At 31.7% G+C, this 144,179-nt stretch overlaps 11 protein-coding genes across 13 annotated transcripts; 5 read left to right on the top strand and 6 right to left on the bottom strand.

The window, feature by feature from the left end:
- Positions 1-1,809: 1,809 nt before the first annotated feature.
- LOC126838036 (protein spinster homolog 1) lies at positions 1,810-28,597 on the bottom strand. Of its 2 annotated transcripts, none has more exons than XM_050572134.1 (11): positions 28,324-28,597; positions 9,207-9,471; positions 6,447-6,602; positions 5,498-5,608; positions 5,346-5,400; positions 4,839-4,946; positions 4,148-4,442; positions 3,875-4,068; positions 2,955-3,039; positions 2,670-2,867; positions 1,810-1,977 (listed from the first exon to the last, which is right to left on the bottom strand). In XM_050572134.1, exons 2-11 carry the CDS (start codon positions 9,443-9,445, stop codon positions 1,814-1,816), a joined length of 1,605 nt encoding a protein of 534 aa, XP_050428091.1. In that variant the 5' UTR covers positions 9,446-9,471; positions 28,324-28,597; the 3' UTR covers positions 1,810-1,813. The 2 variants fall into 2 exon arrangements, with proteins under 2 accessions (XP_050428091.1, XP_050428083.1); XM_050572126.1 differs by lacking the exon at positions 28,324-28,597 and adding an exon at positions 15,806-16,192.
- Positions 28,598-50,740: 22,143 nt separating this feature from the next.
- On the bottom strand, positions 50,741-64,816 carry LOC126838027 (protein unc-93 homolog A). Its single transcript, XM_050572113.1, has 8 exons — positions 64,449-64,816; positions 61,425-61,694; positions 59,373-59,786; positions 57,953-58,187; positions 57,207-57,457; positions 55,276-55,405; positions 54,977-55,114; positions 50,741-53,792 (listed from the first exon to the last, which is right to left on the bottom strand). Exons 1-8 carry the CDS (start codon positions 64,668-64,670, stop codon positions 53,566-53,568), a joined length of 1,887 nt encoding a protein of 628 aa, XP_050428070.1. The 5' UTR covers positions 64,671-64,816; the 3' UTR covers positions 50,741-53,565.
- Positions 64,817-69,584: 4,768 nt separating this feature from the next.
- LOC126838117 (uncharacterized) lies at positions 69,585-71,738 on the top strand. Its single transcript, XM_050572265.1, has 3 exons — positions 69,585-70,159; positions 70,235-70,428; positions 71,356-71,738. Exons 1-3 carry the CDS (start codon positions 69,872-69,874, stop codon positions 71,471-71,473), a joined length of 600 nt encoding a protein of 199 aa, XP_050428222.1. The 5' UTR covers positions 69,585-69,871; the 3' UTR covers positions 71,474-71,738.
- Positions 71,739-72,340: 602 nt separating this feature from the next.
- Positions 72,341-76,707, bottom strand: LOC126838092 (alpha-tocopherol transfer protein-like). 2 transcript variants are annotated; one of them, XM_050572216.1, is made up of 7 exons: positions 76,568-76,707; positions 76,330-76,487; positions 74,296-74,449; positions 73,214-73,466; positions 73,033-73,143; positions 72,731-72,833; positions 72,341-72,644 (listed from the first exon to the last, which is right to left on the bottom strand). In XM_050572216.1, exons 2-7 carry the CDS (start codon positions 76,469-76,471, stop codon positions 72,505-72,507), a joined length of 903 nt encoding a protein of 300 aa, XP_050428173.1. In that variant the 5' UTR covers positions 76,472-76,487; positions 76,568-76,707; the 3' UTR covers positions 72,341-72,504. The 2 variants fall into 2 exon arrangements, with proteins under 2 accessions (XP_050428173.1, XP_050428182.1); XM_050572225.1 differs by having other exon boundaries at positions 76,330-76,634.
- A 7,221-nt stretch (positions 76,708-83,928) lies between these two features.
- On the bottom strand, positions 83,929-88,182 carry LOC126838086 (alpha-tocopherol transfer protein-like). The gene is made up of 6 exons (XM_050572203.1): positions 87,834-88,182; positions 87,217-87,376; positions 86,357-86,606; positions 85,273-85,383; positions 84,538-84,640; positions 83,929-84,467 (listed from the first exon to the last, which is right to left on the bottom strand). Exons 1-6 carry the CDS (start codon positions 87,973-87,975, stop codon positions 84,328-84,330), a joined length of 906 nt encoding a protein of 301 aa, XP_050428160.1. The 5' UTR covers positions 87,976-88,182; the 3' UTR covers positions 83,929-84,327.
- Positions 88,183-95,983: 7,801 nt separating this feature from the next.
- On the top strand, positions 95,984-98,041 carry LOC126838110 (thioredoxin-like protein 1). The gene is made up of 2 exons (XM_050572252.1): positions 95,984-96,713; positions 97,543-98,041. Exons 1-2 carry the CDS (start codon positions 96,177-96,179, stop codon positions 97,861-97,863), a joined length of 858 nt encoding a protein of 285 aa, XP_050428209.1. The 5' UTR covers positions 95,984-96,176; the 3' UTR covers positions 97,864-98,041.
- Positions 98,042-98,048: 7 nt separating this feature from the next.
- Positions 98,049-99,648, bottom strand: LOC126838103 (probable tRNA(His) guanylyltransferase). The gene is made up of 4 exons (XM_050572238.1): positions 99,479-99,648; positions 99,265-99,405; positions 98,432-98,849; positions 98,049-98,362 (listed from the first exon to the last, which is right to left on the bottom strand). Exons 1-4 carry the CDS (start codon positions 99,517-99,519, stop codon positions 98,075-98,077), a joined length of 888 nt encoding a protein of 295 aa, XP_050428195.1. The 5' UTR covers positions 99,520-99,648; the 3' UTR covers positions 98,049-98,074.
- An 840-nt stretch (positions 99,649-100,488) lies between these two features.
- On the bottom strand, positions 100,489-103,967 carry LOC126845096 (merlin). The gene is made up of 12 exons (XM_050583658.1): positions 103,715-103,967; positions 103,522-103,651; positions 103,228-103,433; positions 102,936-103,163; positions 102,642-102,851; positions 102,209-102,315; positions 101,871-102,000; positions 101,662-101,793; positions 101,399-101,596; positions 101,097-101,299; positions 100,850-101,009; positions 100,489-100,778 (listed from the first exon to the last, which is right to left on the bottom strand). Exons 1-12 carry the CDS (start codon positions 103,814-103,816, stop codon positions 100,728-100,730), a joined length of 1,857 nt encoding a protein of 618 aa, XP_050439615.1. The 5' UTR covers positions 103,817-103,967; the 3' UTR covers positions 100,489-100,727.
- A 163-nt stretch (positions 103,968-104,130) lies between these two features.
- Positions 104,131-106,189, top strand: LOC126843223 (transmembrane protein 134). Its single transcript, XM_050580603.1, has 3 exons — positions 104,131-104,588; positions 104,667-104,811; positions 104,929-106,189. The coding sequence occupies exons 1-3, from the start codon at positions 104,406-104,408 to the stop codon at positions 105,105-105,107; spliced, it is 507 nt and encodes a 168-aa protein (XP_050436560.1). The 5' UTR covers positions 104,131-104,405; the 3' UTR covers positions 105,108-106,189.
- A 6,095-nt stretch (positions 106,190-112,284) lies between these two features.
- On the top strand, positions 112,285-121,797 carry LOC126844043 (activated CDC42 kinase 1). The gene is given in 12 exon segments (XM_050581897.1): positions 112,285-112,472; positions 115,513-115,637; positions 116,163-116,422; positions 116,488-116,679; positions 116,739-116,961; positions 117,027-117,329; positions 117,408-117,649; positions 117,720-118,183; positions 118,186-118,257; positions 118,535-119,241; positions 119,322-119,458; positions 120,431-121,797. Coding segments are annotated over 11 exon segments (2,799 nt in total). The 5' UTR covers positions 112,285-112,472; positions 115,513-115,535; the 3' UTR covers positions 120,528-121,797.
- A 1,212-nt stretch (positions 121,798-123,009) lies between these two features.
- LOC126844076 (probable transaldolase) lies at positions 123,010-127,513 on the top strand. Its single transcript, XM_050581933.1, has 8 exons — positions 123,010-123,260; positions 125,220-125,343; positions 125,413-125,520; positions 125,599-125,730; positions 126,508-126,633; positions 126,698-126,834; positions 126,937-127,047; positions 127,119-127,513. Exons 1-8 carry the CDS (start codon positions 123,167-123,169, stop codon positions 127,286-127,288), a joined length of 1,002 nt encoding a protein of 333 aa, XP_050437890.1. The 5' UTR covers positions 123,010-123,166; the 3' UTR covers positions 127,289-127,513.
- Positions 127,514-144,179: the final 16,666 nt, after the last annotated feature.

Raw genomic sequence — 144,179 nt, 5'->3', positions numbered from 1 at the left:
GTCGTTTTTAATAATATAACGTCGTGGTGTGTGTGTGTGTATGTGCTTAAGCCCGGTTGTGGTCTGGCTAATATTGCTGTCGGTTGATAACGGGTGCATCTTAGACCGAACACGGCAGCGAGGAAGGGCGACGACCGACGATATTGATAATATAATGATAACAGTGTGTTGTTTGCCCTAAAAGCTGTTGACTCTAAGACAACAAAGGTGAACGCAGACGATGGTCCCGGGTCTGTTAATAATTTATGCGCGCAAGTCAACATTAAAAGGGAGGTGTAACTTTGAAGAAGTACACGTCAAACCGTCTTCATGCGAGAGTTTATGATGACGAAATTGTAAATTGCTCAATTTAAATTTGAAAACTAGGTTTTAACATCGGTTCAACACGAGGATAACATGCTGTGCTTATAACTGGACACATTTCATAAGTAGCCGACCACTTAGGCAACGCGCGTTGCATATAATATCACAATGGCTAAGCGTACACTTGTTGTAAGTCGACTTTTACAGAAAATACACTTTTTCATACCAATTGATAAATAGTTCTTTAAATGTCAAATTTATATTTGTTGTGATATTTACATTTACAATGAAAACTTTCTTGTACAATCTTATTAAAAGTAAAAAAAAAGTTTGAATTTGTGCTCTACTGAACAATTTCATTTCCAACAAGTGTGCACTAGGGCATCGATATCGAGTTCAGTAGTTCGCGTTGGTAAGTTTTTTTCTTTAAAATAATCTACGTGAAACGTTTACAAAAATACAGACGGAAAAAAGTTGCACTGGCAGTAAACGAAGATGTTGTTTGTGAAACTTTCTGAACAAAAAATTTTCTTTTCGGCTGCCAAAAAAGAAACCCCTCGTTTCAAGGATACGCTGGTGATGGTCAAATTGTATTTTATTTGTTTTTTTTTTACTATAGAACTCTATTGACACAACTCTTCTGGTCGAAAAAAATCAGGAAATTCAATTTCGCCCGCAAACTGGGTCACGGTTAAGTTTAACTTTTCGGTCGGAACGGCCAAAAAGTAATCCGGCTAACCCGGAATCAATTTATATAGGTATATAGTGTAATTTATACTTGATTTACTTAGCTCGGTGTCCAACAGACGTGTATTGAAAATAAACAGCAAATTCAATTGAACACCGTCGGTGACTACAATATTTTTTCGGGTCTTTTAAAATAGGGTCGAGGCGATTTCAATCGATACCCCACCAAATTGACTCGAGATTGGATTTAAAAATGAAAAATCCACTATAAAGGGTTAACAATTTTACGCTTTTAAAAAAATTGTCTGAGCAAAATCCGTTGAAAAAGTTAATTACGCTGTGATTATATATGAAACCCTACACAGCATGTTGTAATAACACTGCGTTGTTTGGGTAAATGGGAGATAAGTCTAAGTTTGGCACTATGGAAATTGTAAACTATATTACCACATCAAAAGGACAATCATTTTAAAATCAGCCATCTACAACAAATTGTAATGAAAATTAAAAACAACATTTTTTTTCTTGTTGCCCTTTTTTCTCATTATTTTCATTGACTTATAACCAAAATCACAAATACCATTGACAAAAACTAGTCATGTCAAATATGAGTGTAATATGTGTGTGCATATCCTCTTTAAGGGACGACCTACATCACATATTATGAATATTAAGGTTTAAAATCATCCTACATATGTAATAGAAAATGTCTGACTTATCACGTTATGGGCAAACGTGCATAATTTTGTTTAAATACATAATATCAAACTAATGATTCCAAATTTAACTAATGACTCCTCAGGGTTTTGCGGTATTCACCTTGTTACAGATGATTTTCGACATTGGAAATCGAAAAGCCTTTGCCGCCCAGTCCGAACTCGGTGTTTTTGAATCCTCCGTTTTCTATGCCGGCCAACGTGTGGTTGTTGGTTTTCTTTTGCTTCTTCTTTCCCATGAACAATATGTTTATACCGAACATCACCGAACCTAAAAATTATTGAAAAAGAATAATAGATATAAATATATTATAGAAAATCGTACATCCGCATTAGGGAGGTATTAACACCCCCCGCCCCCCGTTCTTATTAACCCTAGGCCCTATAATGTATAAGGCCTGTAGAAAGTAGAAAGCATAGAATTTTACAAATCACTTGTATAATAATAATAATATAATTTAACGGTTACACGTAGAGAAAACGTACGCTTTTATAGGTTATTCTTATTGCCTAATATACATATTAAAAGAAAATGAAAATAGCAATCAATAAAAATCTCAACGTGTTAGTAGGTGGTACTTATTATTAATAAAAACTTAATTATCGGTAAAAAATTGCGTTAAAGGCAAAACATAATGTTGTGAATTGGTTTACACGTCTAAAATATAAAATCAAATTATACCGAACCAGTTTTGTTTATCAATTTTTTATTTTCTACGGCGCTACTCGTTATTTATTGATGTGGTTAATTTTTCTAATATATATATATATATATATCGGTTAAGTTACTCTGGATAACGTTTAAAATCGTTAAACTATCATTATATATTATAAAAAGGCGTTATTTTTTAATGAAAACACTTTGAAAAAAAAAATGAGAAAAACCAGACAATTATTAGTTTGCAACTAAAACATTTGGACACGCCTACCTGAGATTATTAAAGTCTGTGGTGTTATACTTACTGAGCAAGTAGAAACCCGCGTAGAAGATGGCCAGCGCCGTTTTGTAGTCGTACGCCTTTCTCACCGGTTCTACGAACATAGGAACGTTACCGCCAAAGTTGTTCATCCAGAAAAGAAAAGCGCCCACCGTGGTCGACCGGACAGACATTGGCACGGATTCCACGAGAATGGCGAACAAGATACCGAACCACATTTCAGCTGTTGGACACCACAGGGACAGTGGTTAGACAGTAGGTAGGTACAAAGAGATTATATTACACATGTCATGACTGCGTGTCGACTTACCGAACAAATAGGATATGGCCAGTGTGACCATTGCGCCGAAAGGTCCCAAGTAAATGCTTCCATAAGCGAAAGGCGTGGAGATCAACTGCAATGATACATTAAAATATAATCGATATCGACAACAATTTCGATAGTTGAAATACAACTCGCGTCTAAACTCGATTCAATTCGAATTTAAACGATAGACGTCCATTTCAACATTTAATTGCAACACTGCGATTAAGAAAGTATTACAGCTATGCCGTTGCAATAAATATAAATCGTCTACAAGCTTTATAGCATTACACAAATGATCGCAACACTCGATTATAACGTTGCAAATGTGAATCTTTGTTGCAATTAGCTGTACAGTCCTTACAGTTTCAAATCGTATAAACCAAAGTTGGTCGAGTAATCAGTCAAGCACTATCGAGCATGTTCCTTAACACTATTCTTCCCAGTTATAGCTTATTAAATACGATCACAGCCTCTGTAGCTAACCGGCCAAAGGTAATAAATCCTAATTCGGATCTCTGCGACCCAGGCAAAACGGATACGCTGTCTAAGTTAAATAGTTAGATAAGTAAACTGCCAAACGAAGAAGCGGTTAATGCAAATCCGATAGCGCACACCCGTTTGCCAAAATTGATTGATGAGTATGCAATTAATTATAACATCACAATAATACAGTCGTTATTGCGATACGCCATAGCAGTGTACTATAACATTATGTAATTATTATTGTTGTTGTTGTTCTGTCGGTTCGCACCATTAGGTGACTAATAGTATGATAAACGGTTTCGGTGTAACCCGACCACCTGCCCGTGCCGGTGTACTTTGTTTGCTGGGTCTAATATTTGCATATCATAGAAAAACCCACCGACTGCTACGGGGAATTTCGCTCGACAACAGTGTATTATTAGATCTGAACGTTATCGTACCTGACTGATAGCCAGCACGGCCACACGAGATCTCATCCCGTATTTCTTTACTATACTGTCCGAAGTGATACCGCCGACAACCACGCCGATGCTGCCCACCAAGAACGTGACCACGAACAAGGACCATCCCATGTCGTAGCCGGGGAAGATGTCGCGGTAAAACAGATCCGCGTTGTAGGCGAAACAAAATCCTCCTAAAAAGGGTAGGAAAAAAAAACACATTGTGTTATACACTAAACGCAAGACGCGTACTCTGGCTGGTAAAAAGCATACCCGTGTGTCTTATGGAAGCGGCGATACAGAGGATCAAGATTTTCGGTTGGAACAGAACTTTCCAAATGCTGACCTTTTCCGCGCTCTCGGGATTGGCAGCACCGTTGCCGGGCGTTGTGTTGGCAACACTGACGTTATTGTGTTCCGCGCCGGGTTTGGCCACTTCGGTAGCCACCGCTTCTTCTTCAGTCTCATCGCTAATCACAGTCCTCTTTGGCTCTTTCATGGTGGTGATGGCTAAAGCTGCCACGATCACTCCGATCATTCCACTCAAGTAGTATGGCACTCTCCAACTCTGTCGGGATGTCGATAATAATAATTATTTCATATTAATCATAATATACAAATAATGGGATCTGTCTAATTTCTCAGGGAATCTCTTTGTCCTCTTGAAACCCCCTCCCAACGGATAGAACTGTTTCCGGCTATGCGTACTTATCGAAGCGATCTATGAGAATAACCGGAAAAACAGTGATCTATACCACAGTTGAGGTTAAGGTTATGTCGGTGAACGTGTGAGGTTAAGTTAACTCTATTGACTCCAAGAGTAATCATTCATAATTGATTGCTGGCCAGTCAATTGGGTTTAAAAGTTACAAAATAACAAGCCAGAGAATCGAATTCAACGGCCTTCGTTAAATCGATCATCCAGTAGAACTAGTTGCAAGGATAATTATTTTTAAAATCTTACCAATCCACCGATGTTCATCTCGGTGACGTACCGACCGACGGGGAAAGCCAAACCGATACCAGCGTAGATTCCCCAGTTGAAGATGGCCATAACCAATCCTCTCTTATCCTACAAACAACAACATAATTATACATTAATACAAACAATCCGACGCTACGATATTCCAATGAATCATTCAAAACGCGTTTCTTGAAACCGGTCCAATTTTTTTTTTTTTTTTACCGTACTATCATTTACAAGGCGGGCCATTAAACACCAAATGATTTGTATTGAAAAATCCAACGCGTTTTTGAGGGTACGACGATTATTGCAAAACACGTTTTCGTTAACGACTTCCAAAAATTCAATTTAAAAGACAATTGGTTAGCATTGGGAATAATAATAATAAAAAAGGAACCAGTAACCGATTTCCGCATTGTACACGGCTGGAAATATCATAAGACAAGCCTACACATATTCAAGCTTTTGGTGGGTACAGATTTATGCAAAAACGGTGACCATGCTTACTTCAGAAAACAAGTCCGACAGTATTCCGGTGGACAAAGGATTGGTACCAGCCTCGCTGTAAGAATGAAAAGTACAAAATATTTAATATTATAATTATTAATCGTCGAGGCGAGCAGGTTGTCCGTTGCTTTATATCGTTCGACAGTACTTACCCAACAGCAAGCAAAATTCTAAGGAGTATCAAATGCCAGTAACTGGTAGCTGCTCCGATCAGACCAATGGCCGTCGCGCTGATCAACGTGCACAGGGACAACAGACGAACCCTGTATATTAAACAAATTAAATTAATAAACATACACAGTGTTTTAATACAAAACAAAAAAATCATTAGCAAAGGTTAGAGTCACTGGTCACATGTTTTACAGAATGTATACAGCTATTTAATAAATATAAGCTCTAGGAGCTACTCCGGAAATTATGAATGAAAAAAAAAATAAAAGATTTGGAAATGTTATTGAACATTCAGAGCATTTGATACTCATAATATGTGGTGCCAGCGAAATCTCTCCGAGAACAGTTAAACCAAGTTGAAGGATAATGCAGATTCTAGATAGCAATCTATTATGAAGAATTACATCAAATTTTATTGTGTTAGCCTTAATCGTTCTAACACACTACTAGACATGTTCAAAAAGATCAAAGTGTAGGCTTTCCTGTTTACGGCTGGACTTTTATATGATCCATCTAAATTGGAGCTTTTTTGGGGTCCACAATTTTGTATTGAAATTAGTATTATAATTTCATGTTGGACTAATCGTAAAAAATGCGTCAAGATTGCATTCATCAAGATGGAATTACATTGCTTGTCTTGAGAAATGTGATTAATAAAAAAACTATTAACGAGGTTAGAATAGAGCTGTTGGATTTAGTCCAGTTCATCATTAAAATATTGTGAACCCAAAACAAAATTTCTATAAAACCCAGAAAATAATAGGTTTTTTTAAAATTAAATAAGAAACAATAACTCAATAGACTCCAGCAAACATGTATCTAATATTAGTTCAGTTAATCTTGCCAACGAATTAGCCTGTTGTTTAGCTACTATAGTTTTTAGTATGATAGTTATATGACCAGAAACCAATAAATGTCGTGATTGCTTACCTGTTGAACTTGTCAGCTGCGATTCCAAAACCGATTCCGCATATCGAGTAAACCGCAATGAACGCCGGACCTGCCAACAGTTGATATTCGAAACCGAGACCGTTGTAGTTCCATTCACAGTACTTCGAACCGTCGTCCAGGGTCAACGATTCACACCTATTAAACACACATTGTTCACTATTAATATTGAATGATTCAAATCCATCAACGTCGTCTCCTAATCTACCTCTAATGGTCTCGCATTGCTCTTGTTGTTAGAGCGCCTAAGCCATTGCCAAATATTTGGGTACGTTTTAACTACCTACTTTAAGATGGATATTGAATCTGGAGAAATACATGCGTGGTAAATAAAAACATGAAAGAACAGAGCACGTAGGTCGCACTTTCATATTCTGTTTATTCATAAAGCGGACATTACTCTTAGAATTACAATATAAATTGGTCAGCTAAACAAACGTTATTGTTATTAGTTTATCCTTAACAAATTAATTCTGTGTTTATTTTATTTTGTTCAAAACCAAAAGACTGGTATGCATTTTTTTATACAGTGACAAATGTGCAGCACATAAAGCAGGGTCGAGCAGCCGTTAAAAAACTCTTGAACCCGCCAAATACATAAAAACGAATGACCGTCAGTAACATTTCTGAATATTATCGACAAGGTTACCGGTTTAAACGGTGCCCGAAGAGCATTCGGTTTTGAACAATAACAGTTTCATTTGTATCTATTGTCTGTGGCGAATGACAACAACAATAAAATACAACAATGATGACTTTTATTGTAAAATGTTTTGGCAAAATCACAATTACGCTGCCTAATCGATAATGTGATTTGATTTTTTTAGACCTTTTTGCAGACCGGATTGTCGGGTGAAATTACTAACAGGTATCTAAGTATAAAATGAGCCCTTCAAAAGAAAAGTGGTGTAAATCAGTTTGTTTGTCAATGTTTGAATATGGATTTACGTCATAATTCACAAATTTCAAAAATATTTTACATACACCACTTTGCTTTTGATCGGCTTATTAATACTATGTTAACTCTCTTAAATGTATTAAGTAACTAATCATTGTCCATCTATTTGCCTAACTCGACCTAACCAAATTAAACGTTGAATTTAGTTTTAAAATTAAGTTAGCCTAGTTAAACTTTCATAATAAGAACCTAATAAATTAATTTAAGTTAATTCTGAAATAAAATCAATTTACCTATGTTATATGCTTTGACTTTTAAAATATCGTCAATTGAGTATATGCGATAACTGGCCAACACTAAAATGTCCTAAATCACTTATACTGCATAATTTTTTAACGCTTAATGTACAACCTTGTAAACACAAAAGCAATGTGAATTGCGACAAATAAAATACTTAATTTTGGAATTATTTAACATGCCAACATAGATATAATATACTCTTAGAGCCATTGCCGATAACTCGTCCAGCCTTGGCCATAACCGTCTTCGAATCTCTTAATCTTGTAATTTGTTATTCGTCGGAGAACAATATCTCTCGGTTGCAGAAGATAAGCTTAATATCGTGTAATTTTTACAAAACAGACCAGAAGGGGAGTGGGGGTGATTAGCCTCCTTAACCTCTCTGCGCCCAGCGGTTCGGTATGAGTTGTAGAGGAGATAAGAAAAAAATATGTATACCTATATAAAAAATAATAAGAAAAAAGTAAACGGTCTAATGCGCCGGTTCGTTATTGAAGTGTCCGTCCGCGTTGCCCGTGAAAATGTATGTATTTATTTTTTCATCGCGTTACCTGTGTATATGTATGTATTTTAATAGGTAACAACCGCTATGTAATATGTAAGTCGGAACGTTTAAGGTCGTATACTTGATCGCGTATATTATATATATACCATATTATTTAATAATGTTATTCTTAATAGCTACACACACACTGGCAGTTAATTGAACGCGAACGAGCTGCTTACAAACGGCCTACAGGACACGCGCAGTGCGCATGCATATAATATGAAATAATAATAATAACTTAAGAGTAATTATCAGCGTCGGTTGTAATAATTGTTCTTAGCTTCGATGCGAGAGCTCGAACCGAGAAGATATTGTTATGTAATTTTGTGTCTAGACCGGCAACTCTATGGATCAGAAATCGTACCCGAAAGGTACTTTACTGCACCAAAAATTTAATAAGGTCACCCCTTTCCCCTTCAAAACCGAGAAAAACGCACAATAAATTCTATCATAAATCCTTTTCCCTAAAAAGGGTGGAAACTTTTTCATTATTTTTCTAGTAAAGTTTTAGGACTTTAGGTCTAAAAATTAGACCTAAGGTTGATCTAGTGTGGGGCTATAACGTATACGATTTTCACAAGAATCTGTAAACTAAATGTATTTTTATTAAAGAAAAACCCTCCCAAAAAAAAAGGGAAAATTTTCACTTTGACAGCAGTAAATTTTTTAAGTTGTAATTGAGTCAGTCAACAGCACCCTGATACTTTATAAATACATTTTCAGACACATTATGGCTTTTACAATGCTTTTGTATTTCTAAACCATTTCGGATTCGCATCGAAGCGTTTATTGGAGAGTGATTTTATCACCTTCAGTTTGTAAATAATTAATATAGACCCGTGACCTCTCCCCCCCCCAATATGCTCCCTCCCCACTACTATGGGGCCCGACCCCACCGCACTGGCTTTTTACTAAAATGGGTTTTATCTTTTAGACCTTTTCTTCTTCTGTAATTAATGTATTATGTCTAGGTTTATTATAGTAGTGGTGGGCTCACGATAACTGGTCCGGAGACGTGTCGCAGCGACTGTGTAACGTGTAATTGAACACGGACGATTCGGCGAGTTGTTCGAGCAACTGACATTTGATGTCGCCGTAGTGCACGTCCCTGGCCGTCGCCTTGCTGGTCACTCCGATCATGAAATGTCCCATTTCCGACGTCAGATAGCCCAACGTGAGGATGGTGAGAACGTACGCTTTGTACAGAAAACCCAACTTCTTGATGTACGAATACATGATGATGACGGTAATTCAATGAAATCCTGCAACACGAAAAATTACTATTATAAATCGTCGCCATCGTAGTTTAACGACGTTGGCCAGTAAGTAAGTATACACGCGATATTGACCTACAAGCTGGATCGCCGAATAGCCGTCCCTCTTTCTCTCCCTCTCTCTCACTCGCTCGCTCTCTGCCTGTCTGACTGTATGTCTGTCTGTCTGTCTCTAACAAAAGAACACCACTCTGCTTGGACGAAAATATTTTATATTTTCATGGCGTGTGTACACACAGACCGGGTCGGCCGACTGACCGACGATTGTCCACCGTGTCGTTGTTATGTCCATTACGATTTAGCCGCGAGGAACGTCGCCAAACTAGTTTTCCCCGAGCGCGCTTATCGCCCGAGTCAACCGTGTGAGCGGCGGTTCCATGTTGTTGTGTTTACGTGCAAAAATCAAGGTCACGCACAAACGTGAATGGAATCGAATTCAACATATATATCACGTATTTGTATATTATATAAGTACACATGTATAACATATATATATATATCTCAAGTTGTCTGGCTTGCCGTTTGGAGGGTAGTTTCGAAAATTCAAAGTCAAAACCGTATATCCGTTTTTTTGCGGATCCACCGAACCTTGGGCCGGGAGGTGAACCGGACGATATAATATATTATTGTATGTATTTTGTTTACGGTCAAACGTAAACTCAAATATCTTCTAAACGATTTAAAAAACGTCATATTTTATAGTAAGATTACAGAGTTGACGGAAGCGTTTTTTTTGTTATCCTTGCCCGAGGTCATGTCAAGTTAGGTGTGGGGTCGTTTTGGAAAGAACGCGCCACACGTGGACTTCGATTTAAACGAAGAATCTCATTCCAAAAAAAATACATAAACCCAGGTATTTACAAGTTACTTACTGTAAACCCTTGTTAACAGTCATGTAGATCATTTTTTTGGAGGTATTCAATCCCCCACCCCTTTGCCGAATAAGCAGGACTCGTGTGAGTCGGGGGCGTTCGACTTTCAAAACATCAGCAATTCTTTTAAATGTGTGTTCAACAATAATAATTTAACTAGTACTATTAGGTAGGTTTAATAGTGTTATTTGAATTATCCATAATCGTTATTACACTGATTATTTATTTTCATTAGATTTAGGAAAATGAATTATATAATATGTTTTTTAACGCATTCACTTGTGAAGTAAATGTTGACTGTGAGTGCGTTCGTTGAATCGGTCGAAAAATGGAATCGAATTTGTTTTAATAAGAAAATATGTTCCAAACACTAGGAAAGGTTAGGTTATTTCGGAAATAATATTTCCTTATCTTATGATTAGAATGTTTGTCTAAATAAACAATTATTTTAGTTAAAATTTGAACATTTATTCAAATATTTTTTTATTAATTTATTGAATTTGTTAAGTGATAAAAAGGTATTTATTACTTTAGTTCTTATTGAAATCCAAAATTATTTAAACAATAGAACCATAGCCAGTTAACGCGATAACATAGGATGATTCATTTGAGATAAAACATTCATTTTCTCTTAAAACAATAGCAATTTTATAGTTTTTTCCTAGGGGGGGGGGCACATTAGTTTAGTATGTTATTTTACAATATTAGACAGTATTCAAATTGTTATCCTTTCAATTTTTTTCAAAGCTCTATCAACTGTTCAAACTTAAACGGTAACGTAACAATATATTTAGTTAACTTTTTACATTAAAAGTAATTTGCTAAAAATTTTGATTGATTTTGAATTGTTTTGAATAATTACTTTTAAAATTATAAAATTTTATCCTTAACCATAAGGATACCACACTGTTTCATTTGGTTATGTTGGAAGATTTTTGTAATGTAGGGAAAGAGTATTATTCATAAAAATGATTTTTTTCTTTTCCCAAGCATTTGAATATGTATTAATTGTTTTTTAGACAGTACACGTGAATATCAGGCCTTTTTATCAATAATTGCATGTATTTATTAATCAATTCCATGCAATTAGTTTTGGTGCTGAAACGGTCACTTTAATTTACTACAATGGCATAATAATATGTATTATTTGGTAGGTAAATCATAAATTGAAACTAAATTAAATAAAAAACTTACATTGATGTTAGTTTTTATGGTTTTTTTTTTGAAACAGTTGTAATTTTTTTATTTGAAAAAATTTTAGAGAAAAAGCAACGTGATGTCCTGGGGAACATAGTTCTCTTTGAATTTTGGTACTTACGTGTTTAAACTCTAATTTTATCCCAAACGTTTAATTAAAATTCTAAGTAACATGGTTATGTTGCCAGTTGATGAAGCACAGATTAGATAAAACCAAATGTGCACTTCCTATTGAAGCAATGTAGATGCTGAAAATGTAAACATACAAACCAAAACCCTCCTGGACTCGGAGTAACCACTGATAGAGAGAAAAATTCTTTATGATATATTATTGTTTCAGTACCTAGCATCACTGATTTTATCGATTTTTATCGCAGATGTAGTGTACAAATTTGTATTAAATATTCAAATTATTTTCATTGCCTTATTTTAGTAAAATGTTCATATTTTCTAAAATATGTCGGTCGCACCATGTCGTGGAGGGTTTCGGTTATCAGTCAACGACCAACACCTGCACCATTTGGTTTCATTCGATCCGCGCTTTAAGTGAGGTGCCCAAGTATAAGTCGGCCCCCCCCCGCGCAAAAACACCCCCCTATTTTGAGCCACCGTCGTTGGCCAGCTTTATGTTTGCGGTAGGTACTCTTGACGTGCCCGCTGGTAAGACCTACGGCGCGGCGCGGACCGGCAACGAACAAAAAGGGAAAACAATTAATATTATTATTATTATCGCGATGACACAGTTAGATTGTAATAATGAACCGTGTGTTTTGCGCCGGCGACTGCCATTAAAAACCGAAAACCCAAGTTCATCGGAATCAGTCGTGTGTGTCTTCTGCTCGTGTGTAAGGTAGGTAAGTAGGTAGGTACATATATATATATATATACACGTTGAGGTTATTCGGTTTTTTTACTTTTACTTTTTAATATTGTTTTTTCCCTGTTACCGAGTCTATTGTTATAATACCGACCGACACGCACACATACGTCGCGGATTCCTGTCGAAGGAAGTACCTAATAATAATAATACAATATTTATATTATTGTCGACGACCGTTTACATTAATAAATAGCGATTAACAACAATTAAAAAAAAAAACAGTTTACAGGCAGCGTTGTATACGTCGATGGCCGAGATCTGTGGCGGATTCTGCGAGACCTGCTGGTGGTAAACTCTTGCGGCGTCCTTGGGCCGCGGTCGTGAGTTCCGCGTTTGAAAAAAAATCCGCCTTAATCCGGTTAGGTTAGATGTTAAAATGAAATATTTTAGTATCGAGCCTATTCGAAAGTAGAAAAAAACAAATTTTCTACAGAATTTCCCATAGTTGTTGTGTTGGATATGGCTAAAAAACGCGTCGGCCAAACCAAAATCGCCACCACCCGTCCGTGTCACGCTGTAGATATGATATTATTATTGTGTATATATGGCAATTGTTTAACATTGACATTCAAATCCGATAATAATTTTTATATATATTATAACTGAACAAAATCATCCACCGAAACAAGTTTGCCAAACCGGGTCCCCCCAGTTTACTCAAAACAATTGTACTTATGAGTTCCTCTAAAAAACCGGTCTAAATCCGTTTATGTTTTCCATAGTACATTCTTCGTATAATACAAACTAAAATTTACATAATATAGACAACAGCTGTTGCTGTAGGTACACAGTATCAGGGGCGGATACAAGTGGAGGTGGGCTATAGGGACTGGATCTCCTTTATGTACATTAATTGTTTATTTTTATATTTAATTTTAATAATATAGTAAACAAAAATGTTCAATATGCAAACTCTATGACTAGTGTTTATACTTTTATAGTGCATTTCTTTTTTTTTGTATTTTTTTCTAGCTCCTTCCTTTATTCATTCTTAGATTCGCCCCTACATAATATAACCTAACCTAACTGTTTCAGACCGATAACTGTTAAAAAAACAAAGCGAAAATTTTTAGTCAACATAAACTACAAGCCATTTTCCATATAAAGATAATATTTAACTTATAGTTTTACCTACTCAATGAAACTTGATGGTTTTTGGGGAAATGGAAATTCTAATTTTTTTTTTTAAAGGCTTAACAATATTTTTTAATGTTATTTTTTTTTTGTTCGTCCGTTTGAATACAATATGAATAAATGTATATATTGTTTTCTCAATATTATATCAATATAATGTTTAAGAACCTGTACAAATTTATTTATACTACACTTATTAATTAATAAATAAACAGTTTCATGATTAATATTTCATGTATCCAAATTCCCCCCACCAAAAAAAAAGTTCTACTATTTTTTAAATTCTTAAATAGCTCGATATTAATAGTTTTATTAACGGGTCAATAGCCAAGTATTGTTAATTGTTTTTAAAAGCAAAACTAAAAAATTAAAACATTTATTAAAAAAAATGCGTGTAATTTTTTTCAAAATCATTGTAGTAATTTAAATATTTTTGAATGGCTAAAACGACATTTTGTGAAATTTTAAAATTTTAACACTCTGAGGTAGGAATGTTTAAAATGTGTTTGTTTAAATATAATCAATAGAAAAACACCTAAAAAAAAAAAAAAAACATTTATCCTGCCCTAGACATGCTCTAAACTGGTGATAGATATACTAATCTCTATTGCACAGTGCACACTGTTGTGATTCTCTATTATAATATGTAATAAACGGGCATTACAGTTTGTTTTTATTTATGTATTATTTTGCCAAAGTGATAAAACCGAAGGACGTCTCCCGTTCTCGGCTCTTAATTGTAATGGAAAACCGTGACGACTATAAACACACCTATAACAGTTTTTAATGATAACTGATTATTCATTGCCCGCTGGAACCCAAATGTCATCTTGGTTTTCTCCATAAACGCGTTATCATCAAAAAACGGTACACTTAATTTTGACAGTTCAATTACACACACATAAGCACTAATTAAAACTATAATTATGGGACGACCGAATTTTTTTTCAGGGATAACCGCTAAGCCCAGTTCAAATACCGGTCAGTGGGTAGTGTTATTATTATTATTTCCAAATAATACAATAGCCAAATGGCTCTTGATGATTTAAAAAAAAAACACTCAGTCATTTTTATATATCTGAGGCTTGGGTCAAGAAGGACCAATGTCACTTCATGAAAAGTTTGGCAAAAAGCTTTAAAGTTTTTATTTTGCTTAAGTTTTCGTCTACTCTTAATAATTATACATTTTTTTAAATAATAAACTTAGAACTATGATTTTTGTTGGACTATATAGAGCGTTTAATTATGTACATAATGGGTATTTTAACTAATTTTGACCAAAATTTGAGATTTGCCCTTATTGAATCAAGCCACAAATATATTATAGTGAAAATAACATATGTATATTGTACACATATATATATAATTATAATTAATAGTCATAACGGTACAAATCACTTACTTTGGAGCGGGGAGAGTTTGTTTTTTTAGTTTTTCAATATTGTTCGGTCCTAACGACGACGATATCGTTGTCTTGAGTACAACATTTTCTAAAAAATCCAAATCAGAAACGCGAAAATCTGCTCATTTAAATCTCTATAACGGATACGCGGGAAACGCTTACGATATAATTATTATTCTTATTAATTAATTAACGAACAAACCGAACAAACGTGTTCCGGCCACCGGACTGGTATTTATCAAATAAAGTTGATTATTTTACAGGTTGTAATGCGTCTGTGTGTGTGTAGTACTACCACCACACACACACACATACATACACACAGACAGACAGACAAGACAAGACACATTGATCGTTTGGCGACGAAAAGTGTCGTCCTCCTTGTATCCAATTGGGGACGAATATGTATATAAATATGTGTGTGTGTATATATACATATTATTTAACCGTGTGTGTGTGCACGCACGTTGATAATTTATTATTATTATTATTATTTTTCTTTGATAGCATTCCGAGTCAAGGACCATTACCGGTAGGTATTGTCTTATTCATATTAGTTTTTTGTACGTTTTACGTATACCCATTATGTACATATATATAAAATATATATTATTATAAAGACGAACAGCTGAGATTGTAAATATTGTCGATTCACCGGGGACTTGATAATTTTTTTTGTCGTTAAAAATTTTGTTTTTTTTTCACTACTTTTTCCCATTCCTACGCGGCCGAGAAGGTTTTTCTCGGCGCAACCACTATCTCTTTATTGACAGACACACTCTCATATTATATACCGTTGTTGTTGTTGTTATTATTACTATTGTGTGTAAAACGTACCCCTTGTTTTATAAGTTAAAATATTTATTCGCTTCTTGCACCAATGCTACGACGACCTGTTGCCCGCGTTTGTCGATATCCGCTCTTGTTTTCACTGCTTCCGGTCAATCTGGACACGCCGAATAACCCGGCAACGATAATTTAGAGCGTTATTATTATTATTTAACCCACAGCGGGCGACCGTTCTTCGAACTAGGAATTAAAATTCGAAAAATTCGCCAAAAACGCTACGGGTGTATGATAATAATATTAGAAAATTGCAACAAAAAAAAAAACGGCAAGTCGGATTAAAACGCGCACTTTTTTTTTTTACACTTTTCTTATATTTTATTATTAATAGGTAATCGCCAAACGGCGGCAACGGTCCGTCGGATACTGATGCCGGTCGGGATGCGCGGATCCAATATAAAACCTCGGCGGGTTCTGCCTAACGCGGACCTTGTCCCCTCACCAGACGCCGCGGCGATTGACGGTCGCCACCGCCGCGCGGTTCGGTTTTTCAAGGGCAACGGTTGTGTACCTGCATGACGTTCTTCGTCGGGGGGATATTGCCGCCGCCGTTTCCCCCTAATTGACTTGAGTCATTTTTTAGTTTGTTTTGTTTTCCTACTTCTACCACACGGCCCACAGCGAGTCATTTACTTGGGTTTGTGCTTCTTTTCCGTCTTATTCGAGCGAGTCTTACACCTCCATCACCCCACCCCCCCGGCTAGACCTGTCCGGGGAAAAACCGGTAACGCCATGATCGCACGTGCCGGCTGTCGGGCTTGACCGGAAATTTTTAATTATTTTTATTAGCATCGCATTTAGAGCTTGCCTACCCTTCCTTCACCTGCTGTCTAAACGTCTAAATTCCCGGGAAATCCCCCCAGGAAGCTATCCCGGAATCAACAAGATCCTTCCCGTGGTATTTCGGATGTTGATCCTTTTAAAATATCCTCAATTCCCGCTCTGTCCCGATTCATACTGTGAATGAGATATGATTTTTTTTATCAATATCATGAATACCATACTAAGACAGATACATATTAGTAAAGAACACAAACTGTGTATGAATATTTGTGTGTATAAATTTGTAAGAGTAAATATACATTCAGGCGCAAACTGAGAGCATGGTATACCATATTAATAATGAATAATTGTTTACAACCTGCCTAATATGCTTAACTGGATGTGGCTCTACTAGCCAAATAACTGTAGTCTAGTGTAACTATTTAAAGTGTAAAACCAAAAATGTATACTTCATCAGTCGTGGGTATCAAAGAATCCAAGTAGTCTAATTTCTTCATAAAAACCATAGCACCTCGACCGGAAATCGTACTTGACCTGACACAGAGCAATCGATAGGTGGCAACAAAATAATTGGTCATAGGTGTTAGAAGCCTAATGAAATGTTTATTACAGCTCTCAAACTGTACTGTGAATGGAGCATCGCAAAAAAAAAGGCTTTTTGAAAAACATATAATATATATATGTCCAACAACGATCATTCGATAAACGGGACGAAATTGTTTCACCAAAACAACTAAAAAAAATATGAAAACTTTTTCATTATTATTTTTGTTTTAACTAGACCGCGTTGTTGTCAAAATACAATAAACGCAGAACCAGACTAGAAAGTAATATGCATTTAGTTTGTTCACATAAACCTTGAATGTCCATACTTAGATAAATACAGTTATTGTCATTTAAGTATAACAAGTCCGTTCGTTATTTTTAGTAAAATGTTATTGAAAAATCGGTTTAGATATTTTATCTTCGAGATGAAATAAGTTATTTTTTCATTGTTACATAACGTTTGATCTTATTCGATTTGTATCGAATTACAATGTCGTTATTAAAAAAAACAGCTGAAATTGAAACACTCTATGATTGGCTATTTTTGAGCAACAATATTATTGGCACACAATATTATCATTTTACAGATTTCAATTCTACTGGCTAAGACTATTTCTTTTTCTTCTTCTTTCCTTCTCCGCCTCATCCCTTGCAAGTTCTTTGCCGCTCTAATCCTCTCTCTATCTATATCTTTTTTAATTTGTCTAATCTAATTAAATTCCTCCATATTCAATCTTCGAGATTCTCTTTCTCCGTCTCTAAACTTTTCATTATTGAACTAAAACTAACTCTAAGATAACGGTTATTGACTCACTTAAAATATTCTCTGGCCATCTATCAGCAATGACCAATTTTCCCTTCAAAACTTCCAACGCTTCTGTACATTGCATTATTTTTTTGGTATAAATATATTATTTAAGTGTCTCAATTATATATTACCTTTTTTTTTTTTTACAAACAAATAGTCGCTTGTTTTCCACTTGTCCCGAACAGCACCGTTTGAGAACAATTTTTTTTTTATATATTTATACAAACACACATCTTATTAAGTTTAAACAATATACTGCCTTTAGTGTTGATCACAGTAATATAATATACTGACAACTTCTTCTTTATAAAGCGCCTTTTTGTCTGGTGTTATATAACCGCGTGTAAGGTCAAGAAAATGTGTTGTTATGTTAGGTAATACTACAAAAATCAATAGCCCATGCTTTACCGGTTATTTAAAATATTTTTTAGCAGTGTCTGTACATATATATATATATATATATATATTTATTGAATTCAAACTGACAATTTGTTGATAGCACACACAATCAAGTTTGATCGCATTCCAATCGATTCAGCAAACTAGATTTGATTTTTGTTTTTTTCATTTAAAAAAATTCAATTAAACTATACTGAACTTCGACTGTACTATGATGTGTACATTTAAATTGTTATTTTCAGTCACAGTACCTATATGAACGCTGATTGCTTAATTTATTATTGAACCATTAAAACATTTTATCATATTACCTACCTATACTATACTACCACACAACATTATGGCCGCTGCGAACAACGATATTTTTTAATAGGAAATTACACATTATTATTCTTAAGATTACTAATAATGCCGATATTATTATTGTAAATTTAGCGATTAGCATATTTATATGTACAGTCCATTATAAGGCAATCAAGCTTGTTCGATAACAACAATTAAGAATTGAATTTTAATACAACCGAAAATAAAATTTGATATTATAATAATAATATGGGAGTTTGGTCGATCAATGATTTTGCGCATCGTACAACGGCGAAAACAATAATAATTTAAAAGAATTAATGCGTTTTTAATTACCCATTAAAGTCTTGTACTTATCTGTTAGGTAAAATCGTCCATTAACATTGGAAACTAAGTACAATAAAATGGAGCAAAACAAATTAATAATTACATTCTATTGATCAATCATCTACAGTACAAGTTGTACAATTTTAAATACACCTGATTACGTGTAAATGTGTAATTTATAAGTGTTAAGAACTTGTTTTCTTTGTTAATTTTAGACACCCGAAACCCACGCTGCAGGGGCATACAATTATAGTTGTACTTGAAATATATATTCACAAAACCAGAAATAAAAAGCGTTTAAGATTTTTTTTTGTTTTTTAAATTATCAAGTTGTAAATATTCTAGAATAATATCGGTATTAACATATTATAGAATGCCGGAAATCTAACAACTATTGTCAATTATCTTTAACATGTTCTTTAACCACAGTACGGCCCACAGGTTTGAAAATTTTTTTAAACGCTTCCAAATTCTTAGGAGGAAATGTTTGACTAATAAAAATTAGTGGCTATTCGCCTACTTTGTTAATAATATTATTGTTTTTCAACTTCTAAGTGTACTTATAAGCGGTTTGAGGTTTTATCGTTAGCTAAGTTCTGCTATGAACAGACCCGAAAATAAATGTTTTAAACAAAATGCCTGACTAAAAAAATTGTACATATGGCTCATTTTGTTTTTTAATTAAAATATTTTTGCATAATAATCGGTGAGAGTAAGAGGTTTTAAATCTAATTTCGCACAGTTTTTATAATTAACAACAACGGGTTTTTACTAAAATTTCTTTTTAATTTTCATACATATTAATGCTCACGATTGAAAACCCGAATATATTCGTTCTATTCATTCCTGTAAATATTGGTGAATGTTTTTTTTGCGAATTTAAAAAAAAATACAATGACAAGAGTGTTGCGAATTGTGACTCAACACGAACAAACTGAGTCCGATACAACACTAATTGTGGTTGGTGTTCATGAAAACTTTATGGTGTTAATAAAATTTACTCTGGGCAAGGTTGGAGGTCGTCATAATAATATCAAAAAAAAAAAATTAAATAAAAAATTTCATGATGGACGAAATATACACACAAACAAATAACTAGCAATTATAAAATATGTATAATTACTACATACCGTCGGGTATCTTATAATTACAAATGGTAGTGCCGAGGAGCTAATCTAAATCAGGCTAGTGAATAATGTATTTTAGGTCAGAAACATAAACTCAATATTTTGTATTTAAATTAAAAAGAAAAATATTTATAAAAAAATGTCTAGATACTCGAAAAATTATCAAACATACAACAGGTTTTGCAGCTTGCTCCTATCAAGGATCAATAATTATTCTAATAACAAGTACCTTATCTGATATACCCCCTTATCAATATCCCTTATCGCCTGATTTCCTCTACTTTTGCTTTTTAAGCACTAATTTGATCACTACCATTAATTCTATATCTTGTGCTCCCAATCAGTCACCATTCTTACTTTATAACTATCTTGTTAACTTGTCTACCATTATAAATAACGGTTCCAATAAGTAATAACTATTTATTTATTCGATATAACGCCTCGAGGGTATAAAGAGTACAGCAAAACTAGAACTCTTGTTAGTTAACATATCAAGTTTATACTAATACACCACTTTTAAGAAGAAATGTCAAGTTAATTAATAAGTAAAAAATATCTACCTCTGGTCATATCAATAGTTATACACATCATCAGTTGTATATATCATGTCACACACAAGAATGACGAAAACATTGGACTTTAAATTCTCAAAATAACTCAACGATGGTGTATTTATTTTCTTAACGGACCTGCCCTAACCTAGACGCGGTTATTACTAACTTTGATGGATTTTCTTCACACAAGCTAATTTGCTTATTGGACTGCATAATACCGGAGTACAACAACATTTTTGGCAGTCAACTCACAATAATAATTACTCATATATATAATATGTAAGTTGATAACATTTTTATAGGCAAATTACACGGTTCGTTTCGACAAAGACAACATACTAAAGAAAAACCCACGTGTTTTATTATAATTATTGGTATGGACTGTCGTTAGTGTGTTGGCTAAACGATTCTCAAAGAGATATGACGTGCCTTCGGTGTAAATTACATGTTATAGTGTTACCCATCAGTGTATTATTAACATAAATTCACATGATTTATAGCATTTTAACCGACCCGTTTGAGTTGTATAGTAACAACAGTCATTAAAGCATTAGGGTTTATAATAGTTTTATATTTTGACGAATATGAATGAACAATAAAAAAAAACCCACGGCATTTGCTAAATAACGGTAGTTAGATATAGTATGCAATAACCTTTATATATTTACAATACTTTGAACTATTTAATTTACCACAAAACGTTAGTATACATAGTGTATAGACCACAACAATTAGATTAGAATACATTAAAAACGTTCCCTTTTTGCGTTTCGCTGTAGAATAATCAACATTTTTATAATAATTGTACCAAAACTGATTCGCATCACAGGCAAAAATATTTATTATACTTGGCCATCGACAGCGGTTTTGATAAACTTAAAGAATTTTTCATGGTAAATATTCTTACGGTTAAAATTACATGTAAATTATAAACTGTAATATACACACGTCGAACCGTGAATGTTAACAATACCAAATTCGTTCAAATAATAAAGTATATAATATTATTGCTTAAATAGCAACGTATGTAAAGCCTCAATTGTACTTCATTCGAGCAATTTTTTTTAAATTAAACTTTATCGGTTGGTGGTTTTGATATTTGACGTCTCTAAATCGCTATAAAAAGAACATGATTCATGTTTGGCTTTAGTATTTAATAAAACGGGAAACACAATTTTATGTTATCCGATAACTAAAAAAGAAATTGGCTATTAATTAATTAACCAATCAATTAAGTATCTATTTTTTTATCTTTACTTATACTGGAGTTTACCAGAAGTTAGATAATCAATATGATTATAAAACCATAATATCACATTATTAATAATTGCAATTACATTTTATTATGACTTATGTGATTTTATTAGAAAATCCGTGTTTTATCACAGTCAAATGGTAAATTTGTATAATACCAATTACATATTATAATATTATAGATAATTACAATGTACAACAACCGTCTTAATTCTGACCTTAACTTATAAAAAATAAAAAGTAATAAAATTATTATGTAATAAAAAAATGTTTAATTTATCTCGCAAATCAATAAAGTGTTAATTGTTTTTGTTGGCGCAATTTTTTTTTATCTGCGTTATTTCTAGACAAGTTGAAAATATATTACATCATAAAGAAGATAACCTCATTGTTGTTATTATGTCAGATTTCAACTTAATGGCGACCTTGAACTTCGACAAAGAGTGCAACGATCATTATTTACTAGACAATTAAGGTATTCAGATCGTATAGTGTTCTGATTAAGGTGTTTTTTTGTTGTTGTTGTTACTTGTGCTGTATCAGCTCCTCTGCTTTATATAGGTGTACATGACCTAATTAGCCATAAATAATTTAGTCTATAAATCTAATACATTTTGGTTAACTAACAAAATGTTGATACACAACGAACATAATAATAACATATTATATGGTTAAATTAGACTATTCTTACAACCGTCAATGCTCACCGTAAATGGTATCTTGTTTAGGACTTAAATTACATTTTTAATTCAACGCACAATGAGAAGTCCTTAAAGAGTATTTAGCATCTGGAAAAAAGGAAAAAATTAATAGCTTACAATGCTCCAAACACAAGAAGTGATCGTTCCAATTTAAATGACAAATGTTATTGGTATTAGTTTATTAACACGTTTCTCAAAACGAAAATTTAGTTTTCTATCACATTCTATAAAAAGTTAGATGACTTTCACCTAACAACTTTGGTTATTGCACAAGCTTTACAATAGTATAAAATGTTAGAATTTTTTTTTAACCTTTACTACTGTTGGCAGTATATTGAAATAGTTGCATAAGATATGCTGGACGTTGTGTTTGGAATCATAATGGTTCTACAGCCTTAAGTAGTATATATTATATTTATATGTATAAAACCAAAACAAGTTTCAATATTTTGAGAGAGAAGTAATCAATTGATTTAGGACTGATTTTTATTAATAGTAACCGCGTTCAATGCGATAAATGTATTTATCTGGTTAAAAGGTTGAACAATAGCAGCCATCATAACCACAATTTAACACTAATGCAGATTAATTTGTTGAATTCAACTGTCAACGGTTGTCAGCTACCTGACATTAATGATTGTGACATTGATCGTATACATTGATCAAGCACAATTATACAGCTAGGTACACTAGGTAATGTATAGATTGCATGCTTAGATAGCTGACAGATAAATAATAGTTCATCACTAGACAATTCGGTTTGATTATAATCAAGTAAAATATTGTCAAACAATTACTTAACGTCTAAGGGATATATTGCTCGGTTAGAGGTTATTGTAATAATGTTTCTAATACTATATGAAACGAATAAAACGAATAAGCAGTTCTTTTTTTGGAAAATCAATGTCCTATGTGTTTTCAGTAACTAGCCCTACGCTTATTTGTGTACAGAAGTAAGACGAGTCACATCATCATCGAGCAAGGATAATACTATTTGACTTTGGCGCACTGATTTCAGTTTTTCTTATATAATATTATAGTAATTTAAAACGCTATTTTTGTTTTTGAATAAAGTGTGTTTTCTGAAAACAAAAAACATGTTGTTGTTCCAAAGTTCTAGTCCATTTTTATATAATAGTATCATCGATATTCATAAATTATATTATTATATGTATATTTCAGTTTAAGCTATGGAATCAGACGTAGTGTCTGTCATGCTTAAATATTAAAAATAGAAAAAAACACGAATAATCCTTTCCTTTATCATCATATCCTAGCCACCGGGCAAGCCTGTGCTGTATTGCTGTGCTGTGTTTTATACCGAATAATAATATTAATTAGATTTTTGTTTGGACAACCGACGACCATGACGTGTCAATGAAAGGTGTAAATTAAATATAAATACTTGCTTGATGCGTAATTCGAGTACCTATCTAGGTATATCTAGTATGTATGTCTACAATGTATACAACACTCAGTAGGGATTCCACGCCAATGCACACGGACAGCTTCCTGACTGTATTACAATGTTAATAATTATTATTTTTCGCTCAAGTTTTAAATAACAAGCTCAGATGCCAAGCAATATTGTTTGTAATGTATTTCCTATGAGCTTAAATCCGTCGAGACTAGTTACTTTGTTTGTGGATAAATATCGAGTACAAAATATAATATATTATATTTTGTACTATAATATAATATAATATATTATATTTTGTCGATATGTATGTATATATTTTAATTTCCAAGGCGCTCCTTTCAAAACGATCAGACAATTTCGGTTTCAAAAAAAAATATGAGTAATACTTTCAGTACCAAGTTTGATACGTTACAAAATGTGTTTTAGAAAATATATGTAAATTGAAATGTATGCAAATTGGTGTTTTGTGTTTTAATGTTTGCTTAATCAAATTCAGTTTGTATTGTTTCTTTTGTAGTGGCTGGTCATATTTTATTGTAAGTACATTTAAAGATACATTATTTGAGAGGGAACTTAACGCAAGGACAGCCTAACCCACAAAGATGGATAAAATCGGTTAAATAACATTCTTTATAAATGTTTTTGTTTTCAACGACAATGTGTGTTAATAGTTTTGTACAAAATTTGTCATTTTCTCGTGGTGGGAGTGTTATTTTATTACTCAATACGAGGGGTGGTTATAATTCACATGTTTAGTGGTCTAACTCATTATTTTTGGATTTGCAAAGTGGTCATAGGTTTTATGCTCCTTAACCGTTAATACTAAAATTCTGATTTCTTCGACTAGAACCTACATACAAACGAGCCAGCTGACATATGCCTAATTTTTGGAAAGGTTTTCCTAGCAAGCCTCCTTGCTTATAACGTGCTATGGGTCCCCTAAAACTACTTCGAAACGCCTCCTCCCCCCTTATAAATAAATCAGCATTCATATAGTTGTAATTTTCCAAATTTACTATTCCCCAAGATAATTTCTCCCTTCCCCTGAGCTTTAGACTATCCAAAAACTCAATGTTAGACCTAACATTAGTAATATAACTTTAAATAAAAAAATAAAAGCTTGTCGTTCTCAATTCGGTCAACCACTCTGATAAGCTGTCCATGTCTCTTTGACCCCAATTTGCATACGCCACCGACCTTTTAACCCTTTACGTCCAATTTTTTAAATATTTGTTTATCGACCGGATGTTCTATCGATACAATATATGTGATTCATATGCGCGAAACCGAGTCAAGGCTAACTTAAACACTAGTCGTGTAATATTTATACCTATTTTTTTTTTTAAATATTACGGACAATGATCAACGATTAACAATACACTAATATTATTCATAAACAGTGCAAACACTATGTACAGCTTGTAAGGATAGATCAAACATGTTCTTTTAAAAATCAATTCGATTTTGTAGTTTTGCATTGTAGAGACACTTAAGTTTGTGTCATTTTCCAATATTCAAATTTTTATCCTTTTTATTGAATCATGGATATTATCTCTTATCACATCTCTAATCTCTTATCATTTATATCATATCACTCTTAACTCTAATCTATAACTGAAAGTAAAAGTTTAACGCGAAAAAGGCGACATGAAATTTGTTGTATTCAGCCTAAACATATTCATATTAAAACTACAAAACTACAATATTACTTTAGGGAAAAACGAGCGTCTTGTGTACTTGGATTGCTCGGCGTAGAGGAAGATTTATCGACTAAAAGAAGAACAATAATAAATAAATATAAAAAAATATACCGAAGCAGCACGATCAACGTGCACTTGTATCATATGTGTATATAGATATACCTATCCACGTTAAAATGCAGGCGTTTATCATTGTTGCGAAACGGTCCGGGGCGTGAAATGGCACTGCGAAAGGGCTATCTGTACAATCAGCGCAATAATTATTATCTGTATGTACATTAGGTGCCTTTGATATGTATGTAGGTGTACCGCACACACATACACTATAATAATATTATTCCTAGCAAAGAGTCACTTGTGCACGGAGACGTACACTTTGTGATCGTCCAACCGTGACCGGGACACGCTTTGCAATAACATAATATTATATTTTGCTTAGTAAAGTAATCCGCCAACAATTAAAAAAATAGAACATTTGTTTTTTTCTTTCTCGAATCGTGAGCTCAAAAACATTGTCGATTCCCCGATCAAATTTATACTCATTAAAAACTCCACATCTCAACGAATGTCATTGTTATTATCATCGTCGGTTCGACACATTAAAATACAATTTAGACAAGAGATAATAATCTCTTGTATGTATATTTAATAACCGCAAGTTTCAAGGTCGGATACATCTGCACAAACGGGGCGTGTGATTGGGTTTATTAGCGAATTTTTTTTATTATTATTATAATTAATGATTGTTATTATAAGTTGTAACGACCAAAACGTGCACGGATAACAACAAATGTGTATATTGACAAAGGTATATGGACAATAAAATAATAACGCAAACATCTCCAGAAAAGTCTTCCTCTAATATCTGGTATTAGTTTTATTAGTTCATACACAAAGCAGTCTATAAAATGCACACTGAAATGATCTATACTGAAAGTATCTAATGTACTTGTATACAAAATGTAAAGATCAATAATGTTGATATACAATAATAATTTGGTATTCTTTTACTAATCCTCAACTCGAAAAAAAAAGAAACGACACAAGCACAGGAATGCATTAAGGACCAATGGAGCAAATAATTATTGCTACCCCCTCAAAAAAAAAACAAAAATGACATAAGACAACTTTTATTATGTTTCTGTATTTTGTTGTGGAAAATTTCTGTATAAAGTCTTCCCACAACATTTCTTTAACCAAATAATAATATGGATATATTTGACATTTTTTCATGGATTAATGATGATCTTAAAAAGATTTTTTATGTTTTTATACTTAGGAAAAGATCTTGCACCACTCGCATTTGAAGAAGACTGAAAGCACAAATGCTTCTTAACAGCATTTCTATATTCGTGGACGAATAAGGCTTCTATAATGGCGATGCAATGAGTTTTTTGAGTAATGAAATAAATGTTCAACAATGTTTTTAAATTGAATTTATTCTTCTTAAAAATCTGTTTCTAAATCTAAATAATACAATTTAACGATTTTTACATTTTATTCGAATATAGTCTAACTTTGCATTTTCTAAGTTTAATGAAAATCTAAATCTATTATTTTTTCCATTATACATTTCCATTCTTCTACTTGACTAAAAAAAACAATAGTGTCAGTTATCATCGAAAAAGTTGTATTTTTCATTTCCAGTGAGATTAATTTTATTTTTGTCGTTATGTAATGTTGATGTTTTTTTTGGTCCTGCAATAGTTTCCCACGAAAACGATAAACAACAAAATCCTAACATACCATTAAAAAGTAGAGGTTAAAATGTGAAGTTTTAATTAACACATTGATGGTCATTGCTGCTATAGGAGTAATATGATATTTTAACATTTTGGTGGCATTAGTGCTATAGTAGTAATATAAAAAATTCATGTTATGGTATTACAGCTATAGCAGTAATCTTTTCAATGGTGTCAGATGATAAAAAAACTCGACTATTGAGCGAACTATTCAGTATTGGAAATTTCAAAAATTATGAGTGTCCATCAACGTGTTAAGTGAATAGTAGGCCCACATAGTATAATCACACATTAGCCGACTACTTAACGATCGTGTAGGTACTACTTAACAACTGTATAAATAATAATATCCTTAATTTTTGGGATTATTTTAATTTTGCCGCTGGGAATATTTTTGTTCCTTTTACACCTAAGTCGTCAATGCGGTCTATACAGGCTCTGATTTATTCGACAACATTGTACTTGGGGAATAAATACAATATAACCACAATTAGTGTTGCTCATGTTATTTTTAGAATATTGCACGTATTGTATGTATTTAAATGTATAAAATTCGAAAAAATTGGCATGTCTAGGCCGGTTAAATACATTTTACATCTAAATCCTATTAGTATATCCCACATGAAATCCGCATGATATTCTAAAAAAAATCAATGGCAAAGACTAAAGTGGATGGGACAAAAAAAAAGGTGACTGCGTAACAATTACCCATTCACCCTGGCTTGGGCTTAAGCTATTAAAACGAACTGCATATTAGTTTCTTGTGCATCGAGACACGACAAAGAAAAAATAAATTAATAAAAAAAAGTTAAAATTAAATTCGTTTGACCCTGAATTCGACCAACCTGAGGGTGTGCTGGCCGGGCTATCCGCTGGTCTTCGTATAGGTTAGGTAATGTTTTCCTTGTTTGATTGAAAAGCTAATCGGTTCACACTTAACGCCGCGTTTCGCGAATTATGATATTTTTTTTTGTTACTATAAAAATAATAGGTATGTTGTTGAGAAGAATACGAATTTGTAACGGTCAATTTAAAAAAATGATTGGAGTTTTTTTTTCTGAAGACCGGAAAAACTAAACGAACTACGAGACCGAAATAGGTATTATATTTTGGAGTACAGTCACGGTAAAACGAAACGGCCACATTGAATGCACTTTGTGAATATCGAATAGACTGGGTATGTGATTTATAGCAAGATTTTAAAGTGAACTCTGAACTTATTACCAAGCCGCCATTCTGTGTACATCGGTTTGTGTGGATATTACATCACATCACACAAACTTGTATGTACAGATAATGTAAAACATTGAAAATGACAGTTTTATCGAAAAATCCATTCTCGATAAATGCATATTTTTATCTATTACAATTAAGTAATATAACAGCAAAAAAACTAAAAAGTGATTTTTTTTCTATATTATTGACAGTATTCCTGTTATAGTAATCTTAAATAATCAAATTACATTTATTACCGATAATAAATGTAATTTGATTGTACGAGCGTTTTTTGCTTTGAACTATATTTATTTCAATCATGTACATTATAGAATCTATTTCTCAAAACATATTAAAACGTTATGACTATCTAAAGAATTGAAAAAAACGTTATAACAGAAAATAGTGCAATTATTGCAACGATAGTTTTATCATATTAGTTTTATAATATCAAGGCCAAGCAAAAGGTTAATGATTCAAATTAAAAAAAATATATAAGTGATATGAAAAAAAAAAATTATATATAGTTTCAAGGTTGATCCAAGTTCTAAAAATTTAAGTGTATGATCAATGTATTGTGTATTATTAATAATAACCGAAAAAGTCTTTAAATAAAATTTTAACAACGAGGGAATTTTCGGGACTAGGCTTCTATACAATTATGAAAAAACTCTATCCACAATAAAATAATTTAAAAAAGTTGCAAGTTTTATAATGGCTTATCCTACTAAATCACCACCATCAGCTTCTAAAGACCAAGCCATGTCCATTGTAGCCATTCATTTCTGTCATTTGCTGTCTTCTTGAGTTGTTGTCCTACTAAATATAATATTTAAATACATTATGCTAGTATATTATACTTTATGAAATGTATTACTTTCTTAATTGAAATAGTATGATATTAAATTCTTGTTTAGACTGTTGTTGTCATCGTACATGTAAAATCTATTTATACTAGATCCATAGATTTCTCACTAAAATTATTATGAGCAATAAATTGTTAAAATTTTGCATAAATCAACTTGTCAAAGTTAAACTTTAACAGTACAACCAGTGGATTCTAATGTTAGCGAAATGAGCTTGTTTCCACTGTCGGTCACTGCGATTTGGAGATGTGGAGAATCACTGTGAAGCCACAGATTAAATGTAACCAGATAGTGCACTCCAAAAATATGGAAAAATGTAAACAAAATTTAATATTCTCAGGTCAAAAAAATCAAAAGCTATTCCTTCCGTTGTACAATGTGATCAAAGATATTTTATCAAATAACTACTTGTTATCAGTATTTCTTATCAGTTTACGTTATTATTGTAAATAGTGTGTACAATATTTTAGTTGTACTGCATTAAGTTTAAACTAATAAAAAATCGTTAATTGAAAAGTCATTGTTTTACTATGATGTGCACTATCTTGTTTTATTTCATCTGTGGCGAAACGATGCCATTCTGTTGTCTAGATCACCTTAATCGAATTCATACTTAACAAGTGTCTTATTGTGCAGGTTTAAGGTCGTCTAATACAGTAAGTTTAAATCCTTGTCATGAGCTAATTATCGAATCGACCGTATATGATTCCGTAATTTACAAAATACACATTATCAACGTTTTAAGAATGATTGTTTTAATATGATTTGATGTGATTAGCGATAGCCTACGATTTATGTAGGTACCTACCTATTTATAATCTATACAATGCGATCTAGAATTGTTTTTTTTTTAACTTCATTATAATACATTATATATGATCTTGTCCTTCAAAATCTATAATCCACCTAAACCCATTACTGTACCTACTGTCGGTTACCTTCTAGTATTCCGTCCACCGTTAAGTCCGTGTTATTATAGCACATGTTAAGTGTCCAAATAATATTACCGTGGGTCAGAAAATGCGGGCAGCCGATTAATAATTTAGGTTCAAAGTCTGGAAAAAATTCATGAGGTTACACACCGGTCGTTCGATGAGGCCTCGACGAGATAATCGCATTTTTGTTTTAAATCCATATAATAATAGATTTCCTAGTCACGCCAACACGTCTTAATCCAATGTCAAGTCGTTTTGTTCACAGGACTTTAAAAAAAAAAAAACACACACACATTATATACCTACTCAAATTACTATTAGTATTCAATATCACGTAAGTATAGCATATTATTATAAGTGCACTTCCTGTTGAAAAAAAAATGTTCAGGCTAAAAACGCATATTATATTATAAATAGAGCAAGGTTTTTTTTTTTTTACAAGTAAAGGTCTCGACTACAAAGCACATTAACTTGAATTGAGGGGAATGGGTTATAGGTTAACTTTTGGATATAAACTTAGGATTGTTTTGTAGAGTATGATACGCAGTTTTTTTTCAACTTGTTTTTTTAGGGTTTTTCTTAATAAAAAAAAAGTTTGACTATGAAAACTGTATATGTTATAGTTCCGTTCTAGATCTACCTTCGATTTAATTTCCAGGAGTAAATCCTTGAAACTTTGCTTGAAAAAGTGAAATAAAGAAAACATTGCTATCCCTTCTTGGGGAGAGGGTTTGTGATATTTTTTTAGTTTGTTAATATTTATCGGTAGCACTATGTATAAAAAATGTTCCATACACATTTTGAACTAATTCGACTATTTTAAAAAAAGTTATAAAGCGTCAAAATTTTAAATTGAAAAATATGTACATTTTTTGGAGGTTTTAAGGGGGTTTCTTACATTTTTGGCCCTATAAAATAACCTTTCTGGTACGATTACTAGTCCACAGAGTTGCTACACGAAGAAATCGGTTTAGCGGCTAAAATATATCGTGGGTCCAGTTGCAAAAATTCAAAACTAAAAAAAAAAAAATAATAAAAACAATAATTGTAATAATTAATAATACCGAGTGTTCAATTCTAAAATACTAATAGGTTTTTCTCGAAAATCACTAATCCGATCAAAAAGGTTTTCATTAAGGATTTATATAGTTCCTAAATTTGTAAACGCCTTTGCTGGCCAAATTATGTACATAAATAGATTTTCGGTGTTATGGGAATCGACTGTTATATTCATTTATTAGTTTTACAACGATCAATGTGAATTTGTGTTTTTTTTAAATCGATAAATTTAAGTATTTTTAATGAACATTTAACTTAGTCAAGCAAGGGGTCTGCGGTAAATTTGTAAGTATATTCCGCGTCAATACAATCAGCTTTTGGATAGACTTAACTGTCAGACTGTAAGGTCGGGTAGTACCGTTTCAAAAAAAGTGTCCTCAAAATTCCACCGAAACTTTAGATTTGTGTGGTATTACTGTTGAATCGATGGAATTTAGTAGGAGTTTGGCGAAAGGACTTTGAACAATCTAAATTTCCCCAGTCACGCCCCTGTTTTTGCGTTTACGCTCTTGACTTAAGCCATATTACACTAGTTATCCAGTTACATATTTAAAAAAAATATAAACTACCTACATCTTATATTACACCTGAGCCCAAGCTTGTGTGCAGTTATTAATGTATAATTATACCAAATCCAATTAGTATTACACTAATAGGATTATCAACCCAATTATTATCACTCACATGAATATACTTTTTCTAGTTTCAGCAAGAGAAGAAGCATAATCGTTTTGCCAGAACAGGAGAACGTGCATCTGTAATAATAAGTATATAACGCGAAGTAACGGGTAAGTAACCACTAGCCGATATATATAGTAGTTTATTCGAGTTATTAATTAGTTCAAATAAGTTATGGGTCCGGAATTAACTCGAGTCGAACTTTATAGTAGAATGTGTTTCTTTCCAAGTGTTTTACAAGCAAGTGCCGAGTTAACTCCGTACCCTATAGTGCTCGATTCAGGATAAAACAGTACTTTGAAAACGTATAAACAAGAAGCCACCCTTATTGATAATATATGTACTTGTTTCATTCATCATTCATTTAAACAATTAATAACTTATTGCCTATGATAAATTTCTTAGACACTATTAATCTCTGACGAACGGTTCGTCCGATGCGTTTCACTTGAACCAAATAGCCGAAAACATCTGAACGATAATCGATCACACCTCTTTCTCCTCCCAAGTCGAGTACTACGTGGATTAGGTCTATATACGATGATGCCACTTAATCGTTTTGGTAAATTTCCACAACATACTTAACCATTTTGGCCAATTTAACGCAAATCTCAAATAACACCTATAGTCTGTCTCACGCGAGAACGGTGCTGCACTTACAGACAGAAGTGACGCGTTTGGGTTTCTTTAAACACATCAAGTGTATGGATATTTTAAACTTTATTTTATAATCTTACTCCATACTTCATGCCAGCGTATAAGGGTTATAAGCCGAGAAGTCCCGGCATATTGCCTGTGGTGTGCGCGCTTCGTGGGGTACACTCCTGCAGGAACTCGTTTAGATTGACCTCTACGCATCTGCTTTAGGCTGTGCGCGATTCGTTTGGTACACTCATGTAAGAAACCCGTTTAGCTCAAAAGCCGGGCATATGCTTTAGGTTGTCTGCGATTCGTGTGGTGTAGGTACACTCTTGTTGGAACCCGTTTATCTTGAACGCCTGGTGGGTATATGCTTTAGGCTGTACGCGATTCGTGTGGTATACTCATGTAAGAAACCCGTTTAGCTCAAACGCCGGGCATATGCTTAGGGCTGTTCGCGATTCACGGGGTACACTCCATGCAAGAACCCATTTAGCTTAAACGCCGGGCATATGCACGGCTGGCGTCCGATTATAGAACCAAACTACGCTGGAATGCAGGCCCATGACTAAGGGATGAATATCCAGGCCGCGAATGTAAAGTATTTCATCGGCGGTAGGAAATGGGCCTGGAATGGAGTATGGAATAATATTCCGGTCAAACGAATTCTTTGCTTTTAATAAACCGCAACATTGGAATAACCAAAAAGGGGGTTTTCTTTTTAATCATCTTTTAATTTTTAGTTTTAATTGAAAATACTTTTAACGTCTTAAGGCCTAGACATTTTTACACGCGTTTCTTAAGGGGCATTTTAGTATAAGCGCACAATTTACGAAACATCATCATACATGGAGATACCACGTTAAAAAAAACGAGCCCTATACTCTACCTCACAGGTGGTTTGGAAAAGAGTATGAACGACACATTACATTTGATAAGTCTCAAAACCAATAAAAAAAAATAATTTAAGACGAGATGTAGTATACTATTTTTACCAGCCACAGTCATTGAAATAAATGCTGTGCTATGAACCTATGAAGATCCAGTACAGTCAAACCAGTGATGGTAAGCTTTTTCTATATTTACATTTATATTTTTATGAAAATATGTACATAAGCGCCGGACAAATTTTCCGATTAAAAAAAAGGAAAACACAAACTAAAAATAACAACTGCAACGCTAATCTACGAGTTATTATTATTATTACTTAACATGTTTTTCAAACATATTAATTAAACTTCATACTCATGAAAATATATATTTATACAGGATTTACAGTTTTATATATTTTGTTTTAATGTGGATTAAATTATATGCGATAAGGTGTATAAAAGATGGTGTGTGGAGCGAAGTGTCCCATGAGTCGGTTCTGTGTGCTTATATAGTAGCTTTAGGCCCTTTTTATTTATTTTCCAGGTGGCAACAATTATTTAGCCTACCCCCCTCTGACAACAGGTATTAGAGGAGTTTTAAGCTAAAAAAATCATAAATGGCTTGTATGGCTAAATCGTTCATTGGCGATACAGGTAAACTAATTAAAATTCTTCTCAGACAAAAAATATTGTACTTCGTACACAGTCCCAATTAGGTATATTATTATAAAAAGGCCTTAAATATAGTACTAATACAATATAGTTTATAATTAATGTAGATACTTTAAGTTTGTGTGTGTGTGTGACTCGCTTGTAGTATCTAGATTGATCTGTTGAATTGCAGTTGACCTGTTGACCTGATGTGTTAACAAAAAAAAAACCCAAACAGTTATTGGTTTTTTTTACTGCGGTTTGCGCCCGATAGTCCGGTGATTATATTTAAATATTATAATAACAATTCAATCTGATCACATTATGACATCTGCCTACGTTTAATTTTAAATAGTTGTATTGCGTCGGAGAACACGCCGAAACAAAATATTATTATAAGTCCAAACGAGTTTAGTGTTTACATTAAGGAATGCGTTTAGAGGTCATGGTCATGGTTAGAGGTTATGTACCGTGTTACGCAATAATATTCAGCAAATTCACTATACAAGTACATGTGTCGCCGAGACCTGAGATGATTGAAAAGTTAAGACAATCGTACTGCTCGGCTGTTGCCTCGGAATTGGCGAAATCGCAGTTCAGAATTCTTGGCCCACGGGTAAACACAGACCAGAAGAAAATACACATATTATTTTAAACAATAAAACATAGTATTTTCTATTCTATTTGTATTTTGTATGTCGCGTACTACGCTGAAGTCCAGCCATTCCTCTAAATGTAATTAAAATAGTACCTACACAAATTATGTAGTATACAATTATTATGCACTGTCACTATAGCTGCTCCGATGATGCGAAATTATTAACATCTAATAAAATAGAGACTTAAGATTATTTAAATCTGTATTAGTAGGTGTAGAGACTTTGACAGATTTATAGAAAAATACAATTTTTGCGTTAATCTGTCAAATCCTCACGACCCACATTGTATAGTAAATTTATTTTGGTATCCTATAATATGGACAATATTTTTCGAGTCATAATCTTAGACCTCGTGCAAACTGAAGCTCCTAACTATGATTTGTTTCTATCGACACGAGTATTACTTCACCGGGCGGTGTACCCGAGCCAAAATGCACACGTAGGTTATCCGTAGACTATAAATAATCCAATATAATATGAAATGCCAAAGGAACAACGTTGCGTAAGACGGTGTAACATAAATTTAATAATTATTTTTCAATAAAAACAGTGGCATGTTTATAGAGTAGTTTTGGCCGGTATGTTATTTTTGCATCTAAGGCGTATGTAGGATGATACATGTGACTCGAATAATAAAAATATAACATCATTATTGTGATGTCACCTGTATCAATTACAGGTTCAGCTCTCACCTACAACACAAACCAGTAGCTACACCGAAGTCGCTCTTGTTGTTGACAAATGTACTACATTTTTAGGTTTATTTTCAAAATGTTCTTTTGATATTGTGGTCACTGGTACCATAAAATTAAAAAACTTTTCTCATGTTCCTCTAGAAGGCTGTAAGTTTTTGTTTTTTTTTAGTTTTAAAAAATCTATGTAAAAGTTTTAGCAATTACTATATATACATATATAAACATGTGCACAACATGTATGTCATTTTTTTTTTACATTTAATATTCTTCTTAGCTTTACCTCTCATTCTACACTTTCAAACATAATAACACGAACATCGGGTAAACTGCGGTAAACATATGGAAATTGTAAACCTTGGAATTTTGATTTTTAATTATGAACAATGAATTATGCTCTAAATTAGTATTATAACTTATAACCATCGCGATAATTAAGGCAAAGTTCCCAAGGATATCGGATTGCTTTTGAACACAATTCCGAGAGCAGAAAATAACTTGATAATTTACACCTAGTTTTGACACCTCACTAAAGTGAGGTATATATAAGTTATACTCCTTTTCAAATGAAACAAAAGGCCAATCGAAACCAATCGACCAGTATTAACGTTTAAAACCATATCTTTTTCATTCAAAATTTTAGCTAAGCAAAAAAAAAAAATCTTTTCTGTTAAACGATTTAATGTTTTTTTTAAAAAACTTTAAAAGAGGATTGACACAGCAAAGAAAAACACAAATATTAAAATAAAACGTTACCTTTGTGTGGTAAATTAAAATATTTATTTTCTCATTATTTTGACCACAAACGGCAACGCGTTCAAAATTAGAAGTTATTACTGTTCGAAACTAACTATTTGATTTGTTCACGAGTTAAACAAAATATGTATGTTGTATAATATTAAAGTTTTAAAAGTGCTAATAGGGCTGTGGAAATAATTTTTTTTGCAAAATGTAGAATTATGTAAAATGTTGGCAAAAACAAAAAAAATTCTTTCAAAAAAAATAAATGTAAGTAATAACTTTAATTAACTCTGTCGAAGATCTTCCACTGGTAGGCTTCTTCATGATGGTTGCTTAAAATATGTTAATCGGAACTTTGGAGCCTATTTTTGTGTGTGTAAATTGTAACCATAACTATGTCGTAATATGACACAATTCTTGTGAAAAACAAGTTGTAAACCGACCTAGGTATAAGGCAGGAAGAGGGGGGGGGATGAAATAATAATCTTTAGATCAACTGTAACATTCTTCGTACACATAAATTATAATTTTTTGATACAAAAAAAAAAAAGCCAAGTGTAATTAATGCATTCATTTATAACGCAGACAAACAATAATTAGTACTAACAACCGTCTGATAAGTATCTCACTGTATCTAATATAATATTATCATGTGTTGTCGGTCGACAGCGGTTTTCGATAAAACAAACCCACGGTTTTTTTTATGAAAGGGTTACATAAAAAAAAAATTATATCAAATTAAACGGTGACCGATCCATTATAAACATATTTCATATCTAATGAGCTATAGTCTGGACGTCTGAGCAGCCGAGTCATTATAATATTATGTTTAATAATAAACTACTTTAATAATTTATACAAATAGGTGGGTAAGAGAACTTAAGGTTGAGGCGTTTTTGCACACAATTAAATGATAATATTAATGTGAATTACAAAATATACATTTAGATTTGCTGTGGAAGATCTATTGACTATAAATACTACTCGGGCAGACGCGTTGTGTACACAAAATAATGATAATTGTAAAATTAGCTGGTCTACTAATTAACGGGCTCTTAACGATTAATAATTGTTCTTAATCAATCTAACGATTGGTTTTGAAATGATGTGTTTACAATAGTTGTTATTAACGTTGTCCAATAGAGGCAATGTATATATGAACAATAGTTAACAGCGTCAATGGGAAACGCATAGCGCCAAAATGTACATACAAATATGGACTAAAACGCCAAGTAACTTTTTGGAAGTGTTATAATTTTTTTTTGTTTCAAAAATATTTATTATAAACGTTTATATTATTACTATTTTTCTTTCCAAATAAAGCTAACTAATTGTCTAATAGCTAAATTAAAAAAAACATATATATGTCAAAATCCGCCTTTCAGCCCCTCCCAAAATTTTTGGAATTTTCCAAAAAAAAAAAATTCAATTTAAATCCGCCTGCAATAGATATGCCACAAAAATGACTTCAGCGAAAGTTATTTTTTTATCAAACATTCGCCGTAACTCGGACAACAATTACCATTAAAAGTCTTAACAAACAAATTAGTATAAGCTAAAGATAAATTTCGCTAAAATTTACAACTTTTTAAACTTTAAAAATTTCATTTCATTTTTTTAATTTGTATTTTGTACATTATTGACAAGCTCTTTCTAATAAACTCGGATCAACTTTCTATTAGTATTGTAGTTTAAGAGAAAACAGAAAATTTAGCGTTTATAAGGTGTAACACACAGACATTTTTTAACTTATCTCACTATTAGTGTGTTGCACTTAATGTTTTTTTCCTATTCACAACAAGCTTGTGAAGTTATCAGCACGGAATTTTTTTTAATTTCAATTATCAACGTTTTTTAAAACAAAATTCTAGAATGTTAAATCTATACATTCCGTTTATTTTGGGTACCCGCAACGGTGGACGGGGTCACGATGCGGATAACGAAAATAACAGAAATAATATTATTGTAATGATTATCAGGAAATATGAAACAATTACTACTGAAACTATAGTACCTAATTGTATAAACATAATTGACATTGGTGCTGTGTGTATCTCTCAGCGGGCACAGAACTTTCCACACTGTGTACAGTGTCGTTTCCGCATCGACCTTTCAACCAGATATACCTCCTCGTGCGGGCAAGCCCATTCGAAAAATAATACAACAGGCTTGTAGGTACCCCCCCCCCCTCATAGACATACATCAGGTTTTTTTCAATCCGTGTTATTATAATAATAAAATAAAATATTAAATAAACATAATATCTTATTAGTATCGAGACACAGTAGAATGTTCAGAGTGAACGGTTCAAGGCCAAGGTCGACCGGTGATTAGTGTGTGCAATATTGTCGGCTAACTCGGCAAGAGAGAAATAGACAAATCGATAGAAAGACACGATATGCAACGGCTTCCATTTTGATCTTTATTAGAGATAGTCACCTACATCACAACGTGTGGATCATAATATTTTATTGTGAACAGTAAATGGCTAAACTTAGTGAGCTGCAACCTAGAATTTTTCCAAGGTCAAAAGTGTAATTTTCCTCTAAAGATTTTCGAGAGAGTCGTAGTTATATCATAGTCCCCTTATAGTTGTATCTTCTGTCTAATTTCCATTCCTCTAGTCCATAAACTTTGCACAAAAAAGAGAAATAAGGAGTAAAAGTTTCCACCCTTTTAGGGGCCAGGGTTTGTAAGGACTAAAACTATATTTTTGGTTTTTTAACGCTTATCGATAGTACTTTATCCGAAGCATGTACCGTACAGATTCGGAACTAATTTTTATAAAAAAAAAAATTGCTATGGTGATCTGTCCTATTAAGTTGAATAGGAGAAAACATAAAATGCTACACACTAATAGTGAGAAGGTAGATATTTGTCTTTAGTTTTAGAATTTGGCTTTAGAATAAGATAGTATACAGGTAGATCGGATTTCGTACCAACGCAATATGATGATTTTAATTTGAAAAAAGTTTGTGTGTTACATCTTATAAATGCTTATTTTTCTATTTTCTCTTAAACTATAAGATATGGAAATTCGATTCTAAATTCACTAGAAAGAGCTTGCCAATAAGATATAAAATACGAATTAAAAATATGAAAAATAAATTATTGAAATTTGTACTCGACCACGCATATCATTGTAACAGATTAACGAATTTTGTTAATTAGGGTCTCATTAGAATCACCTTGGCGTGTAGAAGTGCAGTGAACAGTTTCAATACTTACAAAAACGCAGTACAAAATGAAACGTTAAACAATGCAATTTTGAAAAATTCAATTTTATTGTGTTCTATTCATATATATCCAACAATAGCTCCCTCTTGACTTTGTGTAAGGCGCCAATATTTTGTCTGTGTTAATTGTTTACCTATCTGTTAATTATTTTATCAAACAATCCGCTTAAAAATTGCAGCATTTACTAGAGAAATAACTGAAAAAATTTCGATTACTTCTTTTCTCGAGAAACACGAGTGCTTGTGCTTCATAACAATTAAAATCGACATTTCAACTGACTATAAATGATGCATAAACAGACATTTTGGGCTTTGGCCAATAATACTTTAATCGTTCTCATGTCGAACAACAGCTAATAGTAGTTTAATCCTAAAAACATTATTATACATACCTAATCATAACTATTTGAAAAAAGCTATTCCTACAAATTATCAAAATAACTATAGTGTAATCCTCTAGTTTATTTTATTTGAAATAATACTACAAACGAAATAGATGATTTTAGACTTTAAATAATTGATTACATGCTCTCTACTAAGTTGAAATTGACAAGTCACGCGGCGCAGTAATTTGATCAGACGTAAGTTACATAGATACATTTTTAACAGTTGTAAAATATAAATAAATAATTCAATGACGTGACATATTATATGAGCTAGTCGATTGACAGCTGATTTGGACGGACATCAAGTTGGATACAAGACTCCACTTGCAGGTACTCTGAAAAGTCTTATCAATACAGTTTTGTTTTCCTCACTGGAAATCACTAGGTAAACACATGTCGACCATTATTAAATGGTCTTAAGAGTTGCTTTTTTTAAACGTTTACACAGCTAAGTATATGGTCATCGCACCAATCAATATAGAGCCGGTTTGAACAAAAGAATGACCAAAGCCGACAAATAACTAATGGATGAAAATGCTTGGACTCAAGACACGGACTTTGCTTTTTTTCTCTTTTAATTACAACAACAATTAAATTATTGTTCTCAGTATACACTGCAAGTGAAAGTATGTTAAATATACACATTCCACGAACGCGATCAAGGTTTTTTAGAACACATTAACAACAATGTACACCCGAACGGTATGCTTTAAGTACTACACCGCAAATGGGATTAAGTATTAACCCGTACAATACCTAATGAACAATTTAATCGTATAATTATACACCAGTCGGTGGCGATCGTGCCTAATGTCGAAAATATCGTTGTGGTTTGCTTCCTATTTCCTGGTTATTGTTAATATTATTATTTTTTTTTTTTTTGAAGTTTAATACAACTTCAGAATCCATACTGTCTTTTTCGGAATTCCTCACATTATATTATTTAACTTATTGTTACAATAGTTTTACACCGCACGTGGATATTATAGTCCTGATGGCCATCAGCGACTGATTAACAATCAAATTGTAAAAAAATAAAACACCTCTTCCTGGTGTTTTTTTTTTTGGTTTATTATCATAAAAAAATATATTATAATAATTATTTTGCATCTTCTTAGCCATTAAAAAACACAACGCTTTTAAGTATACATAATATATTATTTGCACAACAATTACCAATCAACGCGTACAACCAACTTTTTTCATACTAGTTGAAATGTCTGTGATTTTTTTCTTACTCACAATTTTAGTTCTAAGTGAGTGGAACTAATTTGACCTCCGGGGAGATTGGTTAAAACACATTTAAACATAATTTTTGTTCAATACAAAGTCGATAAATACGTTATGGATAACCGAGTGTTAAACAATTGTACTAATTTTATAGTTGGAATACCGGAAATAGTTATAAATTTTATTATTCACCTTGAAATTATTTCACTGCAAATTTTCCTTTTTCGGTTGCACGACAATGTCTCTTCAGTTGGAACAAGAATGTCGGTGGGTCGCTACGTTAACAATATGTTTCTTAAGTTGTATTATTTTCTTTGGTGAATATGAATGTTTATTCATTCATTCATTCATACGTGTATAATCTGCCTTCCTGGTTTATTGTACCGTAGTGACGGCACACCAAGTAATTTTAGATTAATGATTTCCAGCAAAGACTATCAGGTTGAAGCGAAGCTGAGCTTTAAAATAATTATTATGTGTTTTTTTCTTTCTCGGCCCACGATAACGTTTTAACCATCAGATCAATTTTTTTTCATTCAAACAATTTTGTGTAGTTCATAAATTATGCATAAAATGTACATTAAAAGCCAAAACGTTGAAAATATCAAACCTAGTTATTTTAAGAGATATTGAGTGCCTTAAATTTCAAAGTTCAAACGCAGTAAATAAATAAATAAATTAACGCGGGGTGAAAAATGTGAACAAAACAGGTAAATGAGCGACCAAATTGAATAAACGAGCAAATAAATACATTAAACGAGTAATGAATTACTTAATTAATCAATTTATTATTATTAACTGATTAATGAGCATTTAGTGACACAAAAAAAATCTTACATATTTTCTTTTGTCTTAAAAACATGTTCATACTGAATGTTTTCATTAAAATACTGTAGGTTTTATTATAAGTTAATTTTTTAATTTAAACAGTTTGGCGGTCTCGTGCTCATTGGATTGTGTCGGCAATGAATGATAACGATATGTGTGTACAAATTACATATTTTATAAACCGCTGTATTAATGGACAGCCAGCATTGTATTATTTAATATTGTGTTTGCTTAGTAACATTTCAATGGTGTAATGAAATGATAAGCAGATGCGACCATAATAGTGAATAGTATATAATTATCGCATTATGATGTTGTTATATTTAATAACATAATCGAATAAGTTGTGATACTCCGGAAACATCTTATTTTGTTGGAACATCCGATAACTTCTGCTGAGTCCATGTGTTTTCAAGAACCTACATATTATATTATGCATTGAACTACAAAACTTTAAAGTACACATATCTTGTAAATTATTCTGTGCAATGAATAATATATATCATAGCAAACCGAGAGCTTCAAACTTTTATAGGTACTTTAAGTTTGGCGTTGGAGTTGTTGAGAAGAACCACTACAAGTTTTTTACGGTACTTTTTTACGGTTTCAAGTTTTTTAACACAGCGCGGTGCCCTTTTATTAATATTGAAGGGTTCAGTACTTGATGTTTTGTAATTTTGTATACACATTTGATAATGTAGATTTGAAATGTATTTATAAACGACTAGACGCACAAGTACTGCTTGTTGTAGCTAATAATAGTACCAGCTCGGAGAAAAAAAAATTCTTTTAATTTAAACGGCCGCCGTGAATTGAAAGAATGCCTGTTTCAAATACTACTCATAGTAGTAGTTGATTAATCAAGTAAACTGTTAATTGTTTTATTTACTCAATTTGGTAAGTAATTTACTCGACTGTTCACTTGTTTGACCGGTTACAGAGATCTGCGTGGCTAAAGAAACATTTACCTAAAATTGACAAATTTTTAATTGTTAAAAACTTCTATAATTTATTTTCAATATTTTTAACAAGCTCTTTCTAATGAGCATAGAATCAACTTTCTGTCTGTTATAGTTTAAGAGACAATAGAAATTTAGCGTTTATTTTTTATTAATTTTTATTCATATTTACTTGATTTTTTAACAATCAAGAAAATAAAATGAGACATAGGCGATCGCCCTGAATCGTAATTTACAGTTTGGTGTGTTACATAAGTTCAATTATGTTATACAACAGAAATAACGCTGTACGACGCTTTGATGCTTTATAATATTTTTTTTATTGGAATAAACAACAGCAAAAATGATTAATTTAATAATCTGGAAAATAATCGAGGCCGCTCTGATTTTTTTTTATACTAATCGATTTAAAAATTAGATCACCCTCCGGCGGCAGTGCGTTAATATATTATGCCAACAACACTATAGGATAAATCATTCATAGTGCAAATAAAACGAATTACTACTCTGTCAAAAAAACTAATAATAGTAATTATCATTATATCGCGTAAAATTTATTTTTGGCCTAAAACAAATTATAGGTCGAGTGTGTTGCTTTAACAATGAAGTGTTGGCACTTTGTTAACAACTATACGACGGCTGCCGCATGATAAAATAGTATTGGCTCAATCAGAGACCAACACACAAGTTCAGCCAAACTCGTTTTGATTCGCAGTGCTTTTTCTACTAGACCATTACAAAGGTCAAAGTCGTTTTAGTATTACAGCCTACTCGGGTTATTATACCTGGAAGAGGAAAACACATTAAATCGTACAAAAGTGGAGAGTGGATAATATTAATTAACATAACGAAGGTTGGTATAATCTATGTATATTATATGTATACATATAATATTATTACCGTAGAGATATTAATAACTACTAAAGTAAATTGATCGAATGAAATTAAAAGAAAAACTAGTTTTTCAATTAGTCATTAATTAAGATCAAAATTCTGTTCTTCCGGCTTAAATATAATAATACTGGCTTACCCAACCATGTGGTCTTAGGTGGTCTGATTGCACGGGAATTATGAAAAACAAAAGAAAGTATCTGAAATTTTGGATTGATAAACTAAACTTATTTTTTCTATCGATTAGTGTAATTTATACCGTTATAATTTATCTAACCTTGGGAAAATCTTTTGTAAGTTATCTATCTCCGAAGGTATGGAATATAGTTAGAAAACAATATTATCTATAATTGCCTTTCCATTCTGCCAAGAGGCGAGCTTAGAAAAATAGTTTGTTTTACTAACAATAATTATTGCATTAATTACCTAATGCGAAAACTACAGATCTAAATAAACTATTTTAATAAAAGCAGATGGATGAAATTGGATGACCTTGAGTAGATTTAATTGATCAACCGTATTGTAATACTAATAATTGTTGACCAACATTTAATAACTCGGCGCACAACCGTTTTTAAATGATTATTTAAAAAAAAAAGTTTGCTGAGTTTACAAGAGAGGATCCTTTTATCGATGATTTGATCGATTAATGTGTCATTGAATCTTATACTCTAATTAACTATTAGGCGTGGCATAACGGTTTGTTTTAACCGGAACGAGAAAACTCGATATGTGTACTGAAACTCTATGTGGTTTTATTAACAAACAATATAAAAGGGGGTGAAATTTGTATGGTTTTAATTAATTTTGATTTAAGTTTAATCAAACTTTAGATATATACAAACACATTAAAATTAATATCAGTATATGTTTAATTAAGTAGTTACATCTATTTATACTGTAATTATTAGAAACTTTTTGTGTTAGATGCTTTACGCGGTCAACATTCGAAAAGTCTCATCCCTTTTCCAATAAAGAAAATAGCACAAACAAATTCTTATCGTAGTGTTGACTTAAAGTTTTTGACTTGTTTCGTTTGAAAAAAGTTAACACTACATACATTTTGTTTTACTTACTCATTTGGAGTGTCTTTAAAAAACAACAATTGTACAAAATCTAGAAAGACAACTTAACTTAATCCGACAATTTTTTTTAATTTTATTAAATTAATGTCTTTCCTTCGGAGGAAAAATGTTGGAACATAAATATGACTTATAATCAGCTGATTAAATACGGTTTTAGATTTGATAAATTTCCCTTTATTACCTTCCCATGACTTTCCTATCCCTCACTGAAGACGTGGCATGAACGTGTCTAATCACATTTTTTATTGACCTTCCCCCAACCATAAGACATATTCTTTGCTAGAATAATTCCAAGGGATTCAAAACCATTACACCACTTGGGATTGTGTAAAAATTGAACGATATTTAATTTGTTTATTTTATTTGAACGATATTTTGTATAGTTGACATAACATATTGTGTGTTGGCATTTTCTATGAAAAAATAATAAATTGTCAACAGTCATCAAGTTCATGACTCTATGACGTTTAGAGACTTCAGCCGTTCTCATATTATTATATTTACAATAATATAATTACTGTCCGTGTAATTTTCGTCGGCTAAACAGTCGTGTACGGCTAATATAATAGTAACATGTACAATGTACATATATTAGCGAACAACCTTAGCGGCGACGGCGTTTTTCAAGTTTATTTTTTATACTACATTTTTTTTCACCCTCTTTTTAATAATCATAATTATTAAATTATATTATATTTTACCAACACCATTCATAATAATATGTTCGTCGCTTTCAAAATTATTCAATATCATCGTGCGTCGACGATGCCCTGGCAACGTTAACGTGCACACACGTTCATTGCAAAGATATGCGATTGCGAAGGCTGTGCCGTGATAGCACATTAGTTCAATATATAAATAATAATAAATATTATGTAGTACCCATATATCATGTGATATGTATGTACAATTACACTGCAGCGGTTGTACACATGCTACGACAAACCGATTACAAGAGGTCGACCGGACGGCAAAAAAATGTGCGATGGAAAAATAATCGGTAACTAGTTCATTGGCCAAGGTCGTGCTGAAGGAAATGCGACACAAGTCTCGGGCGATACACCTTCTATGTATTATATAATAATCAACTACGTACAGCTGCTGCTGCTGCTGTTACCAACGTGCAGAACAAAATATGTACACAATATATTATTATATTAATATTAATTTTAGATTTCCTACTTTCCAAAAACCTTCGCACGAGTCCACACACACACACCGGACGCTAGGCACTATCCGTTTGTCGAATAAATGGTAAATCCGATTTAATAATAAACGACTGACCGGCCGGTCGCAAACCGTGGCTACCGCGAAAACCGTGGCCAAGGACGTTGTAGGAGTGGGAAATCTGGGTTTTGGAAAATCGCCTTTACTCTGTTGTTTTGAATCCGATCAAATAGGTATTGGAGCAATTAAAAAATTGACACCTGACGATTTGATCCGGCTGCATTATACCGGCCTTGTTTAACGTCAACTGTCGACATAATAATCGTTATTATTATTATTGTTACACGCCCATTATATGATACGCATCGTCTAGTGCAGTAATCCAATGTGCAACTGTCGTTGACCTTTTAATCATTCGCTCTATTGGACGTAGCTAAAAACCTTTTAAGTATTATAATATTATCATGTTTGAACTGGGATGCATCGACATAATGTTTTCTTTCTGCTTTTATTGTATCTTGTGCATGAACCTAATACCTAAGTCCAAATCCGTTCGTAACGCTTCTCGGATTATGGATTCCAGCAAAATCAATGACAAGCATCAAAAGACTTATTGCATCTTGTGTAGTACCTGCTTTAGGTACATTATATTATACCGTACTTAGAACGACTCGACGGTGCCACTGAATAGAAGTCACTTGAAACATGAACCACAAGTGTATTTAATTTTTTTTGTAATTACAGCTTATGACACTTTACTTTACTTTTCGGTTAAGTGGATTGAAAGAGGAAGGGTTTTAAGGAGTTTATATATATATATATATATATGCAATAATTTTGTTAGACTTTTTGGTCTAAAACATATAAAAAACAAACCGCTTTCAATGCAGTTCATTAGAAGGAAAAAAATTTAACTAGTAGAAATTAAGATCGTTTACTTGTTCTTTTAATTAAATTGACGAAAATTTAGAAGAGGGAAAGGCTTGGCTAAAAAACTTAAAATTAGTGCTTTTCAAAAGCCTACATTTATTTTTTAGCGAGAGAATTTTCGAAATAAAACTTAAGGTAAGTTGAATAGCAATAATTTTAGGTTTTAAGATTTTTGTATGCCAAGACCCCCCCGCTCCCAAATTTCCTCCAGTGAGTTAAGACCTGTAATTTAAACTTTAAATATAAACATATAATATAATACTGCATTTTACTAACACAATTACCAAATAATTGTCTGTACCTATAATGTAAAATTTGTAAGTGGTTTAACTACTGTTAAACGCTTAAAATTCTAAACTTAAACCTTCAATTATCATGCGAAAATAAAACATACAACTTATTGGAGTAAAAATTAATTTAAGAAGTAACAACATTATATTATATACCATCATACTGCCAGCAATCTACTATAATGTTAGTTCTTGGTCTATTCTAAGTTTTTTTTGGCCATTCCATATTTGGAAATGTGTATTTCTTACCTCGCTGGGCGGCCCAAATATTCCAATCAAAACTCGTTATGCTTCAAGTATTTTACAAAAAAAAAAAAAACACAGTAGCGGTTAAGTGTCATATATTAAACCACTGAATTACTGAACGAATTGAAAATCCTTAAAACGCAAAATTGAATGTACATAGGTACATTTATAAACACAAGACACTGTATTGTACGCATTAATTATTTGAATATTACCGTTTGTGAATAAAAATTACTATTAGTATAATACCCTTAATGGGTATTAACGACAATAATAATTAGCATAATGGGATTTTAAATGAAAAACTATTTTTAAACACCTTGAATTGTGCAGTATTTTCTAACATGTAAGTATAATATTATTAGACAAGGTCAAGATCATAAATCAGTTATTAAAATATGATCTTACGTCCTTTGGAGGCTTAACAATAATAATTGTAGGTTGTTCGATGGTATATTTACTTTGCTCCTTAATGTATGTATACTTAATCAAATCGTTATGTTTTAATAAACACAAAGTACAATACGCATAATATTATGTAAATAATAACTGAATTATGTGTTTATGAATTTAAAAATTATAGTCATTATCACAATTTGTTTTATACTATAAAATGTTGGCTATATAGACTTATTTATGTATGTATATATCAATATTATAATACCTCCCTAGTCTAATTATACACATAACATAAAACACATATGATACACTGTTAAGACAACTAAGTATAATTTACACCTTTCAAAAAAGGGGCGTGGAAAAAATATGTTGGTCAGTAATTATGTAATGAAGTGGAATGAATGAAAATATATGGTAAATTTTCAACACAATAATTTTACAAAAAAAAAAACGGTGGATAATAAATACCTTCACAGCTTTGCATCACAAAAACAATCTTACTTAGTATAAAAAAACTAATTAAGAAAATATGTGTTTTTCTTAATAGTACTTTTTATTTATTTTATATTGTATAAAATATTCAAATGAGTATAAAAATAAATACTATAAATTATAACTATGGCACTCGTTAATGCGTATTAGATCAGAAACCAGAATTTTACAGGAAATTAATATTAGATATAGTTATAAACCTAATCTAATTTAGCTGATTTTATTTATGTCTACAACTTTTACTAGCCAATGAGGTTTAAGTAATTTCCCACAAGCTGAGTGATCTTGAACATTTCATCAGGTAATAAACAATTGATTATTATCGTTTGCAAGGCAATTCGGTCCACACGTTATATAACAAAACAGCTAAATGTTACAATTAATATAAAGAAACCCACATGGTTACTCTTGTGTACTCATTATACATTATTTAAAACAATATTTTTAGGCCAACGCTGGGTTTTCTGTTGCTCGTTTTCCTTAATAGTTAAAATAAAAGAACATAAAAATCGTTGGTGTCTTACCAAACAACACTTGGAATCGAATGAGCCAGCCTACATATTATTTAAATTACAATGTATAATTAATATGAAAACGAAGTGTTTTGGTACTAAATCAATAACTCAGTGTCAGTTTATAGAATTTTATACATTATGATGATGTATTCGCATCATAGTATTATACTGTATACACAATGAATTCGATGCTATACCTAAGACATTTTGCAAGTAAAAAAAAATATCAACGAGCATAATATGAGAACTACTAGTTTTAGGTGTCCGTTTGAGGACCCATTTAGGTGTCATAAAATTATGTACTATTATTATTATAATGGTTTTTTATGTATATTTGTAAATAATGTGTTAAGTTTTATACTATAACTTCTTCAAAATGAGTTACCATATGATAAAGAGGTAATATTTTGTGGTAAGTATTTAGTAAACGAGTAAAATTTACTAATTTAAAAAAGTGATAGGGTGACATATTTATTTAGATTGCTAAATTAAAAAAAAAAAATTAAAATAATGATTTTGAGTTTAACTATTTGTGGAGTAAATAAATTTTAAAAATCAAATTGTGCTTTAACAGTGTTATAAAGGTAAAACAACAACAAAATACCCATTCTGTGTTGTACACAATCCATTTTGACGAAGAAAGTTTTGCTCAGGAGCGAATCTATGAATACACAAAAAGGGGAGGGGCTAGAAAAAAATTCTCTTCAAATACATTTAAGCAATAGGTTAAAAATATTCTAATATATTATATTATAAAAAAATAAACATAAAAATACATTTTCAATGCAATACAAATTAAGTACTCCTAATGGGAGGAGCTTCGACACCCATAGTTCTCTCCTTTGTAGCCACTGAAAATAATTTATACATTTACCCAGATCTACCAAGTAGATTTCAGATAGGTTATTTAAATTTCTTAGTCTATATTTCATAGGTATCGCATCAAATGAGATATAACGTTATAAAGTACACACGTTTGTTTTTAATAATAAATTAACTGGAAATAACCAATTATTTCAGCACATTCAAATTTATCTAAGTATAAAAATACAGTTTTGTTTTTGGCATTTTTACTCGAATAACGTTCTTCTTCTATTCGTCCAAAGAACTTTAACTCAATCGAATATCTATAGAACTCCAGACAGTCTTCTTATTTTTAGCCTCCATCCCAAGTATTTGAGGTCAGCCACACTTGTCCTAAACTTTACTTGACAGGATCACCCACATCGTACCCCACATATACTAGCAATGCATATAATATGATCTAACCACCTCTTTTTTGGTCTTTTTCTTCCCCACATTTCCTGCTACGTTTATTACCATTGCCATTCTTACGGTAGAAAATACAATACATTTATGTTTAAATGATAACCAGTACAATATAAATCCAGTTGTAGACCTACTTCTAAGTTATCTATTATTTAGGCAAGAACAAAATGTGTTTTCAGGTTTGGAATCGGTTCATCGTACAAATAACAAAATAAAATATAAGCTTTGGTTTTTTTTTTAATACAATTTTTATAAATTATATAATTATTTTTCGTTAAAACCATAACGACAAGTAAATATACACATAAATAAATTACAACGTAATGATTTCATTAAGTGTGCCTGTACACAGGGTACAGAGCAACTCGAAAGCGGTTTATTAACATTATAATAATAATAGTAATAATTAACAAAGTGTCTCGCCAAATTGACCAGGAATTGTACAGAGTGTGTTACCGTTGATTTTATAGTATAAAATATATTATATTATAAAATTAACAGTGATACTCATTTTTATAAACAATTAGTGTAGCTACTCTGGAAAAAAAACAAACAAATATACCTAATAGCCAAATTCGCCGTGATAACATTTTCCAAGTAATAAATATCCATAGAATGTTTCAATGCTTTCTTTCAACCTAAAGTGGTCAGAAGTGCAGTTATTTAACGGAACACGACCTGAGTACCATTTGCTGTTTATATACAATCAAAAAATATATGTTTTATTTATAACAAAAACCTAATGTCGGTAACGTGGTAAACACAGTGACCATTAGAGAAAAAGTCATGCGTTGATTGGTTTGATAGATAAGTAGTTTAGGAGTTAGGTCAGATGGTCTGAGTGTGGTAAAAGTTAGTAAAAAAAAAAAACGAACAAGAGAGATCAAAGAAGAGGTAAAGCCTGACTTAAGAACAAACGGGTATAGGTTATTATGAGCAAATCCATAGTTGACTGTACAGAGAGATGGTGACAAATCGAGAAGAATCAGATTGACTAACTTAAATTAGTTAGAATGAAATAGATTTGGATATGAAGAACACACATTAAGTCATAAAGAAAAAAAGAACTAGAAAAATACAGTTGTATTAAGAGAAGGAGCGGTTCAAGGTAATATCTAAAGTATGTGGTATGTGAAATAGATAAGAAAAGTATACAGAGAGAAAGAGAGAGAGAGATTTTAGTGTGGTCGATCCCATTTAAGGCGAGAAATGACATCTTAATATTGTAACGATCATACGTTGCAATATTCAATCTAGATTACAGATTTATAAATTAAAATGCAGACAATTTCCTACCCAAAAAAAACAGATCTTTTCTTTTGTCTCAAAAAAAAAAAAGGAAAAAAAATAATTTCTAAAAACATCCAACTTTTAGGAAAATAAAATTATTTTGTTTAGCAAATTTTAAACTCGAATCAATGTAATTTAATACCCAAAATATGTAATTTTCAGGAATTACTGGTTATTGAACATTCGGCTTGCCATTTAAACTATAATAAATATGTTTTAAAACCAATGTACAATGCACAATACAATTTTATAAATATCCATGGTAATAGAATATTGGTAATATGGTCCCGTTCAATATAAATGGTTTGTCGTGGACATAATGCGATGGGTGGGTACTTTTACAGTAATAATAATAATTAATCAAATAATCTAATAATTAACAGTACTGTTATAACGACGAATGAGCTATTAGACTATGATAATATTTTTTTTTATATGGAGTTAGCTATTAGCCCGAACGCATTTCGGTGAGATCATGTGTTGGCACGTATTTAAAAAATACAACTATTAGTGGATTTCACATTAAAACAAAATACACTAGCTTTTCTTTAAATATACTTAATTATACTTAACGTTAATTAAAATATTTTTTTTTTTTTGAAATCTTTAGGCACCAGCAGCAATATAACGTTCTCTTCAAACTGTTGTGTAATTTAATTATATCGATTTTAAAGAGTTTAATCGATTTATGAACTTATTTATTCCTTTTTTTTTTTTTTTTACAGTCATTTTAATTATTATAAATAACTGATGTTCTATAATAAGTAACGGCAGTAAGTTTTGAATACAGAGTATTACAGAGGCGTTAAACATGTTTCAAACGTATTATATCTTATGAACTAGCATTATTACCTATGTCATAGTCAGAATATTTACTTTGAAGGATAGGGGCTAAAAAATTGTCGATTGCTCGAGTTTTTGGAAATAATAATAAAATCTTGAAGTCTTTATATACTAATTTATCAACTTACTCACAGGTACATACAGCCTGCTATTCAGAAACACTTTTACATGAGTTGATAATAACTAATTGATGATTATTACATTAGCCATAAAGAAATACACCTATTATGCCGATAACAGTGAAATAGGGCTAAGAGGTTACAGTTTCAAACGCATCTTGTTTTTACAATGTCTAGTGTTTGAAACGTTAGGTGAAGTTGTCTATTATGAGCTACTGCAAACTAAATTTTAACAATACTTAACAATATTTATATATTAATAACACAGATTTAATAAAATCATAGAGTGCGCACTTTATAGTAAAACAATAGATTTCCAAATAACGTTAGTTGGTTAATAAAACTTAATGCAGTAGGACCAAAATACAGTGTCATAAATATTGTATGCAATATTTACAATAATAACTTAAACTGATAACATGTAGTTGATAGTGATAACATTACAGATGTTTGATAAAATATCATTGACCACACACAAGGATAATTTTTTTTAACTTGTTTGTCACAATGACCTGTGGTTTTTAAAGTTTGTTCACATTTTTCGACTTTTTTTAGAGTGCATTATCTGTTTGCATTTAATCTGTGTTAATACTTACATGTTAGATTAATGTTTTTTTTAACATTAAACATAAAGGTAGTCGTATCCGAATTTCGATACGATATAGTAGTAAGAAATCAATAATTCTCGTGTTTATCATGTATTTAGTTTAGTAAACAACACTAGTCTCGTGCCTAAAGATTCCAAAAATGCGTTTTAAAAATACAACAGATAATATAAACATTTCAAGGGTAGGATGGGCAACACGTTGTTTGGCTAATTGGCTTCTTTTTTTTTTGGCGACCTGTTGGTAATCTGAGGTTAGTATGGCGGCCGGCAGCTACTTGCCGGTTGCGCCGGCCGACCGTCATAACCTCGCTGCCCTGCGTCGTTTGCCCGTCTGTTGAAGTCTCAATTCCAACCAACCGTATAGCACCACGGCTAGCACCAGTGCGGCCGACAAACAATACAGCTTGGTCGTGTTGCACACAACACTGTGGCTGCCGAAAGCTATGGACATGCCTAAGTACCGGAAGAAGTATCCGTGAGCCATTGGACCGTGCCAGCATTCCGGGTACAGAGATATCACAAAATCTATAAAAGAAAATACAAACGTTTAAATGGTAGTTAGTTAAAGTATTGAAAACAATGGCTGTGCCTTCTGTAACTGGTTGGGAAGGAGGGAGAGGATTAAAAAATCACAAATCATTTGCGTCATACGAAACCGTTACGTTCTCTTATCAAAAACAAAATTGCACTATTGATAATAGATCACCGATACCATAGACAATAAAAACATGGATAGGACATTTCCAATTGAGGCCACTATATTTTTGAGGTCCTCAACTGTTAAGAAATTGAGGCCGTTTTAAATTAGTTTACAAGTAAAAAATAATTTAAATAGTTGCCATAAACCATTATATACTTTGTATGATATTAACTATTACATAATCGGTTTTTGGATATCGAACGAGAACTAGTTTTTTTATTTGTACCATAGAAAACAATTTGTGTAAAACTTGAATAATTTATTTACACAATATAGAAGTTGATTGTACATAAAAAAGGTTCCTCTTCTGTTTGGAAAGGCTTATGTTCATGGATAATGAGTGGCTCATTTAGACCTAATATACAAGTTATACAAGGCCCATTAGCGCTTTCTAGTATAGGTATTAATAACTACTAATATTTCAATTTCAAAACACTTATTTATTTTCATACATTTCAACGGAGAATACTACAACTAAGTAGTCCTTATGACAATAAATGCATATCAAATGTATCCCTTGGATTCTATAAGCTCCTCGTTTAGTAACTGGCCATAAACAGGGAGTGAATACCTAGACTTTCAAAAAGGCCAAATACATTAAAACCGGTATATTATATAATGATAAATATCAAAATTTAAAAACCCACAACTATTGGGAAACCGTTTACAGAATGTCTACCTAACCTAACCTAAGCGCCTAATAGAACAACATATATTTCTAATGTTAATCGATACGGCCTTAATTGTATTCCAGTGTTCAACTAGGTTGTGTTTATAGCTCCTTACAGCGATTCGAAAAAACTAATGTCTTTTGCCTGTCATTATAACGAATTTTTAAAACCATACCTAATAATGGGCAAGCGCCGGAGACTTTAACGGGACAAAAACGTATATTTAATATTTTTCCATTTCTGTTGGGCTCGGTTAAGAGTCGGTATTGCAGTTTTATCGCGATATAAGATATGTATGCACATTATACACATGATATTAATTATATAGATATACTTACTAAAACAAAGCGTGTTCCAAATGGCATTGCAAACGCCCCATGCGGCGGCTATGACATAGAGAAGTGCGGCATCGTCGCCAGACGGTTTCCATTTCATGAGCACCATCAGTAAACACGAGTGAAACGCAAATCCAATTACTATATACATATATAAAAAAAAACATACACATAGTTAAACAGGTAATGATGCTAATCATAATAATAATAAGAAAAACCTCTCTTATCAAGAGCCATTATCAATTGTTCCTTATCCATGTTAAAAAAAGAAAATTAAGAAGAAAAATGATAGTTATACTCACCTATAATATGGTATCGACGTATGTGTTGCAATATCAAGCTCACTGTAAATCCGGCTATCAACTGTAACAGCCCCAAGCTCAGTATCACGGTAGGTATATTAGATACGCCAGCCGAACACACCACGTAGAACTAGAAGAGTGAAAATAAAAATAAACGAAAAATTAATTACGGACAATTATTGTTATTGGTGTTACTTGACAATAAACGGATCCATTTGGATCTCTTTCTCGTTAATTAACCTGTAATAGAACAGTACGTCATAGTATATTACTAGGCTAATAACTATATATATTCGATTAATACTTATATCAATCAGACACAGAACTTGGAATTAACTTTCATTTGAAAATAATAAAATCGATATTTTATCTTTTTTTTAAATAAATCCGATAATAAATAATCAATAATGGAAATATTTAATAGAATAAATTAATCTAATAAAAACAAATTTCAAAATGAAGGGGTTAAAACCATAGTGGTGTAAGTCGTAATAACCTTAATTAGAGAAAAACAAGGTTTAATAAAAAAACCAAAAAATTCTTGTAAGTGTATCGCATTCTTGTTTTATTGCATACGTTAGTTTTGTTTTTTAAATAACTCCATTAACATGACGTGTAGGTTGTTCATGAACAAAGGCCTTCATAACCTTCACTTTTTTTTTGTATTTTAAAATTATTTCCCCTAACCTTGATCCCACAATACTAGGAAACAGAGATATACCTTTAAGCGGTTTATTAAAACCATGTACATCGATTTGCATGCGATTCAAAAAAAAACATGTATATCCTCATCTTTGAGTCGAAGCTAAAATTTGAAATTGATGTTGTAACACAGAAAAGACTGAAATAATGAAGTTGAATGTACCATAAATAATATAGATGCCGTTGAAAGAAAAAACCACTATTAACCACTTATGATTAAAGTTCATATAAACATTATATCTGCAACTTAAATTTAAAAAAAAAAAGTCTTACAAGCAGATAATCGATGCATTGGTCAATACTTAAGAATTAAGCAGGGTATTTATGTGGACAGGGTTACATTAACCATGAAATATGACCGGTTACATATTTTGTTTTAATTATGCTCATTTTTGATAGTATTTAAACTTGAGCATAAATCTGTGCGTCTGATTTCAATCAAACGGTATTTCTAGTACTTAAATATTAATCCAGTCACCGTAAATATTACATAATGTTCTAAGTGTTTATTATATTTTAGGACATGGGTGTTAACGAATATTTAAGAGCATAATTTATACTCACAATGTCAAATTAGTATTAAATGTTGTATCTATTATCGTTATTACATTTAAAGTTTACTTCCGCGTACGACTCGTGTTAATCGGTCGCACCCTCTACTATGAATGTATAATAATTGTTATATAATATATTAATCTATAAGTATAATAATATCATAACGTGATTAACGATGCTGGCTCGGAATCGATTTTACGGTACGACTTCACCCATAAATCAGTCGAATTAAAAAAAAACCTGACTAGTGGGTTTTTTATTTCAACGATACTTTTGTTATAATAATAATATTATTATTATGTTATGACCTCGAGACTAAACCGCCATCGTGGTTCGTATCAAAACGAACGGCCTGATATGGCCGTCGTAGGGTCAACCTAGTGTCGGTATAGATTATTTTATAATTATACGAAATGTAAGAACAGTGGGCGAACGGTTGGATTTAATCGACAAGCTATGCAGAGGCTCGATAACCTTATAAATAATAAGGGTGGCGGGAGTTGCTTAAGTTCACGAAGCATTCGAAAATTTATTCTCCTCACTACTTGTGGTACGAAACACAAACGACAATTTTGGTGTTGCTAATTTCAGAAATAGCATAGCGGTGTGTTACAAGCTTCCTACAATTTGCGCCTAAGGTGCTGTGCGTGGTTTTTCATTTGAATCGCGGTTACCTTAGAAAAATCCGAGTATATGAATCCTTGTTCGAGGCCGATGAACACTGACAGTGGAGCGATAAGTTGCAATTTAGTGTTGCGAAACGCATCGCGAACTGCACCGAACGAACGGGCTCCATTGGATTTGCGTTTTTCGGTGGCTGATGCATACACAAACAGTCGGATGCGAGTCATGAACGTCACCGTGACAGCCACTCCGACAAAACAGCATCCGGCAAACACGCTGGCCAACAGCTGTGTGGTCTTACCTGAAACGTAAAGTCGGAATTAAATCCATAACCTGCCATAATTGGTTGAAGAAGAAATATTAAGAGTTCCTCAAATTGCTCAATGCAATGCAAGAATGACAATTATAGCTATTTTAGACAGGAACCAGTACAACGATGCAACACTAACGAAAGACGTTGAATTTACAACGTTTACAAATGTTGAGTAACTGTCCCTTAAAGGAAAGACATTGGATCATGAACATGCCTATAATGGTTATCTGATTTTCTATCTGCTGATCGAATCTGTCTTACGATTTTCAGATAGACTCCATAACCAAAAGACGTGATCATGTCAAAAAGACCATAGACCCTTACTATAGATGACCTTATCTCTTATCACCGTTCCTTATCTCGTATTATAAGTCACCAATGGGACAGGTTTTGATCTTAATGAAAAGTTCTCCAGACATTTTTGAATTGACATATTCATGTTAAAACTGATTCACAATATATTTTACGTTGGGTTACACTTACACGGTAGGATCATATAGTTTCGGACGTCCACCGGGTCGGTCAGGTTGGTGGAATTGGTCGGCCTTAGAACGATTTTCGCTGTGTTGACCAGAGGACAAGCCACGCTACCGCAGGTCCTGTCGGCTCCTTCGTTGTCGTTAGCGAACATGGATCCAAGGGCGGCATCGGCTCTTGTGCCTTTTATCATGTACGCTACAAAAGCGTTTCCTGCGATCAAGCCGATGTCGTGGGCCATCTGCAAATGCCACACGATTCGCACAAGTCAATTTTTATGTTAATTTTTTTTTATGGAAAAACGATATCGTTAAAATAAAACACGTTTGATATCAAATTTGACTCGAACATTTTCACCATTTCATGAAATGAATCATGGATATGCTTTTCAGTCATCCTCGCCACCAGCTGATGTTTATGATCATTTCCCTCCTTCCTCTCATTCTATCTACGATTCCCCTTCCGTTTTACAATATCTTTCCCTGCATTTTTCACTAATCTCTTATCATCTGTCCCTTATCAAGAGCTATTATCAGCTGTCTCTTAATAGCTTTTGTAATCAGCTGTTTGTACCACTATTGGGAAAACGGTAACGGGAAATTAATGATGCTAAATTCATATAAACTCACAGTCCTAGAACATATCCATGTTTAAAAAAACAACAAATAAAATAAGGAATTTATGAAAATCAAATCTGATTTTCATATTTATGTTAATAGAATAAAATTATATTTTTAGACAATAAAATACAAATATAGACAAGTCACTTTTACTTAACGAAAAAAATCGCATTAATGACTTTTGGTCGATAGCGTTTGGCTTAAAATCCAATAAAAGCTTTTTTATAAGTAATGACGCAATGTAATCCTATCTTATTTCATCAACACTTGACTTTTCAGTTCAAATTTTTTTTTTTATAATTTTTAAAATCTGATAAATAAATACGCATGAAACCTCTCAAAGGAAAACAACCTATTTTCATCGAAAAATCGAGACAGCTTACAAGAGCTCTACAAACGATGAATCAGTTTTGTCACTTATAATTATTGTTAATAAGCACATCGAATCAGCAGAAACAGGATAAAATGTTGTTTTGTAAAAACAAAAAAAATATCTAGCTATTATCATTATTTGACAATTGACTGTCGAGAGTTCACATATTCACATGTGATTTTTGTTTGAAAGTCATTAGAATATTATTTTAGCTTCAACGTGTGGAGCTGAAGAGATGATTATTTTATAATGACGTGCTTTTTTACATATTTTTTTTTGTCTACTATAACCTTAATAGTGTTTTAATAGACCAGGACGCGTTGATCAAAAGTACCTTATAAGGCTAAACGTTGAAAAAGATGATCTCTTCCCCTTTTCAAACGGAGAATCCAAATTAACCACTGGATCGTAATATTCCCACGGGTTTCCTTACCTGAAGTCCTCGGGCCAAGTTTCTGGCCACCGCCTCCCGCCGACCGTTGCCCTCCAGCTCGCATTCCTCCCGGTCGGACAGCACGTAGGCCATTTTCGACGACAAAGTCATCAGCACCGCCGTGCGCGACGCGGTCCAGCAGCCCAGCCAGGCGCCCATCAGCAAGTAACCGGGCCACAGCACGGTCACTTTGGGGTACAGGTGCACGCCCACGAACGCCACGGCTACCAGATATCCGGCCACCAGGCAGGTCCTGGTGCCCAACCGTTGGACGGCCGTGGGGCCTAGCAGCGCGCTCAAGGCGGCCACACCGAACATGGCGGACAACAGCACGGAACCGATGTCCGTCGTCACAGTGGCGAGTCCGCCGTTCTGTTTCAGCTGATCGGGCCACCACCAGGCGGATATCGAACCCTAAACAAACGTTAACGATTACATCATAATAAGCACTCTTAGTGAATGATTGCAGGGGTGTATACTAGGAAGGGCAATGGGGGCGATCACCTCCCCCTTGGATATTTACTTATGTTATTATGTAGTTAAAGTACAATAGTTTATAACAATAAAATTATTAAAACTATATTGTTTAAGATATTTGACTCTTTTTATTTTAAATGTTGTAGGAAAATTGATTTTAATAATATTGTTAGCTTATAAATTTTTGATAAGAATGGTTATATTATAAGTTATATATTTTTATGAAATATTTGTATAACGATTATTTTAAAAAATAGCGTGACACCAGAAAATGAAAACAAAATTAATGCTCACCGGGGTCTCATAAATTGATAATAATATATTATTTGATAATATAATATAGATGTTTATATGAAGATAGAAATGCAGTGATCAATAGTTTATGTGACACTGACGTCTTATACAATTTTCTTTCTACCCCCCCCCCCCCCATCATTATTAAACATTCAACACACCTATTACAGTTGTGCACCATAAGCCACCAACAAAACAATAACTCGTAAATTACAATTCTCTATGATAATCATATTATAACATGAAACGCCTGTAAGACAATCCATAAAGTAGATAACCATTAATGAAACTAAACGTTATAGCCGTTAGTATTATGAAGTAATTAAACGTTCGCGTTCCGTTTATCTTAATTTGATCGACAAAAGTTTTAATTAAAGTCCGCCAAGTGGCTAACACAGTAACGTTTTTCATTATCCAACAGCTGTAAAACTCTAAGTACTATCCAGACGTATGAAACGATTAAAATTTCACAGATTGTAGTAATTCTCCCTTGAGCCGTTAGAATTAAATATTAAAACTCGACGCTCGTTTATAATGCAGCTAAATTACTATGATATTACTTTCAAAGTTTCATAATAATACACACGAAGCTTTATTTTTTAATTAAATAGTTTTCATCGTAAATTATAGAACGGATAAAAAACGATTGCTTGAAAAAACGCAATAAAACTTAAAACATTGTTTTTTTTTAAATATAATTACTTTATAGTCTTACTGTAATTTAATTGTTTATTCGAAAACAAACTGCAATCGGTTGTACAAAAAAACCATTTTTTACATACTCTAATATTATATTTAAAGGTTTTCTTGTCAATAGAACCGTCTTTTCTAATAATTTTATGAACAATAATTTTTAAAAAAGAACACACAACTTCATGTACATACATGACATTAATGTTGCCTATACCCGTATATTCAGGGCGCTGTGATTAGGAGGAATGTGTGTTTTGGTATCAAAATTCAGTAGTTAATTTACAAAAGTTAATTAAGATTTTTTTCAATACCTCACCATAGGCCACTCCTCCCACACTGTTTTGGCTTTTTACCATTCGGTTTAGTATCATAAAAATTAACCAAAAAATACAACATTATTATAACCAGGTACAATCGCTTACAATATAACCAATTCATTGTGAGCATTGTACTACAGCTAGCATTTTCGCTTACTGCCCAATCCGTTTTCCTTCAAACGGGAAAACTAACGTCAATTTGGTGGTGCCCGTTGTGCAACGTGTCGAGTTTTTTCTAAGTTATATTATCGCTGTTGTCTTAAGTACACACCTGTAACGCCAGGAATGGAACCAACGCGGCGGCGGCGGCACCGTGGCCCAGACACAGTGTCACGTAGTTGCGGCACAGCAGCCGACGACTATAGACCGGCCCCATGTTGGACGGAGTAGTGCGGACGACTTCGATGAGGCGACGCACCGACGAGGCTCCCGCCGAGCTAGACAACGAGTCGCGCCTCTTGACCGAGGTCGTGTTCGTAATTGATATCTGACGGTGAGTAGTCGAAATCGTTGACCGCAGTGAAGTCGGCGAAAACGGTTTCTGCGCATTGTAATAAAATGTATAAAAAAAAAAAATTATATTTATACATATATATATATTCACCTGTATGTACAGGTACATGTATAAATAATGTTATTATTGAAATGTGTCAATGATCAACGGATAATAATAAGTAATATACAATTATAATTATGTTATTATTTAGATGTAATTGTTAAAAAAAATTCAGGCCTCGTCGAATTAAACATACACACACACACATATTATGTTTTTGTGTACTTGACTTGGAGCACTACGATGAACCAAAATACCTAGGCGTCAAACTTGATCGAGTCCTGACTTGTAGAAGTCACTGTGAATAGGAATAAGGAACTGATAGGTTCTCAATGGGGCGCAGACCCCCGTGTCTTAAGAACGACGGCCCGCACCTCCTAACATAAGGCGAGAGGTGGCAGCAAAACAAGAATCAGACATAAGACATCCTTCGAGGAAAAACTTTCCGAAGACAACAATAATTAGCCTGTCACAAACAACTGAACAACTAAAGAACAAACCTATGGAAGGAGAAAATTAAAGGGTATTGGGCATAACTCACAGTTATGAAACGACCCGAAAGAGGGAAATCAATTGATAAAAGAGATAATGCAGTGATAAGAGTGCTGATAAAAACTTTGATTGATACTTGAAATAAACACAGTATATTTTATAATTGCAAAATGAAAGTTATTTTAATAAAAAAAAATAATAAATACCTTTTATAGCTTGGCAATTAACGAACATGGTCTTTAATGCACTATTACTAAAATTACATACCATTTACATTATATTACTATACTTATACTTTTTGTTAAGTTATTGTGTTTGAAATTTACAATATTTTCAAAACTAAATTTTGTGTACGAGGTGTAAATGTAATAGGTGCTTCAAATCTTATATCACTCAAAACTGTTCAAATTTTTTCGGTTAGACACAAGATATGATTTGTTTTTTAAACCTGCGCCTATTCATTGCCGGTCCATTTATCAAGGCTTGAACCAATCAGAACTTTTGCAATAAGTATTTGTATGTGGCTTATGAGTTTATGTGTTTTTTATTTAAGTCGTCACCGTAGACCGGTGGATCCGGTTAAAAAATAGTGTGTTTGTTGCACGGAAAGTACCTGGAAGGAAGTACCCGAGAAAACTACCGGCCTTCATCCGGTGAATTTACTTTTATGTTGAGTACAAAAGTAAAAAAATAAATACAGAAAAAACAACGATTGTGTAATACTACTATTCTGAACGCGGCCGTGTATCGAAATTGCATAATCAAGGCGCCGTCTTAACTATTATTTTGTTGTCGAAAACGTCGGCACTAATATAAATATTATGTATATTATAAATACATTATTGATTAAACAACCTACCATAAAATATATATATATATATTACAGGGCATAATATCACGTTACAGCTGATTTTTTGATTATGTACTAAATTTTTGATAAAATTATCTATGCAAAACACGTTTTCGATTTTTATCAAACAATAATAATTTGTATTGTTTTTCTTCAGCCAAAAGCCAGATGATACATTTAAGTAGTTACTTTTTTTTTAAATTGAGAATAATTTGCTGAACATTTATTATTTTTACTACATTACTCAACCGCGCTCCACCTGAATTCCTAAATTTGTAATTTTAATAGTAATGATGACTCAAAACTGGTAATCGACCAGTCTAAATTTTCAGCAAATTATTTATCGTGTAAAAAACTAATTCAAATCAATTTAAGTCATTATAGAGTCAAAAATGACAAGTGTGAACGTGTTTTTTTCTATGACGATATTCCTTTTCCTTATTTTTCGGTTTTAGGACAGAAAGTTAATAACGTTATCGAATAATTGTTGGCACATTTTTATGGGAAATAACCAGACTCGTCTATATTTATTTAACTATTTTTTAAGATAAAATTGATAAAACGTGACAAAAAAAAAGATGTACAGGGTAACGGACACGGGGTCTGAAAGGATTTATAATTAAACGTGATAAAGGCTATTTATTAAGGAATTAGGTATAGGCAATTTTTTTACAAAATCTTAATTTAAAGCTTAAACTGTAATGTATAATTATTAGCTTAGTAATTAGAACTCATTTTTGGTAGCTAATTTATTTTTTTGGCTAAACATAGTTACACAGAATGCGTTTTACTAAGTTCGTGGTTCTTTTAGAGCAAAAACACTTACTGTATAATCGTAAGACAACATTTTGAAGACAACATCATATCTGGTTTTAAAAATAACAATGTGGATATTACAGACACATTGATTCATGAAAATAGAATTATTGTAAAAAAATAAAATAATAATAATATCTGTTTTGTAAATAAAATATCAAGCGACAATGATCAATACCGTTAGAATATATTGTAGAACTACAATAATTTACCCTGTATTTGAATGTATCTATATTGATATTGTCAGACTTTTAGACTATATTGCTTGCATCTGTTGCACTCAAGAGGATGACTGTCATCAATTCGGTTAGAACGTGCCATTTATTTAGATGTATTAAAGGCCTTTGTTGAAACGTATCTATTGATTTAGTTGGTGCTAGGCTACGTTTAGACGATACTACTATAGTGGTCGCATCTGTTAGCAAAATACCAGCTATTGACTATGCCAATTGCCTGGATTAGACTGTGTCTGTTATTGGTTAGATAATACTTATATTGACTAAGATGGACAGATTAAAAGTAAGAAGGGCTCAACAGTATAAATATGATATTCGACAATAACAACACCGTGTGCGACCGACCTCGTTTATCTGCATGTCGGGCTGTTTGTCGGGCGAGACGATGCCGAAGAAGTTGGCCGTGCACAAACTGTTGGTCTGCAGTAACCGCCTGTGATGTGCCCGGTTGTTGATGTTGTTGGCCGCGGCGCGGTCGCCGCGTTCCGGATTCGGCGACAGCCTAGGCTTGCACGCAGCCGGCTGTTCCAGTTTGCACAGTTCGTGCAGATTCGGCAGCGAACCCATCGCGCGCTCAGCCGCAATACACGGTCTCGTCACATAATAACAATATTATAGATAAAAAAAATATATATTATCACACTTGGCGCACTGTGACGACGACGGCGGCGGCGGTCACGAAACGCGCACCACGACCAACGCACCGCGCACCACGATCGTTGCTGCTGCTGTTGTTGTTGTATGCGACATTTGCTGTCCAGGCGCAATAATAATAATAATAATATTCTATTGCGCGTCGCCTCGACGAGCCCTACACACGCACACACGCGAGACGAAGACGGGCGTCGCTCCGCCCACGCGGCACAAGGGCCCATGCGTGGATCGATATTCGTGACCTCGGCGACGGAAGCCTGTTGCTGTTTACCGTCGTCCGTGTGTTTTGGTTTTTTGGGGTTTTTTTTTTAGTTGCAATAATCTTATTTATAAGAAGTCATTCTTAACATACAGACTATGTCAGATTGTTTTCTATACTTGTTCGCGCACCCTTATCGTTTTCACTAAATGTCAATGTCGACTTTTTGGTATTAAATGTTAAACTACTATTTCTATTTTATGCTAATTTGTACACGGATGAGCAAAATAAATGTTTGTATCTGAACATTTTTTTTCTATACAACCATTTTCCGAGGAGCTGTTGTCAACTAGAAAGCGGACATTTAGGTTTTTAAAAAGTGCAAAATATGATGCTAATAGGTATGCTCTAATAAAAACAAAATATTCTATTAATATTCCATTAAAAACCGGTAATAAATACTTTCTGTACAAAGCTAATAAATATAATTACCTGTTGACTGCTGATTCACTCACACATAGAAACCTGGAAATTGACTACGTTCAAAGTGTAATTTTCCCATTTTTTCTGGGTTTTTTCCTTGATAAAACAAAAAAAGTTTGACATATTAAGTTATAGTTCCATTCTAGATCTACCTTCGGTCTAATTTTCAGACCTAAATCCATAAAACTTTGCTTGAAAAAGTGAAATAAAGAAAAAAGGTTTATGATTTTTTTTTTTTTGGTTTTGATTTTGAACAAATTCTACTATTTTTTAAAAAAAAAAGTTATACAGCGTCGTAATTTTGAGTTGCGAAAATGTAAAATTAGATGTTTTTCTCGATTTTGGAGGGGAAGGGGAGAGATATGATTTAATTTTTTGTCTAATAAAGTACCCCATAAGTACGATTTCTGATCTATAGAGTTGCTACACGAAGAAATCGGTCCAGTGGCTAAATAAGGGCACAAAAAACAAAACTAAATAAATAAATATCCAAAGACAATACCTTCGCAGCTATGCACCGAAGCTAAAAAAAAAAAATAAGTGTGTAAAAAGAGAATAAACAACAGAGCCATACGCACTATTTAAAAATATTCGTGTACAAATAAAGAGACACTTGTGCCGGCGTAGTTGATGTAAAGAATCAAACGTTATGCGGACACAGTTTATATTAAATCAAATATATATTTTCTGTAATTTACAAGTGTAGTGTGCAACATTTCCACCGTGGACTATTTGGTATTATATTTAGTGCGGTTTTCCTTAGTGTTGGGAACAATAGTTGTACACCAATTTTCCTAGTTTTTCGTTGCGCCTAAAATGCAGGTCGGCGGTTTTTCGTGTATTTATTTTGCGGTGTTTTACTGCTCGTGCATGGCGTCGGGCGACCTCGTGGACAAGATAAACCGGCTGTTGGAGTGTCCCGGATGGAAGGCTTTAGGTGAATTGGCAATAGTGCAAGAAGACAAAAGCACCTGCGGCGTAGACGGTTTGCTTTCGGCGGCCAAAGACGGCCAACGGATAGTGACCGCCGGCAACGTAAACTTAAAAATCGGACACACCTGTCAATTTTTGGGCTGCAAATACACCAGAACGTTGATGACCTATTGCGATTACGCGATGGGCATAGCGTATCAGTTCGTATTCATGTCGACTGGATCCGATCAAAGGAATTGTCTAGAAAAACTCAGGCAGTGCGCAAAAGACGGCGTTCGGCTGGTACAGCGTATGGAAAGCGCGCTGTGGGATTTGCGCCGATTGTTTTCGAACAAACCCGTGCAGGAAAACGATTTCAACAAAATCCTAGTCTCCCTGGCAGGCCATTTCCTCGCAAAAGTGTTGGACGAACGCCAATGGAAAAACGACTCACTGGAAATAAACCAAAGCCGGATCCGGGCGATCTTCAACTACCTGGACAAAACGCTCAAAGACCGTTTGCTGCCGTTCTTCAAGAAGTATTGCTCGCCGGTTTCGATGGTCAGCGCGGCGACCGTTTACAAGTTCGACTGGGCCAACAACTACATCTGTCCTGTCACGGGCGCGCAAACGCGCCGGAAAACCGCGATGAGCTACATTGCGACCAACGTCAGGCAGATGGTCAACCGTTTCGTTACGGATTTCGAGAGCATGGGCTTCGAGTACGACGATCCGACGGACTCGAGCGGAACGCTGCAAACTGTGCAAAGCCCGGTGGACGCATTGGACGAGCTTTTAGCGCACGCCGGATGGGTCCGGCAGGACGCTTTGAGTATCGTACGAAAAGGACAACAGTACAACAGGCAACAAGTGCTGTCGGCCGACACCGACAAAGACTTTAACAACAAGCTCAGACGGGCCCATCAACTGTTGAGCTGCCAGATGGCCAAATTCCTGATCGACTGTTTCGTTTCGCACGCCGACATAGGCAACCACTGTTTGAAAATGAACGACGCCCAGAACGTGATAGAATGCCAACAACTAATCGCGGAAACTCTCAGGGACATCGACGTGGTCGTGATGCTCATGCGGGGGGCGTTCATATACTTTTACCAGCTGTCTCCGCTGACGCGGTTGAACAAGGTGGTTTCCGACATTCTGGACCAGTTCGCGGGCACCGTCGAAATGGCAATGTTGGAGCGACCGGCGTACGCGCGCAAACGCGCCCTGGCCGTTTTGCCGGCGTTGACAACGCACACTATGGACATGCAGGCGGTCTCGTCGACGGCCAAACAGCGTTTGGGTCGGTACTTTCAAGAATTTTGCTGCTCGACCAACTACTTGGAAACCATAAATTATCTCGAAGATGACACCACCATTGACGTTCGGTTGGCGAGAGTGACGACAATTATAGCGGACAAACTCAGAAAACGCATACAAGATTTTATGAAACACGATTATCCGAGCTTAGGGTTTGTATACGACCCGTTTTCAAACACCGCAAGTATAATAAAAAAAAACAAAAATAAATATGACAGAACTTTAAAAACCCCGAAATAACGTCCTATCAATTATTTCCAAGTTTTTAATGTCCAAATAAGTGTTTTTTTTAGTGTCCTTTACGTCGTCATACTGTTTACTTGTACACTTAAATATTAATTTTTATCATGGTTGAAATATATAGGTTATTGCACATCTTCTCGACCAATTGTCATTTTCAGAAACAAAATGGCAGCATAAGGGGATAATCAGGTTTACTCTATACTAAACTATTCGACATACTACATAAGTATGTTACTTTACCGTGTATTTCTATACTTGATCCCTTTACGCTTACATATTTGTTTTTATCATCGACAATTTTATGAAGAAGGGATATACGTGCCCCTTTTAGGTTATGTAATAACCTTATATATTTCAATCATGATTTTTATCATATTAAAAAAAAAATGTTTCGTTGGGTATAATATATATTTTTAGTAACTAGTAACTAGAACTATTTTACTGCTTCTTACATGTATTTTACAAATAATTAAATGTAATCTCTATTATAATCAATAACGGACTGGCACCTATATAGAGTTTATAGCGATAAAAATAATAAAATATAATAATTCAAAATGTTTTAGTAGTTTTTTGTATCGATTATCTGGTCAATAATAAACACTAATTTGTATAGGTAATATCATTCATTAAACAAAATTACGATATTTTTACACGTGATGTAATATAATCCGTTTTTAATCGTACCTATATTTAAATTCTATGTACCTACCTATAGGTTAATATTTAAAATGTAACGCAAAAATGTATATACGAGTATTATATATATATATATATATATTAATATATATATATATAATATATATATATATATATTAGAAACACCCACAGATAAGCAGAAAAATTATAAAATATTTACTTTTGTCAAACTGTTTCCAAGATAGGACTTATTTCTTTTGAAAATTGACCAACATCTTTCAGGCGTAGCAGTAGAACAATTAGATAAAACACTTTGTCACAAATATCTAATGCATGTAATTCTGAGTCAATAGCAATATTTTTAGTTGTTCACTTATCTTTACACATCTTTTACTCTGCGGTGCTAGAGTGTTGGTTAATTGTAAAAGTCGAGGGAAGATATCTGTCCCTCATAAACCCTTTACCCATATATACGCCACTGTGCTGGACAATGGACATTAAGGGGACAATAAGTTTAAATGGTTTTATTTTTGAAATTTTAAGATTAAATAGTTAATATAGTTATAACTTAATAATCACGACTTGGCCACGAGGAGCCTTCTAACCCCCCTCCCTTAAATCCTGCCCTGGCCGCAGTAGTCCAGTGTTCGGTCATAGGTTTCTAGATGATAACAAGTTTTCAAGTTACCACTGTGGTTACAACGGTTAATGCGCCGTCGTCCCGTCTTTTTTTTTTGCTAGGTTATAATAATTATGTATGGGTAGCTGGGAAGTGGGAACCGTTGACAGCTTAGCCAGTACTTGTTAGTCTCTACACGACAAATTAGTAGCCCGCATCGGGCTGTATTATATAATATTGTAGTACTAAATATTTCGAATGAAATACGTTTTCCCGCCATTGGGTTTATTTTATTAGCCACGTGGTCACACTGCGGCGGGGTCGTAAATCACGATGTTACCTATGCAGTATGCACGCGGGCAAGGGCTTCGGTCACCGTTATACCTCCCACCAAATGTTTTGAATTTTAACGGTTATCATTTTTACAGCAGCTGTATACCTGTGTTGGGCTATAGTGTGTGTATCCGAAACCGAACAATGCGACATGCGTTTACATATTTTCCGTGAAGACAACTGTGATATTGCATTGTATACGATTTAAAATTTCTTCTTGTACTATTAACATATAATGTTTTGTAAAAATATTAAGTTCGCACTGTAGTCGTTACGTCTTGTTTTTTTTTATCATTTACAAATTTATTGTTTGTATTATTACCTACTTAAAAGGTTTTTTGTTTTTTTAAATTTTTTTTTGTAAAAATGATGCGCCGAAGATTGAGTTTCATCGGCAACGAATGCTGCAAGCCGACAAGGATGACGGAGAGCATTGTCGAGGAGGACATGCAAAGGCAGATACGTGACAGGTTCGACGAAGAATGTCCGTACTCATTGGTCAGGCGAAGTCCGAAATCGAGGAATTGCAATTCGCAAGTATGGCAAGTAGCCGTCAACACGGTGTCGAAAAAGAGCGATGCGCTGAAGCACAGTGTCAGTTCAGTGTTTAGATCCATGAACAAACTGAGGACTGGATTCAAAATGGCAACACAGGTAAAAAATTATTATTATATGTTTTTATTCTATTCAGATAACGTACAGGTTTATCGTATCGTTTTATTGTTTAAGAAATTGAGGCCGACAACTAGACGACGGTTTAAATTAGACGAGTCGCCGTTAACTCCCAATACGCCAAAAACTAGATCTAAGTGTTTACTAGGTAGGACGCCTACTAAAATGTATAGCCCGTTCGCCATCGATACGCCTCCATCTTTGCGTAGAAGATTTGCTTATCGGAGAAACCGTAACACGGATTCTATAAGGTAAATATTATATTATTTCAAAATCGAAACGTGTAGCTAAACTAACTTATTATATTCCAAAATAATTTATTGAGTTTATCGTTGACTTCTTTGTTATGGAATTTAAGTTGTTTGATAAGATTCATTTTTGAACCAAGACAATTTAGTTTTTATTTCATTTAACTACATATTTTCTTCATTAAAGGCTATTGTTTTTAAGTCTTTTGATGCTTAATCAAATTATATAATGTACTACTTAAACTTTGGTATAACTGCTTACCAAGAAAGAAAAATATCACAGTTAAAAAAGTATCTATTTTCTACAGCAAACTATACCTACGTTTTTAGCGATAAATTTAATTTGTAATTTTATATATCTTAATAATTCACAGTGCTCAAATTGAAAAAATTAAAGTAGGGTGACTTTTTTACTTTTACTATGAAAGTGTTCCCCGTATTTATTTTACCCCTAAAAAAACCACCGCTTAATAAAATTATGCTACAATTTCTGAAAAAAATAGTGCTCCTATTCGAGAACTTATAATACATTCTAAAAACATGGTAATAATTATTTAAATCCGCCATACTCAACTTTTATTTTATTTGAGCCACATAAAATATTTTGAAATATTACATGGGCTGCTTAAGTCGAAATGAAAGAGAAGGGGATTTAAGAAAAACATTTTAAATACATTTATATATTATTATTTATTATGTATAACATTTGATAATTTAGTATAAAAAAACTAAATATTTTTTTTTAATTAGTGAATTTTTGATATTGAGACATTATTTTCACTATTTTTGTATCAACTCAATGAGTTCTTTTTGTGCTACATAAAAACAATTGGTGGGCCGCTGGTTGAGTATGGCTGGTTTAAATCCAAATGCTTTTTTTTTTGGTACCTACTTATTTAAAATTATTATTTCTTCTTATTATCGTTCTAGTAATACGTCGGTTAATGGGAAAAGTGAATCTAACAGTGACAATCAAATAAACAATGAAAACAAGCAGCCAAAAAATAATTCTACGTGTAGAAACGAAAACTATGGTAGCTTAATATAAGTATTAAGAAACATTTATACTTCAGTATTATTGTGCATTGAATATTTTAGACGTGCTACAGTTTTTGGCATTACACTACTTTTATTTTTTTTTTAAATATTTAATTTTGTGTTCCTTTTTGTATAAAAAAAATATAAAAATTAGAAGGTATCGAGAAAAATTTACCTACATGTTTTACTCTGTGTGCGATTTTGAATTTTTACAAAATTTGTGCCTAGTAGTACTATTTTTTTATTTTAGTATGTACGCGACATAATTTTTTATTAAATTGGTCTTAAGATGTTTTTAATCTTCAAAATTTCACACAATGTGTACATTTACTATCTATTGGTATCTTTTCTAGATATCTTTACATTTTTTATCATAAATAATATAATATATTTGTTATGATATGACATGGTTATTTTAATTTTTAACCTTCATTAATTTTCTTCCATCTATCCTATTATCATTACAGATTGTTGTACCCCAATATTACTCAAGATAAATCAAGTGATTAACAATTGACTATAAAATAATGTTTTTAATCTACATAAGGTGTGATATTTTTACATGTACCAATAGATAATGTAATAAACTAATAACTTTTATAGGTCAGAGTGTCTATGCTTTTATACATGTCTTTGTTGCTTGAAGTATGTTTATTTCCCTAAGCGTCAGGAACGTGTCAAGTTCTCAAAGATGTGAGGCAACTAAACATGATTATTAAATGTGAGAATGTACAAGTCATTTTAAATTCTGTTTAGGCCGCTTGGTAATGTTTTTTTTCTATGTGTTATTATTGTTAAAACAACTACACATTTTTTAAGTGTAGTTCATACATCAATAATTATTAAAAAGTATAGAAGAATTATAATCAATATAACATTTTTGCATTAAACAGGTATAAATATATTTCTTTCAAATCAATTAACTTCTAAGTATAGGTAGTTCTTGAAATAATTTGTAATAATGTTCCATTTTTTTTTTCCAAACCAATATATTTTTTTGAAATTAATAATACCTAATGAAATAGAAGTAGCGTTCCTTGCTTAATCAATAGCGAGTTTCTTAAATGTACCGTCAGTTCCAAGATCATCGGTTTTCTCTGAAAAAGGACGTTTTGACAAATCTGCTCTTGGCCGACTCTCGAACCATTCTTTGTTTTGTAGTAAATGCTCAATCAGTTTATCTGTAAACATATTATGTCAATTCATGTATAATTGTGTGTGTGTGTGTGTGTGTTCATTATATTTTATGTAAGCTGTAAACACTTACCTTCCATTTCTTCAATTTTTCCAGCTGAGCCGCCATATTTTTCTGGTAAAACATCCTTAGAAACATGTTCGTAAAGACTATCGTATGTGTCGTGTACGAACAACTGCAAAATACAAATATATTTAGATAAATATCAAGCGCAAAAAGTTCTTAATACATTTCTGTAAGTAAGTAAATTTTAAATGTGTATTATAACGAGAAGATTTTTTTTATCTGCTTCCAATATGACTGGGAGCGATATCTTGTTACTTTTTTTTTTATTAATTCTATTGGAAAATGTAAAATATTAATTATGTACTTACTCTGTCCTTGATTTTGTTCGGCAAAAACATTTTGAAGAAGTTAATGAGACGGCTCATGAACTTAGGTGGATTCACGTAGTGAATAGCTTTTACTCTCAACGGGAATGCGTCCTATAAAACAAAATAAAAATAGTTAACGATTATTGATTGAGTTGGGAAGGGAAACTACATTTTTACTTACAATGGTACACCGCAGAAGATTTTTGGTCAAAGTCGGGGTACAGGCCAAAAATTGATTCAAACGAACGAACTCCAAATCTAACAGAATTATGTTTCCATACATTGGTGTATCTTTCAGTTCTAAATCCAAAACTGCAATAGCCGTTTTAATGATCAGCTGGGCTTCAAATTGATCGTCATCAGATGTGGGATGGGTTCTTGTGCAAAAAACTCTCTCACCGTTTGGTGTTAGTTTCGGGAACAAACTCATATGTCTGGAAAAAAAATTAAATTAAGAAATAGAAGGAAAAAAATAGGTAAGAGTGTAAAACCCCAAATTTTGAATTTATTATTTATTATAATTACTACTAGGATGTTTATCCACTCTGAATTATACCCAAACAAGACATAAATTCGATTTACTGTCTAAATTTCAAATCTGCAAACTTTTATTGCATTATTTGCATATTTGATACTTTTAAGCATATATTCGCCTATATAATGATTATTTCTAGATTTAGTAACATACTTGTAAGTACCTAAATAATTATTAAAAATGTTCCATTTTATTGTTATCTTTAAACGTATTTACCTACGGCTATGAGCTATAGACAATTATACACACTTTTAGAAAAAGTATTAAACGAAAATTCTGGTTATAAAATTTTGTAAAATAATCCTCATTGGTCTTTTAAATTTGAAAACATCAGCAACAGCAACATTATTACAAATCAATGTTATCCTGATATGTAAAACACTTTTTTACTTAATTAAACTTATTTTATGTCAACTTGACATAATATAAATAATAACATTGTCAAGTCAGCTATTTGAAAACTCAGCCGATTCTTAAAACATTTTAGCCGATTTTAATAAAAGCCTATGATTTTATATTTTAACATTTAAAAGGGCATATTTTAATATATTTTTGGTCATTAACAATCGAACTCGAGTTATAACTGAATCAAACATATTATTATATAAAATGGTCGATTTCAGAGGCCATAGCCTATGGCTACACATTATGCGATTTCAATCTATTTAGGTACAGGGAGTATCCTTAATTTTTTTTTATATATACATGAGTGTAACACTACAAATTACCCGTGGTGAGCAGCATTTTTTAAATCTTGTTCGCTCAATCCACCGAAAAAATCCGGTAGCTCTTCCCGTACGGTGAAGTATGCGTCAATTACTTGTTTCGATCGTTGTAAATTGTATTTGCAGCCTATAATGAAATGAGACAACCATTTCCTATCTGGAAAGGAAATTTAAAATTAAATCATTAATAATATGCGCAATCAAATTACAACGTTGGAATTATTATTTATTTGTACAGTTTAAATAGAACTAGTTTTTCAATGTTGTTTCAATATAGGTACCTACCATAATAATATTATGTACCTAATAACTTATTTGAAATATGACTATATATTTGTTAAAATGTCGTTTTTTTTTAACTTTTAACATCAACTTATATTCTATTATGATTTATGTCAAAGTTGTGCCTATAATTCTATGTTTTCATCGAAAAACCAATATCGTAATGATAATTTGTATCAATACTCAATGTCAATATCCTTGTTGACTACCTACATGTTATCAAGGTGGTCTGGATTTATTGGAATAAAAATCAACTATTATTATGCATCCTACAGCTGATATAATACTCGTAAGTTGTTTAAATAACTGGTTTTGTACAAATTTTGTTTCTTCGTCATATGATGTACCTTCTACTATGTCGTTTCTCTTGGAAATTAAAAAAAAATAATCAGGATGGGCTTACATTTATGTTACATTTTCCCAACGTAACATATAAAATGTTTAACTTCTCAAATTATAAATAAGTGAAACACGAATGGATCAAAATCAAATTTAAGTGAGTCACTTACCCCGTCCAGCTAAACATTTTAGCTGAATAGAAAAATAATTTAAATATGAATAACCGTTAATTATTTTTTTTTTTTAATTATAAAACTTGATGAAATTTTTAAACAAAAGAGTGGTTAGGTAAGATATTTTTTTGATTTTTTGTGAGTGTTTAACTGTACTACACATATACTATAGTAATTGATAGAAAATAGCAGATGACTTAAGGAAAGTTAAGAAATGAGACGGATAGGAAAGAGTAGTAGACCTAACCTAAGCCTTCTTCGATTCATGGGTGCAACTAGAATTAAATGTATGGGGGTGCGAACATTTAAATTTTATTCATTTTTTAAATTTATTTATTCGTATGCCATAAACTATAATGGGGACCGACGTCTTAACAGAAAAAACATAGGTAAGAATACAAAGATAAAAAAACCAAATATAGATATAGCTTATAATTATATTTTAATATCCAGGCCAGCAATTCACTCCACTAGTCCCTAGCCAGATAGGCCAGCTATCTGTAATATTACTAATCACAGATAATTAATCCGTTCTCAACTATCCATATTCGTTTAATTATCAATAAAATAAAAATAAATATTTTCAAGATAATATTCTATTTTTATATTAATAAGTAGGTAATGACAAACAAAATACCTAACAAAATGTTAAGAAAACAACAAATTCAACAAAAATATCTAGCTTAAGATAAATGAAACAAATGAACACTTTAATTTTTTTGGGGGGAGGGGGTGCTAATTTTAAACATAGGGGTGCTAAAGTACCCCAAGCGCACCCCTCCCCTCCCCTATCTCCTATTGGTGGCGTTAATGCCTAGAATATCACTGTAGTTTTATTGATATAAGCAAATTCAAACCGAATATAACAACAATTATTATTATTATTAACTAGTAACGAACAACGATTTGCACTTATATCTATATTACATACTTATAAACCTTACTTTAGAATTTTGTTTGCAACACCCCTCCCCCCTCCAATTTTATTTATGTGATGTAAAAAATAATTCTGTGGAACTTTGGGTTCGATTACTCAACCCCTTCATGTGCCGCAACGGGGTTGAAGTTTAACCAAAGTTATATTTTATGGCATTTATTTAAAATATCAAAATTAAAATAGCATAAAAGTGTTTAAATACAATTTTTAGAACTTATAGGATATGGTTAAATCTAAAAATATTATTTTAATGTTTTTTTTACCATCCTAATATATATATATATAATTTTATAAATAATTATATACCTGTGACGTCGGGTAAGTGCGGCTGCTTGGTGAGCCATTCCATGAGCTGAGTGACATCTTCTTCGATTCTCTCTGGCGGCTGATAGAATTCTTCGGCTTTCAGTTTCTCCAGTTGCGTTTCGCTGGCCGGCAATAGTAACATGTTTCCGTGTGCTATTCTGTCGGTGTAAATAATAATAAATTGACTGTTAATAATATATATATATATATATTGTAACAGTATAATACGAGTGCGTACTCGGTCGTAGGATGTTAGGAATGGTCAGACAATCAGTACGTCTGTGAACAGTATGTGCTCGTATTAAATCGTTTAGTTATTTACGTTGAGCATTGGAGCTTCAAGCAGACCCGGCCGACCTTCTTGCGTCTTCTGGTTTTCTACGCTAACCTGTTTTACAATAAGCACATCACCCAAGTGACGACCATAATAATATAAAAACGTACAGTTTACTTGTTCTGGGCACCGAGTATCCTGTTTAAATTAACAGAAAAGCCGGTATCGGCCGAGACTTGTTTGATATCCTTGAAAATCGTTTTCGTTTTATTGCCATTTAACAATTAACTAGGAAATGGAATATACCTACGATACATTACAGCAAATCGTCCATCTGTGACCAGACGATGTTGTCTACAAGGTATTGTGTAAAATATAACTATTGATTTTCTGGCAAAAAAAAATATAAAACGAATACATATCTATATGTATTTGCACCATGTGCACATACACACTTTCATTCGATTTGTCTATATGCAATACTATTTGAAACCTGATCAAATAAGAACAGCTAGAACTGTGTGTAGTTGATCGATCGCCAACAAGTTTTCTTCGATATTTTTTCTATTAAATTTGTTTTTTTTTAAGTGTTTTTCCTTCATAAATTACATAGTCAAACCAATTCAATTTATTTTTAACTCAAAACAATAACCATACGGGTTTTTACTTTTTACGACTACAAAATTGGCATTGAGACAATAAGTTAATGGACATAATTGTATTGAATCTAGTTTCCTGTTAAAAACAAATTAACAGAATTAAATTAAAAATATATTAAAAAACCTCGGAAAGTTTTACGTCCGGAGACCTGTATGATGCAACAAGTTATTTTTATTGTCTACATTTTATTTCCAAATTTAATGACAATTAGGATAGTTTTTGACGAATAAGGAAAATTTATATGCAATTTTTTTTTAAAAAAGTATTCAAAATCTTTCAATATGCTTGAAAAATTATTAATGCTGTGGTGTTTTGAGGTTGCTGTACAGCACATAATAAAGAAATGTTTTCTTCCCATAAAATACAATAATTGACAATTGTCTCATCATGTATACATCAATGATAAAGTAATGAGGAGGCGCATGTACATTTCATCATTAATGACCTGTGACCTTTTTTTTATTATATAGAATTCCCCCTTAGATTTAACGCTTCACTGCATGTATTTTTTTTTTTTACGAAAAAATTAGAAATGATTAATATTATAATACAAAAGTTGGGGATATAAAAAAAAAATGTTTTATTAACTTTTGAACGAACTTACGTACATTTTAAGTCTCAATGTATATATGACCTTACATGCATGGAACACATCTTATTATTACTATTAAAAAATACAAATTAATTCTACAGTTTTATTTTAAATTCTAATTAAATTTAATAATTTTTTTAACATTCTAATAATTATTTTCTTGTTCATTTTGTATGAAAATCTTCAAAACACGTCTTATTTCTACTAACACACAAATATACATTACATTTTATACATTTTACAAATGTTTGAGATTTACATGGTGGCATTTTACAAACTCTTCTTGTATCTACAAATTGCGGCCAATGATTACAATCCTAAGTAATACGAATTTCAAATTATTTACTAAAAAAAATATTATAAATAAATAGGTACACCTCGTTAACGTCTCGAGAAAATATTTCCAAAAATTCATCATCTAAATCACAAAACTCGTCTTCGCTCCCATATGGAATGTTTAAAACTTCATTTATGTCTTTATTGTTAAGTTTACTCATTTTAATTTCAAACAAATAAAGAATAAAAACCATCAAAAACGAAAAATAAGTAAAAATAAACACCGCTGACTTGTACCTATAAACCATAATGACAAATGCATGGAAGGTCATATGTGACCGCGGTAACAAAATATCTGTTTTATAATCAAATAAACATGGTTGAAGATTATCAACAGTTCATTCTGGTAAAGCAGACGATAACAATACACGTTATATTTTTTTCAACACCATAGATACAATTTTAGTATAATAAAACACAGTACAAACATCGTATTCCACAGCTATTTTTGTAGTAGCCACAACTATATAATATATATGCCATTTTTATGTGTTTACTGCATTCTATTGATCAAAATCGTTTTAAAAATCGATAATTCAGTTATTTTTCCGACAGATAGCAATGTAACAAATTACATTCAACCATAATCAATAAGTTATATCAACACAAATAACCTAATGCATATATGCACTTACATGCAGTGAAGGGTTAAAATATAAACTCCACCAGTATATATTTTTTTAGTTTTTCTTTTTGATATTATGTTAACACTTGTATGATACTAAGATGCGGTCTTAACAAGTTGTATCATCGTCATTTTATTTTACAAAGTGATAATTCTGTTGATTTTTCTCAAGGATTGCCTACATTTTGGCTCTTAATAAGTAGGCACGAGTGGGTCCTTTAAAACGCATATTTATTGGCCACGGCCCACGAGCAGTTTAAAACATTGTAATACCTCTTTTTACCATATTTAAAAAATAGTATTGTTTTTTTACTGTAGGTATAGGTTGCATGCTAGGTAATCCATGTGTGTATGTATGCATATATAGTACAATTTAAAATATCTAATAATTTATAATGATCGTTTGTTAATTATTTTTATAATGATGAAGATTACGTTACTAATCACACAAAGCTAATATATCGAAAACTTAGTTTTAGTTGGTTTTTCATAAACACCTCTTTCAAGTGGACCAACTGTCAAAATTACAAAAATTACATTTTATCCCCGTAAAATCTGTTTAAGTTAAAATTACTTTCTCTTTCACTTATTACAATGCACTGTATACAGTAATACATTTACATTCTTTACAAATAGATATAGACAAATAGACTATATTTTACTATACTTGTATTAATATGAGGTATTCTACGTCAAATTGTACCCCTCTTGAGGTTGGCCGTAAAAATTCCATTTCATTTTTCCATTTTTTTTTGTTCAAAAGATTTGAACAACAGATTTAAAACAACGCGTTTAAAAGACATTATTAATTGTTGAAATATAGTTAATGCTCTTTTTCAAGTATCTATAACTTAATTATAAAATATTGAGTAACAGTGGAAAACAAAAAAAAATTGTTTAAAGTGTTCTTTTTGCAATTGACACAAAAAGATTTGTACATATTTCAACACATTTTTTCTTTAAGTTTTATATTACTGTGTTATTCACGATGTATGTAATCATTTATATTTTTCGAATTTTGTGTAGACCGTATTTAAAAAAATTAAATTATACGGATTTTATCATAAAAAATTAATAAATCACTTTGTTTGCAAGAGGTACAAAGTATTTATACAATCTAAATATATTATTTAAAAAATTGATTGTATAAATATATAAATTATTGTAATTATTGTATAATTATACAAAAAAGAATGTTTTAATATCTCAATTTTTTAAAAACAAATTTTACTTTCAGTTAAAAAAAGTGTAGTTACACTTATATTTTCTACATTAAATTAATAGTTCATCCTAAATCAAAATTACATCCCTGTTTTATGACTTTGTGAGTGCAGAGTGATAACTTATTCTCTCATAAAAAATATCTCCAAGCCTGTTAGCTCCATTCGACCTCCTCTCCAGATTTACATAATGTTTAACATGTAACTAGACTGCAGTGACCGCGACGACCCTACTATGGTTAGGTTTCTAAATTTATATTTCGCTAGTTGTCGGCAGAGTGATTCACCAAATATAAACCAGTTAATTTTTTTTATGCAAGTTATATATTTTTTCACAGCTGATCAATTATTTATTGGGTATTATTCTGAATACATTTTTATTTTATGCTCTGTAACCTTCAAACTGAATTAGGTAATTAAAACAATTATTTTGGATAGTTAATACGTGTACCAGAAACGGGTAAAGTAAATTGTGTATTAAGTTTTACCACAATATGAAAACATGATCTGGTTATATAATTTATGTATATCAAAATTTCCGTCCGAGCACAATTTATTAATAAGCATATTTATAGAGTTGTTTTATGTAAATTGTATTCAAAGGTTCTACCTATAAAATTATTTTCCCACGGAGTGGGTTTCCACTGGTGAAGTAGACCTATCCCTGTAGGGCTTTATAGAAGTCACGTAATCTTGATACATTTATAAATCACAGAGTAGTTTAAATTTACCTCTTGATACTTTTATACATCATAATAATTTAATAAAATACATAGGCAAATATTTAAAAAATGCAATACAACTTTGTTGGCTATTTTACATATTACGAATAAACCACATAAAAAAAATCGAGCATGATTAAAAAAATCTGCACCGATATTTTTAATAATAAATTCACATAATATAAGATGAAATCATTAATTTATATGTTAGTCGCATTTTAAAAAAGTCTTAATTCATTTTTTTGTTAGAATCGGTATAAAATTCACCAGTTTTTTGTTTTATAAGAAGGGATAAACTGTGGCAAACCGTTTAAATATTTACATTAATTATTATTATATACTCATTAAAATGGAAAATGGTATATATTTATTGGTACAATTCAAGGGGGGGGGGAGTGGGGTAGAATTATGCAAGCCCTTACAACTTTAAAGTTGTCAAGTTGTTCAAAAACCCTCAGTTTGTTTAGTTGTAGATTTAATGATTATGGCCAATTAAATATTACTAATTTTAACATGCAGAATTTTGAGTATACCTAGCGTTCTTCTGAAATTGCGTCAATGAATACTTTTTGGATTTATTACCTAGCAATCGTGTACTCATTGATGCATTGACGGATGTGCTAATTAAAATAAACCAGACCACTAGTTGAAAATGATTGTAAAACAAGTTTAAAATTAAGTGTGCTTATTTCGTTGTTATATAAAACCTTGGGCTTCATTACGCCTCCCTCTCATGATCAATGTCAACGACCTAAAGAACACTTATGATTTTACTGTCTCAAAAATATAATATATTTGAAGTCAAATTTTTCAAGGTCGGAAAATTTAGAGCAAAGGTGGACCTGATAATAAAATACACGTTAACCCTCGTTTATACTTACAATGCACTAAAGTGTTGTGCGTGGCACTAACTGCTAGACACAAGGTCTAGGAAACTTAAGTTATTCCGACTTATTTAATAGGTGTTTCAATAATATGTTGTTCGGTTTTAAGTACGTTTCGGATAGGTCACTTTCTAATTGACTTGCATCCTTAAATTCGGATGCTCAAATTATTATTATTACTTATATCGACAATACAATAAATTAGCCACTGTTCTATATATTGTTATAAAAAATGTATCATCATTAAGTGTGCATGTCGTCGGACAACCCAAATAAGTAAGCTTACTCAATAAAATGAATTATGATTTTGATTTTCACGCGACCTTGTAAAACTAGACAAGTAATATATTTTTCAATTTAAATGATGACCACCGTATAATATATATATTGTTTTAACAAGAGTCATTTAGTTATTAAATTTATTTTTTATTTATTACCATTTGAAATTGACTTATTAGGACTTTGGGTACGTGTATGGTGAATTTTCAATTCAACTCGAAATTCGATTTGTATAGATATAATTTACTGAGATGACTCTGTTGAGGTTCGCCCGTTGCTCATCTCTTCCTAAAGTTGATCTTGGTATCAGTTCAAAGGATTTTTATATTGTGTACTGTGACCACTCGCATGTCGATTAACGTTTGCCGGCTGCAAAGGAAAAAGACGTTGAATTTCTTGTCACATTACTTATATTATGCAATCCAAATTTTAGTTTGTTATTTTCCTCGTTAGGGAACTGCTTCTTGGCGCCAGTCGCAGCCCATTACTGTTGCCATTAATTTGTCTACAGTTTCCAATACGAGTTCTTCGAGTCCTTTACCAGTTTTGTAAACGGTGGCCCGTGTCAGATCGTATAAGAAAATTAAAAAATTTCAATGAGCAGATATCGTTTACAACAATTAATGCATACATTAAAAAATCAATCATAAAACCATAATGGTTGATAGGTAGCAGATTGATATCGGGTTTCTTGAATTTTAATCGGTTTTTAGATACGTTCGAATAATTTATCAAATGAAAATTTTCGTAGACAAACTTGATTGACCATTAGGCAAAGGGACAAAAAAAGTTCGTAGTAGGTCTTCTTGTTTGAAAATTTGGATGTAATCCAAAATTCGCGTTTTGGAAAAACTAGACAACCGTGTTGGTTTTTTCCTTATTCTTGTACTAAAAATAATAACTAACAATTACCGTCGAAATTTGTTTTAATAATTTAACAACCTGGACGATTTCGAACAGATTGATTAGTACGAAATCATCGACAGGCATTTCTGGTGTTAAAAATTAAGTAAAAACGCGAGTTACAGTAAACACGATTGATACTTAATTTTTTTATTCTGAACTACATAATACCAGTACTATTCTATGAGAAAAATAATATCTGAGACCATTGCCTGCATAACAATATGCATATATAACTCTATCTATATATGTGAATGTAGTTTGCAATAGAGGGGCGTAAACCTTAAAATAATGGGCGACGGTTAAATATTTTAAAAATCGTGTAATTTGTAAAAAAAATATTTTTGTTATTTAAATTAAAAAAAAAAACAAATTATTTTACTACTTTCTATACGGGTGGACGTCGTCTCGTTGTAAAACATTTTTTTAGGTAATTGTAAGTCAATATTTTTGGGTTAGTAAAATATTGATTTTTATAATATTGTGTAGTTTAGCTTATTTATTAATTATTATACTACATCTTATGGACACATTTTTGTAACTTTCTGTAAACGACCTTTGAAAGAAATGTTATTAACTTTTATTTTTCTTAAAGAAAGAAAATAATTAAAGTAACTAACATGCCAACTAATTGTATCTGAGAACTGGCAAAGATATTTGAAAAAGTTACTCTGGCAAAAGGAAAAAATACTCTGTTGTGTATTAGACTTCATTTGTCATTATGTAATGTTTTTTTTCAATTAAATCAATCAAAGGCGAGTCAGGTAAGATATACGAGCATATAATTATATTATATTATAATAGGCAATGGTCGAAAGAATAACATAATATATACCTGTATGTTAGTATACAAGTAATATTAGAAATGTATTAAATAAATGAGACCATACAAAATGATAAATTTGATAACTGCTAATTCTGGAAATCTAGTTTCGATATTTTATACCTATATATCTATACTTCAACTATACCTTATATACTTATTATATTACCCTATACGTAATTAAAATTGCCGGAATGTGTAAATTTCCGGTTTTTTATGCTAATCATAGTAGTTCATTAATAAAATATGTACTGCATTAATAATGAACTACAAGTATCCGATATCGGTAAATTCTATATAATTTATAATTTTCACAGTTCATAATAATACATAATATTACAATAATTATGTTCTTAAATAATAATAATAATAATATTAATAACAATATTTAACTTCCAATCAAACTCAGTTCGGCACGCTTTCATTCTGATCGAGAATTAAGCTTATACAAATTTAATTTCCTAAGGAGCCGCCAATGGTAATTGATGTCATTTTTTTTTAGTAGGTCGTTTGTAAGAAATAAAAAAAAATTAAGTTCACCAGTCCAGAATAATATTACGATTTGTTCTATCCTAAAAATGCCGTCTAATACGAGCGCACGTCGACCGTGCAATTTTTTTCACATTAAATCTTAAAGTACACAAGTTTAGAACACCGGAAATCGACAAAAAAAAAGATAATTAATCCAAATTGAGTTTTTTGAACGTTCCGCTCATGTCCATTTCGCTGCTCTTTTCTTGGGCCGGACGTTTGGACAGGTCGGCCTGCGGTCTGCTCTTCCACGATTCGTCGTCTTCTTTAAAATTTTCGAACAACTCCTCTGTAAAAAAATGTATTTCAAAAATAACATCAAGTACTCCAAACCGACTCACACGTTTGTTCGATTTTACCTTCTAGCTTTTCAATACTTCCGGCCGTACCGCCGTATTCGTTGGGCAAAACATCTTTGGGAATGTGTTTGTGGAGAGATTCAAAATTCTCATGGATCAAGATCTGAAAATAAAGCGAACATTACTTATTAGACCCTATGTGAAAACTCGGATTCCATCGGATTTTGTTTTTCACCGCTCAGAATTTATTTTGAAAAAATTAACGTTATTTGGGTTCAGTATGATAAAAAAAAAAATCGTGACTATAGATTTTTGGATTTTATAAAAGTACACACCGGATCTAATTTTCAGACCTAAAGTCCTAAAACTAATTAAAGGCAAGCTTCAACCCCATCTGGGTAAAAGGGTTGATGATAACTTTTGGCCTTATGAAGACTCTCAGTCAACTAGGCCTACCCTGATGGCATTCCCTGGTGTAGTATATTTCTATATACTAATGCCTAGTTTAGGCAAGATGTCCTGGCTGCTCAATTATAATCTACTAGGAACCGCCCATCCCCCCAAAAAAAGTATATATATATGCAAATAAATTCCATTAATACGCAGCTTTAAGTACAATTTAATGTGTTATTTACCTATTGGGTAAAAGCTAATATTTTTTGTGTAAAATTATTGTTAAGATTGTCAAAATGATTCTGGTAACGGCGTCCGAAATTGGCTAATGTTAACATTAGAGTTAATATACATTGGCCAAATTCGGACTTTACCCGTAACATATTAATACGGTATACATACCCTGTTTTGAATTTTAGTCGGCAAAAACATTTTGAAGAAACTCACAAGACGGCTGACAAACTTGGGTGGATTTACATAGTGAATTCCTTTCACTCTTAACGGAGTAGCTTCCTGAAATCAAATTAAGTACATTGAGTTTTCATTAAACTAAATAAATCAGCAGTGTTGTTGTTTACTCGGTGCTACTAGGCTTTTAACCGGTTTCAAGTTTTAAACACAAACTCAACCACGAACCTCGTTCGCACCGACTATCACCGGCTTGCCCTTGAATACCAAATCAAAGGTTGACAGTATTGTGTGTTTCTCCGTTTCGTTTATAAGCTGATGTCTACACGGAGCTTAAACGATTCATTTCTATGCACAGATTTTTACGAAAACAGCGCCATTTTGTAAGGGACCCAATTACTGTCGACGACCCTAACCGCGAGATTTCTTATGTTTGTACTCTGTGAGATAACTACCTCAGTAGTGTATTGTTGTTGTCTAAATGACAACCCACGATAAAGTTACAGCGATTGTCCTCTATATCTTCTAGGCTCACTGCCAGCTCGTAGGCGGTGTTTCGTGTGGAAGACAGTGCCTACTTGAGACATGAGTCGATATGGAATTTTTTACAAAAGTCATGATTACCACTTATGCATCGGTTGTTGTCAAATTAAACAAAACAAAAACATAATAAATAGTAAATATGGCGTCAGAATTTGTTGAAATCCTTCGAACACTCGTGGGTGTATGACCAGACCAAAGATAATATATAAACATATTAGATAGCAGCGGACGATCGTTTACAAGGTATTAATCAAAGTGTGTTATTATTCGACGATATTACACAATATTCGAGGGTCGTCCGCTATGAAGTATGTTTATATACGATCTGTGGGCCAGACCTGTTCCGTGAGGATCGAAGCTTATATTTTACGAGCCGGACAATACTGTTGCCGGGCCATTGGTGCCCATATTATACCTATATTTTGTCATTCGAGTAGGCCCGATTTACGTCAACGGTTTCAAGGTGTAGCTCTTTTATTGAACATCGTCGGAACGCTCGACATCTCTATATGCCAAAAAAAAAAAATGTACTTACATGTATGCAACGCATAAGATTCTTAGTCAACGACGGTGTGAAACTGAGCAGATACGACAGCTGGCAATGTTGCAAATCGAAAATGAACACCATGCCATAGATGGGTTCTCGTCTCATCAGATAATCGATTGTCTTCAACGTTCCTTTGCACATGGCCACGGCGTTGAACTCGCTGTCATTGTTTTCGATGGTCCGAAGAATGTGCACGCGATTGGCTTCCGGCGTCATTTTAGGCATTAGCGATATTTTTCTGAAACACAAGATCGTTCTTATTGACCAATGTTGCTCCGATTACCAGTAGACGACAGTTATGGCAATTGGCTAGACAATAATCGACTAAAATGTTGGGTAATCTCAAAAGCCAGTACAATGAGGACGGAGAGGTCTCATAGTCCAGGGGCGGAAAGATCCGCAGGGAAAAAGGGATTGTCCCTGTGGGATCTCATTATATTTAATATCGTAAATTTACCCCGTAAGTGTAACTAAAATCATGAATTATTATTATTTTACAATAATGTAATAAGTGTTTTTAATTTCTTGGTGAAGTAAAATTTATACACCAAAGCCTATCTTGCCATTTATATGCTACAAGTTACTCTTTCAGTCACTCGACTAAGACGTGAATGTGGTTTCTTGAAACTAAAATATGTTAAATCGTACTAGGAGTACCTTGTTACAAGACTTATAAGACAGTTTTATAGTTATGTTTATTGAGAAACGGTCGTTAAACGGTGTAGACTCGGATGAAATAATTGATAAGTAGGCTAATTAAAGTGTTAAAAAATTGAGTTATAAAAGTGGTTTACTTAAAACATAATTTGTAATGAAAGAAAATGAAAAACATAATATAATTAACTTACCCAATTTTCATCGCGTTTTTGGCCCATTCGGCGTCGGTAGTGAGATCATCGAAAAGTTCTGGTAAGTCAGCGCGGACCACGAAGTATGATTCCAGCACTTTCTTTGTCCTTTGCAAGTTGTTTTTGCATCCTATCAGGAAATGCTTTAGCCATACGCGATCTGAAGTCAATGACAAAACTAACGTTGGTTACATCGGCAATGGACAATTATTACAACAACAATGCGAAACTATCAGATCCAAATAAGCATAGGTCTGCGTTTTCGGTGTTAGAACACTTATAACCACTCTATGACTTTAGTTAAAATTTCAACGACTTGTCTAAATTAAAAAAATCATACTTTTGTGTTTCAATGAACTGAAAATATGTTTTAAATTATTAATATTTCAACCGATAATGCAGTTGAGCGTTTTTAATTTATATATTCATGTCTTCTAAAAGAAAATGTAAGAAAAAAAAGAAGATTTTTGTGACATGAAAATCATTCAACTAATGAAAACGTCATACAGTTTAACAATACATGACTTTTTTTTTCATAAGACAATTTAGACATAAACAATATCTGTTTAGTCGTTGAAAATGATTGTAATAATATTTTGAAATAAGTTTAAACTAACCTGCAACGTTGGGCAGATGCGGTTGTTTAGACAACCAATCGATTAAGACATCAATGTCTTCGTCAATTTTGTCGGCGTTATGGTAAAAATTTTCTTTTTTGATAAACTCCAATTGGATTTCTTTTGGCGGTTCGAGAAACATTTTAACGGAAAACAGTTCTAAAATAACGATCAACTCAAATGGGAATATGTACTTAACGAATGCGAACAAATTTAGAGAAACGTTTAGTTTATTGTGTAATTGTTTTATTTTTCGAATTAGCCAAGACGGTTAACGCTTTTACTCATTCGTCCGTATGTCTGTCGCCGTTGCAAATCAACGCTTGTTTGATCCGTTTAACCTAACCCACTATGATATAAAATATAAAATAACAGACTGGTTTATTGACCTTGGCTGATCTCGGATTTTAAGTTTATATATTTACCGATCTATATACCCTTTGCTGTATAGTATTTACAGTATATTTCCTGTACTATTCCCATGGCCGTCGTACCGGGATGCCCCTCCTCTAGTCACAACACGTCCACAGCCAAACGGTATAGCCATTGCCTATACCTGGTTGCGGCAGTTAATAGTCTACAAATACATATTAATTGATATGCACTGTGCGCCATGACCATGTGCTCTTTCTACTGGTTTTAATTGCAATAATTAATCGCAGCAGAATGTACCCTTCTTGTCCGAGTCGATCCCAATATTGGACGTTTGAGACCCGAGAGAATATTGCTGAGTTAAACCATACACACTCGATACACAATCATGCTAGTATAGCGTCCGAGAAAAGTAGAAATATGTTCTATAGTTTTTATTAAGAAACGTTTTGACAATGAATTTCAAATTTGTATTCTAAATAAGAACAAAACTACTACATCGATAAAAATCTTCACGATCAATGTGTACGATAATAATTGTCAAGTACCTTCCACCCAGTAGACCTTGACGCCCAGAGGTATTGTTAATATAACAATTTATTATAACGTAAAAATCTACGACCTACGTCATTAAATATCAATGTGTCATATAATAATAATATATATATTATAATTGTATATATTATCATATTATAATATATAATCCGGTTGAGTTCATTTCGTAGAGGTTCGAAAACGAAATACAAACGATTTCTGTTGGGCGCGAATTTAAAATTTTTAAAAAATGACAGAACTGAAAACTTGGGTTTGGTAGAAAGTAATGATTAAGTTTCTAAATTTAAAAAAAAAATCGCTTCAACTAAAAGTTATAACGCTAACTGTTCTCAGCGGACCGTCTTGAAGGAAGACTCAAGTTCACTTTACAGAGCGGTTTACCTGCATATATTGCAATAAAATATCGTATTAGAAGTATAATTTAGAACATGAATCGATACAATATGCAAATAGTGTAAAATCTGAATGCCAGATACCATTCGACAAGAGGTCATCAACATGTAATTTATTCCATTATATGTACAATTTCATCATTGCACACACACACACACATATATATATATATATATAAATAATACAGTTATGTTGTAGCCATTATACTATGATAATTTTAATTGTATTTTATAACAATGTTGGCATTATTTATTGTTGATATTTATAATTTTAACTTTGGTGTAGAGGTGAGACAATGTGTTGATAATCATGTATTTTAAGCTGGCTTGTCAGCTATTTTTTTTATTTGTGTTTCTGAACACAAGGTCCCTTTTTAACCACTTGGCTCGTATTATAATTAATTTATATTAATTACTAATATTAATTTATTTATTAAAATAAATAAATATTCATTTGTTTACATAAAATAAATATTCATTTGTTTACATAAAATAATACCAATAGATATAAGTTGAGAGGCAAATTTTTCGGAGAATGTCCAAGGTTTGATTACAAGGAGATTGAAGAAAATTATTCTCCCTCATAAATTTACGGATGAATTGAGAACTTAGAGAGTGTTTTACTAGTGCATATCACTATACGAATAATTTTACTAATGTTACTTATAAGTTATATATTTAGTTTTATATAAGACACTGAATCTTAAAATAATTTAAATATCATAAGAAGTTTTCCCTTTTATTTTACGGTTTAAGGTCTGAGAATCAAACGGTTAACAATAAAAATTACTAAAACCACTATTGCATTAAGTTGTTTAATCGTCTTTGTAATCGTTATTACCTAAAATAATAATAAATATTACGTATGTTATTTTTCGATTATTCAGAGCCTTGATAGCTTATCAGAATAAAACTAAAATTCAGACAGTTAAACCTGCGTCACTGATATTAACGTCTATTAGGTTAATAATAGAATACTAAAGTATCTGTTCAGCAAAAATTTAAATTAAAGGTGCTTTAGCAAAATAGGGCATTTTTTATTCGAATAACAACTAATTTATTCGAATAATCTCTTAATTCGGTACTATTTAAGAAGATTTATTCGAATAACTATTTTTATTCGACCAAATCTAATCGAATAAAAAAATTATCTTAATAATGCTCAACTCTGTACTTTAGCATGGTGTAAAGAAAGTTTTTCTGAAAACTATGATTAGTTCATCATTAGTTTTGTATAAATACTTTTGGATGTATTTAAACGCTTGAAATGTAGACAAGGAATTCTCACACCGAAAGAGAAAGTGCAAATTAGGTATGCTTGTAAAAACTAGACAAATAATATTACAATTTTAGAAACTAGTGAAAATATATTAAGTATATATTTATTAAGTTATATTAGACTATTTGTATAGAGAACAAAAAAGTTATAAAATTGATAGTTGATCGAGTTATTTTTATGACAACAGTAAGTTAGACATAATAAAAAATAAAAAAATATATTTATTCAATTATATTTTATGCTAAAAAAATATTATACCTTGACTTTGAAATTTTCAAGAGATCAAAAAACGATTAATATAAAAGTGGTATTAATTTACTTTTGAAAAAAAACAGGTTTAATTTGATTTTATGTATAGATAACTATTTGTTGTTACAAATTCGTTTTTATTTAATAGATTGTAAATTGGATACCATCCTAAACTATGTTTTAACCTCATCAAAACTCAATTGTAAGATGAATGGATTTACAATATTTGATTTTGATCAAAAATAATTATTGTATACTGAAGTTATGAAGGTTTTAAAATACTAAAAAAATAAGTACGTTCAACACTATACTGTAAAGTAAGTTATAACCCTATTGATTTCTGGGTAATAAGTTAATATCATTAGACTGATTTGTCATCAGTCTAAGGATTACTGTTGTGAGTCATACTGTTGTCCAATATGGTCAAAAAATATAAATTTAAATAACAAATTAATGTAATTAAAATGAGTACACTTTTATGAACGCCTGTTATACCGGTCGTTTATTACCGAGTATTTACCTTATTTCTAATATATTTAGCATAACCAGGGTAAACTAGTTTAAAATTTGTATTTAACTAGTACCCTGTAGATTCTGGAATAACAAGTTTTTTACCTAATGACGTCAAATATTTTCACAGCCTCGGACAAGCAGAAAAGTGGACGACCATGAAAAAAAGAGTTTTATTTGATAATCGATCTCTTACAGAAAACTATATTAAATTTATATTTTTATATTGTACATATAAAAATGATACGATATCATAATTATTCAAAGCAAATATCAACATAGTACACATAACAGGTAACCTGGGAGGGGTGATAACACTAGGGATTTGTTATACAGAACTGGGCATTGTTTGTTGAAATACTTATTTTAACCAATAAGTACACATTTTGCTAAAGCTATAGTGGATTAACGATTATGTGATATACATAGCTCTAAATTTGTTTCAGCTATTATTTAGGTATAGCACTATCGATTTAAATACCATACTTACTTGATTTTTAAAATCAAGAAAATAAGCAAAGAAAAAAAATATAATGCCTTTCCTTGAGCAAAGATAAAAACTGAAAACTATTTGTTTTTATTTTGCTCATTTGGACGTAATTATTCGACTCGGAGCCTGAATAATAGATTAAAGAAGATTAGTGTGTATTCTTATATTATTTTTTATACTAACATTTTTATATGTTGACAAGTACAATTATTTATAGTAAAATGTGTCTACGCTATAAATCTTAATAAGAATTATTATTAGTAATTTTCTGATGTTTTAGTTCATTTCACTTAAAAACTGTAAAAATCCATTAAATATAATTGATATAGCCCTTTTTTTACCCACCAAGGGGGAAAAATGTTAAGTGCAGTTACTGTATAAACCAGCACTATGAAAAGCCAGTACATTTTAAACTTCAATCTCTAGAAGAGTACAACAAACCAGCACAGGATAAACCAGTGTAGTGTAAAAGATATCAAAGTTAGATTAAAAAGTCAATGCTTGATAGTGAACAGCATATTAGCAACAAAGCTTTTTCTTTTTCAATCGCTTTTATAATCCTAACCCGCCTGTAGGTACTCGCCATGTTGGTTATAAAGGTAATTTAAGTCCATTATGAAAAATCTTCGATGCGAATCTGTGAGCGACTTTTTAATATAATAAAATCACACTTTGCTAACAAACTGTACGCAAGTGTATACTGTGCTTGTTTTGTTTTACACTATCGTGCTGTACTAACTGGATTGATTTAGAGGGAAAACATAAAATATGTAATTAACCTTTTTAGTGTTTTATTGAAAGACCTTATTAACTGGAGGTCACGGATTTCGGGGCTGAATTATGTGCTGGTATAGAAGTAATATAATAAAATCTGAGCGGCGTAATTGTAACATTAAAATGTAATATTTTTCTTATTAAAATTATCATACATTTCCATTTAATTATACGAATACGGTCATAACCTTGAAGTAGACACACAACCTAACACTGCGTTAGTTGTTTTATAATAATTAAATATCTATGTTGTTAAATTGTTGACAATGACCAACACAATTTAGGGAAGTTTTAAACGTTTATAACCATTTTGAATAACAAAACCCGTTATTATTACAATAAAAAAAAAAATTTAAGATTTGTCTTTTGATGTATTAGACTTATTAACTACGGCGCGGCAGCACTGTACAAGATTAACAGTTGCTAATCTATTGGTTTTAAAGTAAATCAATAATGTAGCTTTTGCAATTTTTAAATTTAAGAAACGATGAGATACTGCTTTAATTAGTAATTAATTTTACTAGTTACAACTGAATACTTTTTACTCAGTAGGTCAAGTAAGTTGGAATTTTTATTGAAAACAAACTAGACCTGCTATAGACAAAAATAGCGAAAAGTGGGGGCAGCTACAGTTATATCAGAAAAATGCGACTAAATAATTTTACATAACGCTGACTCTGAGATAAGTAGGCTTGAATTTTCCACTTTCGCTATTGATCAGACAATTAATTATTCATATATTTTGTACTGTAGTATCAGTTGTAGATATCTAAAATAAATAGCTACTCTTTTTCACTTGGGCAACAACAAACACAAGACGTTTAGTTTTGACCTTACTATCTTCGTTAATGAAATAAATTCACAATTACATATTTACTATAAATTTAAACAGGTAGGATTTTTATAATAATTTTTTTTTATTATAACGTTGGCGCCGCAAAAGGGATAGTATTAGGATTCAGCGAGCAACTTTGTTGCTGCAATATTATTATTGACTAGTCTAGTAATTATAAGACAGGAATCAAAAACTAGATTATATTTAATACAACATTATTTCATATGCCTCCCAATTACAAATTACAAATTCAGCAACTGAAATTAACATCCAGTATACATTTTACAACATAATATCCCATTATTTATACAATTAAAACTAGACGGACCTCCCCTCGAACTGCCTAATGGTGCTAATAAATCATGTAGGCAATAGGTATACTTACATTATAGTTATCGTTACATAATGACAACCGGCAATTAAAATAATTATAATTGTAAAAACAATTACTGTAGATCATATTATTTTTTTAAATTTAAAACTGGTAATCACATATTTTATGACTGTTACAAGTTTGACGACAATAAGCAAAGGTTATTAATAAAACGTGTTTTTTAACCCTTATAAGTATAATAGGTATATTGGTAACGGGGAGGTTACAGGTCTACAGGAATTATTATAACTGAAAATAAACGTTTTGATGCGAATCTGTGGAAGGTAGATTCAAACCAGTACAGTCCAAATCAAGCACAGTAAGTATTATACGTTAGTGAGTAGGTAAGGGAGGTCCAGTGTCCACAGATAAAAATATAAATATCAATAAAATCATTGTATCTAATGACAATTATGTGCTTGAAAATTAATTTTTAGTATAAGAGTGGACACGAATAGGGGGTTTTCCTTAATAAAAAAAAAGTTTGTCTACAGATATTTGAGAAAATTGGATATGTTAAAGTTCCATTCGCTAGATCTACTGTCGGTCTAATGTTCAGACCAAAATCCCTAAAAATTGGCTTGAAAAAGTAAAATAAAGAAAAAATGCCTAGCCCTATTCTAGGGGAAAGGGTTTATGATTTTTTTTTTGTTTGGAACAAATTCGACTATTTTTTTTTTAAAGTTACACAGCGTCGTAATTTTAAGTTGTAAAAAAGTAAAATTAGATGTTTTTCTGGATGTTATAGGGGAAGGGGTGATTTGATTTAATTTCTGGCCTAATAAAGTATCTTACAGGTACGATTTCTAATATATGGAGCTGCTACATGAAGAAATTTGTTAAGAAGTAGCTTAGAAGACATCTTCGTGGGTACTACAGACATAAATAAAAACATCATTGTAAAAGCAATACCTTCTCAGATGTGCATCAAAGCTAAAAAAAAAATATAGTTTAAAAAAACTAAAAAACACGCTAAAATTGTAAAATAAACTAAAAAGTAGAAAATAATTTTCAATATAGAAATCAATTAATAAAAAATAAATAGTATTATTGTAAAAAAAGTGTGGGGCGCTTTTCAAGATCTGATATATGTAACACCCCACGTTTTTTTCACAATAATACTATTTATTTTTTATTAATTGATTTCTATATTGAAAATTATTTTCTACTTTTTAGTTTGTTTTACTATTTAAGCGTGTTTTTTAGTTTTTTTAAACTATATTTTTTTTATTTTCCACTTTTTAATTCGATGTGCTTTAAAATCGTGTTTTTTTAATTCTAGTACATACGTGTCTCTATTACTTGAAAACTTCAGGTAAACAACAATGAATACACGCATGTACGTTCGGTTGCCTATCTCTTTTAGTTACATACAAACATACAAACATACAAACAAACATACATACATACATACATACATACATACATACATACATACATACATACATACAAGTGAAGCTAATTAAACGTGTTAAAAAAATTCCAAACTTTCAATTTTTAAATTAAATAATATTTAATTGTTTTCATTTTTTTTGTTTAAGCAAATTTTTTTATTATTTCTATAATAAAAAAAAGAAGTACATATTAACTTCGATAATTTAAGGTTAATTATTGTCATTAGTGTTTTCAGTAGATATATTTCTAAATTATGGCATCTATAACAATCATCATGATCTGTAACCCTTATTTCTTCTTCGTCGCCTTATCCGAACTAGTGAAATTGCCCAATCGTATGTGTACTCATGTCTAATTAATAATTATGTTCCACCAGTAACTCCATGTATTCATGTCAATATGTTGATTTCAGTTAGGTACCTCCATTTTCCTAACTTAACCCACCCTATATAAGTAAGCTATATAACACCCACTCAATTTTTTCCCCTAGTTTACAAAAATCGGAACTCAATTTGTTTTCTTTTCGTTTTAATCTAAAATAATAGCCACACAACTTACTTAGGTATGGGTTTTTCAAATATACTAAAATTACTATCTATTTATTTAGCGCTAGTTAGTAGTTACTATATTATAGTTGGTATAAAAATAAAAACTAATACAGTTATTGCGTTTAGCTTTTGACATAGTGAAAGGTGAAAAAAAATACTTGTTGGTAAATGAAACTAATTACTAAATGAAAATAGTGTAAATTGTAATTTGGTGAAAACAACACAAAGCATAAATAATTTTTTAAAATCCCGCATTCGAGCAGTGGGACCACTAAGCTGAGCGCTGTATTTCCCACAACCATTGAAATGTAACACTAACGCGTACTTTTCTTATCATCACTTTATGATTGTTTTGTTATCGTTCGTTCATCGTTGACTTGCAGAATTTAGAAAAAAATAATTTCCCACGACTGTGGAAACATTAACGGGCAACTATCGCGCATTAAATAAAAATTTACATATTTACTTAACCACAAAGCTATTAGCTGATCAATTAAGTAACTATTAAAATTAAATAATAAATATTTTTTCGCTTGTTCGGTGCTTTTAATTTTCAAGTGCAAATCCAATAATGTCGGTAAAGGAAGTGTTAAATGAGTCACAATTTCAAGAAGAACTGAATTCCAATGGCGTCAAACTTATCGTCGTCGACTTTTCGGCTACCTGGTGTGGTCCGTGTAAACGCATTGCCCCGCTGTTCGACGAGCTAGCTCTTAAGTACAACCGTGCCGTTTTCTTGAAGGTGGACGTAGACAAATGTCAGGAAACAGCAGCGTCCCAAGGCGTATCGGCTATGCCGACCTTTATATTCTACCGTAACAAGATTCGTGTGGCCAAAATCCAAGGAGCTGATGTACAGGCACTGGAGGCGAAAATCAAACAGTACTATGACGCTTCGTGTGCCGCTTCTGGCGAAGACAGTGGCGTGCCCGGTCAGATTGATTTAGGCTCGTTCATTCAAAAAAATCAATGCGAGGCCCTAAACGATTCTGATGATCATCCATTGTCTGTGTTGATCGAAGGCCGTGGATACATAGAATCTGATTGTGATCAACAACTCATTATTTCGTTAGGGTTCACGCAATCTGTTAAAATACATTCAATCAAAGTAAGTTAGCACTTATCAATCACTATTAATTAAATCGTACTACTTGTATTGACATGAGTATATTACAAACAAATTATAATGAAATTGGGGGGGAATACAGATTGGATATTTAAATATTGTGACTTCCAAAGAACAATGACCTAACTACAAGTCAAATTTTTCAAAAGAGTGAATTAAAAAAATACCTTTTTTAACATCTGTATATGTAAAAAAACAGAATAATTCTAAAAAATTACAGTGGTTATTTTGCAATCATATTTATTGTCTTTATAAATTCATTTTTCTTGATTCCAAAACTGTGAAAAACCCATTTTCAAAAAATTTCAACTTAGTTTTGTTGTTCTTTGGATGTCGTGATATTTGTATAAATAAATAAATAAATAAATAAATAGACCCAATGTTGGCTTGTACTAGTGGAAAAGCCAAGTTTAAGTACAGAAATTACCTTCAGCCCAAATCAACAGTAATCCAATTGTGTCGTTCAAATTCCTTAAGCGACGGTGTGACGAAAAATAACCCATACAATACTACTCACATTAGCAAAAAATCAAAAAATAGTAATGATAAATAATAACATAATTAAATACTTTCCCATTACACAAAATGTAAAAATCTATATGATAGTATATTTAAAAATTACTACAATTACTACTCGACAACGGTTTATACTGGCTAGATAGAGTTTATTTTCTTTGATTGCCAATTGGAGAACTTATTTAGTGATAACAGATTGGGCTATTTTAATTCCGACATTCACATTAAAAACTTGCAGTCATGTTCTGATACATCTTATCTTATTTTACTTATATCAATTTTTTTCATTATTTAGGTTAAAGCGCCAAAAGACAATGGTCCCAAAACACTGAAATTGTTTATTAATCAGCCAAATACTTTAGACTTTGACGCTGCTACAAGTAACCTCGCCACACAAGAAATTGAATTGAAACCAGACGAATTAGACGGTAAAGTTGTCAATCTTAAGTATGTGAAATTTCAAAACGTTCACAACTTACAGATATTTGTTATAAACAATCAAACCGACGAAGAAGTCACAAGAATAGATAATTTGAGTATTATAGGATTACCAATATCGACAACTAACATGGGCGATTTTAAACGTGTTGCTGGTAAAGTGGGAGAAGGACATTGAATGCAGTACTATTACACTGTAATAGGATATATTCAATGTTTGTGGTCAATTTGTACTACCAAATTACCAATACAATACTCACTGCTATTTTTATTATAAAAACAAAAATATTTATAGGTTATCTAATAATTATTTATAAATTTATATATATACTAGAAATAAAACATGATTTGATTTATGAGAAAAACTTTATTTTTATTTTTTTGTGTTGTCATACGTATACAAAAATATCATCTGGATTAATGTCTTTGTATAATTGTGATTTTTCTAAACTCAATATCTCTTCATTTTCTTGCCAAAAACTATCTCCGATAATATCTACATGCAGCATGTATACAACTTGTTTCTTAGTTTTTGAAGGTGGTATTTTGATTTTTTTTCTTATTAATACCGTGCCTTTTCTAAATATTGCTAACTCGTTGTTGTAGTTAGTGCTGCATTCGGTAAATAATATTTCATTCTTTTGTGCCGATACCGTTCCGCTTAAGACCTTCTCAGCCTGTTAAAAATAAACGAAAACTGTTTTTTTTTTTTTACTTCTTTCAAGTTGCTATTCAACTATACTTACATCGCTATTGGAAAGTCCTTTTTTCAGCACAAGTCCCCAAAATGCTGTGTTATACAAATTATTAATATGAGTATCTGCTTGTCGCCAACTCAAATAATCTCGCAAGTTTTGGTCGGTTGGATACAGAACAATGCGGGCATCAAATGAAGGTGGATACAGCAGTTTTTTATCTTCAAAATATGTGTTCCAATAAAAAACGTAGGAAGCAGAAAATATACTATTAATAGCCGACATAATTTTAGAATGTCGCCTGCTATACAAGTCAGTATCTTTGCGCAGTACAAAACTGAATTCGTCGCTTTGTCCATATGCTAACTGAACGTCTTGTAATTCTTTCATCACTGCCGCAGCAGATCTATTCATCAAGTCTAATGCTTTTTTGTCATTAGGCTTTTCAAATTTATGTGAAGCCGTAAATCTACAAAAATAGTATCTTGTTAAATAGTTAAATACATTACAAAGTTCTAGAAGTAAAAAAATAATTGAATACGATAGTAAAGTTCAGATTAAGTGACATTAGAATAAAATCAGATATTTTTGTTTTTTTTTTTTCAGAAATTTGATTATTTTATTCATCTAATATATTGTGAAATATAAATAATTTATTAATGGTATTTGTTTATTTATTAATATGTAAAAGATATATAACCAAGTGTTGTATTTTAAAACCGTAAAAATATTTTTGTGTAAACGTAATCTATAATACATAGTACAAAGAAAAAAATTAAATTTGTAATTACTTACCTATAACATAAGTTTGATTTTTAAGTAAGTAAATGTTAAATAAAAAATAGAATATTTAATATATTTATATTATATATACAATATTAAACCTGTGAAATGAACGCCCGTCCAAGCGAACAACAATCCAACAGTTCGGCAAACATTTATCTTCAGACTCGAATTCTCTTACATACTCGTATTTACTTTTGGCCATTATTTTGGTCACGTGAAAATGTCTAACATGTTTACACCTATAATAATATTACAAATTCCATATTTAACATTGACAAAATATTATATATTCAATTATAAAATTGTACATACCCACTACAAATAGTTTTGTAATTTATTTTAAACATCAACATACATAATATTATGTGCAATATTAATTAAAATATTCTACAAATAAAACAATTCAAAAGGAGAGGTAAAAATTAAAATTCAGACTCCAAATACGTTAAGTGTTCACTATCTATGGGAAATGTGAGCTTAATGCTGATATTAGTGATAACAATACTTTAAACGTGATAAGCTGATAACAACATCTTCTAAATCAATTATTACATTATTTTTTAGTTTTAGTATTCTTGAATCTCATCTAAGTTTAAATTCTTTAATTAATCAAAATGATTTAGAGTATTTTCTGCGTTTTTTACATACAAAACTGGGCATTATATAAATAATTTATTAAAAATAGTTTGAAATAATTAATAAATACAAATGTATTTTTCTTTGAACAAATATCCAAATAATAATAATTTAGATAATCATGGAAATGTTAATAAAAATAAGCAAAATATTTTAATTCAAGTTTAATTAATAAACTCATATAAACTTGTAGTTTAAAAATGATTTACAACTACAATTGAAACAGTTAAATAGAATTATTATATTAAAATATTATTATAAATTATAAGTAAAAAATTATTTTAAATAACATACAATTTTTTGTGAATTATTGTTAACTGTTAATTAACAAACTGTTATTTAAATAAAAAGTACCCAGGTTGGTGTATAATATATTAACTAATATTAATGGATTATTATTCATTAGTTTGATTGATAATTTATACACAAGTTAACTATTGCCTATTACACTACGTTGTTGCACATTTTTTTTTTTTTAATATTCAATATTATAGTTTAATTTGTGTTTTATGCAAAAAAACAAATTTAGTATATTTTCCAAATGATAAATATGGTTTTTTATTTATGAATTAACATTTTCATTCTTTGGTAGATAAACCCAAAAGGAAGAATTATTGGACAGAATTATAAAAAAAATAATACTATTATGTTGTTGTTAATAAAATAATATTAATTAAAAATTAAAATAGTTTATTTGATTGAAATTGTTCGATAGGATAAATGTTTTTAACATAAATAGAAGTATATTTATTGTTACATTACTCGATGGCTTTCCCTATAGTAGAAGTATAATTTTGTAAGTTGTATATTATAAAGCTTAATTTGTTCTTAATAAAATAATAAAAAGGGAATAGAATAACAAGTAATTACACAAAAGTTATTATAAACACGGCTGCTGAGATTCTGCGATTTTGATTTAAAATTATCATAGTTCTTCAAAAAACGCTACACGAGCCTTAGTCGAACCGCACTTGACCTGTAAAAATGTATTTCGGAATTAGTAATTTTCCTACATATTTACGGATTAAGTTGAATGCATATATTTACTTTTTTCAAGGTAGAATATTTGTTTTCTCCGAGCCGTACTTGTTCGTCGTGCAACATATCGAGTTCACATTGTTTTTCATCTACTTTTAACACTTCTATTTCAGTTTTCAAGTCTCTTAATTGATCTTGGAGATGCTTGCTCTTTTCTAAATACTGAACTCTGTGGGAATAAGATTACTTCTTATAGTAATTTATGTGAGCTGCAATACCCAAGAATTGTATAAATATAATATTGCAAATAATTTACCTCTCTTTTTCTATTTCTAATGACAGCTGTTCCATATCGTTGTCAGCAATCAGATCGTAAGACGGCAAATGATCGGACAGTGCGGGTGGAGAAGTATGAGCGAGGGATAGCGACGGTGAGTTGGCATTTAATCTCAGGGCGTGAAGATCAGTCGGCAGATCCAATACCGAACTACTGGATACTGAATACAGACTCGAAACACTCTAAACAAAAAAAATACACGTATATATATATATTACTAGCCGTACGTATTTTAACCAAAGGGGCAGTTTGTTATCTTTTGTATATTATAATATATTTACAGTATTAATATAAGCATTTCTCGAAAGGAACTCTAATAATTTTTCTTTTGCTTGTTTTTCAGCAACTCGTGCTCTAAGCAACTCTTCTTTTAGTTTGTTTGCTTCAGCTGCTCGCCTTTCCGATTCGTCTACAAGACGGGCAGTTAATTGTTCTGCTTCACGAGTTTTACGTTCAAGGCTTACTTTTTCCTCCTCTGTCTATAGAATAAATATTTATTTCATTTTCTCAACCGATACAATAACTAGCAAACGCTTTATTTTACTTTTAGAGCCGTTAAACGAAATTGTGTTATTTTATGTTCAGCTTCAGATGCCTTTTGTCCGAGTAACATAGCTTCTTCTTCGGCAACACGAGACTTCTCAGCTAGCAAATCAGCAGTTTCCTCAGATCGTCTCTATTATACAAATAATGTTTTAAGTGCGACTTAATAAAAATGTATTTAACAAACCAAGCTAGAAAATTATTACTCACTAATGCTTCATTTGCCAATCTGATTTCTTCTTGATATTGTAACAATCTTTGTTCCATAATAGCTTTCTCCTTTTCAGCTAATTCTCTTAGTTGCTTTTCACGAGCAAGTTTGTTACGTTCGATCTGACGTCTAATAAAAATAATCCATAAAAACAAATGTCCAATCATAGTGTAGAATTTAAAATTACTTACGTTAGTAAATCATTTGATGGTTTAATAAAAAAAATTGTTTTGCATAAGTAAGTGAATATAAATTGTAATACAGTTAAGTTAAAGTTCAAACAATTTAATATTTATTTAATTTTACATCATAAGGCGATATTATTATTACAACTGACCTTGATTTTTCTTCTTTTGCTTGCGTTTTCATTTGTTGTACTTCCATGGAATCTGGTTTACGTCTCCTCATGAAAAGATCGTGATTACCTATGCACAGATCTAAAATCTAGACGAAATAGCGTAGAATTAACAAAATTATTTTTACAGGAAGAGAGCAGAGATATTATTATTACAAAGAAAATTGTACTTTTGGATACAAGCAGTATCATATTATAATAAAATAACAAATATATTACAATAATCACACTTTTAAAATCTAATATAATATGACAAGCTCAACAAATAAAAGACATGTAATTTTATATGATCATTTTTGACTCCGAAGAAAAATTCAGAAAGTACTCATAACTAATGATATTTGGAATAATTGTACGGATAGTGTGTTTTAAATTCCTAAAAAAATAATGTCGCGTGTAAAATATATATACTTACTAATTTATTCATTCGAACTTTATGTGAAAAGAATACAAAGTTTGGCGACGTCTTATCAACAGGTTTGATGGTAAATTTCTTATCGTCAAAACTGACATGTCTAATCTCAGACCATTGGAATGTTGTTTTTGGACTTAATTTATTTTCTTTTTCATATATATTCAGACCTAAGGCTGTAACTCCTAACCATAAGTCCGTATCTTTTTTATTCTAAAATAAAGCAAAATAAAAAATATTCACATAACTAATTGGTAAACAATGTCACAAGACAAAGATACTTTAAAATAAACTTACGCTAATGGGAAAATAGTTAACACCATACATGTCCAAGTCTTGGGCGATTTTTAAGTATTCTATCTCTGCCTCGTCCCTAGACATTCCTCGGTGGTCGGCATACCACACTTTAATTCGTTCTTCCCACATTTCGGCTGTCATTTGGTATTGATCAATTACTCTTTGAGGCAGTAGTTCTTCACTGGCCAGCATTCCTGGTTTATACGTTCCTTCATCATAATCGCCATACTAAAATAGTCGGAAGTACATTATTTTATACAAATTACCAAAGGATGATAATGTATAATTTTACCTTTGCTTGAACAGCGTAAGAAGCCAGCAAAACAGATGCTTCTGGTGGACAATATATATCCATGGACAATATGGCACGATTCACTTGTAAAAAAAACAAGTGTTGAGTAACTTCTTGAACAAGTTCTTCAGCTACTTCTTCAGGGTAAAATTTAGCAAGGAACATAAAAGGCATGGTTGATTGTTGTGGAATTCCTTGATCTTGAACTTAGATTGAACCGGAGTATATTAAAAAAATCATTATTAAAACACTGTATTTTAAACTTTTAAACTGTTCATCTCTATGTTTGTGTACCTTTCTTATCAAGTTTAAGCCAAGCAATAAATCCTTTGGAATCTTCATACTGAAGGCCAAAATACCAGGTTTCTCGCAAACCAATAGTTCGGCACACCAAATCAAACAAATCCCTGCCAGTAGCTCTTAACTATATAAATATTAATAACTCTTAGTCAAGGTCACTGTAACGACGAAAAATATATTACTTTACCTCTAGGTTGAATTCCAATTCAGCATCAAGTGTACACACTTTGACAGGAAAAGATTTTCCTGTTGATTTCTTGCGTTTGAATGGTGGCATTTTATCTTTCATTATAAATCAACCGTAGTTAAAACGAATTTGATTCAAAAACATTATTCAAATAGTGAAATTTGCGTACGGCTAATAAGTAATTATTTTCCAACTTTTATTGTAAATAATTTGATTAAAAAAAAAAACCCCTTTTAAAACATTATTAAATTAAACTATATATTAAAAAGACATTCATCAAAGACTTAAATCACTGATAAGAAAAATAATGGTTTTTTCACTTTTGTTTGTATTATCGTTTATCAAAATATTATTATCGGTTTTTTTTTTTTTTTTGATAACATATTTGATAAATTATTCCAAGATTGATAACATAATGTGTTATTATTAAGCAGTCATTAATTGACTATTGTTAAACGTTACTCTCGACATTTTAAGGTAATGGGATTAATGACTATGATTAATAATAATACTGACTGTGAATGAGAAGACTTTTAAACGTTTTTATGATTAACTTTTACTTTGTGCGCGTTGTCAAAAAATTTTAAGAATCAATCTAAAAGTCGTCGGAACAAATTCGTTTCTATCCCGAAAGTTTTTACAATAATTATGAAATAACAATACATACTAAGTTAAAAAAAGAAAACTTAAAATGTCTTACAGCAAACAATTTACGATCGACGACGCCTTTGAAGATGAACCGTTTGATGAAATAAAAGTGTACGGTTCCAATAATATAAGGAATTCCCCATTACAATCGCCTGGCCAAAGCAAATTTTCCAACTACGGTGGTATAGTACATGATTCCGTTGCCAATACGAAAGCATTTGAAGACGTAAGTATAAGTGTACTTGTTTCAGTTTGTTCTCAAATATTAATCATCATTATATCTTGTCCCGCTGTTGTTTTAAAGACAATATCTCGAGACAGTGATTCGCTAATCCACAATAGTGCGCCTACCTGTCCAAGTAAAAGTAGAGGATGTTGGCATCATCCGCAAGTACGAGAAAATTGGCGCGTTGTTCTAGCTGCTATACTTTTGCTAGTATTAGGAACAGGTGATTAATTACTTTGGATCAAGACTTGTTTTGAATAAATAAATTAATTAATGTGTAACTAATTTTTATTAATCTTGCAACAATTATTTGTTATGAATAATTTTTTTGTAATTTTAGTGCTATTGTTGGTGGCTACGGCAGTACAACTGACTCCGAATTCAAATTATAACGCAGCAGTATTTTTCATTGCTGGTTTCATATGTTTCATACCTGGAGCTTATCACGTGATATATATATATCTAGCAGCTAAAGGTTGTGCAGGATATAGTTTTTATAGTTTATCTTTATTCAACTAACTCAGTACAAATACTATGAATTTCACTTTCTATATGTATACATTATAATATTATAGTAATTTAGTATTACCCTTTTATATGAGACGTCTAGTTTTAAAGTGTTTTATAATAGTTATTAGTTGTTAGGTTTTTCTTTAAACGATGTAAGAAAAAAATACAATTTGGTTTCAAAAATCAGCTAAACGATGGTTTGTCTTTTAAACACGATGAATCAGTCGACAGATTAACATAACAAACAAACGTGTGCCAAAGCATAAATAAATAATATATTTCATATACTACGACTGTATAGTTCAAACTTAGTCATTTCTTTTAAGTTAAAAAAAACTTTTTAAAATATCCTTAGCTGATTTTTACTTTAACTTTGTATTGTCTTAGAATAGTGTAACCGACAATTTTAATAACTTTTTGTGATATATTTGGTTGTATTTTATATATATGTAATATTATTATAAAATAATTGTGTATTATTTAATCAGATTTGTAGCTATACAAATTTAATTTATTAACTATTACCAGTAACCACATATTATTATGGATCATACAGTATTAAATTTGAATGTAGACTATATCACTTTTATGGACAATTATAAACTAAGAATTTTTATATTACATTATAACCTTGATAATTTTTCATCATCATTTTTATTATGTTAAGTTTGAGCACATAAATAAAATATAAGTTTTTTTATTAACTTAGACCAATCAGAATTTGTATAGTTTATAGTTATTGGCTTTTGCAAAATTACACAATACTCTGATCAAAGCTTTCAAACAAATCATAGAAAAATGCATGTATCAAATCTTTTTTATTGTAAGATATAGTTATACATAATGAATTATATTAATATTTTGTTAAACAACTATTGTACGGCCCTATTAGAAAATATGGAAATCCTTGTTAAGACTGTTTGGCAATGTCAATTTTTAATTAAAAATTGATGTTTGACAATTTCAAACATAGAAATGCCAATAGATTATTTAGAATTTGTTGTTGTATTGCAACTGATTTGTACCTAAATCTTTATAATAAGTATTGAATGAGTTATGTTTATTTATCATATATAGTGTTTGCTGTTTTTTGTTATACTCAATAAAATTGTGTTGTATATATATTTGGTTCTAACATTTGTAACTGTCATGTGATGTAATCTTACCTTTTAGATATGACTCATAGCCGTCGATTTCGCTCGATTAATGGCATTTAGTAATTAAAATTATTCTACAATTAATGTTAGCCACATAGGTAAGTATATCATTATAGTAGTATATATTTCTATATAGTTCAAAAACAATATTTGAAACAAAGGTAAATATTGTAGCATTATAAATAGTTTTTACTCAAGAGGCATAATATATTATATTAGGTAGAGTAAGCAGCTTACTAGGGCTGCAAATTTTGTAGTAATTTTTTATACTGTATTTAATTCATATACAAATAGGAGACAATTAATTATTTTATAATTATGAAAAATAGCCATAAAAAAATAGCTATAAATAATAGACGTATAATTTTTTTGATTTTTAGATATTATTATGGAAAAAAGTTGCACATTTCAGGGCTTGTCCTACGAGTTTGCTGAGAAAAATATGATTAAAAAAAGTTTACCCTTTCTAGGGAAAAGGATTTTTAAAAACATTTTTTTTGATTTTTCGAAGTATGTCGACATACTTTATCTAAAGAATATTCCATACAATTGGAATTTAAGAAATATTATACTATAAATTTGGGATTTAAGAAGTACCTTTAGTATATTAAATTCTAAAAAAAAAATATTTTTATATACCTACCACAGTTAAGAGTGGTATTTATAAAGATTTTTTAAAAATATCTTTTGAAATTTTAAAGATTTTTAAGAATAAACTAGGTTTACCCAAGGTATGTCCAACACAAATAACACACTAATACTTATTTAAATTCTAAATTTTGGCACTAAATCCGCTCAAACCTAGATCAAACTCAAGAGAATTTTGTCTGCAATCAGAACATACGGTAAAATTGCCCATTTGTGTGATTTAAATTGTCAAAATTTACAAAAAACCAAAATTTCGACCTAGCTCAAAAACTAGGAAAACTAGAAAAAATTGAAAAAATAGAAAAACTAGAAATCCTGAAAAAATTAAAAAACTAGAAAAACTAGAAATCCTGAAAAAATTGAAAAACTAGAAAAACTAGACATCCAGAAAAAATTGAAATCTAGAAAAACTAGAAAAACCTGAAAAACTTGAAAAAATTTGAAAAAATTGAAAAACTAGAAAAACTTGAAAAATAAGAAAAACTAGAAAAACTAGAAAAAATTGAAAAACTAGAAAAAACCTGAAAAACTAAAAAAACTTGAAAACCCTGAAAAACCTGAAAAACTAGAAAAAATTGAAAAATAAGAAAAACCTGAAAAAATTGAAAAACTAGAGAAACTTGAAAAATTTGAAAAACCTGAAAAACTAGAAAAAATGAAAAATAAGAAAAACTAGGAAAACTATAAAAACTAGAAAAACTAGAAAAATTGAAAAAATTGAAAAACTAGAAAAACTTGAAAAATAAGAAAAACTAGAAAAAACCTGAAAAACTAAAAAAACTTGAAAACCCTGAAAAACCTGAAAAACTAGAAAAAATTGAAAAACTAGAAAAACTTGAAAAATAAGAAAAACTAGAAAAAATTGAAAATATTGAAAAACTAGAAAAAATTGAAAAACTAGAAAAACCTGAAAATATTGAAAAACTAGAAAAAATTGAAAAACTAGAAAAATTAAATCTAGAAAAACTAGAAAAACCTGAAAAACCTGAAAAACTAGAAAAACTAGAAAAACTAGAAAAACTAGAAAAACTGGAAAAAATTGAAAAACTAGAAAAACTTGCTGGCCATGATGCGCTGAAACAAAGGGGAGAAAAAAAAAGAACAAAAAGGGGGGGACAAACTGACGCGGTCGCATCGCGACTCCGGTGGTGGGCGAGTGCTAATCACACTCGCCACCGCCGGATGGCGCCCACGCCCGCTTCACCTCTAGTATATTCCCCTTCCAATCTTCTTCGCCAACCTCACCGGACCTGACCATTTGGGTGCAAATCCGGCGTGAAATCTTTTATCGGCATTTGAAAGAGGGTGCGCCTTGTGATACACCCAATCGCCCACTTTGAATTTTGAGTTCTCAGGGGTTATTGGGGACCCTTCTGATTTCAGAAGATTCATGGCCACTCTTTCGCGGCTCCGACGCTCTTCGTCAAATTGTTCGATTGGGACAGTCGATTGAAGGTTTATGACCCAATCGCCCGGTCTTTTTCCTTCTCTACCAAGGACTAAAACCGACGGTGAGTAACCTGTCATCTCATTCGTTCTGTTCCGAATCGCGAAAAGTACCGACGATAGTTTCGTATCCCAAGAACGATGACTATCGTTCACTAAAAGTGTACGGAGTCCTTTTTTCAGTTCTTGGTTGCGACGCTCAGTGGGGTTGGCTCTTGGGTGATAAACTGGGGTCGTCCAACCCACCGCCCCCCATCGCTCGAGTGCTTTGAGCATTTCATTCGATGTGAATTGGGGGCCATTGTCACTGAGGCACACACGGGGATAGCCGTAGCGCGCAAAGAATTCGCGCTCGAGTGTTTGTGTGATAACTTTAGTAGTGGCGGACCCTAAGGGGTAAGCTTCGACCCATCTACTAAAGCAATTGGTGGCCACCAGTATGCATGTTTTGCCCCGTCCGGTTCTCGGATAAGGGCCCATGAGATCGATACTGGTGACCTCCCAGGGTTGTCGCGGTTTTCTAGTCGAAAGAGGGTCTTCCGCCTTGGCGTTAAGAGGCTTAGTGCACGCGCAAATGTGACAAGACTTGACATAAAGCCTAACTTGATTCTTTGGACCTCGCCAGTAAAACCGTTTTCGAACCGCCCTATAAGTCTCTTTCCACCCAGGATGGTTGGAAAGGTAGTGATCGTGATACTTCCAAATTACCTGTGGCGCATTAGAAGTGGGGATCACGATTGGTTTCAGTTCAATTCCATTTTACGTACCAATTCGCTTTCTTAGAAGGTCGTCAACTAAGAAGAAGTCCTTCGAGTTGGGGGTCGCTTGTCTAGTATTGTTTGCAGGGGAGTCATTGTTCACGGAATCTATGATAGATTTCACGGCCTGATCCCTTGTCTGCCAAGTTTTCAATAAAGACAAGTAGAAGGGTGTGTCGACAGAGTCTGTCGGTGAATCGGTAACGGTGAAAATGTTATCGGGGGTATCGCCTACATGCCTGGAGCGTGTCAGGGTCGGACACCTATAAGATTTTCATCGAGCGCCTCCTCATCTACGGGGGGGCCCGGAGTAGGATGTCTCGACAGCATGTCAGGCGCCTGGTTATGGGCCCCTGGGACATGTGTCGTGTGGAAGTCTAAATTACCCAGCTGGATTGCCCACCGGGTTAATTTAGCATTTTTGTCTTTGGCTCTGTGAAGCCATGTCAACGCGGAGTTATCGGTGTAGAGCTCGAATGGGCCCGACTCGAGATAAATTCTGAATTTATCGGTTGCCCAAATTATCGCTAAGCATTCGCGTTCGACCGCAGCGTATCGTTTCTGAGTATCGCTCAACTTTTTACTCGCGTAGGCGATGACTCTTCTTTCCTCCGGGCTGTCACCCCTTTGGAAGAGAATAGCACCAACGCCTATGTCGCTTGCATCAGTTTGCAGACAGAACGGGCGTTCGTAGTCGGGAGAAGATAACTTTGGGGAATGGTACAAAGCATTCTTTATTTGATTAAAGGCGTCTTGTTCTATCCTTTCCCATCGCCATTTTACCCCATGTCCTAATAGGCGGGTTAGAGGTTCAATCGTGTCGGAGTAGTTGTCGACAAATTGACTATACCAATTACATACGCCTAAGAACCTACGTAGATCTTTAACTTTCCGTGGTATCGGAAAGTCTCTGATCGCTGATAATTTCTCCGGTTGTTTTTGAATTCCCTCCGAACTAAGTGCCCCAAAAATGAAATTTCGGGAGTTCCTAATTTGCATTTCTTAGGATGACACGTTAGTCCATGACGTTCGAGCCGTTCGAGAACTTTCGAGAGATGGTCTAAGTGGTCGGGCAAGTTATTGGAAAATATTACTATATCATCCAAGTATACCTGAACGAATTCATCTAAATATCCTCTAAGTACCTCGTTCATTAATCTCACAAACGTCATAGGGGAATTCTTTAAGCCGAACGGAAGTACTCTGAACTGAAAGAGTCCTCTTCGCGTTCTGAATGCAGTGTATCTACGCGCACTTGGACTTAGGGAGACCTGCCAGTAGCCAGATTTTAAGTCCAAAACGCTAAATACTTTCGCCCCCCCCCCCATGTTTCTAATCATTTCGTTCAAATGCGGCATGGGGTAAGCGTCTGATTCGGTGACCTCGTTTAAACGCCTATCCTAACCTAACCAAACCTGACGCTTAATGTTGATTTTTGACACTCGTTGTTGATTTTTGACGCTCAATGTTGATTTTTGACGCTCGTTGTTGATTTTTGACGCTCAATGTTGATTTTTGTCGCTCGTTGTTGATTTTTGACGCTCAATGTTGATTTTTGACGCTCGTTGTTGTATGTCGCTCGTTGTTGATTTTTGACGCTCGTTGTTGATTTTTGACGCTCAATGTTGATTTTTGACGCTTGTTGTTGATTGACCGAGCGTTATAGGGTTACGTTAGGGGTATATTAGGGTTATGCAATATACATTAGGAGACATAACTATAATTGACGTTTTAACATAACACTATATACTTCCTTTAAGATGGCTAGCAATTTCTTTGTGTTCAATAAGTTTCTTTCGATTTTCTTGTAAAATTTTTAAAATTTTAAAGTTAAATCAACTTTAACAACAAATATAATTTTTTTAATATTTATATCAACAATATAATTATTAATTATAGAAACATTCAGATTCAGTAGAAGCTATAAACTTTAAATGTTGAATTGAACAAGCTGAAAGTATTTAACAATCATAAAGTTGCCTTATCACGATGACTAGCATAAAAACAAAACAGTGCATGGTAAGTGATTATCGCAATCAGTATTTTATATACTCTTTGAAATTTTTATTTGAACTGCTTCAAAATTCGTTTCTATAAAAAAAGTTGGCACCATTTTAGTAAGCTTTCGATTGGTATAATCAAATATAGGAAACCTCTTCCGGAACATTGTCAAAAATTGACATAACTGCCGCCAGTTCCGGTCGGCTGTCGGCCACTTTTTTATTGCTGGGTTGGGTTCGGCGGCCGAAAAACCCCAAGTGCCATTTTTTTAAGTTAAATAATATACTCTTACTGTTTTGTCGATAATTAGAATATATTTTAATTAATTAAGTCGATATCGTATAATAATAATCGTCGGTGTACGTGGATATATGGACTGCCCCTTAGAATATTTAGTGTATTGGCAACACAACATACATCAACGCCATGACACTTTCTGTTATCAAATATTGCTGGCTCGTTTATGGCTAACTTCATACTCGTTATAATTTTACGTGTATAGTGAATACACGATTAATTAGAGAATTGATAAAGATCTAACTACAATTTGCAATAATGATAAGAACTTAACTAATGCTTTTGATATTAAAATACGAAATTTCTCTTGGCGGGTTTTTGGTAAAATCGATGTTGGTACTATCTGTAATATTACACATTTTATAGGTTATGTAACATTTATTTCTTATATCACGTTATCATTTTTTGGAAGAAATACTCCCAACTCGCAGAAGGGTTCACTCGATTTTGTCTTCCATGGCTGGCCTTCATTCCGGCACCCCCACCATTACCCGTCGAATGGCTATCTTGGTGTATCCTAAACCGATATTCTGTTTACTTTGATATACCAATTACCAGCAGGCAGCAGTTACTCTTCACCTGCTTGCAGCCTGCAACGGCAGCTACTGCAAAGTGGGATAGTGCAATACCTTCCTGTATGTATTCTCAGGGACATCCGTATCTACACACACTGGCTATTGTGATGTTTTACAATTTTTTCCTGTTAAACAGAGCAAATCCCAACCTTTTTGATCCGGTATTGCAGAAAATCGTCTTGTCCAGCAAAGATGCCTGATAACGGCGTATACGCAATATTATACTGATAATTGGTACGTAGTAAATATTTAATTAACAGCGATTGTATCGTTTAGTAGAGATTGTTATTATCATATAAGGAGTTTATTATTTGATACGGTAACTAAACTTGATATTGCGTTTGTTGGGACTGTTGCTATTACGATTTGAAATAAAATTATTAAGCCTTAGATGTGTGTCATTTGTTGTGCTATCATCTAGGATAATAATTACGCAATTGGCTTACAAGAAATATTATCGACGAGTTCACAGAAATTACGTTGTGACTTGTGGTTAGCGATTTTATCATACTTTCAATAATAAAAATAATAATAATAATAATAAAAATACTCGTTACTATTTTCTAAATGTTGCTGAATCGTATATTTTATAGTTATTAGTTAAGATTTTTAAATATTGCCATCAGGTGTGAAGGCGAGGATTTATGACCCTTTTAACCCTTAAATTCTTGAATTTAGTTAGATGATATACATCACTTATGACATTTATACTTAAGTAATATAAAATAAATACTTTTTTCCCAGCTATTACTTATTTTAAAAACAGGTATAGTAATACTTAGTAGGTAGAACCTAAGTTTGGAATAATTTCCAGTCAAAATATATGAAGGGCACAAGGGAAGAAGGGTAGTCCATGTATGAACCTTTTAGAGTATAGTAAAAACAAAGTTTGTGAATTCCTCTCCCTCTTACATAAGATCAAAAAAAATCACATCAATTGCTATTTTACTAAAAAAATGTATTTATTTAAACATCTATTGACATGAATAAAAAAAATTAATGGCATATATTGAAAACCCTTCTTTCCCTGTGCCCTTCATATATTATTTGGAAAGAATAAAAATATGTTTTTACTAGTTCAGAAGTATGTTTTTTTAAATTATTTTTTATACTTTAACATTATTTTATTTGGTAAAATTGTATTAAGCTTGTGTATTATCATTGAATTATTGACTTGTGGGAGGATCTTATATAATATAGGCTATATTTGTTATCTTAAAATACATTTTAATAGAATACTGAATAATTATTAATCATCATTATCTTTAATTTTTATTTTTCAATTTATATATATATTTTTTATGCCTTCATAATGACACGATTATTACAAAATGTAAATGCTACAAACAAATAATTACTAAATCTCTACTTAACAAAAATTATTATAATAGGCTTAGGCTTTAAATTTTACATGACTATTTTGTGTCTCCTAAACCAGCGGTTCCTAAACTTGTACAGCTACCGCGCCCTTAGAAAATAGTTTATGTCTGGCAGAACCCCAACTAACTAAACAATAGTCGGGGAAAAGTGGTGAGTTGTCGATGAAATTGTTAATGATTATTTTTGTGTTATAACGTATTACGTATAATATTACGTTTGATTTTTAAAAAATAAGTTGAAAATTAAAAACTTTGATTTTCAACTAACTATAATAAGCAAGAACTCAAATACCTTTAACACTTTAATGTTTCTAATGTGAAGAATAGAACTGTTATATGGTTTTACTTACAGTGTTTTATTGTGACACTTAAATACTCTGGAAGTGCGTCCAATCTATTTTAACACTTGTTTTTGATGTAAGAATATGTGGAAAAACAAACCTTGCTACGATAGATTGTAAAGATATTAGGAGTTATGATTCAATAAGGTGGTACACCGTTATCAAGAAATAATTGCTTATTTTTTTAGATATATGTATTTTTTCAAGTATTGTGATATTTTAAAGTCGTAACACTGAAATAAAAATGTTTTTAAAATATAGGCTCTTTCAGTTCTGTGTGTAAACATTTTAAAAGCTTTCTCTTTGGATTATGCCAATTTTGTTCACACATCATCTTTGGTAGCTTCCGAAGATGCTATGGCAATATCTTTAATCAAAAATATTAAATGAAAAATCATGAATTATTCAAAAACACATTTTAAATCTAGTTTTTGCTTATAAAATATTGGTTGTTGTTTGTTTCATATATTTAGTATCATTTTAGGTATAATTTTATATATTCTTTTATTTTTATATTCTACATAAATAGTAAATTTATCATTACTTTAGTCAAAAAAAATTATTTTTCTTATTATGCTGAAATAAAAATAATATTTTATATTATGCATAATGTACAGTTTTTTTATATTTAATATTATACCGTGGAGTAGGTGAACTAATTTACCATTTTTGTAATTAAATATATGAATTTTTTTAATTAATTACTTAATTAATAATTAAAGAATTTTAGTATTACCTAGTGATTTTATACAGAGTGAGATATTGAGTAAAATAATCACTCAATATCTCACTGGGCTTAAGTAATAATAATTTTTTTTTCCAGTTTTTATTTAATGTGATCTAAATTTTCTACAAATTTTTATGTTTCTACCTCCCTCCCAAATTAGTTATTTTGATAGCAACTTTTGAAACTTAAATGGTAATGTAAACATTTTATTAACTTTTTAAATTGAGAATAATGTACTAAATATTTTGACTGGTTGATAACCAGTTTTGGATAACTTTTTTTGAAGTTATTGAAGTTTAAAGTTTAGGGCAGGAGGAAAAGTGGAGTGTAGTATAATTTTTATCTGCACGCACTTCCCCTCCCGTCCTAACTTTTAAACTTTAATAACTTAAAAATAGTGGTTCAAAACTATTAAGGTAAATTATTCTTTATTTGAAAAGTTAATAAAATATAACCCTGTATTGTAAAACTATTAGTATGTACACTTTTTTTACTCGCTTATTTAATTATTTAATCTGTTTGTAACTAGAAATCTTATATTATATTAAATTATTACCAATGATCATGTATCATAAGCTGGTTCATCAGTTTTTTAACGTAATCTTTAGTATTACAATTAATATTTATTGCTTTTTAATTAGATTTATGTTAGATTTTATTTAAATTTATTTCTTTTGAGTATGATACTTATAATTGTTTTTCTGTTAACACGTGTGTTTGCACTCATACGTCAACATTCTTTTCTATTAGGTATGGTCCACTTATTTTTGCAGTGGCGTGACAGGTTTTTCATTACTGTAATACTTTTTGTATTCTTTTCTCTTGACAGTTTTTCTCTACAAACATAATATAATGTGAATAGAACTTTGTGTGTTCTATTCATGGTGAGTGCTATTGGTGTTAAAATGCTAAATGTTTTTTTATTATTATCATTGTTATTGTATAAGGCTACATAATAGGTACTATAGAATGGTTCAACTACATCAGTACTTCGATATACTACTAGGACTATTCTAATTTTGTTGTTAAAACACCAGACTTACTACAATGCGCATAACATGTTTTTTTTATTTTTGGATCTAAAGAATGTTAGGTGCTGCAATTGAAAATGGCATTATCTGACGATTGTGACAACAAAGAATGGCTACATAGTCTATTACTAGACGTCCAGCTTGAACATTTCATGACACGGATTATAGACGAACTTCAAGTAAGTAGTTTTTTCTATTATTTTTGGTTCAAGTGTTTTTCTATCTAAAAGATGTTTTTTTTTTTTGTTAAAGCCCAGCAAATGTTTGATATTTACCCAAATATATAGGTTTGATAGGGTTTACGCATCTCGGTTAAAAATAACTGGGTTGGGCTTTTTTAAAAAAATCATCAACTCTGTCACTTTGGCCAGATAAATGTAATTATGTACATTGTCAGTGTTTGACTTTATTAAAAAAACCCATAAAACCATGAAAAACTAAACCAACAACAAAATATTTTTGTCCAAAGTGCTGATTAAAAAAATATGTCACTTTAATACTAAAGCATATGCATGTTTACACAAAGTAATAATTTCATTTGATAATTGACAAAAAACTATATAGGTATTTTGAAATATTATTCATAAAACAAAACTTGTAAATTATAATAGAACTTTACCCAATAAATTATATTTATCAGAGTATATCTACTAGATTATTAGGCAATTTTTCATTAAATAATAATAATTTTTGTATGTTTTTAGATTACACGATTATCACATTTTGAGTATGTAAAACCGGAAGATTTAGAAAATATTGGGATTAGCAAACCAGCTGCTCGAAGATTGTTAGAAGCTGTTAAAAAACGTAAAAGCACTGAACGCCGTAATAAAATCCTATCGCTTTTGGGTGGGACTCAAGCTAATAAACATTCAAATGGAACACTAAAAAAAAATTCAATTTCCAATCAACCTATATCTCCAGCGCTGTCTTTAACTTGTTTGATTCTAGAAAGAGATGTCAAGTAATTTCTTCAAATACTTGAAATTTAGTTGAATAAAATAATAAATTTGATTAAAACTGTATTAGATTGGCTGAAAAAATAGGTGATGGATCATTTGGTGTTGTCAGCCGAGGCGAGTGGACCACGTCCACCGGTCGTGCCCTTCCAGTTGCTGTAAAAATGCTAAAACAAGATGTACCATCGATGCCACAGATGTTTGAAGATTTTGTTAAAGAAGTTGAAGCCATGCACACATTAGATCATTTGAATCTTATCAAGTAAGTTTAATACAACTTTTTTTTTTAATAATAAAGTTAATATAAATTTTAAATTATAGACTGTATGGAATTGTTTTAACGCAACCAATGATGATGGTAACAGAGTTAGCTCCGTTAGGCAGTCTTCGAGATTATTTAAGAAAACAGTGTGGCCGTGTTATGATAACCGTACTTTGGGAGTACGCTCTTCAAGTAGCTACAGGCATGGAGTATCTTGAAAACAAACGTTGCATTCATCGAGATTTAGCTTGCCGTAACATACTATTAACTACGGCCAATCAGGTATTAATTTTTATAATCAAACTAGTTTTTTTGTTATTTACTCATTATTTAAAATTTCTGTTAAGGTAAAAATTGGTGATTTTGGATTGATGCGTCTGTTACCTATGGAAGAAGATTGTTATGTGATGACTGAACGACGTCGTGTACCATTTCCTTGGTGTGCACCGGAAAGTTTACGTACTCGCCAATTCTCACATGCGTCTGATACATGGATGTATGGTGTTGCGCTTTGGGAAATGTTCACTTTTGGTGAAGAACCTTGGGCCGGTCTTGATGCTACTCAAGTTCTTACAAAACTTGTCCGTGAAAAACAGCGACTCGAACAGCCAGAAGCTTGTCCGATCAATTTGTACAGATTAATGCAACAAGTCAGTATAATAATTTGGTTGTATAAATTACCAATTAAACTTGATTTATTTAAATAAATGAAATTTTTTGTACTGCAGTGTTGGAACATAGATCCTGGAGAACGGCCGACTTTTAGTGACTTAAGGAGCTATCTAAAATCACGATCGCCGAGTATTATGAAAGTGACTTCAAATTTACCAGTTGCTGAAGGCTCGGGTGATGATTCAAACCGTTTAGATGTAGAAGTCGATGATAGAATTGTAGTAATTGATGGACAACCTGATCATTTTTGGTGGAAAGGACAAAATGTAAAATCATTTAAAATTGGAAAATTTCCTAGGTATGTTTCAAGTAAAAAGTGTGCAACAAATGCACTTTTTTGTAACTATACATATGCTTGATTTTTGCAGACGAGCTGTCGATCCAATGAGGCCTAAAGCATCCGATGATATCAGCAAACCTCTTCGTAATTCATTCATACACACTGGCCATCATGGAGATGCTAGTGGCAATAACTGGGGTTTCCACGATAAAATCGATCAAGTGTATTTAAACAATCCGATGGACCCACCTGACTTGATAGGAACTCCAACAGTCGTGGAACCAGGTCCGCCTATACTACCGAGTCGAAAAAAATCTAGTCCAAAAAATACGACTGATGTAATAGAAAAGAATTTAAGGGCCAAGGCAGAAAAGTCCAAGAATACAGTTCTTACATCTATACTGCCTTGTAATAAGCAATTTAATTATTCAAAACTTACGGATGGGAGGAAACGACAATTGAGACCTGCTCCAGGTAGACCTCCAGGCCCATTTCCTAAACTGCCAAACAGTGAACAAATTCTACTGGATTTGGACGGATGTACTCCCCCCCAGTACACAATAACTTAAGCAGTTCCGTCAATTCAAATATATCTCTTTTAGACCAGCCAATTGATGTTGCAGAACGTAATATTTTTCATATATTTTATTTCATTAAACCAGTGGTGAATTGTAGGGTATACTCTTTGTGTACTAACTGCCTACTATTCAATATATGCCTGTAAATTTAAATAACAAAAATTGTGGAATCTAATTGTAGTTACATAATTTTTGTTATTAGTAGTACTTGCATACACAGAAAATTAGGAGGTGGGTTCACAAAGCGTACAGACTTAGGATTACACCACTGCATACAAACAAAGAGTTATCAGCTTTTGATTGTTTTTTATTTTTATTCTTACAGTTGTGAATTCACCAGACACATACAATTATCATCATACCTATATGAATATTAACGGATTGAATCTAGCCGAACAGTCATCTGATCCGTTCGATACTTCAGTTTTTAATACCCAACCAACAGCTGATGTTCATGAGACGCTTCCTTGTTCTAGTGAACCGATCTTGCAACCTATAGCAGATACAAATAGCTCATCTAAACTGGATCTTAACTTCATAGTGGAACTGGAGAAACATTTAGGACAAAGAGAAGCCCAAGCAAATACCAACGGACAAATTTTATTAGCCCCTCCTAGTTCTGTACCTAAGAAATTAAACACAGAGCGATCAAATGCTGCTATTCCTCGACCTACCAGTACGATAAATCAATATTCAACTAGTTTGGCAAGTTCAAGCAATTACTTAGCTAGCGTAAACGATGTAGCTGAATTTGTGCCAAAGTACACACAAGATTCGAGATATGCAGAAAATCTCAACGTAACTGAAAATATATTTAAAGAAATGTGGATTGGTGACATTCCTGGAGGAGGAAAAGTTAAAAATTCTGATGTATCTAAAAACTATTATAAAAATACTTTGTATTCCGATTCGAAGACTGAAAATCTTGGGATATCATCCAATTACAACTCGCCATATTATAGTCCAGTCGACATGTCAAGGTATTACAGCCCGACACCAAATATTTACCAAAGTGTTCCTGAACCGAATTCGGTAGGTTTTTAATTACTTCTATGATTTTTAAATAATGCATTAATCGTTTTAACAAAACTAACTTGAGGGATTCTTTTCAGTCTGAATCCTCTGTTTTCCAACTTTGTACGTATTTTAATAACACGGTAACTGAAGACGAATGTTTGGATGCGTTAGAGGCAACATCGTGGGACTTTTGGGAGAGTGTAAAATATTTAAAAATCAACAACCTCCTAAGGTTAGTGAACTAAAATTTTTTAAAAATTTAATTTATTCACATGCCCCTAATAATAAATTTTGCGTCCACTGTGGATCTTTTTACAATGAATGTGTGTACATTTAATCTGAAAGATAGGACAATTTATTAGACATTCTAAAATCTAATGCTTCATTTATGTTATTATTTTGTTTTATTCACATAACACACATTTGTATTTATTAATTATCAATTTATACAATATAATTAATAAATAATCATTATTCTAAGGCTGTGAATTTAATGCATTAAAAACAGTCAAAAATGCATGTATTTATGCATTACAAAAATTTGAGTGAAATAAATACCTAAAAAAAAACAATTTGAGTACATAATTTTGCGTTTAAAATAATGTTATCATACTTTATTAAAATTATGACTTTTAAAATAGAATGTGATAGTAACAACAATCTATAAAAAAAAATGATCTACAATGTTTATTCCAAGACCTGTTGGTGTTCAATGCACCTATGTAAAAATCAGAAAAAAATTCTTAAACCTAATGATTTAATAAAAATATGCAATGTATTATGCACTTAGGTTCAAGTAAGCTAAATAAAATTTCGTTGACACTTTCGTAGAAGTATAAAGCAAATTTTGACTGAAAAAAATCTTTCTATGGAGTAGCACTAAAAACATGCGAAAATATTAAATTCACAGCCCTGATAATAACTAAACTAGAACGTTAGGTAAATCAATAAATATATCGACAGTTAAAAGGAAAAAAGGATACAACATTTTGGAAACTTTACAGCTTACAGAAGAGTTGGGTGTTTTTAATTTCAGCCGCGTTATTTAATAGTGTTTACAACAAATCTAAATAATATCTACCTAATCGACTATTGACTACTGTTAGGTAACGTAAAATGTGTAATGCTTACGTCTTTATTCCTTTTAGCCGTCAATATAACATAACGAATCAGTAACAATATTTATGCCTGTGACTTTTTATAGGTTAGGAATGGCATCTCGAGAAGCTTGTATAACAGCTCTAAACAACTGTAATTGGAATGTTGAAGAGGCAGCTTCTACTTTATGTGATGCAGTATGATCCTAATCCTATTTTATAAGAAAAGGTTTTTCCAAAATATTATATTTTCCCTTAAAAACAGTAGATACAAAGATTTGTTTGTATTGTTTTGAATATAAGTATTAAATATACCTGTGATATAATAGTATAACCGTTCCGATATTGTTTAAAAGTAATGGTCAATAATAATTTTAGTAAAAGTAATCTGTAATAACATTGCAGTTTTAGGCAAAAAAAAAATCAAAATCTTAATATTATAAACATTTTAACTTGCATCTCCCTTCCATTAATAATTATTTTTCATATTATTTGTTTACATTAAACTTCCATTTAATTATTTCTTTCTGCATTTAAATTATTATCTTCTTTTTTTATTATATTAAAATGTTATTGGTTAACTTAAATTTTTTGACACTTTTTTACTCTATAATTTGTATACAAATTTCTCAACCAATAATTGAACAAATACTCGTTTGTGACATTGTTTTCTTATTTATAAATAGACTGTTAAAATATTAATTATGTCAGTTTTTCATTGATTCGCTTGTAAGTTGTTTTCTATTATATGTTAATTTTGTAGTATTGCGAACAATAAGTAACACAGCCGCCCTTTTATTAGTATATTTAGTTTATTTCTATCACATGTTATTTTCCATCATTAATATTGATAAAAACATGAACAATTTACCACTCCTACTCGATTATAAGATTTAAGTGTTTATTATAATATTATAGTTGTAAGGATTGTCTATTATGTAAGCTCTGTTCTTTTAAATACTATAAGAGATTTTTTTATAATTTCTGTAGTTTTCTTAAACACTATGTGTTTGCATGGGGATCAAAAGACATTAGCAGTGGTACTCTTTCTGCCAATAAGCAATTTTTGTTTTATGTATACACATTATGCATACATAGAAAAGTGACGGCACCTACAAAATGCATACCCAATGACGCTAATGCTTAAAGTTAATTTCCCAAAATATATACCCTTAAATATGTTCAGAGTTTTTTTGTTTTCTTACCAAATGTAATACCAGTATTGTATTCCTTTAGTATAGAAATTACAGTATCAATTGCCTACTTGACTGGTAAATCAATAGCTTTTAAGTATTAACGATAACAGCGTATTTATTTAGTGTTATTGTTATGAATGAGGTCTGAGGACACTCGTGATTATTTTGTCCGTTCATATGGTATAGAACAATATTATGTTGTAACAAAAATTATACATTTTATACCTACATACCAGTAAGATTAAATATTGTAAATAATTAAATATTAAAGACATCTAGTGTTAAATATTATATTATGTATCTATACTAATAAAATAATGATATATAATTCAGATATTTTTTTTTTAAATAATTTTTAACCCTGTTCAATTTGTTTTTTTATCTTAGGGCGTATTGACCGGGAGAGGCCAAGTTTGGTCCCCCACTCCGTCCCCCTTTCTGTTCCATTACTTTTTACTTATTACTTCACGTGATATTTTGTTCTTTTCAATCAAAACAATATTTTCTGTTCTACAACAACTTTATTCGAGTTTTTTTTTATAAAAAGATCACTTTTCATCTTAAAGTGTTGCAGAATTATAAATTATAACTGTTAATAATATAAAGATGGTTAACTATATAGTTTATGGTTTATCATAAAAATAACAGGTAAAACACGAAATTCTCATAGAGTGTAATACATTTTTTTTAGTATTCTATAAAGTAAAAAATATTAATGTTTTCTAAAATGTTATTTAACGCCTTTTTGGTTTACGACGTTTCGGCACCTTCCTTGTTATAGTTTTGCTTTTGTATGTAATCTGTTCGATTCCTCAATCACCGACCGCCTTCTTTCTAATGGAGATCTTCGAGTAATCGCTAATGGCTTGTAATGTTTTAGCGTGAATTTATTAATGTATAGACTATAGATAATGAATATAATATATAAACGTATCGTCGTTGCCGTGGAAAAAACCTCTTATGTGCCAATTTTACGATTTTGAGGTTTTGGTATCCCTGGATACAGAAAAAAATTAGCTATCATATCGCACATGGGAGTTTTTTTCGCGGCAACGACGGTATGATAAACTAGCAAAGTTCTTTGAAAGTTACCTCTTAAGGAATCAAACATTTGGATATATTAAAATTAAATGTTTTTAGATTTTTTTTTTTTTTTATATCCGGACCAAGTTTTGAAACACTGTGCCGGTTCATGCAGATATTTTATGGGTGTGTGATGTATTTTAAGAGAAACGGAAAGGACTATTTATTATGGGGCAAAGGATAGGCAATATTTGACAAAAACTAATTTGTTATCTGTTAGCCATTACAAATATGCTGACTAGCTGGAGCGAGACGCTAGTCTCTAACTGTATTCGACAAAAAAAAACACTAAAGTAAACTATACAACGATTGCCCTCGACGGTCGAGTTTGAACAGGCTAAGGTTGGCAACCGTGTGCGGGCCAGTTCAGAGTTCGGACGGAGGTTATGTTCATTTCGATTTTCGAATAGGTATCCCGTATCACTTATCAAGTCAAACTTCAAAGACATCGGTCGACCTTGTCTAGTGCAGTCAACACCGTGTGCTGTCGATTGTCCAAAAACCGTTTGTACGTCAACCATTTGAGTGTTGTTTTTTGCCGTTTTCCACGTACTGAGAATCAAAATGACTGAACCATCGCCGAAAAAATTGAAATCTTCATGTTTAACTCAATTGAAAAACTTCACAGTGGTCGTAGCCGACACCGGTGATTTTGAAAGTAAGAATATTATAATACTTTTCATGTGTCTTGAGTATTTGTAATACCTAGGTAGTTGAACTTACTACTGCTATACCCAAGTTCTTAGCTAATTTTTTTTTTTAATTCAAGTTTTTTCCTATCGACATTTCTTTAATTGTTACATATATGTTTTTTATTTTTCGAAATTATTATAATTTTTATTGTACCTTAGCTACATCCTTTCACTTTCAAGTTGTGAAAATTGCTTCAGGCATGAACTCTGTAACCTAGATTTGTTCATTTTGCCTGACATAAATTAATCATATAGTATATTTTACTCAGTAATCATAATTGATATGAGTCAATAAGTACAGTACACAGGTAGCCCATTAACCATTTAATTAAAAAAAACTAGTTTTGAAAATGTTTGGCCTTTAATACTGTGGGCCTGTTATACCTGATTTCTGCTAGGTAGTTGTCCTTCAATGTTTATCATTGGACATTGATGTGTTCAGTGTTGCATGTTCTCAGAAAATATGTTTATAATGTGTAAACAATTACAATCATTAATTAAAGCATATATTATGTATAATACAGTATTGTCTGTATGAATTATGTATAATATAAATAATAACAGTTGTGAGACAATATTGTTCATTGCTAGGTAGAGGTAATTGAATTATGTATATTCATAGTATTTTTGTTTTACCATTATATGTGTTATGGTGTCATCATTTAATTAATTAGTAAAGACACTAATTAAAAACACTTTTATCATTATACCTAGTTCGCCATTAAACAACTTATTAATCAAATACCTTGGTAATTACAGTTATGTGCTAAAGTACACAAAACTGCCTCTATAAATGATAAGAGATATGCTTTCGTGTCCTGGACTATAGTTGTGATTTTAAATATTTGAAACTCAAATTATTTCCAAACTTAAATAGTCCAAAACAAAATTCATAATACCAAACGAATGTAGTAAAATATTAATTGTTTAATTATGTATTATGTAAACAACTAAAATCGACTTAACAAAAAATACATTTATTTAAACACACGCTCAACTGTATGATTTAAAAATAATTGTTGATGGAAAATTATTTTCAAACCCAATATTGAAAGAATGGAGTCTTTTTTCCCAAATATTCGACCATTTTTCATTTCCCATCTAGTCTAATAGTACTTGACAGGATTTACACAATTTTCCTAAAGCTAAAAGTAATAATTACTAATTGTGATAAACATGTTTTAGATAAAATACAACTCTATAACATATAGGCCGATGGATTTAATCATGTAGTCTTTATAGTTTTAACACAAGATATAACTTATAAATGTTTTTTCTTTATGCATTGTACTTTATACAATGGTTATCTTGTAATTCAGTTCAATCTTGGTATCATAATTAATAAAAAACACAATAACTAGTATAAAAATAATTAATTCATTATTGATGTTAATTTAAAACTGGTTATTTTAAACCAAAAAAAAAAAATGACTTAATTAATTAAATAATTGTGTCATTAAGAAAAACTTTTATTGAAAATTGTAATGGAACAAAAGCACTTTGAATTCAAAATACTTGTAAAATGGTTTAAAATTGATTGCTTCAAAAACTAACTGATGAATTCATTATCATTTGTATAGAAATTACACAAAAAATATAGTTGAAATAATAAATAAATATTCTATTGTTTATTTAGGACAAAATATATGTTTAACTATACTACTACATTTAAAAAAGCAGTAACTGAAAAAATAAAAAAAATGTTAAGTATGCTAAAATAGTAGGTAATAAGTAAACGAATATTATAATTGATTTGTTTTTAATAATTAATTATTTTCTTTGCGCCATAAGTGAAATAAAATAATTTTGGGTCTTCAGACACAAAAAAAATTAAAATAAATTATTTTAAAATCAATAGCTGTACATCTAAGCTAAATGAATTGTTGTACATTTCATATTAAACCAATTGTTTGTTTGTTTTTCAGCAATGAAGAAATATAAGCCAACCGATGCTACTACAAACCCAAGTTTAATTCTTGCAGCTGCAAAAATGCCACAGTACAAAGATTTAATATCTAAAGCCCTTAAATTTGGAATCGCTAATGGAGAGTGAGTATATTTTAATTTGTAAACAGTTTAAACACATTTGTGGTGAAATAAAATTGATAATTGTATTAGAACAATAAAGGAACAAACCGAAGAAGCAATGGATCAACTGGTTGTTTTGTTTGGAACGGAAATATTGTCACTAATTCCAGGACGAGTTTCTACAGAAGTCGACGCAAGGTAATTATTTTTAAATAAGTAGCATACCTACTAACTAAAACTGTACCTTAACTTTGGACGGTTATGATTTTTGTGTAGGTTGTCGTTCAACAAAGATGCTAGTATCGCCAAAGCTATCAAGTATATAAAGATGTATGAAAAAGCTGGTATTAGCAAAGACCGCATTCTTATAAAATTAGCATCCACTTGGGAAGGTATACAAGCAGCCAAGTTAGTATCACCTATCCATTAATTATGCATAGTTAATTACAACATTTTTAAGTGATGTGGTCATAGTGCTTGGAAGGAATGTATTCCATGGAACTCTATTCATTGATTTTGTTCAATCTGCAGGAACATAAACAATTTTTACCTTCCTTCCTTTATTAAATATGTCATTTTTAGAATTAAGAGAAAAAGTTTTTAGTTGAAGTTTCAAAATTTACCATATGTACTAGTAATTACTTAAGTAAAACACTTATAGGTACATTTTTATTTTTTATTTATTAATAAATTATTATTTTGTCCCCTGTGAAGAAAATTAGGTGTTTATAGAGTCAATACTATATTAAAATTTAATGCAAACAATATACAAATTTAACTATGTTTTTTATTTTAATTTACTTCACATTTAAACAACATTTATTTAAAACATTTTAAATGGACCTTCCACATATGAAATAATTAAAAATAAAGTATAAATGTATAAATTAACTTGTATGAAATAAAGAAATTAAAAAATTGAAAAACAAAACAACAGTACCTAATTAAACAAATGATTATTATAAAACTATATTAATCAAATTTAAAAATTTTGAAGAACAAAAAATAGTCCTCATTTAGGAACGAGGAAAGGAACTAGTTCCTTGAACTGGCACAAGAAAAGATTTAGTTCCTTTTTAACAAATTGAATGTGAACTAGTTCCTTTTTTAAATTAATTTTCCAAGCACTGCATAGTAGGGTATACACTTATGATTACATAACTGAATATAATTGATTACTTTCAGAGTTTTGGAGCAAGAATATGGGATTCATTGTAATTTAACTTTGTTGTTCTCGATATACCAAGCGATTGCGTGTGCTGAAGCCGGTGTTACTTTAATATCTCCATTTGTTGGACGTATTTTGGATTGGTAAGTTTAAAAAAATTAAAAACAATACTAAAGTATAGTATAATTTGTGTTTGTATCATTCCAGGCATGTCGCAAACACCGACAAGAAAAGTTTTGAACCCTTAAAAGACCCGGGTGTCGTTTCGGTTACTAATATTTACAATTACTTTAAGAAGTTCAACTATCAGACGGTCGTAATGGGAGCATCTTTCCGTAACACTGGTAATAAATTACAATTTGATCATTATCATTTTTTTGAATTATTATTGAAACTTAATAAATAAAAAACAAACCGCTGTAATAATATGATATTTATTTTTTTAGGAGAAATTAAAGCGCTGGCCGGTTGTGATCTGTTGACTATTAGTCCGAAGCTGTTAGAAGAATTGGACAACACAAATGAACCGCTGACAGAATACTTGTCTGTTAAAAATGGTTGGTATACATTGTTATTGTTCTTTTAGTTTTTAAAATTGTATTATTAATTGTTAATTTATTGGCTAAAGGTAAAGCTGCTGACTTGGAAAAAGTTGACTTGGACGAAGCAAAATTCCGTTGGGAAATGAATGAAGACAAAATGGCAAATGACAAATTGTCCGAAGGCATAAGAAATTTTGCTGCCGATTCTCGTAAACTAGAGAAAATACTTGTGGATATGTTAAAGGAAATCAAGTAAATACATTGGCCTAAATTGGTTAAAGATTTTATTTCATGGGATCAAATAGTTTTTAAAAATGATTTATGTTAGTTAAATTTTTATAAAAAATAATATTGTTGTAAGGTAAAATTATATTTTAAATTTTGTTACAAATTTGTTATTTTGTTACCGAAATTAATTATACTGTGATAAATGTTCAGTTGGTAGTTCCGATAAAAACATTTTATTCATTTTCAAAATTCAGTTGCTTGTTTTGTTTTTTCCCCATTATGGTAAATTTAAATTTCATTCAAGTTCAACTACTAGTTGTTTTAAAAACATATATATGCGTGTAAAATAGTACATGCTTACAAATATATTTGAAATTTCTAGTATTTTGTGTTTTAAAGTTGTATAACAGCTGCATAAAATCCTACTAGCTATTTTTAAGGTAAATAAAAACATAAAACTGTAGTCTGTAACAATATAAATAAATATTGTCATCATTTTGCATTAAGGGACATTTTTGGCATGACATACACAATAAATTAGAGACTATTTTTGAAAAACTAGTTAAGCAGGAGAAATGTCATCACTGGATAGTTGCATCTCACGTGTATTCATTATTTGTTGTATCTATGTATCTTATATTATTCTATTTATAAATTTAAAAAATGATAGTACAGATAAAAAATATTCAGTAAAAAATATCCAGCATAGTGAGAATGGAGTGAATTGGGCTTAGCGAGTTCTTGGGAATTATTATAATGATAAAAATCACTATTAAATAAATGCTTTCATGCAAAACCGTAGATAGTAAAAACTATTAAGTATAAGTATGAATAATTTTATAAACAAAAATATTTGTGTTCACAATGGTAATGTTTTTAGTAACATATGTATTTTATGCGCTTTTTGAGTTGAGAACAATCTACTGAACATTTTGACTGATCGATGGGGTAATTCATAATATTGTAAAACATACGATTTAGAACAAGTTCCTACATTAAACTAACCACCCTGTATACCCTACTATATACATGAACGGAAATTGTAAAGAGCAATAAGTATATATCAACAAGTAACTACAGGTATTAAGTTTTATAAAAAATTATTGTACTTGTAATCGTTTTTTCAAAAAAATGAAAACAAAAATTGTTGTAAAAAATCGTATACTTAGGCTAAAAACAAAACAAACGAAAAAAGCTTTTGTAGGGTAAAGGGTTAGATGATATTTTTTCGGGGTTGAAGGATTTCAAAACAAAATTGGAACGAATTTGATTTTTTTTTTTTCAAAAAGTTAAGCATGATGTGTGTACTAATTGAAAAATGCTTGTTTTGGACTGCATAAAGTGGGTACATTTTAGATACGATTTCTGATTATTAATACTATATAAAAAAAAATAAAAAAGAATTGGCCCAATCGTTCAAAAGATATCGTAGGTCCAGGCACACATACAAAAATCTATATTTTTAGCTCCTCGTCTCGACTTCAAAAGTGGCTATTTGGTAATGTTATCGTTTGAATTGAACAATGATTTCACTCGATTTGTATTGGTTTGTGCAAAAATGGCGCAAAGGTAAATTGCGTGTAAATCGAATTCCTGTAATAGCTAATATGTTACTATGATTTTAGTGTGGCAAAGGCCCGTGTCCTCGGGCTGGCCGAGTACTACTGCCGGGACGTTTAAGTTCGGCGAGGGGGGTCTAAATCGAAAAAAAAAACACCCCTCTCGGTCGAGCATGGCCGCAGGTGGTGCCAAAATTGAGGGGTCGGTGAATTGAATCGCCCGAGGTAATCGCGGTTAACCAAAAAAAAAAAAATCACCGGCGCCGCCTTGGGGGCAAACCGCTTGGGACCCGCATATGAGGAGGTTAGGTTAAGTGCACCGTTTCCCGACAGATGCGCGCTTACCGCCCGGAAAAGCTCTACACTATTTTGGTTTTGTGTAGAACTTAAGTGAACCGTAGGTACATTACATGCTCTTTCTACTGGGGACGTTGTGTGACTCTTGTGTGGTTTTTTATTATTTAATTGTAGTTTTCTATAATAATGCAGTAGGACGTGGCCCGAAGCCTGATGGACATTACAGGTGTTACGTTATTAAATTGAAATTGTGATGGCAAACTATACATTTATAAACTAACCAATAAGTAACATAATATGTTGGAAAGACAAACCATTGAATAGTAATACAATGGTTTTGTGTGTGGTTTATTGTAGATGAAAAATTATTTGAATAATGCCCAACTCTAATTAATAGATACTTTTCATAAATGTAAAGTATTAAAACATAATATTGTAATAAAGTAGTATTGGATTTTAGTTAGGTATAGGTATCTAATTATATTGATATATTATAGATAATTAATTTCAATTTAGTTTCATAGTATATACCTGTAAGGTTTAACGGATAAAGAGTGCAAAAGTAATTGATAAGAAATAATACACAGTGGTGTTATTAAATTCAATTAACCCAAGAGCAGGCAAAACGAGAAAGAAACGATTAATACTACTTCCTTTACACACAATTCTAAGCTAAAGTATATTTGTCTTCTAAAGCCACATTATCTTTATGCTCCCAAAGGATATCTACCAGCAAACCGGATGTTCTACTGTATTTTTTTAGGGACGAGTTTCGGAATTGGTAAACATAAGCCCTTTTATAAATCTACACGCATATTTAATGCATTATGCATGACAATATAATATACTTGGATCAACTTGATGACCCTCACTTGCATATTTTTATGAATATTCTGAACTCGCATTACCTACCGTTGTAATACAGGATGATTCGCCAATCATGTCCATTACAATGTTTGCCTAAACTTCTTGAATAAAATGTGTGTACCTATTTTCAGAAACTATTTAAAGTTATTTCAAGTTGTCAACTGTTGAGTAAAAATTTTCGTTACAAAAAAAACACATACACATTTTCTTAGATAGCTTATTACTTAGTTAAATGTAGAATTAAAAGTGGACGCTTGCACGAAGAATCATTCTGTATTCAATGTTTCTCCTCTATAACGACTTAAGAAGTATGCAAATTTTTAAATAATAAACCTAACAACAACACAACTTAATTTACACGAATACAATATATGAAGAGTGAAAGTGTCAAACGTTCCAAGTTCCAAAGTATAAAAATTGTACTTTATAATTTGATTTGTATTTTATTCATTACCGGAAACCATTTTTTTAATTTTTCAAGTAAAGAATAGTTATTTATAAAAAAAACAATCATATTTAAAACTCAAAAATATGTTAAAGTATTTCCGGTAATGAATAAAATACAAATCAAATTATAAAGTTCAATTTTTATACTTTGGCACTTGGAACGTTTGACACTTTCACTCTTCATAAATATATATTCCGTGTAATGCTTTCGCTAATGAAGATACCTACAACTAATTGTACCTATGTACAAATAATTATGATAAAAAAATGTTCTAACAAAAGTCTTAAAGGCCAATATTTGATTAACCATAATATTTAATAGTTTTTGATTAACTAAAATTGTCAAAAATATTGAACATCGATAAATATGAGTTATCTTAACAGAAAAAACTAATTTTGATTTTCCCAATTTGTTTGTATGCTTGTTTCTTATTTTATAAAACCTAACATCGCACTAACATGACAGTTTTTTTAAGTACAATAATTCTCTTTTTTAACTGTTTTATCACTGTGATTTCTTTAATTAACTAAAAATGTGTGTTTTTATATTGTTATAGGTCAACAATGTTATATATTTCAAAGGGGTCGGAGGCAATAAACGAGAAAATTTGAGAGTTGAGTAGATAACTATAATATAAGCAGCAATTAGATTAATTAATTGAAAATATAATGCATGTATTCATACATCAAATCAACACATTATTCAGTATCTAATACAAGCGCTGCTATGGTTAATGTTTTCACACATCTGATATTTTCAGGGGCGGATGCAAGGGGAGGGGGGTTGTGGGAGCTAGAGCCCTTTCCTTACGTACTTAAATTGTATGCATTTAAAGTGTATTTTTACGTTTATTTTTTTTTATTATGTAAGTATAAATCTCTATGACTATTGCTTATATGTATTTAAAGCGATTTTCCGATTCCACTTCGGGAAGTCGTTCTCCCTCAAAATTACTAAAACCCGCTTAAAAAAAACCTCTATATGCTAAAAATTATGTTCTAACACCTAAAGCTATTAGCTAATATAAATTAACCGGAAAATAAGTTGAAAATGTATTTAACAAACTGGCATATTGCCTACATTTTGCGCCTTAATAATTAGCTATTAACAGATCATTTCAAACTTCGCGATGTTGACGTTAAATTAGGGCTATAATAGAAATGAAAAAACTATTTTGCTATCATAAATTCATGAGCTTTTAGTTAGTCAAGATTTAGATGACATATTTTGTTAGGTTATATTATAATTGGGTTTTAGTTGGATATTACAAATAATAATAAATAAATATGATTTATGATAATTGTAACATGTAAAGAACATTTAATTTTGGGTAATTAGTTAAATCGATTCGATATACAACATTTATTATAAATAATGAAACATTTTAGTTGGATGATCGCTTAATTGATATTGATTTTTTTGCTATTGCAATAAGCGCATGAAAAATATTTCTATTATATTTTCTTTACTTATTTTTAAACTGTTAATTATAAGAGATTTTCATTGTTTCAAAATTAAAATCAACGTTGATATGTATAATATAAAATTAACGTCCTCCATTTTTTTTTTATACTATGTCTTGTTAAGTGAATTATATATCTATACTTTATATTATGGTAATATATATATGTATATAATATACTGTAATATATTGGTATAAACTATCGGAGTATGTATTTTTAATTGATATTGATAAAACCTGAGATGTTGTTATACTTATACTGTATAGTGTATAGTGTTTAGTGTTTGATTAATTATACTATAAATTATCACAAATTATTTTTGCAGCGAGATATTTTTCCAACTGCGTTAGTCTTATAATTTGTCATCAGTTTTTAAAAAGAGACGATCACGTTGATAATACAATTTTCGTTTTGCTCTCTTGTAAAATGTCGTAAAAGCTACATTATAAATACCCTTTTGGTTTTCACCACTTAAAATAATAAAACGAGTTACGAGCGTACTCTCACTGATCTTGTATTAAATCTAAATGTTTGCTTTTATCTCCGGCCGTTCCTGTTAACTGTTAAGTCAGTGTTTGCGCGCAAAAATGACTGTGCACAACGTGACAAGGGTACTGTTATTAATAAAAATTTAAAATTAAAAAAAAAAACACGGATGACTTATTCGATGGTTTGTGCGCGTTTATAATTCGATTATTGCGCACACGTTGCAAACGACCGACTTGGCTTTTAATTTAATTTCAAAATTAAATGGATAAAGCAAACGTCGCGCTGGTTCTTGTGTGTCGGTGAACAGCGGCTGGTGCGCCGGCTGTCACACGATATCAATGATCGCTTCGATGGAACAGCTTAAGTACAAGTACTATGGTACGTTGGCTCTTGACGAATTTAATAATGATAATAGAATTTTTTAAAAATGTATCATATTTTTATTATTTTCCTCGAGATCAATTAACCGCGACATTTGCGTCCGACGCCCACGCGAGTCGGAAGAGGGGAGAAGATATTTGGGGGGGGGGGGGGGTGTAGCGGCGACCGTGTGTGCGAAATCAAAATGGCGGCAGTTTTGAAAATTCCCAGCTGTTGCCCTCTCCTGTGAATACACACCTCCTACACTATCCCGGTTTCCCCGTCTCCGTTCTCTCCGCCGACCTTTTCCTCTCTATAGACAACCGTTGAAAAATACCCACCCCCCCCCCTTGCCCAGGAGAGGAAAAGGCACCGGTCGTCCCGGGGAATCCTCGCCCTCGTCGCAACAGGGTGCGCCCGTATGTGTGGCGACGGCACCCTCCCCCTCGTGAGCCGCTATATTCATTTATATATGTATCGAACGTTTTTGAAGATTGTGTCTTTCACGGTCCAATGAAAACGCATCGCTCAATACACCAGCTTAACGATTGTGTAGTGCAGTTCACTCCCACCCGATAAGCGCGCACAGTGCCCCTTTTTCCCGAGGTCTTCCTGTAAAACCGACTGCTGTTGTATATAAGTAGAGGTACACTAGACTGTGAAAATATAGATATTATTAACGCGGTGACGCCTATGTATATTATAATGTCCAAGTGCGGCAACACAGTCATGACCGATTAAACGAAGAACACTTGGATCAAAAGAAGAACGCTAAGGCAATATTTTAGGACTTCTGTATATTATGAAAACATAGTAAACGGAGTTTAGGGTTATTCGTAAGTCCTGCCACAGTAATATTTTCGAACGAGTATCAAAATATTTGTTTTAGGTAAAAAATAGTTTCAAATCTTTATTAAGATATCAAAATATGAACAAACCTCATTTATAACATTCAAATAATGTGGTTTTAAGGGTGCCTAGTTTTAGGTGATATTATTAATATACTTGTGTGCGCGGTTAAAAGAAAACTTCTCGACCGCACTCTATGCCTCTAATTATTGTAAGTAGTAATAGTTCAAGAAGAATTTATCCAATCATCTTAGTATTTACCGGTTATTATACTTTGGATGAGTTGTACACAATGGAAAGTGACTAGTGTAAATGATTATTTCATAATACAAATTGTACAACGATTAAGCAGTCTGATTTCATTATTAAATGCGCTATTTAAGGGTGTGCAGTACAATAAACAGTAGCCACTGCACTGCTACACGAAATTTCATTAAGTACGACAAATGTACTAGAGTAACAATATTAAAAATTATTTATGGACTTTGATATAAAAACATTGTTGGTTTAACGAATTTATTGATTAAAATCCTAGGTATATTGATTTTATAGTTGTCTATGAGTTTTACGGTGTTAACTCGTAGACAACTTATTGAAGTTTTACTTGATTTAACAATGTTGTTTTATCTATTTAATAACACGTTAATTAATAAAAAAACAATAATAATATTCCACTATCACGGTAGAACGGCTGCACCGATTTCGATGCTGTTTTTACTTGGTGACGTTCGAATAAGATAATAGAGTATAGACAATGTAATAACTGATAATTTGCTAACCTTTCTTAAAAACAATAATTTGTGTAATAACATTACAGGCTCAAGTATCAACTTTTTAAAATAAATGTTTATAATATAGGCTTATAATAAACGGTTAACCGATTGAGCTCAACAATTCGTTATCCCATAATATTACCCTTTGTTTGTCAAAGTTCAATAATTATTGCCTATATACGTACATGTAGGCTGTATACAAGAACACTAGGCAAGGAATTAGAATAACACTAAGTTAAAAATGTTGTGTCTGCTGACCAGTTATTAACTATTCTTTAGTTGTTAGATTTAAGTAATTTTTTAGCCTATTGATATTAGGTCAGTCAATAAAGATAAAATGTTGGCAAATAGCGTAAAAAATTCACAACCAAAAATTGTTTTTTTCAGAAGGTTTATTGATATATGTACTTAAATATACTGAAAGTCCATCGGATAGGAGCAATTTATTTATTAGCTTTGGAAAAATTCAAAATTTTGACCTATTGTCAATAACTTGAAAAATATTGCAAATATTTAAAAAAGTTTCAAACAAAAAATGATAATGATACAATTTCCTATTAGAAAGCTCACTTATGTTTTTTTATCTAAACCAATAGTGTTCGGTCTGAATAGGTTTTTGTTCGATAATTGCTTTGAAATAAGTATACATTATTCGAATGAAATTAACTTTTTAAATAAACTATTATTATTTGAATAACGTCAAATACAGTTTATTACAAACGGTGTATGTTTATTTTGGGTTTTTTTCTATATATAGTGGGCGGATAACAGAGGACACTAACGGCGAGGGACGCTAAAACTTAGGCGGTTTATTTTGATCTCTATACTTTTGTTATATTATTATTATTATTATTACTATTGTACAAGGGTGTCGGCTATCACCCCATACATACAGGGTATACACACAACACCGTTTACGCACCGGTAAGCTCCGGCCAATATCAAACGGCGTTTGTATAAATCGTCGGAGGAATAAAAAAAAAAGCATACATATTGTACGTATAATATCACAACTGCTAGCGATCCGCCAAAAAAGGAGATCCGTATAATATGGCGCGAACGGCGGAAGGAGAGGACGGCACGCGCGCGGGCACGTGCATCGCATTCGGCGGGCAACGGGTACAGTGACAAGTTAATTTGATGTGAAACGAAACCCTCGCTTGCCCACGGATACCGGTGGGCACGGCGCCCAAAACGAGGGGGAGGGGGTGCCAAAAAAGTTTTCACACCGAAAACGATCGCACGCGATACGAGCCGGTCCGACAATAACTTTACACGTGTCCGGTTCTTTTATAATATGTGCTTAAGTGTGTATACTGTGTGTGTGTGTGTGTGTTTTATAAAAACCTCCTCGGCGAGCGTGTAAGTATCGTTTTTGCAAACGGGGACGATTACTTTTTTTTTTTTTTATCCAAAGGGAGAGACACTTTTGACGTCTCAATTTATACACATTATATACGTTTTATAGCCGACACGCGTGTCGCCTACAATGCGTTTATTATTGCTACTATGATATTATTATATTGTATATAATATTGTTCTTGCTGCACTGCAAGTATAATGTAATACAGATTGTGTGTACTCGTGTTTTGATTTGACACGTCCCTTTCGTTTGTTTCGCCGGCGGTCGAATGTCGCGATAAAAAAATAAAATCATTATTAACCATTCGCTATACTATACATATATTATTATTAGTATAGTGTCCCTGTCGCGTTACGCATTAAATAAACTGTTAAAAACTAATATTGTGTTATAATGGAGCGCCGCCATCTAAATTATACCGCACGGACCGGACTACCCTGTATGTACATATTAGTAATGTAACACCAAACGACTTAATTGCACGTCATACTTGTTCTGTTTTATGCAAAACAGCGATTTTATTTATATTCGGTTTTTGTCAAACGAAAATTGTTTAATTATTTTGCATAAATTGTAGGCATGATATCATAATAAGTCGGCTAATAATTAATATTGGTTTGAGGACCCGACGACATTCTTACTACACGAGCAGACATTATAATATAACGCATTTCACTGTCTTACTTTTGGATCCATTAAAAACAACACTTGTCAACGACAAGCCGTTTGAGTAATTGATTTATAAAGAAATAAGTATAATTGCTCGTCAAAGATTGGACGGATGTCAAGCCAATCGATTAATAATTAAAACATTTGTTTGTATTGGTATTGGAAATGTCTAAAATCAAAAATAGTGTACGCTTTCACTAGTGCCGATTTGAAAGTATCCAATCGGTCGAATCGATCAAGAGCTCTCTGCATCTCATCACTTGTGAGTTGGGCCATCATAGTTATGTCAAACATTGTGTTAAATTTTGTTAAATATATATGGTATATACATGAAATTCTCAGTTCAGTTTACTAGTTAATAATAAACAAAATGTAACTTAATATAAATTTTTGTTCACCAACTACGTTAATTTGTACGTTATATTTGTCATAGGTTCAAAAAGCGTTACTCTGAACTTAACGTACAAATATTTAAAGTCTCAATAAATATATATATGACACTTTATTAACCGAAAAACCAAACTGGCTGGTCTCACTTAGCCCAATAAAGAATTAAAATTAATTTTGTTTCTAACCACTTCTAGTACACAGTAGTTAGAAGAATCCACTGTACTACTCGCGCCTACAAGGCCTTTGCCAACCAAACTACAGTCTTAGACGACACTTGTGTCTTATGGCTCTTGATAAAATTGCAGTACCTAGTGTATAAGGTGCTCTCACACAGGCAGCCTCTCACTCATATTTGTACTATATACTCGGGGATGGCATCAAAGAAGTCCCCGGGGAAGTATCACAGAGTCACATTATTATATTATCGAGTCTGGGGTGGTAATATTATGTATGTGGCCAAACCGAACGGCATCGTTGCAATCCCGAGACTTTACAGAAGACCACCCGCTGTCTGTCGCACGCCGACCGAGCTTCTATTTTATATCTATAATATGTCCCAAGCGGCTCGTGATCGTAGTTTTTATTGCTAAATACACCACAGACATTTCCAACATGAACGATTGTGCTTTAATTTCAATTTTCAACAGTCGCGTCCCTATAAAATCGTTTACCGGACATGTGTTTTTTATTGCATGCGATACGACGTTATGTCGTTAGACGACATTATTCAGTGTTGTCAATTATTATTTATTTGTAATATACTTATAGGAAATAAGTTGTATTGCTTCAACAAGAATAGTTTACACTCGTGTTAGACGAGTGTAGTATATATGAATAGTAGGTACGGTCTGTTTGTATGTATACCCAATGGCCAGTGGCGGCGCTCGCGATGATTTGACACAGGAGTGCGATAACAAATTAGAAAACCATAACCAAAGTCCCAAAATTATATATAATCTATTTATTTGAGGAAAATACGTATAAACGTATCAAGTACCTTTAAAAACAATAAACTTTATGAAAATGTTCCATAAACTTGTGTCTAAATCTGAACATAAGTTATCAAACCACGAAAAATGCCTTGATTTTTTTATGAAATTTTTTTTATCGTGTCCACGTAAAGGTAATTTGTGATTTCCGCGAAATTTTACACAATTTAACATTTTTTTTGTAAAATATTTCGATATTTAGAAACTTGCTCATTATGACGTTTAATCCCTAAATTATAACCACTATCAATTTGACTTCTTAATTCTTATGTCAATAGTTCCCAACATTTTGAAATTTGCCTCATTCTGTAGATGTTAAAACGAATTTTCATGTTTATTTATTTTGGCTAAAAGATGTATTAAATCTTTTACACCAGTTTTACTCCAAAATATCTCACCTTTTTTTTGTAAGCTATAGGCATTCTAACATTCTAAAATGTACAGAATTTTGAGGGAACCAATGACAATTATGTCAATTAATGAGATATTATATTGGTACCTAATTAATATGAATTTTAAAAATGTGCGAACCATAAAAAAATTGTATAACTAAATTTATGCTAAATAACGTATCAGTTATGTAAATTCTAACAGGTTCTTAAAATACATTTTTAGGCTTACATCATTTTCATTGAAAGATCCACCCATTTTTTGTTTAACTAAATTATCTAGAGTCATATAAGAAATAAATGGATCCATTTTCTGGCCTCCTCAAGGGCGGATACAAGGGGGGGGGGCAATAGAGGCAATTCACAAAAAAAGTATTAAATATTCCATTTGTAATTAATTGTGACTAAAATTTTTTTGACATTTTAGATTTAAAATCCTAACAAAATTACGCCTATTTTCGGCTTTCGGACTTAAACGGCCTCTTTTCTAGGTTACTGGGGGAATCGATTATTAATATTTCAATTAAAATTATGTTTAAATCCTATTTTAATTTCTCAAATTTATAAAATTTTTAGTACTCACTTCTAACGGGGTATCATACATTTTTAGGCGCAGTGAATGTGTTAAAATAATAATATAATTGCACACACTAATACAGAGCTAATATTTTATTTTCATTTTTTAGGCGGAACACATTGGTTTTTGGCGATATTGATTTATCAAAAATGAATAATTTAGTGTATGAAATAATCAGAAAAAATTGTAATTTTTTTAACGAGTTAAAGTTCTTGAAACTCAACTACCACAACAACAAATAATTGAGGAGGAAAGAGTCGATAACGAAGACGAAGAGGAAGGGATTTTGATCGACCTGCAAATGCCTATAGTACAAGCTGCCGAATTGAGGAGGAAGTGTCTATAACCAACACGAAGATCATGCCGATGAAAAGGATGAATACTAATGGATAGGATGATACTAATCATCTGTTGTGTATGACAGTGTGAGATTTGTTAGTCAATTCAATTCCAACAAGACATTTCGGTAGCCACTCAAGAAACATCCGAAGTTGGAAGGGCTTTCAGACCTAGACAAAATATATGGATTGCCACATGATGGCATGTGTCAAAAATTAATTGCGACCAGTTGAAAAAGGTTATTACGGTATTTAATTAATAGCTAAACTTCAAAAGAAATGTGATATTTATGAAAGGTTTAAGACGTTACTTGGTTCATTGTTAATACTCAATGGTATTATGTAAATAAACTTAATAATATCGTTGTTAAGTCATTAAGGAAAGCTTTTTATCAATAATACATATTTATAGCATTATATTATATAGTACATAATTAAAAAATATCTACTTTATCGTAATCCGGCATTTAAAGTTATACTTAATCTAGTACAGTTTAAATGGACGTATGACTATATGTATACTGTAGTAATTTAGTAATTAACGTTGTAAACTATCAATTATACCTATATAGAATATCGATTGGACTTATGTATTCACTATATTAGCAGGTAGGTATATATCGGACAGACTACAATGTAGACTATAATAATATATTATATTATATATTATATAATGACTTGACTAAATTAGTTAATCTCGCTAATTGTGTACGCTATTGTTTGCATAGTAATAGTCATTAAGCTATCGTGGGTAGGTACCTCCTAAACCTACACAATATAAACCCCTTACTATAATAGACCAGCAGGCAGCAGTACAATAAATCTAATGGTATACACTCTGCTATTATACGCATCTACATGCATTTAATTATATTATCTAAATATCATCTATATATATATACATATATTATGTATGTTTGGCTAAAACCAACGCATAACACATAGTTACTGGACTGTGAATAGGCATGTTTAACGGCCTGATGGTAAATAGTTAAAATATAATATTTGATGGTATTTTGAAAAAATGTCATGTGAAATAATTATTATTATATAAATATAAAATTTAGGATAGTTGATAAGGTAGCTAAGGCCTAAGATGTATAAATTAAAATACAATAATTATTTTGATCGATATTTTGCTTTGTTATTACATTGGTAATATTATTGGTACATATTATAGCAGATCGATTAGTTAAAATAATGATTTTCAATTGTGTTTAATTTGGCTGAGTGTGTAAATACTAAATTAGAGTGTAAAAATGTCATGAAATTAATTTTTGTGAAATAAATATTTTAAATCAGTTAAGTATAAATTAAAACGAGTAGTATTAAATGTAACCCTTTAAATATACCTTATACTTAACTGATTAACATATTTATATATATATATGTTAATCAGTTATTTTACACATCGCACATGTGTTTCTAAACTTTCACAAGTAAAAAAGTAAATAAATATTTAAAAATATGATTTTTACTGTTTGTTTGATTGTTTACCTTGTTCTTACCATAATATGCGATATGTGATTTAATTTCTAATTAAAAAGATAAAAATTAGTTATTAAATGCAAGTTTTTATACGTATATATTTATTTATTTATTTATAATAGAAATTATATATTTTATATTCTTATTTACAAGAGTATTTGAGTACATGGCTTGATGTTTTATTTATTAATATATTTTGTGTACTGAATTATAAATCTATAAATTATAACTGAGTTTAGTGCAGTTGCCAATTGTCCATTAAAAAAATAATAATTTCAAAATTTCATTAAAATATTTCAAGGCTTGTAAAATCTGTCAAAAATCAAATATTTCATGTTAACATACCTACTTGATAACGATGAGATCTTTTATGTTATAAGAAGTTATATTATAAGTATTCAATATTGGTTACTGCGACCAGGCAATATTTTCATAAAATCATAATGCATATTTTAAAATAACAATAATATGCATTCGACTTAAATATGTCAAAAACTAGTTTTAATCGTGAGAATTCGAAAGCCGTGTAAGTTGTTGTATTATGATAATCTTGTTTTTTTCTTCTTCTGGGATTCTGTACTTTTTGAATAGTATGTTCTGCGGTGTGCCTGTGCTGTCTACCGTGGGGGGGGGGGTGTATTTTCTTGTCGTGAAAACGGTATTAATATTATTATTATTATTATTTTTTTTTTTTGATAAAATCCAAACGTACCGCCGAAGCGTGAAAGCCGCGCACGTTGCATGACAGGGTCGGTGGTGAAAAACACACCCCTCGCCGCAACAGTTAAGGAGACGCGACACTTTTTTGTCGGCGAGGCGGTCGTTACACAAAAATCGTTTTACACAATAGTGAAAGAGAAAAAGAAATAACCGAGATGAAAAATAATAATAATAATTGTAGTGTTTATAATCTTTCTTCTCATTGTGAACGCGATACGCGGCTTACGGCGGTTTCTTTTACCCGGCCGTCGTAAGCTCAGCACAACATTGACAGGTGGTTAATCCCAAATCTGCAAAGGCGGCGGTACGCTTTCAAATAAACATATATATATATATATATATATATATATGTATATTGGATATATAAGTTTTTACTCGGCGTGAGAGAGTGAGAAAAATTGAAGATTTTTTTAATGTATTGTTATCGTTTTCGTTTTTTAACGGCACATCACCGAATATATTATTTTGATAGTTTGTTTACATTGTGTGCTGGTAAAAAAAAACCCCTCCCATTCCGCGCGCCATACAGTACACATTTTACAATATCATACCATCTTTTTGAAAAGTGACTGTTATATAAGTTTACAACCTGATCATCTAATTGTAAATAATAATTACTTTTATAAATTATGGCAATAGATAGCTAACTCGGTCGATTTTCTAACGAGAAATCGATGGCTAAATCATTATTTCTTTAATAATGCAGCTCCCCTCCATCCAAACACTTTCTGCCCCACAATGCTAACTTTCTTACAGTAACAAGTAAGTGATTAGTTTATACTGTATTTTTGTTGTTTTATTAGCTGATACCTAGTGTTCATTAAAAAATGTAATCTCTTCAAAACACATTGTCATTTGGCCTACATCACCAAACTCTAAAATAGCTGCAATACCGTGGAACTTAATGCGAACATTAAGTGTGTATTTATTACTTACAATTAGTTTTTAGTAAATATCAAGTAATTTTTTATATTTGCTCCTCTGGAACGGACGGTTTAGACTTTAGTCTATACACAACAGATTGGGTTGCGGTACTCCGCGTTCGTTAAGTAATATGTAATATGTATGCATTTAGTTTTTCACGGGCAACTGCCGACCGCTGACTTCCGCACCGGAGTCGTTAAGTCCGACACGTTTCCAATGGTCGGCTGAACACTTATAATAATAATAATACAACACTGCCGTTTGGTTGACGTATCCGATTTGTATTGCCATCGTCTCATGTGTGTAGTGTGTGTGTATGTGTGTACTGGCAAACCACTCGGTCATGCAATGGTCCATGACACAGGGCCGCGGTGCACAATAATTATCGTCCGGGGCTGAAAATCAGGCAAATCGACCGTGAATCAACACATTCCGGTTGTTTTTCTTTATTTCTCATTTTTGCTCGTCTGTGTGCACTTCTAATGACGTCGTTTGCAAACTGCTTACACACACACACAGGGTCGCGTGCCACATTTTGCGGCCGACCTTGTATAGACCATAAACTTCCCCAGACCAAAACCGCACAAGCCACATTAATCTTCCTCTCTGTGTGTCTATGTGTGTTTTATAGTGTAAAAACGTTACTGTAATGTACAGTATAGTTTTGTACAATGGCCGGTGCCGGCTTTACCCCTCAAAGTACGCCGGCAGCGTTTCCGGAAAGCGGAAAACGCGACTTAAGAAAACAAACATGATATAATGCTAAACCGCGTGCGGCGTGTCCGTTATACAACATATTATATTATTTTAAACGTGTGCCTACCTATATTTTGTAATATACAATAATGATATAATGTAATGTTTTAATATTGTATATGTTCAGATATTGCGATTAGAGTTGTATTAGAATAATTGATAATTTTTTTTAATGTAAATAAAGTAGCAATAATTGGTTTTTATCTAAATCAGTTTCGCAGTGAAGCAATGTTACCAGCACTTTCAGTTATAATAATTATTGATGACCAGTGTGAGCACTCCGACCCCACTGTGGTGTTTTAATTTATTCTATACTACATTATTATTATGTTTGTGGGTCAGTGACCAGATGAAACACATGTTTCAGTGCATGAGATCACGGTTCGACTCCCGGGTAGTCATTTGCTATTTTTCTCGCTGGTGCGGTGGCGCCAGGTCTCTGGCCCAAGGCGACCACAATAATTATTACTCAAACCCGTTTAACCTTAACCTAACAGGTAGCACGAGAAAGATAAAAAATTGTTTTTTTTATAATATTACATGTTTGATGTATCAATTAGTGAATTGATACACTACATTTGACTTACACTGGCCGCTGGCTAATTTGCAAAGTTCGATGTTTCAACGAAAGTTAAAAACAGAACAGCACTGCGAATACAATATGAATTCAAAAATAACTTAATTTTACTTACAATTAAATAAATACATATTACAAGGTACTTGCGCGTTTTAAACATTTTAGATTATAGATATATTTTTTAGTAAGTACATTTTATTCCTTCTTTTTGTTTTTATCACAATATATATTTATATTTATTTAACAGACTTTTTTAAATTTAAATCAACACATAATATAATTTAGTCGTCCAACACATATATTATAGATGAATAATAAAATATAAAATAATTAGTATGAATCATGATCGAATCTAGTTTATAAAATAATAATAGAACGATATGTGTTTATGTTATTCGTATATAAGTGTCCTGTTAAATAATAATTATTGAATAACTTGATCTCGATGTCTTTATTGTTTATTCTAGATGATTATAGCTCACACTTTACACCTGCTTTATTTATTTATTTGTTTTTTTTATAAACAAATCACCTATATATAGCAAGTGGTTCGATTGTAAGTATTTATAATTTATAAAAATGTACATGTACATATTTTTATCCAGTTATGAAGTATAACGGATATTTAAAAAAC

Source organism: Adelges cooleyi, unplaced genomic scaffold (assembly GCF_023614345.1).
Source record: "Adelges cooleyi isolate 19-005CV unplaced genomic scaffold, UGA_ACOO_1.1 ACOO_flye_CR_arks_rails_tigmint_CR_PRNA_108, whole genome shotgun sequence".
Classification (NCBI taxonomy): domain Eukaryota; kingdom Metazoa; phylum Arthropoda; class Insecta; order Hemiptera; family Adelgidae; genus Adelges; species Adelges cooleyi.
This window is presented reverse-complemented; position numbering and strand designations above follow the sequence as displayed.

What these genes read in the sequence shown, in the direction of transcription:
- LOC126838117 (XM_050572265.1), top strand. Translation starts at nt 69,872, where the DNA reads ATGATGCGCCGAAGATTGAGTTTCATCGGCAACGAATGCTGCAAGCCG. An exon ending in GATTCAAAATGGCAACACAG is followed by an intron (nt 70,160 to 70,234) that starts GTAAAAAATTAT and finishes TTATTGTTTAAG; the next exon opens with AAATTGAGGCCGACAACTAG. An exon ending in CGTAACACGGATTCTATAAG is followed by an intron (nt 70,429 to 71,355) that starts GTAAATATTATA and finishes TTATCGTTCTAG; the next exon opens with TAATACGTCGGTTAATGGGA.
- LOC126838036 (XM_050572134.1), bottom strand. Translation starts at nt 9,445, where the DNA reads ATGTATTCGTACATCAAGAAGTTGGGTTTTCTGTACAAAGCGTACGTT. An exon ending in AGAATTTTGCTTGCTGTTGG is followed by an intron (nt 5,401 to 5,497) that starts GTAAGTACTGTC and finishes TCATTCTTACAG; the next exon opens with CGAGGCTGGTACCAATCCTT. An exon ending in CGCTTCCATAAGACACACGG is followed by an intron (nt 4,069 to 4,147) that starts GTATGCTTTTTA and finishes TACCCTTTTTAG; the next exon opens with GAGGATTTTGTTTCGCCTAC.
- LOC126844076 (XM_050581933.1), top strand. Translation starts at nt 123,167, where the DNA reads ATGACTGAACCATCGCCGAAAAAATTGAAATCTTCATGTTTAACTCAA. An exon ending in CGACACCGGTGATTTTGAAA is followed by an intron (nt 123,261 to 125,219) that starts GTAAGAATATTA and finishes TTTGTTTTTCAG; the next exon opens with CAATGAAGAAATATAAGCCA. An exon ending in TCTACAGAAGTCGACGCAAG is followed by an intron (nt 125,521 to 125,598) that starts GTAATTATTTTT and finishes ATTTTTGTGTAG; the next exon opens with GTTGTCGTTCAACAAAGATG.
- LOC126845096 (XM_050583658.1), bottom strand. Translation starts at nt 103,816, where the DNA reads ATGAAAGATAAAATGCCACCATTCAAACGCAAGAAATCAACAGGAAAA. An exon ending in GCTTAAACTTGATAAGAAAG is followed by an intron (nt 103,434 to 103,521) that starts GTACACAAACAT and finishes GTTCAATCTAAG; the next exon opens with TTCAAGATCAAGGAATTCCA. An exon ending in GATTGGCAAATGAAGCATTA is followed by an intron (nt 101,794 to 101,870) that starts GTGAGTAATAAT and finishes TTTGTATAATAG; the next exon opens with AGACGATCTGAGGAAACTGC.
- LOC126838110 (XM_050572252.1), top strand. Translation starts at nt 96,177, where the DNA reads ATGTCGGTAAAGGAAGTGTTAAATGAGTCACAATTTCAAGAAGAACTG. An exon ending in TTAAAATACATTCAATCAAA is followed by an intron (nt 96,714 to 97,542) that starts GTAAGTTAGCAC and finishes TTCATTATTTAG; the next exon opens with GTTAAAGCGCCAAAAGACAA.
- LOC126838092 (XM_050572216.1), bottom strand. Translation starts at nt 76,471, where the DNA reads ATGTTACTATTGCCGGCCAGCGAAACGCAACTGGAGAAACTGAAAGCC. An exon ending in GCACTTACCCGACGTCACAG is followed by an intron (nt 74,450 to 76,329) that starts GTATATAATTAT and finishes TTTCCTTTCCAG; the next exon opens with ATAGGAAATGGTTGTCTCAT. An exon ending in AAAAATTGAAGAAATGGAAG is followed by an intron (nt 72,645 to 72,730) that starts GTAAGTGTTTAC and finishes ATATGTTTACAG; the next exon opens with ATAAACTGATTGAGCATTTA.
- LOC126838103 (XM_050572238.1), bottom strand. Translation starts at nt 99,519, where the DNA reads ATGTTGATGTTTAAAATAAATTACAAAACTATTTGTAGTGG. An exon ending in GACGGGCGTTCATTTCACAG is followed by an intron (nt 98,850 to 99,264) that starts GTTTAATATTGT and finishes CTATTTTTGTAG; the next exon opens with ATTTACGGCTTCACATAAAT. An exon ending in AAGGACTTTCCAATAGCGAT is followed by an intron (nt 98,363 to 98,431) that starts GTAAGTATAGTT and finishes TATTTTTAACAG; the next exon opens with GCTGAGAAGGTCTTAAGCGG.
- LOC126838086 (XM_050572203.1), bottom strand. Translation starts at nt 87,975, where the DNA reads ATGTTTCTCGAACCGCCAAAAGAAATCCAATTGGAGTTTATCAAAAAA. An exon ending in GCATCTGCCCAACGTTGCAG is followed by an intron (nt 87,377 to 87,833) that starts GTTAGTTTAAAC and finishes CATTGACTTCAG; the next exon opens with ATCGCGTATGGCTAAAGCAT. An exon ending in ATCTTATGCGTTGCATACAT is followed by an intron (nt 85,384 to 86,356) that starts GTAAGTACATTT and finishes ATTTGATTTCAG; the next exon opens with GAAGCTACTCCGTTAAGAGT.
- LOC126838027 (XM_050572113.1), bottom strand. Translation starts at nt 64,670, where the DNA reads ATGGGTTCGCTGCCGAATCTGCACGAACTGTGCAAACTGGAACAGCCG. An exon ending in TTCCATTCCTGGCGTTACAG is followed by an intron (nt 59,787 to 61,424) that starts GTGTGTACTTAA and finishes ACGTTTGTTTAG; the next exon opens with GGTTCGATATCCGCCTGGTG. An exon ending in TTGGAACACGCTTTGTTTTA is followed by an intron (nt 53,793 to 54,976) that starts GTAAGTATATCT and finishes TTTCTTTTATAG; the next exon opens with ATTTTGTGATATCTCTGTAC.
- LOC126843223 (XM_050580603.1), top strand. Translation starts at nt 104,406, where the DNA reads ATGTCTTACAGCAAACAATTTACGATCGACGACGCCTTTGAAGATGAA. An exon ending in ATACGAAAGCATTTGAAGAC is followed by an intron (nt 104,589 to 104,666) that starts GTAAGTATAAGT and finishes GTTGTTTTAAAG; the next exon opens with ACAATATCTCGAGACAGTGA. An exon ending in TTTGCTAGTATTAGGAACAG is followed by an intron (nt 104,812 to 104,928) that starts GTGATTAATTAC and finishes TTGTAATTTTAG; the next exon opens with TGCTATTGTTGGTGGCTACG.